The following is a 129,530-nucleotide window of genomic DNA, read 5'->3' on the forward strand; positions in this document are numbered from 1 at the left end:
GGAAACAATCTAAATTTCAACACCAACACCAAGGCCAATACCGGACTTGAAATCACCCAATGTAGTCACACTGTGTTCTGTGTATGTCAAAATCTATCACAAATTTCAGTATTTGCACAAAGAAGTTAGAAATTCCCTCGCTTGCTTCTCTCACTCACACTTTCGAAATTCCCCTTCCCCTACGTCATCTCTCGCCCCCCCCCCCCCAAGAATGTTGGCTCATTACACCAACGGTTAAACAGATCGGGTCTAGTATCAATTTGGCGTGTGCGCTCGTCGTATGTCCTTCACAACACATGTTTTAATGTTTACTTAGTCTAGTTTCCTTTTTTTGTCTGGTTTCCTTTCATCTACTCATTGTCTCACATTTTCAAATTACAATTTCAATAGAGTATCTAGTCATGAAGACTAAGTCAGGGGCGGACCCAGAATTTTCTGAAAGGGCATGTTTGTTCAGCAAAGAACTACCAAACATGAAAGAGGTCTTCATTTGCTTTTGCGCGACTTTTTCCACTAATATTTTTTTTTCTACGGGTCTCGATATTTTTTTCTATGGGTCTCGAGGAGGCAAGGGCATGGGTGCTGGGGGTGTCGCGTGTAGTATTTTCCTTAGGCAGCATCTGATCGGTGTGACAAAATGGAGAACTGTTAAACCAATAATATTCTTCATTCTTTGGATAAACCTTTTATTTCTTTTATTATTATTATTATTTTATTTTTGGGTTTTGCTTGTTAAATTTTTCGATGCAAACATAACCTTCGTTTTGGAGTTAAACGGTTTTTCTATTCTGTTTTCTCTTCTTGTCAAATTGACATCAGCACCAAAATCCAAAAATCGTTCCCAGGGCCCTGGGCAAGGGTTGGATGCGGCCTTCTCTTGGACGCGCCAATGGAGTAAGTGTTGTTAGACGAAGTGGATACTGGACGAAATGGGTATAGCCTAAATGGGACTTAGATGAAGTAGTAAATAGAGTTATTAGACCAACTAGCAATGAGACCAAAATATCATACGACAAATTGGTTGCAGACAAAAGTGGTTCAGTGCATCATTCTGGAATTAGACCAAACGGGTAGAACACAAAATACACCGAATTTGGCAATTTTTCTATATTCTTTCTTGACATTTAGAACTGTTTATCATGTGTGAACCTATATTATTATTCTACATGCACTAGATCGCAGCGAATATTGTCCAATCTTTCCCCTTAAATTTCCTTTTTCCCACCGGTCAATAAAATACAAATATTTGCATAATACAGGAGGTTTTTTTTCCTATACAAAACACACCGGCACAGACAGGCACACAGAAAATAATACACCGGAACATATCAATGGCATACATCAGTCTATAATGCAATGTATATTACTAAAAAATATGCGCTAGTAGTTTCCCTTTGCAAAAAGCTTAGAATTCGGTTCAAAGGAGTAGTATCCATGCATACAGCTCACTATAAGCATGATAATGTCGAACGCTGACATGGTTGAGAAGGCTATATTATCAAGTTCGTATTTTTTTTTTACAATTTATCTTGAGAGACATTTAGGATAGGCATTTTCAGAGACATTTAGGATAGGCAAAAAAATGTACTATGTCGTCGTTGAACAAAATAAATTAGTAACCAGTAGCTGGGGCATCTAAAATATTCATGGATTAAACACTCTTTCTTTGATTTTTAAATTTTGTGAAGCTTCGGGATGATAATGACTCTCAGGTTATAATCTATTATATATGATATAAGAAACCATCATTAACATGTACACCTTCAGGGGCAGATCCAGCTTTCGCCAATAGGGGGGGGGGCCGAAAAATATTTTCATCAGCATTTTTCTCGATTGGCCGCTATAACCTGATTTTTTGTTGTTTTTTCAGGGGGTAGTCCTAACTAAAGACTGAAGTTTTAAGTATATAGTTTTAATTGCTATAAACAATATAAGGTATCTCATGTGGTCTTAATATATAATGCGAGCGCGAAGCGCGTGCTAATTTTTTTTATATTTTATGTCCTTAAAACTGAAGATTCTGAGCAGTTTTTATAATCATGAACCAAGATAAGTATCCAACTAAAAGCAATGCGAGTGCGAAGCACGAGCCGAAATCTTATTATAGTAAACGTGAAAAGGGACTCAATTAGGACTGTTTTTAGTGATTAATGAAGAGGATACAAGTATCACCAATTAAATAATGAGAGTGCCAACTCAAAATTTTTGATATTCCGACCTGAAAACTGGACAGTCTATACGCGTTTTTATTTAAATAAAGAACAAGCTGTGTGTCTTAAACAATTAAATGCGAGCACGAAGCACGAGCCTAATTTTTTGATATACTGACATGATAAAGGAGCATTTTGACAAATATTGGTAAGAATTTCCAAAGAGGATAGGTATCTCACAAATCAAACAATGCGAGCGCGCAGCGCGAGCTTAAAATTTTGATATACATTAACAATTTGTGTAAATCAAACAAAATAATGAAAGCTTGATGTGCAAGCTAAAATATTGTGTGCAAATTGATTTCAGAACTGGATATAAAATCAAGTGTCATTTAATTCCTCTTGAATGAGATTAATTACACAGGCAATACGAGCGCGAAGCGCGAGCGATAAATTTAATGTAAAGCCTATATTCCAATTCTCCCCTCACCTTTTTCTTGTTTCCTTTCGGGGACGGGCCGGCCGTTACGAGACTGTAAATTACACATCATGGGTATAATACCTTTTTCCTTCTTTTCTTTCTGTTTTTCGTAGTTTCTATCAAGTTAAAGAGTACACTTTTTTCTGCAGATTGACAAAAAATATGGGGGGCCGGGGCCGGTTCGGCCCCCTTCTGGATCCGCGCCTGACCTTTGTAAATTTCTACTATCAACCCTTAGCGTGCCACGGAGACATTTTCGTGCAACTGTACATGTTATCTACAAAATCATATGCAGTACTGGCTTTGGAAGACAACATTGCTTATTGTATTGTGTCTGCCAATTAACTTCCAGTCAATCACACCAAGCATACATGGCTTTTCCATAGTTTATTAAAATTAGAAAAGAAAATCCATGATTTTTTTTAAATACAATTTGGCAAGTCTATCTACAACTTCGGTACGGGGTCAGTAATGTGATATACTCGAGTATCATCGAGCATTACATTAAACGTTAAAAGCGTGGTCGTTTAAAGCAATACTATGGAAGCTTAAAAGTGCCACCGAGATGTTGAGATAATTATCTCGGGAAGTCGACATCTTGATAGCAAAAGATAAGATGACGAGATCTTGGATCTCATCATGTCGACATCTTGTAGAAGAGATGATGAGATGACAAGATCCTGGATCTCATCATGTCAACATCTTTTAGAAGAGATGATGAGATGACAAGATCCCGGATCTCATCATGTCAACATCATTTAGAAGAGATGTTGAGATGACAAGATCCCGGATCTCATCATGTTGACATCTTTTGGAAGAGATGATGAGATGACAAGATCCCGGATCTCATCATGTTGACATCTTGTAGAAGAGATGATGAGATGACAAGATCCTGGATCTCATCATGTTGACATCTTGTAGAAGAGATGATGAGATGACAAGATCCTGGATCTCATCATGTTGACATCTTTTAGAAGAGATGATGAGATGACAAGATCCCGGATCTCATCATGTCAACATCTTTAGAAGAGATGTTGAGATGACAAGATCCCGGATCTCATCATGTTGACATCTTGTAGAAGAGATGATGAGATGACAAGATCCTGGATCTCATCATGTTGACATCTTTTGGAAGAGATGATGAGATGACAAGATCCCGGATCTCATCATGTTGACATCTTGTAGAAGAGATGATGAGATGACAAGATCCTGGATCTCATCATGTTGACATCTTGTAGAAGAGATGATGAGATGACAAGATCCTGGATCTCATCATGTTGACATCTTGTAGAAGAGATGATGAGATGACAAGATCCCGGATCTCATCATGTTGACATCTTGTAGAAGAGATGATGAGATGACAAGATCCTGGATCTCATCATGTTGACATCTTGTAGAAGAGATGATGAGATGACAAGATCCTGGATCTCATCATGTTGACATCTTGTAGAAGAGATGATGAGATGACAAGATCCCGGATCTCGTCATGACGACATCTTTTAGAAGAGATGATGAGATGACAAGATCCATGATCTCGTCATGTCGACATCTTTTAGATGAGATGATCTGACAAGATGCTTGCACCTGCACGCATTAACACCGACAGGAAGTTGGTTGATATTCGATTTTCGATATTCAAACTGTGAAGTTGGGTCGATATTCAAACGCGTGTGAATTTGGTTGATTTTCGAAATTCAAAATTAGGGGCTTTCAAAGCTAAATAGGGGAGTTTAACGGGTGCAGCACATCTCGGGCAACCATAAATACACTGGCTTGCCCTAGTACGAGGACATTTAGGGGACAAGGTCAGTGAAGAAAAGTGCATGAGATTTTTAATTTTTTTTTTCGAGGGACCCCTAGGGATATCCCGACGGCTTAACCAGGGTAACCACGTATCTTGACTTGTAGAACTCGACTCGGGCAACCAGATAAACACTAGCTTTACCCGGCGCATGCACATTTAGGGGGCTCAAATTAACAAAATTAAAGGGAATAAAGGGCTATTTAGAGCATCTTTTTTAATTTAAAAAAGTATATTTTTTTCAAGGGGCCCCCAGAGATATCCAACGGCCTAGCCGGGGCAAACAGGCATCCTAACTTGTTGAACGTGACCCGTGCAACCAGATAAACACTAGCTTGATCAGGTGCATGCGCATTTTGAGGGCTAAAATTAACTAAAATAAAGGAATATTGGGCTATATCAAGCATTTTTTATATTAATAAAGTGATTTTTTTTAAGTGGCCCCCCAAGATATCCAAACGGCCTATAGCCGGGACAACCAGGTATCCTAACTTGTAGATCTTGACCCGGGCAACCAGATTTGCACTAGCTTCATCTGACGCATGCAAATTTTGGGGGCTCAAATTAACAAAATTAAAGGAATATAGGGCTATTTCAAGCATGGGGAACCACGGTCCTGACTTTTTCCCCATCCCTTGGTACCGCCAATGGGTACAGTAAAAAAACAAGGAAAGATAGAAAAAAAGAGAAAGAAGCGAAAGGGGAAATAGGAAAGAAAGGGGGGGGGGGAGGGAGAGAAAGGAAAGGGAGAACTGATGGGTTGATCGTATCATTGTATGAACAGGATATTTTATAATCATGCCCCGAGCATAAGGGCGAAGCTCAATGCGTGATAAGGACAAAAAAGAGAGGACACACCATGGCGCACGCAGCAAAAATTTGCTTCATAATAAATCTCAGGCGAGCGAAGTGAGCGAGACAAAAAAAATCACCTTTAACTTTGAGATTGATTTTGACATGGTATGCAGAAAATGACATCATATTTTTTTTTTGGAGGGGGGAGTGCTATGCGGATCGGGTCCGGGGCAATGATGGCACCAAGTTTTTTAACCTAGGAGGAGGAAAAACAAACATTTTGGGGCCGGGGGTGGTGACACACAATTTTTTAAAAATCGAGTGAGGAGCTCGAAAATGTAGTCCCTATACTGAATTGAAAAGGGACCTGTAAAGGATTAGCTGTTTGCATTGATCGGGTCATAAAGATGATATCTCACCAAATAAATAATGCAAGCGCGAAGCGCGAGCTGAAAAGTTTTGATATCCGGGATGATACCTGGACGTTCTAAGCACTTTTTGTAATACTAATCATGAACTGAATGGCTATCTAATTAGCTGAAAATATTTCATTCATGAAAATTATGAATACGCAGGATATGTATCTCGCTAAAACGAATAATGAAAACTCTAATAACGTATGATTTTTAAGCCCCATGTGAACAGATAATTTACTTATCTCAATCATTAATAACTGCGAGCGTGTAGCGCGAGCAACATTTTGAATGGAGGAAAAAAAAAAATTTAAAGAACAAAAAACATTTTTGGAGAATTATGACGTTTACAACACACCTTTTTCTTCAAATTTCGGGGGGGGGGGAACTCACTGGGGCCTCCCCATTCGGTGGCGCCACTGGTCTGGGGCGGAGCCCCCGGAACCTCGTGATATTTTTAAATATTGCAGATGGCCAATTTTTTTATCATATCGCGGGTACATACACCACAATTATATTAAGTTCAACGCAGTTGCGGATAATAAACGAAATATGCTAAGGCACGACAACATAGCAAATGTGGAATAATTTGAAAAAGTCGCAAGCGAGCGAAGCGAGCTAGAAAATTTTGGCCTTTTAAAATGATTTTGAAATTAAATTCTAATTATGTGATAGTCGCTTTGGAAATTTAGTCGATCAATCAATCAAGAGCTTTGAAATTAGTCACGCGATATTGTCTAAAAGAGACATTTTCGTTCATGAAAGTTTTATTGGAGGGGTATTACTCCTTGCTGGTTAATTGAATTGAAAGATACATGCAAAAGAAAATGTCTCATGACAATCATTCAAAGATTAGAGGAGCTTTATACTCATACTTTATATTTTGACAATACGTTTTCTATCGATATACGTCGACATCTTTTCTCCAAGATATGACGATCTACAACAAAAGGTTAAATATATTCATTCGACCCAACCAATTCTCATTTTTTTTTTAATTTTGTAAACTGATTACAATGAAGAGTATGTGTAATGATTAGACTGATTCTAAAAACAAAGAATGGGCAACCACTAAACATATTTTGTGCAAATAAAAGAAAAATACATGTGTCACTCAGCTTTCGGAATATTTTATTGGCGGAGGAATGAGGACTGAGTATAATAGATTAAGATCTGCTCATGAGATGCTTTACCGAGTTGCCCCCTTAATGTGCATGCACCGGGTCAAGCTAGTCAAGCTAGTGTTTATCTGGTTGCCCGAGTCGAATTCTACAAGTTAGGATACGTTAGTTAAAAAATGCTCTAAATAGCCCTTTATTCCCTTTAATTTTGTTAATTTGAGCCCCCTAAATGTGCATGCACCGGGTCAAGGTAGTGTTTATCTGGTTGCCCGAGTCGAGTTCTACAAGTTCAGATACGTGGTTACCCTGGCTAAGCCGTCGGGATATCTCTAGGGGTCCCTCGAAAAAAATCAAAAATTAAAAATTTCATGCCCTTTTATTCACTGACCTTGTCCCCTAAATGTCCTCGTAATAGGGCAAGCCAGTGTATTTATGGTTGCCCGAGATGTGCTGCACCTGTTAAACCCCCTATTTAGCTTTGAAAGCCCCTAATTTTTAATATCGAAAATTAACCAAATTCACACGCGTTTGAATATCGAACCAACTTCACAGTTTGAATATCGAAAATCGAATATCAACCAAATTCCTGTCGGTGTTAATGCGTGCAGGTGCAAGCATCTTGTCAGATTATCTCATCTAAAAGATGTCGACATGACGAGATCCGGGATCTTGTCATCTCATCATCTCTTCTAAAAGATGTCGTCATGATGAGATCCGGGATCTTGTCATCTCAACATCTCTTCTAAAGATGTCGACATGATGAGATCCGGGATCTTGTCATCTCATCATCTCTTCTAAAAGATGTCAACATGATGAGATCCAGGATCTTGTCATCTCATCATCTCTTCTACAAGATGTCAACATGATGAGATCCAGGATCTTGTCATCTCATCATCTCTTCTACAAGATGTCGACATGACGAGATCCGGGATCTTGTCATCTCATCATCTCTTCTAAAAGATGTCGTCATGACGAGATCCGGGATCTTGTCATCTCAACATCTCTTCTAAAGATGTCGACATGATGAGATCCGGGATCTTGTCATCTCATCATCTCTTCTAAAAGATGTCAACATGATGAGATCCAGGATCTTGTCATCTCATCATCTCTTCTACAAGATGTCAACATGATGAGATCCAGGATCTTGTCATCTCATCATCTCTTCTACAAGATGTCAACATGATGAGATCCGGGATCTTGTCATCTCATCATCTCTTCCAAAAGATGTCAACATGATGAGATCCAGGATCTTGTCATCTCATCATCTCTTCTAAAAGATGTCAACATGATGAGATCCGGGATCTTGTCATCTCAACATCTCTTCTAAAAGATGTTGACATGATGAGATCCGGGATCTTGTCATCTCATCATCTCTTCTAAAAGATGTCGACATGATGAGATCCAGGATCTCGTCATCTTATCTTTTGCTATCAAGATGTCGACTTCCCGAGATAATTATCTCAACATCTCGGTGGCACTTTTAAGCTTCCATACAATACCCATTAGAATTAAAACATGGTATTTTTCCGGCAGTTGGGATCTAAGAATAAATCCAGCTCCTGAATCAGTGATTTTTTTTTGCAGTTTGAGCACTTGCTTTAAATATTTAGTCATTGAATAGTAGAAAGTTACTGACAAAGATCATATCCTGATTTCTTGTTTACCCATTTCATTTATACACACAATACAAAAATACGGGTTTTTATCGGACACCGATCGAATTAAAGTTTATTAAAGTTTTATATAAAATCAGTAAAATTGTCCCATAAACACATTTTAGTTTAGTCCTACATACTTCACACTCAAAACAGTTTCAATGCACACGTATTCATATAATCTAGAAATGAAATTGAAAAGGGACATGCACTCTTTACCGGTTTCGAAGGAAACGAAAATTAAACAGGTTTCTGTCCTTCTTGTATACAATCAAATATGTTATAAACCAAACCAGTTGGTGTTTCAGAAAGATTTAAGTACGACTTGTTTTTTCTTTTAATCCTATCAATACTTGTTGGGAAACCACTTCATGATCAGAGGTTCTATATTTTGTTTTGTGTACTTTATTTACCAAATCACCTATATTTGTTCAGATAACACTGATATTAAGTCATCACTTTGCCACATTCCTATTTTGGGGGGTGAGGAGGATAGGTGATGGGTAGGTTTTTCTTTATTATTATGGTTGTTATTTTGTCTTCTTTGTCTAACTATCTTGTGTTTATGTGATTTACAATCACCTTATAATCATTTGTAAATTTTGTGATTTATTTTAATTTGCTATAAAGAACAGAAAAAAAAATTAAGTGCGACTTAGAGTCGCACTAGTTACCTGCGATATAAAAAGGGCTTGACCGCATTGGTCAGGGGTCCGTTGCAGAAAGAGTTTCGTTTAAACGCAAGTCAAAAAATCAAACGCAAGTCCCAAATGCGCGCTGTTGAATGGTTGAAAATCAAGTTGCGCAGGATTTTTAGAGTTGCAATCAATCGCAACTCTAAAAATCATGCATAGAGGACGCTCACTCCTTTGTACATAATCAATAAGATTGCCTGTTGCGCATCAGTTAACAGTTTAAAGCGTCGACATTAAAGTGCGACTCGAAGTCATGCTGAAATCTGTGTGAAACACCCCCCCCCCCCTGTATAGTTTAGTAAAGCCCCATTCAAGCCAATGCAACCACCAATATATAAGAGAGAGAGAGAAATAAGTGAACGATTAAAACATGGCCTCGGTCATAGTGGTTGGGTACAGCAAAAAAAAAAAAACGATGCAAATAATAAATGCTAATAAGGAGCATGATGAGAGAGAACATAATCATAGATTTGATTCGAAATTAGCCCCCCCCCAAAAAACAAAAAAAAGTGAGAAAAATGTCAATCAACGCTTTATTACAGTATTGTATTTACAGTAAGTATCTGCTCATGATACATTTTTATACCCGACATTTACCCCATAAAATATCAGCCTTAACCTTTTCCCAATATTTTGTAAATTTTTAGCAAGTTTATTTGTTTGCAGTTGTAGTGTAATGCCGGTGATAGGTGAGGGCATGCATGGACACGCATTGAATATATATGTATATATATATAAAGGCTTGGAGACATGTAGTATTAAAATACAAACTTTCTGCGATAAGTATGACTATAGGCCTGCAGGGTTTTTATTCATTTATTTATCTATTCATTTTATTGAGGATAAAGGTCATATTTTCTTATTCTAATATCCAACAGACCAACATTGCTCTATCCATCTTCGAAATCGTTTGCTATGGTCATTAGTGATGGTAATCATGTCTCGGGCAGGGGTGGAGGGAGTAGCATGTATCGCATAGTGTGTTCACATTCTCTTTACGATGTTAGCAGTGTGTTCACACTTTATTCTGCATGTTCAACGTGTATTCAGGGTGTGTTCACTATGTGTTTATAGTGTGTCCCCTGTGACGGTGTGTTTGCCGTGTGTTCGCATTGCACTGTACAAACTGTGGTGTTAAAACTGACACCAATGGTGTTCACACGGTATGTCATTTGTTAATAGAGGACCACACACTGAGGTGTTAAAATAACACCTTAGAGATTGAACATAACACCAAAGAGTGTAAATGTAACAACCATAGGTGTTGTAATAACACCTATAAACTCTGCAAACCCAAATGTCGTTGTTAATTAGTTTAAATATTATGAGTAAATGCTCTAACACGAAAAAAAATAATTCTTAACTCACAATACCGGGGGAATGACATTCCTTAAATTAGTTGCTTAGCTGTATTCATGGTATTTTCAATATAAAAAATGTGTTTTCTTCTGATGGCGAAATACAATAGAATGGATCAAACGCATTCCGTGTCCTCGTTTTTACGCGACAACTCTGAAAGGCAAAACAAGGCACACCACGCCCATTTTGATATAATACTGTGCTCTTGATATTTAATTCAGAATCGTGCGCACCGCTAACGAGTCCGTCGCACATGAAACACCCGCCATATTCCTACCAGTTGCGCTTTCTCTTTGGAGATAAAACAGCCACTCCTGCTCCTAAATTCATCTTTGTGATAGGTGAGTAATACTATATAAAGTAACATCATGCTGTTGAAATGTTCATTTTACGACACGTCAGTTAAGTCTAACTACTAAGGTAAAGGTGAAGGATTTTCTTTTTAATTAATCAGCAACAAAAAAAAAATTCAGGCGAGAATGGTGATATTTTTACCTGTATGATACTTAATGTGCCCGTGAACGATTAAAGACGCCGGCGTTCGTTTTGTCGTACCGTGTCAAGCATTCAACAAGCAATGCATAATGAATATTGAAAAAAAAGGATGAAGGTCCCATTGTATTTGATATTGGTGTAAAAATATCTGCCTGAATAGCCGGAAAGCGATTTATCAAAAGGTGCTGGCGAATAAGTAGGCCTAATGATTTAAAATGTTACTCGCGTATATATAATGTACATATATACACACATTTATAAATATATATATATATATATGAATATACAAAAAATATCTATAAATATATGATACATAGGCCCTACATATGATTTATATACAGTGTAGCGTCTTTTCCATTTTCATTAAATGCCCAAGGCGCTTAAAAGGGAAGTTAACCCTGAAGAAAACTTTGTTGTAAAAGTAGCAGAAAAAATAGTAAAATATATTGGTGAAGGTTTGAGGAAAATCCGTTAAAGAGTAAGAAACTTATTAGAGTTCAAAGTTTTGGATTTGTGACGTCATAAACGAGCAGCTGCCCCATGTGTTAAGTAATATTAAATGCATGAATTTCAAATTTTGTATGGTTCCTGATGACTTAATTTTGTTTTCTATTCATGATCGGGTGTGAAATGATTGGTCTATTGATATGAAAAAGGTACAGTGAAAACCATTTTCAATTTTCTGAGAAAATGACATTTCATTGTTTTTTTACTATTCGCTATGTAGGAATGCTGCTCACATATGACGTCACAAATCAAATAATTGAAATTCTAATAACTTTTTAATTATTTAATGAATTTTTCTCAAACCTTCGGCAATATTTTTTATTATTTTTCTGCTATTTTTACAATAAACTTTTTGTCAGGGTGAACTTCCCCAATAAGAGAGCAAAACATAGAAGTAAAGAGAACTAAGAGAAGTACAACTAAGGGTAAATTACAAATGTCTTCAAACCTACATGTATAGCCTAGTACCTGCTGGTGAACAAATACAATTTTAGGTTGAGTTCTTCAGCTCCTGTGGTAGTGAATTCCACAGGGCTGGTCATGCATGAGCAAAGGTTTGGTTGCCCCATTATTAGAGACTACATGATCGCAGTGTGCGTGCAGGTGGATAGTGGTGTATAAAGGCGGTTTTCCACTAGGGCGCGGACAAGACCAGGAAGGGTTGGGGCAGCTACTTTTGTCATTTCGGCATGCTGTCCGCAACCAAATTCCAAATGTCCTTGGACACGATCAGGACTGTCTGCGTATTGTCGTAGGACATCCCTGGGACTGTCCTAGGATAAGATTATCTAAATAAATTTGTCGGCGTTCGGTGCGGACAGCATGCAGATCGTATTAGGACAGAACCGGAGACATTTAGGACAACGTCATGAGTGGTAAATTCAAGGACTAGGACAATCGGACAAATTGCGAATACTCCATGAAAATTATCGTTCATATATTTTTTTAATTAATTTATAGGGGTGTTACTTTGGGGTTTTTTCGACTACAAAGACTATATAGGTTTTTTTTTTATTTCAAATCAAATTGTATACATTGGTCATGTTGGTGGAAATCCCAGGGGGACAGGGACGATGCGTCCCCTCACTTTTTAGAAAGGGGGGCATTTGATATCAAATGCCCCCTCCCCACTTTTTGGAACGAGCTAAAACTAAAATTGGAAAGAGAGGGAAAAGAACCAGAAGGGAGCTTAGAGAAAATGAAGAGGAAAAAGAAATAGGAGAAAGACGAGTGAATTAAATAAGATGGGGGGGGGGGGATTTCATGTCACTATGCTAAATTTTGGCTCACGCTTTGTGCTCGCATTGCCTAATCTCTGAGATACATTACTTGCTCAATAAACATATATTGAGCTTAAAACTTCTTAAAAAATATACAAAACATTTCTCGGACATTAAGTTTTCAGTTCGTTTGATTTTCAAATAGATTTTATAGTTTACTGTAAAATAACTATATTTTATGATCTAAATATGAACAATATCCACTCGCGCTACGCGCTAGCATTATTTGATTTTTCAAATAACTATTCTCTTTGTGTATTCAATTATTTTTTGTAAAAATATCCCTTTTTAGGCTGGTCTGAATATCAGCTAAAGCTGCGCGCTTGCATTTTGATTGGGAAGTTATGTATAATTGTATCAATTGTAACAAATTATTTTAAATTCCTCTTTCATGACAGTTTATCAAAATTTTCGGCTTGCAATTTGCGCTCGCATTAAAAGCCTTAGAATCCCCAATTAATTGTATTATATTAAAAATGTACAGTAAGCTTTTTTTATATTATATGGATAGGTAAGTTTGTAATTTTTTTTTATCAAACTTCAGAAAACTGTGAGCATTGTAAGAACGACTGGAAAATTTGATACTTTCCGAATCGTGCCATCCTAAAGTGTTTTAAGTGTATACTAATAGTACCGTCATTTGTTTTCTTGAAGTGATAAGTCGATATGTGTGTGTGTGTGTGTGTGTGTGTATATATATATATATATATACTGTACGTCTTGTGATTTGTTTCTGCGGTTGTCGTAGATTTAAGAATTTGGAAGTTTTATTTAAATGTATCAAGGAGAATGGGTGTTTTCTGAAAGTAAGGAGTTAAGACAGTGTGACATTATCTTAATTCCGTGTTGAATGACGCGCACCATCAAGCGTTTGCGATCCCACGCTCAACGGAGTGTGCGTGACCGCGTATTCATCAATGGGATTACGCTTGAAACGCGCGAGATGGAGAGATAACGTATCTTGCCAAATTGACTTGATAGTATTTATCATGTCAACATATTTGCCTTGCAGGAGTGGTATTCTGAAAAGTCTCTTAAGTTTCCACTTAAATATCCTTTTAAGTTACCCATTTAATTGAGCGCTAATGTACCTCCAAATTCGTATTCTGAAAACTCTGTTAGCGCTCAATTAAGTCCCTTTAGGCCACTCCCCACTAAAACTGGTTTGACCAATCAGACGCGCTCTTACAATGTAGAATCGTCTGCTTTACGCGCTGCGTCTTTCCCGTGTACAGACACCGCGGTGCGGTTACCCTGTTGTTGTTGTACTGTGTACAAAACGCGTTGAACATACACAAGGATTATCTATTACACTCACGGGTATGACCTATCGTCATCTCTCTCTTCTTTCCGCTGCATTCTCCGTCGGTTTACATAGTGTTTCAACAAAAAAGCTTCTTTTTGCAAGGTTTCGATCTCATGCAGTTATGCCGAAAGAAAAGTAAAAAACCAACAGGAGAAGTGAGAATTTCACTCAAGATGAGATAGACATCTTGATTAGAGAGTGCATATCAAGAAAAGGGACTCTTTGTGACCCCATCAGTGCAAATTTGACACATAGTATGAAAATGCAAGCATGGAACAATATTTCAGAGGCAGTTAGCTACGCTGCCGGAAACCAGCGATCCGTCGAGGAGCTGAGGGTCAAACTTAGCAACCTAAAATCCACTGTCAAAAAGGCCTACAACAAACGGAAGCGATTGATGGGGGGTACTGGAGGTGGACCACCACCCGCTCCTCTCGAGCAGTGGCAAGATTTGTTGATCGATTTTATGGGTCAAGAGGCGCTTGATGGAGTAATCGGCGGAGTCGAGACACCGACAGGTTTCTCAGAGAGATCAGCAGACACTTCAAGTTCAAATAAGGCATGCGAATTAGGGGCACTTACAACTTTAGCCAGCCTAGCAACTGGCAGAAAGAAGATGTCGGGTAAGTTACTCAACCGTAAATTTAAAAACATTATTGTATGGCTTAAAAATTAAAGAAAAACTCATTCAAATTGGTTTCCTGATCATGTAACACCTGTAACACTTTTATTATATTTTCAGGGGTTGCGGAAAGAACAATGAGGAATAGATATGAATGGAGGGGCATATACCTTTAAAGTCCCGTTTTGATAGACAGAGGGCGGGTAGAAATAAAGGGGATGAAATTCCTCGATGAGGCAATAAAACTACGGAAGGGAGCATCCGTGCTCCTTCTTAACAGACATTCACTGAAATCCTACCATAGTAACGGATGCCCCCGCCCCCCCCCCCAAAAAAAAAAAAGACAGACAGAAAAAAAGGAATAAGAAGGAGAGGGGGAAAGGGAAGATGAAAAGAGAGAAAAGGTGAAGGAAGTTAAAGGAGGGGAATAAGAAAAAAGTAGGAGCAGAAGAAATGGAAGGGAGAGGGGAAAGGAAGCGGAGATGGAAAGAAAAGGAAGGGGAGAAAATGAGAAGAAGAAAATGAGAAGATAAGAAAAGAAGGGAGAGGAGACAGGAAAAGAGAGAAAAGAAATAGAGAAAGGGTAAAGAGATATAAGAGAGTGTAGAGAATAGGAGAGCAAAAGAAGAACAGAAAGTTGAAGACCTTTTTTTCTCAAATTTGTTTCTGGTACGAAATCCTTTATTTGTGGTTAAAGACCTTTTTTTTTGCTTGTCAATTATTTTTTTTTTAGTTACGCCACTGGTTCCCCTGCCTTTGTCGGGGGAAGTCAGAAAAGACGGAGCGAGTGAGAGGGGAGAGAGAGAGATCGGAGGGGGGAGGGGAGAAGGGAGTCCCGGAAGGAAGTACGGGCGGGGGGGTCTACGGAAGAATTTATGCCTAAATCTTAAAAATATATTGATTTAATTTTTCAATTGTACAAGTGCATATACTATTCTTTATGTATATTTGCCAGATCCCAAGTCCATGGCGGATACATCCATCGAATATGAAGAGACTGCTTCTAATTCTTCTCAATCTGCATCTTCATCCAAATCTAAGTCATCTACTCCAGAGAAATTACAATCAAGAAAGTCACCATGCAAGCCAGAGACGAAAGCAATGGCTGAGTGGCTCGAGACTGAAAAGGAGAGGCTTTCCCTGAAGCGACAGAAGATTGATGAACAAGTTAGACACAACACAAGAATGGAGGAGCTAGCAGCAGAACGGCTCACTGTGGAAAAGGAGAAGAGAGATATGCTCAGGTTCCTCATAACAACCTTTTCTAGTACCACAAATACCGTCCAGTTACTTCCTGCAAATTATATCTGTAAGTGCTTACAGTGTAATTCTTTTTTCACTAATTCATACCGAATAAATACCTAAGGGTCTGTAGAATGATTCGAAAATGGGAGCCGGTGGGGGTTGCTCTATACACGCAAATTCGCAGTCAGTTGGTCATTCTTATGTTTTGTAAATGGTTAGTGGAAAAAAAGTGGGATGTGGAAAGGGGCTGGAGTCGGCATTTGACCAATCTATTATGTAGAACTTTTACAGGGGTCCGCAGAACCGGGGGAGGGGGCATTCAGCGTCCCAACACAACTTATTTATAAAAAAGCGCAAAAGCATACCATCGATTTGTGAATTTGTGCATGTTCAGTTCATTATACTTTTAAACCAATGCAATAGTATTATGTATCAAAACGATGACCTTCTCATGACATGTATTGCCAAAGATTCGTTTATTGTAAATGATTGGAAATATTCATTACCGGGATTCATTTTAGCACTTCATATTTTAAGAGGAGGCGCAATATAAGGTTATAGGTATGGTAGGGTCGAGTTATTCGTTAGGGTGGTGTTCAGGGGCAGATCCAGAATTTTACAACATGGCAAGGGGGGGGGTTATTGCATGAATAATTTGACAAGGAAATTATTTTTTTCTTAAAGTAATCACTACAAATGGGAATTTATAATTTCGAGGAAAATTTGAACCACCCCCCGAAAAAATAAGAAAGGTCCTCATTTAATTATGAATAGCAAATATCCATTTTTTTCATGGCTCTCAAAGGGGGGGGGGTGGGCAACGGGGTAAGGGCTGGATGCTCCCCCCGAACCGCCAGTGGAGGTGTTAATTCCAGGGTTGTAGTTTTTTTGACTGGTAAGTGTAGTGTGGGGCAAGGGCGGATCTAGGATTTTCCAAGGGGGGGGGCATATTTTTCCCAGCAAAAAAAGGTCATCAACAGAAAATTAAGGATTTTCGTCCCCTCCAATAAAAATTGACAATCAAAGATGTTTTTTTTTTAAGTATTCAATTTCAAAACGGGAGGGCACACTTTTGTTTTCATTTTACAAATTTTTATGCTTCTCTAAAGGAAAACACGGTCCGGCTGTGCCCCCCCCCCCTGGATCCACCAGTGGGTGAGGGCAATTGCTCCAGAAGCAAATGTTTTTCCGGTTAAAAAAACACTTAACCTCTCACAAATTGCCAAGGCTAATACATGCAAACTTTTTCTGACAGAATTTCTCAGATTTAATTTACGATTGATACCATTGACAATGTACGATCAATCGTAAAAAAATGAGTGAACGATTACAAAGTCATGTAATTGCTAACCTTTGTGTTTGGGGACCAAGGTCATATTTCTTAACAGCTGTGATTCTCTTCATAAATTTTATCTTAGATGTCAAGAAAATGATCACAGCATGATAAATTCCATTATGAAATTGTTCTGTAAATATAAATTCCATTACGAAATTGTTTTGTAAATTTGATGAAATTCACATGAAAAGTAAAACCTAGAAACGCATTTTACATCTATATTTACTGCTAAAAAGTTGCTGTCCCTAGTTTGTGCAGGAATGATTTAATTATATTAATATTTAGGCATTATTTACTTCTCAATTCCAATGCATATGCCTATTCTCTTTTACTCTCAGGAAATCATCAACGGATCATCAGCACTCAGCAGTATTCAGCACTTTTAACTCCAAATTCTGTGATGTCAATTTGCAATCAGCATGTCACCCAATAGACTATATACTTTCAACCAGCGACTTATTAGAAACACATAAATTAAGAGGGATCTATCTTACATGTTGGATCAGCTTGGTTGACTCAAACTTGACTGTATGTGAGTTTAGTAAGTATTACAATTGTGGGGTAGCTGTGCTTTTTATATGTAATGTTTTGAAATAGATCATAAAGAATTTGATTATAAAATCATTCCCTATAAAGTGTACATAAATTGTAACAGAAAAATAAAACAAGCACATTGCAGGAAATGTAATCAAATTGGACGTACATGTAAATTTTAATCTTATTGCTCTAAAGTTTGGTATAATTTCAAAAGAGTGTTGTACAACACGACTAATGTGCAAACATAGCGTGGAATGTCATGGCCCAGTGGATTTATCTCCGGACTTTGAAACAAAGGGTCATGGGTTCGAATCACAGCCATGGCGTAAATTCCTTCTGCACTTGACCCAGGTGAGGTGAATGGGTACCCGGTAACATTTATTCCTTGAACGCTTTACAGCCTGGGTAATAATAAGTATGATACATAGTATCAAAGCGCAGTTGAGTTTTTGTATGCACATAATAACTGCGCTATATAAATTGACATATTAACCTTATTGATTAATGGGAGCCAATGACAACCCCCACCAACTTATTTATTATGTTTATGAAATTGAATACTTGTATTCTACATTTCATATGATAGATGAATAATACGATGGTGGTTTACGAGTTCACCATGTATTCTGTCCTACATCTATACTCCAAATTGGGAAATAATGAGTGTTGGACATTGCTCTCTCTTTGAATATCACCTTTTTGTAAATTTGATACTATTTTGGGAAAACAAGCAAACATTTGAAATGTCATTTTACCTTTATTACAACCTCATTTTATGATTCTGATGAAAATGCCTCATTGACTTTTGTTATTTACAAATTTTGACTTATTAACATGTGATGAAATTGGCAAATAACTCTGTCAGAGAAAGGTGAACAAATTCATTTCATGAATTTTACAGGATAGGCCTCTTCACTTTTATTCATTAAATGGTGATAACGTAAAAACAACTAACAGAAACAGTACAATCAACTAATATATGTTGATGCTGCATACTTTGACCTTGTTAATAGGTAAAATAAAAACAAAAACATGAAGTTTTCTGTCTCTGAATGAAATGACTTTAACAGTGGTCCTGTGATGATCATAATTACAAAATTTGATAGAATCATAAAACTAATCATCCTGTTATGTGTATGTGAATAAATGCAGTTTGATACATACAGTTTGTGAATAAATATAGTTCCAGAAGTATGAAGTTTAGTATGGTAAATCACCTTTTACGTCATCATAGTAATACAAAAAGCACAAGTGTGATAACCATATACAGCAAACAGAAAACATACATAAAACTCATGTAACATCTATTCAGGGTTATTTCCATGAAACATGCATATGTGATGCATCCGTGTGTGAAACTGTGAACACTGCATTGTCCTTTGACTTATAAGACTGTTCAACGTGTAATTTGTCTCTTTAGTCAATAACAGGATTATTTGTATATTATTTTCATTTTCCTGTATTCTTCTCATGCTAGTATTTTGTTATTCATGTATTTTACACTTTATTTCATACAAATAGCACATACATTTAGAAATATTATTATACTATTTACATATGTGTCAATGATCATTTGTATTATTTTGATCAGTTTTGTTAAGGAGACTTATTCATTTATCTCACTTGCATGTAATTTATGATAATTATATATAAGCAATAATCTTTACTTTGTACTCATGAATTCTACATTGTAATTACATTTATTATGTTTATATTGTACATATTATCTTGAATTAAAGGGTCCATGAACTTGTTAATTAAACCATGTGTTAATTAGATTCCTCCTGACTTCTTGACCTGTCTGCATATCATCAACACGATCATGATGGTCTTCATCTGGTTGTTGAACTACATGTGGTACGTCATTTGGTGGTGGTATGCCTCTGTCGATACAGATGTTATGTAACACACAGCATGAGAGGATGATCTTACAGACCCTATAAAGAACAAAGATTATGATGAAATGCAAGATTGAAGATGAGGAATACTCAGATTAATATGGACCTATTCATGGAGGATTACCTATCGTTAATAGGGGTGCTGTGACAATGCTCTGCACACTAGTAGAATAATCCTCCGTGGATAGGTCCATGCAGATAAAATGACATTCATACTCTTTTTCAAATAAAATGTGGGGGGGGGGCACTTCCATTGAACTCTTTTTCAAATAAAATGTTAAAAGGGTAAAGAAACAAAGACGTTGAATATAGATACCTTGATGGTTCATAGCAAAGTGACCCGCCTGTCATATCAAGACATCTGAATCTAGATTTGAGTATTCCAAAGGCCCTTTCTACACATACACGTGTCCTTGTCAGACTTGAGTTGAATCTTTGCTCTGCAGGTGATTGGGGGTTTGTTAGTGGAGTCATGAGCCAGGGTTGAGTTGGATATCCGCTGTCACCTATTGCAAGTTAAATGTGACATACAATTATATTATTAGTAGTTCCTTAGCTATCTTCAAGTTTCATAAAATTATGATGATGTACTTACCCCATGACACCGTCAACAATTATAATCGCTAATCGGCAAATTTTCAATTAGCTGCTTAGAAATGAAGAAAAATTGGAAGAAAAAAAAGAAAAGGGACCAAAAGAAGGAGTGAGTGAGAGACACACACACAGAAGTAAACAACGAATGAAGAGAAGAAATAATTAGGCAAGGGAGAAATGAATGAAGACAGAAAGATGAAAGGAAGAATGCAAAGGAAGGGAGGGTCGAAAGAATTAGGAATTGAATGAAAAATAAAGGGTGAAAGAAGCCACAAAAACAAAGAGATGGAAGGATATATCACATGAAGGAAGTGATTAAATTAATTTAAAAAAGTACGAAGTCAAAAAGAAAGAAAGAATGAAAAGTAGAAAAAAATATTACTTAGTGTGAAGACAGTTTATTGATTTTGGGGGACCATTTTGGTATAGACCATAATCAAATCCGGGTCAATTATGCCCACAATGTGTGCTATCCCAGAAAGTTCTATACATTTTTTAATATGTCGTACATCTTTCCCATATCGATCGTTGTGAGATATAGTGAGCTTTATATGGAATTAAGTTTAAAAACGCACCAACCAAAACAAACATGATCAAATAGTAATGATGGCAAAAATATATATTTTTTAATATCATATACCCAGTTGTTGTGTCCGGACGATCAATTTTAGAAAGTAATTTGGAAAAATTTGCAAGCGAATGGAAGTTTCATTAATTTTTAGTACCGTACAAGATGTTAGGAAATATTAGATAACAAAAAAGAAGATGATTACAACTATTGAATTCATATTTTTAGTGTAATCCAAAGACAAAAAAGAAGGCTTCAAAAATATGAAATGTCCGGACATTCGCCCCCCCCCCCCCATTTTTTATTTAGGCCTATACCATCATGACCGTTGTCCGTTTCGTTTGTTTGAAAGTATATACCCGGTATCCCGATATACCTTTCTTAGTTTCACTGACACAGAAATATGCTAAAAATGATCGGACTTCCGATCCTAAAATCATTCAGAACATTGCTTGTTTCCCATATGTAGGAATCATGAGAAGACCCTGGCCATTTTGCCACAACGTTAACAAATCTCATTTTAGAATCCACGATTCCTTGGACATTAATTGAATGACGATTCTTGCGGTTGACGTATATGTTTTCGTTCTCCCGAGGTGCACGAATGTAAACGTGCGTACAGTCAATACATCCAATTGTATTGGGCATTCCAGCAATGGCTGCAAAGTTTGATTTGATTGTTGCAGTTGGTTCCAAAGTAAAATTGATGAAATCGGAAGCCTTTCGAGAGATTGCATCGGTAACAGCCGCAACAGCCCTACTTTGGGAAGGCTGACTGATCCCAGCAACGTCCCCTACAACGTTTTGAAAACTTCCACTGGCAAAAAAACGCAGTGCTGCTGCCACCTTTAATTCTACCGAAAGTACTCTTCCATTTTCCTGTCTGCGTTCAAATACTTCGTCATTACGGATGTAGTCACACAACCACTGATATTCTTCATAATTCAGCCTATAATTCTTTCGAAAATCAGAACGGTTCATTTCTCCAGGCAACAATCTGTCTACATTATGATAGCGATTCCGGTATGCCATGTGGTCATTGAGGTCAAAGAGAAAAACTGCCATTTTTATTTTTGATGATTTTCAATTTAAAAGACCTTACAGCACCATTATCTTCTTACGGTGAAAATATAGTTAATTGAGCGCTATGAGACTTTTCAGAATACCAAAAGTCTCGTAACTACTCAATTAAGTCCTCGCGCGGTCATAACGCGTACTATTTCAAGTGCGCGCAACGCAACCCTGCCAAATAAGGAAAGGGGCACTTAAGTGACTTTTCAGAATACCAAAATGCTAATTTAGGGCTAATTGACCGCTAATTGAGCTTTCAGAATACCGCCCCAGGACCCAAAAGAAGCAAAACTGCTTATAAACTGGGCCCTACATAAATATAGTCTGTACACATACACACACCAAGCCATACACTCACGTACATCCCCATCCTAATACAGTGTCTGAGTAGTTATGTTATACATGCCATCTAATCGATTAATTTAGCTTCCCAAGTTACCATGACAACGTGTAACATATAATTTTCTTTTAAGAGACAACTTGATGAGATAAGCTGTACGGTCATGTCGACCTAGGTGACAAGTCGATTATGATCCTTATATTAATCGACTTGAAAAGAAAAAAATATTCCGTCACCCCGTCAATCAGAATTATGGCACTTTTTTGCAATTTAGCGTGACTGAAATTGATACTTATTCTTTGTCAGACAACCTCATGAGACGAAAAAAAATTCTTTATAATCCATATACGATTTTAATCAAGACCAGTGACTCGTTCCTGCAAGCCAAATAGGAGTCTTCATTTCTTATATCTGCATGAGCTGAAGTTGAAATAAAATCTTTGTATTTGATAGCTGGAGTTAAATTTCATTTCAATGCGAACATTATATAAATTGTTTCATGAATGTTGTATGAATGGTACGCACGTTTATGCTGAGGCAGATCGCCCCCCCCCCCTTAAACATGACTGAACTTGAAATAAAATGAAATATTTGCATGAGCTGAAGTTGAAATAAAATCTGTGTATTTAATAGCTGGAATTATATTACACATTAATGTGAACATTATAAATGTTTATAAGTTGTTTCATGAATGTTGTACGAATGTTACGCACGTTTATGCTGAAGCAGATCGCCCCCCCCCCTTACACAATGCTCGCATGGCAGTGTATACGGATTAAATTACATTTAAAGACGATCATTAGAAAGTCAACCACATTATGCTAAAGCAGAATGACGTTGTATTGTATATCTGAAATCGAATTTCATTTCAGTACAAACATTCAAAATTGCACATAAGAATGTTAAGCACATTGTTAAAAAAAGTAGATTTTTTTCTTAAAACAATGCGTACATGACGATAGTCCAACTAAATTTATGAAGTTACATTCGACAAACAAGGAAGGGTAAACACGACTTCACGCATGGCGTGACCAGACGTGAAGTCATGCTTAGGCCTTAGTTAATGGTGACGTCACATAATGATATAAAACTTGAAGTACACTGCTTCAGGAATCTTCTGGGCATTTCCATGGTATCTGACGTTACACGGCACAATTTTACACACTTTTCATTGTGTGTATGATTATCTCTAAAACACAAATGATGGGAGATTACTTTTCATTTTAGAAATAAAGAAGAAAATCAGGTTGCAGATTAAAAAAAATGAATGAATGAATCAGTCATCATTATCATCATTTTTATTATTATAACTATTATTTTATGTTATTATTATTGTTATTATTATTATTATCATTATTAGTATTTTTATTATCATCATTATTATCATTAATATAACTATTGTTCATTATTATTATTTTCATCATTATTATCATTATTATTATCAACATCATTATTATCATTAATGTAACTATTGTTTTTATTATTATTTTCATCATTATCATCATTATCATTATTATCATCATCATCATCATCATTATTATCCTCATTATTATTATATCATTATCTTATTCAGGTATTATAAAGGTTTAACCTATATCTTAATTATATTAACTATAGAGAGTGAGTGATCAAAATGCAGGCATATCCTCAAGGCCGATAACTATTATTTATCATTATTATTATCATCATCGTCATTATTATTATTATCATTATTATTATATACAGGTATCATAAAGGTCTAACCTAAATTTTAATTATATTAACTATAGAGAGTGAGTGATCAAAATGCAGGCATATCCTCAAGGCCGATAACTATTATATACACAACAAAAAAAGTAAGTCCCCCCCCCCCTATACAAACATCAATAATTTCCGAACCGATGCGAGTTTTTGATTTATTTTTACATGAGCGTGTAGGTAATTTTATAAGCTACCCTCTGAGTAAATGTTGTGGACGTATCCTACGTCATGCTTCAGTGAGCTCCGTCAGAAGGCAAAAATGTCACTTTTCAAAAGTCACAAGCAAAATATCATGACTTTGATTCCATTTTATTAGAACTAATTCCACATTCTCATCATGAAAAATAGTCAGAAGGCTTGTAAAAGGTACTTTCTAGAAGACAATACAACTTTTTAAGCTAAATTTCACGGTTGAATAAACTCAAGTCCAAATTTGCTATAATTGGATTTTTACACATTTCTATCAATAAAAATGCTAGAATATGATGACAGTTATTTTGGGGAAGAGTATCTTCAACAATATTCATCGTTTCACGGTTCAATGAACATTTATTGGAAACAAAAAATGCGATTTTCAAATATCGTAGGCAAGTATTGCTTCATTTTGGTAACTGAAAATGATCTTTTCTCAACTTTTTTGTTATGTTCATGACCAATTAACATGCTTCAATGATTCAAAGGTGTCAAATTAAACATTTACGCTTGAATGAACATGTGGAATGTGATTAGCTCTTTTTTACGTTATTGGAAAAAATGCAATTTGTAACTATGGATATCTGTCACAAAACTCCTTGCACAGTTCATTTGATTTGATTTTTATGAAAATCCCGATGTTTAATGCATCAGTGAGCACACAATATTCGAAAATTATGCAAATGAGAAGAAAGTTCAAGGCCTTGGCCCCACTCTGTACCATATCGAATGGTTATTTTGGTGTGCGCACCTTTTGGATAGTGTTACTCTGAAGCCATGTGCGAAGTTTCATGAAATAACTGTTAGCAGAAGTAACAAAAACCGTCCATGAAACAAACCCTCATTTCATATTTGTTAAAATTTTGACTTCCTCTCTCATAGACTTGTGTACATTATGGGTGCATATGTTTAAGCATACGTAACCCCTTATTCAATATGGTGGAACTTTTTTTCAAGGCTGTCTTTAGCAATGTCGTTTGGCAGTAATGTTTATCAACCTATGGGCAGAATTCTGTGCAAAAATGAAATTGATTTGTTTATTTATGGATGAGTGAGCACGCATCAAAGTGGGAAAATTGGTATTTTCAATGTCACAGACTCATTTTAAAGGGTAATAAAGTGAGTATTGGGGGCAAATTTGGTTTCAAATGTGTCTTTAATTGCTATTATTTTTATCATCCATCATTTCTATCACCAAACACTTTCCGAACTTTAACTATTTTCATGGTTGAGCGAGCACATTCAAAAACTTCGTAATGAATACTCTATACTGCATAAATGTATTCTTTTCCTAACAATTTCTCAGGATCAGTTGAATGTATGGACAGATCAGTGGTGGATCCAGAATTTTAAATGGGGGAGGGGCCTATAATCGGGGAGCCATCAACATTTTCAAATTTTAACATGATCTAACAAGTTGTAGAAGATACTACCAAAAAACCCCTATGATGATACGTCACAATACACACAGTAAAAACGCTGTACAAAATATCGCTGTATAAGAGGTGCTGTATAATTTTTTGAACAGCACATGTTTAAGCTTTGATAAATATCGGTATAAAGAACGGCGAATTGACCTGTTTAAGGTCCGTAGACAGAAGGCTTGAACAGGGGGTTGTACAAGATACCGGCACATGTAAAGCGCATGCGTACGCGTGCGCAGTGCTATGCTAGTGGTCGGAAGATGGCGTTGAGAATGTTCGACTCGGAGACTGCTGCAGTGCACTGGAAAAATCGTGTTTAATCTCCGTTTTAGAAAATGAAAGATTTGGGGGTGACAAACCTGCTTCAGGAGTGGGACTTCCCACATTTAGTTCCAATCTTTAGAGGTAAATTCAGTGCTTGATTTCGAGTGAATGTTCATGAATAATCTCAAAAGTCAATGCATTGTTACCGTTGTTGCAGTGCTTTTATTGTGTGTGCATGTACGTGTGTAACTCTATATGATGGTCGCCAAGTCAGAAATATAGGCCTATGATTTTATTGGAAAAACCTCGGCTCGGCCGGCAGTCATTTTGAGATTGAAAAAAAATGGTGCCCCATCATGTCTGCGCACCCATTCACTTTTGCACGTGATTTGGAGATTTTGATGAGAAAGGCTGCATTTTGAGGCTGTCATAAGAAATACCCAAATTTCATTATTTTTCCACCTTTGTGAGTCGGATTTTGCAATAAATATCTGTCTATGCATTAGATGTGTAAAGTTTGCATTGCGTATCTTATAGATTCTACTAGAATTGCGCAGATACGCATGTGCGCAGACTATGGTACCTTGAGCAAAGTTCGTGCAGGATCGGATCCACTCCACTTAATTACCACTAGGGCCTACACCATGCTCCACAAGTTTACACGAACTTCGAGACCATGAACTCGATCTGATATTCTGAGTGACAAAAGGTGGGATTTTATGGGGGTGAAATATGAAATTCATGCAACATCACCCTTATAAAAATCGCCAATGGTATTTGAATGGTGCCGAATGGTAGTTGAATGGTGATCTGAATGGTAAATGGTACGCGAATGGTATTTAAGTGGTGTTTCAATGGTAAGTTCTTAATGGTAATTGGTAGTTTATTTAATGGTAAATGGTATACCATATACCCAATGGTGTCTCAGTGGTATGTGACTAATGATATGATTGGTATGATGAATGGTATACCATTACCCCAATGGTATCTCAGTGGTATTCAATGGTGTCTCAGTGGTATGTGCTTGTAATGGTATGATTGGTATGATGAATAGTATACCATACATCCAATGGTTTCTCAGTGGTATACAATGGTGTCTGAGTGGTATTCAATGGTGTCTCAGTAGTATGTGCCTGTAATGGTATGATTGGTATGATCAATGGTATACCATACACCAATGGTGTCTCAGTGGTATACAATGGTGTCTCAGTGGTATTCATTTGTGTCTCAGTAGTATATGCCTCTAATGGTATGACTGGTATCATGAATGGTATACCATACACCAATGGTGTCTCAGTGGTATACAATGGTGTCTCAGTGGTATTCAATGGTGTCTCAGTAGTATGTGTCTCTATAATAGTATGACTGGTATGATGAATGGTATATGGTCATATACCCAATGGTGTCTCACTGGTATACAATGGTGTCTCAGTGGTATTCAATGGTGTCTCAGTAATATGTGCCTCTATAATGGTATGATTTGTATCAATGGTATACCATATACCCAATATGGTGTCTCAGTAGTATACAATGGTGTCTCAGTGGTATTCAATTGTGTCTCAGTAGTATATGCCTCTAATGGTATGACTGGTATCATGAATGGTATACCATACACCAATGATGTCTCAGTGGTATACAATGGTGTCTCAGTGGTATTCAATGGTGTCTCAGTAGTATGTGTCTCTATAATAGTATGACTGGTATGATGAATGGTATACCATATACCCAAAGGTGTCTCAGTGGTATACAATGGTGTCTCAGTGGTATTCAATGGTGTCTCAGTAGTATGTGCCTCTATAATGATATGATTGGTATCAATGGTATACCATATACCCAATATGGTGTCTTAGTAGTATGTGCCTAGTGGTATATATAATCATGTTGGATAATTGTAAAGCCATAGTGGCTTAGTGGTGTTTGCCTAATGAATGCCATTTGTGTTAATGGTGAATGGTATGCCAAATTGCATTACCCATTAACATAATTCCGAAGATTTAAAGAAAATATATCAAAGATTAAAAGGTATTTAGAGTTAATTAAATATTTGAGCTGTGACTTTTATGCGAGCAGCTTCCCCAAATCAAGTGTAATCGCTCATGATTGTAAACATGGTCTCTTGCATTCTTTTAAATTGTCTTTTTCCTTATTAAGTAAAAGGTCTATATGTGTTTAAAAAGTATTGATCCAGTGGTTATAATACAATATTATAAATTTGTTATATTTTACAATTGTACATATTACCTTCTAAATTTAAATCTGATGCAATGGGTGCAAAAATAAAATCAATCGGTCAATCAAATATTTTTTGATAATAAGGGTTTTGATTTTTATTCTATTTTTATAATCATTTTGCTTGTTTATGGCCGCTTTTTATAAAAAGAACTATATATTGTTCCAAGAAGATATTTGCAATCAATCCCAAAATTCGATCAGATGCAAATTTACAGGTGATGATAAACATTAAGTTTATCTAGAACACAACAATTTGGATTTTTTTATGGATCAGTTGCAAGTTTGCAATGAAAAGTATGACTCTCATGATTTTGGAGTCTGAAATTGATTTGCGTTCGATTGCTTCGATTGCAAGTTTCTTGCAATGCCCCATATTTTGCTCAAAATGAATTCATTGTTGGTTGTCTTGGTCCCCCAACCTCTATCAAATTCCCATCCGCAAACCCAGATTTGGTCTGTCTGCAACGTCAAAAGCCCCCTCTGAACCCATTTGTACGCTATTATAGCTGCTTCCAATCATGAATTATTTCTCTCTTTTTTTTACAAATGATATTTTCAAAATTCTAATTCTATTTTTTTAGGCCCTAATTATTCTTTCCCACTTGTGGACAGCGTTTATAAAGAGGAGAGATATTCTATAGGCCGGTCATTACTTGATTGAAATGATTTATCCACATGGTCTTGCTCCCTGCACCCCTATCAAAATTCCCTGCCGCCATATAGTACAATGTAACAGAAAAGAAATCTACTGAATGAAATCTCAATTTCAATCATTACAAAAGCAAATTAAAAGGGAAGAGGAGTGAGTAAAAAAAATATATATTAAGGGGAAAAAACAAGAAAAGAAAAAAGGCAATGAAGAAAAGAAAGATTAACAGAAAAGAAAAAAAGACAACGAAAATAAAAAAGAACATAAGAGAGAGAACAGGAAAAAAAGTGAAGGGATCGAAAACTTTTTTCATAGATTCCAAGATCCAAGGAAAACAGTGGCACTCACGCCATCATGGTTTCCAACCCAGAACCAATTGAGAGGAAAAAGAAGACACCCCTGATTTGGTTTTAATTCACCCCCCCCCCGGCCCCCATATGCGTTGGCAAGCAGGGCCGCTTGGCTGCGCTTGCTAGCTAGCTCTATCGCACACACGTACGCGCGCGCGCACGTCTAACCGCCAATTGCAAGATTTGAAAAAGAAAACTGCATCTACCGTACCGGGACCGCCGTTTTGCTGTTGATAAGTCCGTCGATAATTCATCAAAAACTAAAGGAACACGGGTCAGATTCGGACGACTTCAAAGTCATTTGTAGAAGGCTAAACAGTAAGTTCTATAACAATTTTCTTTGATTTATTTCTCAAATTGTCTCAAAATGTTAGATGTCGGTCGACTCGGTGTACTGCCACGACCACTGCACTGCACTGCCACCGCCATTGCCCCGTTGGCGCTGGCCGCTGCTCTACTGGCCGGGACGTGGCTATGACGATAGGGAGTGCTTATGCTTTGTGTTGGCTGAGTTTAGCTCGGCGAGCATTGAATAGATTAGTAATTCGCTCGTATTGCCTGATGTTTATTGTCAATGTGGCATTATCGTGATATAGGTAACCACCATTCACTTCATACAGCAGCGCTTTATTCAGTCGCACGCACGGTTCCCTATTTCCACCTCCATTCACTTTGTACACAAATGCGCGTACACAAATCTATGAGTGGTTTCCAAAACCACGATTTGGCCGTCAATGTTTTACAAAAACATCTCTGAATACGTTGAATTCATGAATGAATGATTTGTTAATGCTAATGTCAAGACTGTCAAAGCGTTAATTGTGAAACACTGCACAACGTTAATTCACTGAAATTGAAAACTTGCCAACAAATATTGTTTTGGAATTAGGCCTATAATTCGTTGTTGTTGAAATGTTGGTAAATGAGATAAAATGGAGGTGAAACATGTTAGGGGTCCTAAAGTTTGAAAAATGATAAAGACTACGCAGCCCCTATAGTATAAAGTTACACTGTACACACCACTCACATGACTCATGGCACATATGGTGAAATGTGCACTTTGTGTGTGGAACTGTGACTGGAGTCACTGGACAGAGTGACAAATGATTCCTATTCAATTTTTCTACAGAGGCTGCAATAATTATGCAGAGAAAAGTGGCGCTAATGCAGTTTTGCACCGGCCAATTACCAGCATACCATATCACCAAAATTTGTTCCCAAATGTCATGACAGGTCTCTCAGTCACATTTCGATGTTAATACCACCGCTTTTCAAAATATTGGGAACGGCTGTATTTAGTCTTCGATCTCGACGCGTTGATCTAATCCGTAGAAATCACTTTGCGGATTGCTTGGATTCGCTGTAATGTTTATTGGGACTGAAGTTAGCAAAAAAATCATGCTAACATGTGACGAACAAACAGCCAGCATGCCGCATGCGAATCTTTTGGTTGCATAACTTCGGTCCATATCAACATGACGGCAAATCCAAGTGATCCGCAATATTTTGAAAAGTGGTGGGCATATTGTGTATTGACCTCAAAATGTGTGTAGACAAATAAGACAAACCTTCCTCACCAGGGATAGGGATACAATTCCAAAACTCTTCAAGGGTCTTGTACGACCAGTCCTCGAATATGGGAATGCAGTTTGGCATCCAAGACACAAGACAGACATGAAAGAGATTGAGAAAGTACAAAGAAGAGCAACAAAACTCATACCATCCTTGGCAATGCTAAGCTATGGAGACAGGCTTCGAGCCCTAAAACTACCATCCCTGCAATACAGAATGAGAAGAGGTGACATGATCCAGACTTATAAAATAATGCATGGAATTGACTGGCTTGACAAGGATATGTTCTTCTCGTCTATTACTGTTGAGGCAACCCGTGGTCACCCATTTAAACTCTTCAAGAAAAGAAATAGACTGGATGTAAGAGCAAATGCCTTTGGAGCCAGAATAGTGCATGACTGGAACTCGTTACCAAATGAAGTTGTCTCTGCTCCATCTGTAAACTCCTTCAAAGCCAGGCTTGATAAGTTTTGGAATAGAGAATGGTACAGTCACCCTTGGGAATGAATTGATTTGACAAAAAAGATGGCAATTGCACCATGTACACTGAACACTGACACTGTAACACATAGTATACTTGTGGAAGAAGATTGAGCTTGGTTGAAAGCTAGACCTGGAAACTTGGCTGCAGCTTTCTGCATTTTTCCAGTACATCCGGTAATAAGGTAATAAGACAATTTCTGGTGCAGAGTTTTGCTCGAAGTTGGCTGGTGTGAAACTTGTGAAGCATTAATGCGGGAGGGTATTATTAGATCTTTTCATGGGGCTAGGCATATCAATTTTTAAAGTAAATTTTATCCTTTTTTTAAGTTTGTCCTGTGATCACAGTTTATCTGTTTTTATTTACTGATCAAAACTTGCCTAAAACAATGTCTGGAATTCATCCACTGGCATATGATTGTCCATGAACGGATCCATGATTTCTCAAAGGGGGTAGTGGGGCAGATTTTCCCAAGGAAATTTTAAATAACAAGCAAACCAAAAAAGAGATCCTCACTCTTGTATGAGACAATATTTTCAATATAAATATTTGCTGTAACTTTCGAAGGGGGGGGGGACACTTGTGTAAGAAAGCCACATTTTTATCTTGCTCTCAAGGTGGGGGCACAGGGGTCCATTGCAGAAAGAGTTGCGTTTAAACGCAGGTCAAAATCGCAAGTCCCAAATGCGCGCTGTTGATTGGTTGAAAATCAAGTTGCGTATGATATTTAGATTTGCGATTTATTGCAACTCTAAATATACAACGGACCCCAGGTCAAATGTGCCCACTGGATCCGCTTCTGCGATTGTCAATACCAGGGAAATGGAATTTATGTCATCGATTACCCTCCTTTTGAAAATTGCTGCTCTGGAAATTTGATTTCAGATGACAAAGCTATTTCTAGTATAAAGCATGCACAGTTATAATACAGCCTTGTTTGAACTAAGCTGGACAATATCACATTTCCTTATTGTTTTCCTGAATTCTGGGCTGGTAATCAGAGATCAATGAAAGATATCTCTAAAATTAAAGTTCATTCTCTTTTTTTACTATATTAGTATTCTATTTTTGTTTGTATCTGCACATACATGCAGATTTTACAGCACTTAAATAATTGTTTTTATTTCATTTTCAAAGTTTGGACGACGGATACACTGGATGATATGGTAGATGGTCCAGCCTTACATGGGAATGACACGACGGGTGTTGAACACAGAAAACGTGCCGTGTACAAGAAAAAAATGGAGTTTATGAAAGGTATGTGTGTAAGAATTTTCTTCAGTAGGAAAAATTGCAAAGCTTCATGATATAAAACAGATTGTATTCCTGCAGTGGCATAGCTGAAAAAAAATCAGTATGTTGGCTGAGGGGGAGGGGTGGACACTTTGTCCTCAGGTATTCATTTGTTGTGGTATTTGTCATCATTGGGCCTCCCATTAGATAATAGGTTATTTTCTTCCCATCTATGGTTAAACATAAATTTATTTATCATATTTTACAAAATGTTTTGTTGATATTTGTTAATTGGTACCGTTCAATTGAATGGTAGTGTATACTGCAAATTTCTCGATATTTAAAAAAAATTATGAACTTCTAAAGAAAGCTCACACACACGACAAGCATTGATGTTTTGAACCCTTAGCTAATATACTGTCCTTTGCATTGTTTTCATCCAATATTTCTTATTACAGCTTCAAGGAATTAATCCTGCCGGGTACCCATTCACTTCACCTGGGTCTAGTGCAGCACAGTGTGGATAAATTTCGGGCTGAAGGAAAACACACCATGGCTAGGACTCAAATTCATGACCCTCTGTTTGTAAGGTGAGAGTCAGAACCACACGACCACGACGTACCCAAGCTGATGTCATATCCCCACTTGTTCTTTTGTATTTTATTACAAGAAGTCATGCTTATTTACACTTTGTCCTCCGAGAACTATAAAAAATGGAGTGAAAATTTATTTCAAAGACATGTCCACCCTAACAAAAATTTGATTTGATTAAAATGAGAAAAATCAGATATAAAAATCGGATGAAAAATAAGAAAGGTATGTCATTTTTAAGTTTCACTCAATTTCACTTTATAATAGTTATATGCACATCCTGGTCGGTATGCAAATGTGGGAACTGATGACATCACTCATTCACTTTTCTTTTGTTTTTTTAAATATGAAATATAATTTTCTCCCCATTGACCTATGAAATAAAGTTTTATTTCTCACTGAACATGTGGAGTTACAATTGCTTAACATTATTTGGTTCAGCCCAGTTGGTCCTTATTTTCAAATCTGTAAAAATTGAAATATTGTAGAATTCAAACAATGAAAAACAAAACAAAAAGTGAGGGAAATCATCGATTCTCTCATATGCATGTGGGTAAATTGTGCATATAACTATTTTGTGAAATATAAGCGAAATTTCAAAATGTCATAACTTTCTTATTTTGCATCCGATTTTGATGAAATATTTTGCATGATGCTTGCCTGATTTTTCTCTGTTGATTCAAAACAACCTTTTCTGTGGTGGACTTGACCTTTAATGTGAAGATATGCATTGCTGGAAATAATGATATGATACTTGGGACATATCATACACACATGTATGAAAATATGAAATAATTATGATTTCATTTCATACAATAAGCCTAGCAAATATTCCTGACGATGTGTACATTAGGTTAATTTTTTACCAAAATATTGTTAAAATTTCAAATTCAATAACTTTGTTATTATTAGATGCTAACGAAATTTTCAGCATGATGCTTTTCTGATTCATTCTCTCCCTACCAAAATCTCTTCTATGCTTTCTTTCTATGGTCCCCTTCATTCTCCTTATAACTATTTTATGTGTAAAATGTAACCGGTCGTCCAACCATTTGATTGAAGGGCTAGAGGTACTCGAGACTGAAAGTTATGTGATATAATTCAAAGTGTACATCAGACAAACAAAAAGCACTGAAAATTTCATCAAAATTTGTTGAGGATTAACGAAGTTATGACGAATTAAAGTTATTTTTTGGTAAAACTGTTCTCTTCAAGTCCTCATGAATATACAAAATCACAATTTATATATTTTTTGTATTATATGAATTCAAATTTTGTCCAAGCTAGGTTGTAAAAAATTACAATTGACTACTGATTCTGTGTAAGACAATAATCATATTATTTCTCACACATAGTTGAGTTATTCATCTGATTCAGCACAGCAAAAATAGACAGAAAAGAAATAAGTGGGTATCTTGTATATATTATTTTCTATATATTCTGCAAAAAGAGGTCTCTATTTTTTCTGTTTTTTAGTGTTCCAAATTGAATAATTTTCTTTCCCTATTTTTATTATATTTTCTTTCTATGTGTGATATATTATTTATTTCCTAATGTATCTTTATTGTATTTATGATAAACTTTTGGCGTGTTTCTACAGTAAATCATTAAAAACAGTTTATCTTTTCCGGACTCGAATATTCTTATCGCTCTTAAACCAACCTGTTTCTACAGACCGAATAATCTGATTAACTTGCATTTCGCTTCGCAAATACGGCAGAAATCAGAAAATTCAACCTATAACATCAACATTGCATTTCGGTATGTCTCGTTAGGAAAATTTTCAAAATTCATGGTAGATCTCACTCATTGTAGCAGGTATACGTGTTTCGCGATCAGCTAGCGAGATTAAACAGGCCAGAATATATGTATACTGTGAGATCGCACTTCTGGGTTCAAGCACTTAAGCCAGACATGCATGCTATTTTGCCCCATGTTTTACAGAAAAGTTAAACGGATTAACATGGCAATAACCACCTCTCAAAGATGGTTATGAGAAACCGTATTTTGCGCGATGCAATTTATCAATTAACCGCATCGCGTCTGTTTCTACAGGAAACTTATCCAGGATTCTGGATACTTAGGCGGGTAATACTTTTTAACAATTCTTTGTAGAAACACACCATTGATATATCTTTTTAGGTGAAAAGAAAAAAAAGAGAACAATTTGGGGGTACTATTTTGCCCCCTTTTGGGGATATTTCATTTCTTCTAGGTGTGTACCCTTTATTCATTTGGCCATGTGAAGGCTATCGCACATTTTGAGTTTAATCTTCGAAATTTGGTGTTCATTAGTTTGTTGTCCAAATTCTGTCTTACATGTAAATTTGTTTATAGGAAGATTAACATAATATCTATGTGAAGTGCAATCATTGATCTCTTGTAGTGTCGCATAGTCACATGTATTCATAATATGGTGCTTTTATGCCATACCTGTCAATACTCTTTTGTACTTGAACTTATTAGTAAAAAAATGTTTATTAATCTTGTTGAAAGCAATTACAAACAACAGATTTAACATCAAGTACCAGGTTAGTATGCAGAACAGTGGTTTTGCCAAGTACTCAATCCATGTAAAAAGCAATAAGAGAGAACAGGTTTATTCTTGGAAATGTTAGTCTTCATTTGTTGTGTTTTTCAATCAAACTCGATCTGTCTTGATACATGTTTATTTTTTTCATAACAAGATTGACAGAGATATCAACGAGTAGTTAAGTCATATATATTAATAACTTATGTGCTTTAATTATAAAGTCTATACTTGTGAATACTCTGTGCCATTTATGCTGTACTTAAACTTCTTATAGTAAAAACATTTTAATGACGTTCTTGAAATAACTGCTTTCATTTTATTCTTGTGTATACTTATTCCATTATTAAGCCTACCATTAACCCCAGAGATATGCTGTTCACCATTGGTCTACCATTCACTGTACTTTATGGCTTACTATACATTGCACATCTTTGTTCTACTGTCTACCATTGGTCTACCATTGAATGTACACTTGTGGTCTATAGTGTATGACCAATGGTGTTATTTGAATGGTTGACTAATAGTATAGAGTGTATGGTATGACAGTATTGTATGGTAAATGGTAGGTCAATGGTGTACAGTGTATGGTAAGCCAATGGTGTATGGTGTATGGTAAGCCTACGGTGTACGGTGAATAGTAGTTCAATGGTGTATGGTAGGCCAATGGTGTACTGTAAATGGTAGGTCAATGGTGTACGGTGTATGGTAGAATGGTGTAAAGTGAATGGTCAATCAATGGTGAACGGTGTACGGCGAATGGTAGTTGAATGGTGAGCGATGAATGGTTCACGAATGGTGTACGTTGAATGGTACGCGAATGGTGTACGGTGAATGATACGCGAATGGTGTACATTGAATGGTACGCGAATGGTGTACGATGAATGGTACACGGATGGTGAATGGTACATGAATGGTGTATGGTGTATGGTCAATGGTAGGCGAATGGTGTATGGTGAATGGTGTAAGGCAATTGGTAGGCCAATGGTGTCCAGTGAATGGTGGCTGAATGGTAAATGGTAGGCCAGTGAATGGTGGCTGAATGGTGAATGGTGGTCAATGGTAAACCTGTCTATAGTGGCCATATGGTAGATCAATGGTGAATGGTGTTTGATCAATGGTATATGAATGGTAAATGGTGCTCATGAATATGGTAATAGTAACGTCCCAATTATTTAAATTAGTTTGAATGGTATACCATTGAGGCTTGAATGGTATACCATTGGTGTATGGTGGGTGCTGTGCGAATGGTATTCCAATGGTATATCAATGGTGTATGATGAATGGTAGTCAATGGTATACCATTCAATTTTTTTTATAAGGGCACGATCTTTACACAAAGTTTCACTTCTTTCCATGCTTCTATTAGTATTAGTCTCAAAATTGGTGATTTGAATTATAGCCTACATGAACTGTGATGAAGATCCTCACACAAATAATTCACTGCCGATGATCGGATGCGATATGCGCGAGGTACCGGTCCGGTACAAGCTCGGACCGGGCTGTCCTCAAGCACATAGCCTACGTGTAATGTAGGTCTGGCTAGATCTATTTCTAGTCAAGTTTATTCAATTTTGTACGTCTACATATGTGTATGTTAAACCCCATTAAAATCTAGGTCTATACTATACATGTAGGTCCAAACCTAGATCTAAATCCTGGCCTAGCTTGGCCAATAGTCCCTTATTATTGGCCAGCCTAGCGAGGACAGGCCTACATGCAAATAGCAACAGATCTAAATGTTACATTGTAATTGCAGATGTATGTACAGTTTGTGAATGATCAGAAACTAATTTTGAATCTGAGATACAGGAATTACATTTAGGTTGACTTCATGTAAATTCCCCACTGTGCACAGGGGAATTTTTTATTGAGAATTTCTACAATTTATCCACTTATTCCATCAGTTCTCTATAGAATAGTCAGATAACTTGTGTAATAATTAATGTTACTATTCTTGATCTTTGATTCATGTTTATCACAGTTAAATGTTGCAGAAGATGAGCACGAAGAAGACACCTACTGGATGCAATATTACTCATCACCTGACAACATTGTTGTTAATGTGACGAACCTCGGTACCGAGATATGAGTTGACTAGAGGAAACCCGCGACCAAGCACAGCAGAAATTCTTGACAAATATCTACAGCTTTTGGGAATGGTAGAATAACTTGATTACTTAGTGCAGTGGATTCGCATTATGAAAGAAAAAAAAAATTAAATTTAATTGTTCGAAGTTGAACAAAGCATTTTTGGTTATGAATTTCCAAAATTATTCTCTTTCTTGCTTGAGAATATAGTGCAAGATCATAGGATCACTTACTCTGCCTCAGTGTTAAAAATTCAGTTGCATCTTAGTTGTCATAATTCTATGATTAGTGGAAAAGTTGTTCTGAAATCCGATTGGAAAGATTAAGTTATGTCTTCTTCCCATGAATGTCAATCTCTGGCGGGGGGGATATTAATTTCCCCACCTAACTCCCCCCCCCCCCTCATTTTGCAAATACTAAGTATTTTTCTCCAGTGGTTAATTACTCCAATAGTGATCAATATTTTAAAAAAATGTGATAAATGGTTAGAAATAGAAAGGTCAATGTCAAAGCTCACTAGACTTTACTTGATTTGTGCAGTGTGTGCATGTGACCTAGGGTTTTTGTTACAAACATTGATAAGTTTTATTTTTTTATTTAATGAGCAATATTTAGCATGACTTTAATTACAATGTACCGGTAATGCATGAAAACATGGTATTGCTGGTAATTGTATTATGTGTTATACAGCTTATATATAAATACTTATTTCATTTTCAGATTGATCAAGACTTTGATTTAACAATTGATGCAGCTCCTGGTGCCCTTTTCACAATGTGGCCAAAGTTGTCCAGGCAGACTTTGGAATTTGCGGAGAAGATTAATCCAGGGTATAGAAAGATCCTAGGGGCTGGAGTGGACCAGAAAATGACGCAGAGTAAGTTTTAGTCTTATAGTTATACTCAATTCAAACTTACAGTAGCAGTGCGAAGACTTTTACAAAGCTGCATCAATTAGCATTTAAACTGCAAAAGAGGATATATCCTCTCCAGGTATGTAAGAATAACAATGCTTACAATTTAAAGTGAAATCAGTGTTCTTATGTACACCGAATGCTGTCCAACATAATTAGTATAGTTAATGGACCTCATCGAAAAAAGCAAGTTATGTTCTATAGTAACATACACCAATTCAGAGTAATGATTTCTGAAGAGGAAGTAACACAGACCCTTTTTTTTACTATCGTGTTGCACAAGCCATTAAAGAGAGATAATTGACTCTCAACATAATACCAGCTGAACACTGCGCACAGCATTATCAGCATTATTCACCATTATTGCATTATTGTGTAGGGGGGGGGGGCACTCAGTATATACATGTAATGCATAGTGGGTATGTGCAGCGGAGGGGACCCCCATTTTTACACTCAAATTTCCGTTCCAAGGCATAGCATTTTTAGCCTATTAAGAAAAAGAACAAAGAAAGCCACTCCAAGGCATATTATTTTCTTCTCGTGAAAAAGGAATCCGCTCCAAAGCTTCGCATATTTTCTGTTATGCCGTTCCGATCGATCTGCTACAATGAGTCGTAATTTTGAAAAAGCAGCCGCTGCAATGAACGCTGTCTGACCATTGCCTCTGTGCTAGCGCACCCGCCGCCCATGCTGCCGGTCTAGCTGCATGCACGTATGCCCGTTCCATAGGGATGCATGAAGGCACTCACATGCAGGTGACTCGTTCCAAGGACCCCCGATTTCACAAACATTTGTAGTTCTGAAGCCCGTTCCGAGGACCCTCCTTTTTACAATTAGCCCACTCCAAGGCCCCCGTTTTTTGTCTCGCCCGCGGCACACCCCCACCAATTTTTGGGTCGAGTGCCCCCCCCCCCCCCCCCGGATTGTGTAGCAGTAATGCATTGCAGGAATTTCAAATGGGAACACTGACAAAACTTGAATAACTTTGTACTCAAGGCTTTTAATCAAACTTGGAGAGAAGCATGCAGGTTATATGCAAATTTATTTCAATTTTACCAAAAATGATGGTCACCTCATGGGTCAGGCTGATGATGAGCATGGGTCAAAGTTAAGCCTATTAGGGCAAGTTTTGTATTACAGCTCATAACGTTTGATCCATGTACAGTGTATGCCCATTTTTTTACCAAACTTGGATGGTAGATGTCCCCGGGGGAGTGGGGGGGGGGGGGGGTTGAAGGTCACCTCCAGGTCAAATGTTACAGCAGGGGTTGAAGAACTTTTGGAGCTCATTGTTAGGATTTTGGTTTGTTTGTTTAAATTTCTATCATCACTCATAAATTGTTACCAATCTAAGAGAGATGATGTTCTTCAGAGATTTGAAGGTCACCTCCAGTTCCAAGGTCACAGGCAGGGGTCAACAAGCCTTTTGAATATAAAATGATTTTGTTGTATATTAATGGGTGATACACATTTTGGCTGAAATCACCATGGTGAATCCCTTTATTACCTTCAATCCTTATAATATCTCAATTATATACTTGTACCCATTCCACTTGTAAGATTGAATCTCACTTGCAGGCAAACACATTTAGTTTGAAAATGCTGATATCTCCTCACCTTCATCTTTCTTTCCTATTTTCTTTGCTCCCATTCTTATTTTGTTTTCCCTTCCTTCACCGGTCACTTCTTTGCTCAAACCGTATTTTCATTTATACAGGTCAACAATAAGAAAATTTGGCTTTCAGTACTTCCTGGGATTTTGATCGGCAGAACGAAAGGGGAATGAGGCAAATTAAATGTGCCGTACTTCAAAGTCTTGAATCTTTCATCAATCTCCAATTAGTAAGTATTGATTATCGTCTTACTTTTTCAAAATTTTTTATTTATTTATTTATATATTTATTTATTTTTTGGCCAATTTAGGTTAAAGCTCTGATTTTCCTGAACAATATTAGAACGTTACTGTTGGCAATCTTTGAGAGCACTTAGGTTTGACTGTAGCGCATGCTCACTTGACCAAGGCAAGTGAAAATATCAAAGTGCTTAAGTTGCTTACCCAAAAAGGTAAAAAAAAAAATTTAATGTGGGCAAGTAAAATTTTGACCCCAACATTGAAATCTGTTTAGGGCAGCTATCTGACTGTATTTGTTCTATCTAATAATCCTGATACTAAATTAAGTATCTCAATTCTGGAGCGCAAATCATAACAACGGAATAAGTTCACACAATGACTTAGTCAATACCTATTCTGCATGTATGTCATGGTTGTTGGATGTCTATGTTGGATGTCTTGCGAAGACTTGAAATCTCCTTAAATGCAGTTCTCTAAACTCAGAAAAATACCTCCTATGGTTTTACCTCAATAATGTAATGAGATCAACGCTGATTCATGTTATTTATTTTGTGGGGGGGGGAGCAATAGAAGTCCTTCTTAAAGGGATGGTCCGGGCTGAAAATATTTATAGAGTAGAATTCACTGAGCAAACTGCCAAAAATTCATCAAATTGGATAACAAAGTTATTGAATTTTAAAGTTTAGCAATATTTTGTGAAAATAGTCGTCATGAATATTCATTAAGTGGGCTAATGACGTCACATCTCCACTTGTTCTTTTGTATTTTATTGTATGAAAATAGGTTTATTCAATTTTTTTCCTCCAAGAACTAGAAAAATTGGATTGACATTTCATTTAGTGCATTAGATATTGATTGCTGCAACTTATTTCATTATAAAGGAGACATATTATTCACACAAGTATGAAATAATGAAAAAATATGGTTTTATGTAATAACATAAGAAAACGGAAAGTGGAGATGTGACATCATCAGCCCACCTAATGAATATTCATGACGACTGTTTTCACAAAATATTGCTAAACTTCAATAACTTTATTATTTGTTATCCGATTTTGATGAAATTTTCGGCATTTTGTTCAGTGAATTCTACTCTATGTATTTAAGACATGAATATTTTCAGCTTTTGACCATCCCTTTGAAGATATTGGCTAACAATACCACAATTAAAAAATCTGAGCCGCATGATGGCCCAAAAAGAATAGAACAATTTAGATCTTTAATTTCAGTGATATAGCCAAAGTGTCATACTGTCATTGTATTGGATATTTCTTTTTTTTTTGGTAGAATGATGTAATTGTCATGTTTTGTGAACCCTTGTCATTATGATTTTCGAAATATCATTTACCACCTAGTATTTCCCACTCCTGTATTACCTGTCAACCCTGCTCTTAGTATGTAAGGTATAATACAGATTATCCAACTAGATGTCTGTGTGATTGGTCTTCTACCCCCTTCGATTCTTTGTTTTGCACTTTATTTAGGAAGGAGCATGAAGAAAAAGAAGATGAACAGGAATTGACAATGGCGCGTTCCATACCTTGGAGTGATTGCACAGTGGCACCCTTGGACCTAATTTCACCCTGACATCAAGTTGGTTTTAAGGAGAACCATGAGAGAAATTAATAAATTAAAGTTTGGCGAATATCAAAGAATAACAGAGTTATGAGGCTTCAAAGTTTTAAATTTGTGACATGACATGCGAGCAGCTCCCAATATGTCAATCATGTAATATAAATTCCATAAATTGCCATTTTTTAATGGTTTTCATGATAATTAAATGGGTTTTTATCAGAAGCTTGTATGAAATAATGTTTCTGATAACATTGAATCCACAGGTAAAATCATTTTCCAATTTCCCTAGAAAAGGCACTTGTATAGAATTGATATCACATAAAATATGAGGAGCTGCTCGCATGTGAAGTCACAAATTTAAAATTTCATAACTCTTATTCTTGGTGGATTTTTACCAACTAACATGCAATGTCAGGATGAACCTTGCCTTATATTGGCAGCCTTTCATTGACATTTACATACAGTATTTTAGGCTTTGTGAGCAAGTATATGAAAAAGGTGCTAATTAACACCTACTTCCCCTTCTTAACCCTAAACAGGCCGGGGGGGGGGGGGGTTTAAAACAACCTTCCCCCAACATTTTCTGCGATCATTCCTCCGCGGGAGATTTGTTGACCCTGCCACTCTCAGAGTTTATACTAAGTCTCGCGCATCTTTTGAGACCAAATTTACGATGCCCAGGTACGTTGTCCCGAAATTATGCAACATTTCGTAAGTTCATGTCTGACCAAAAATTGTTCCAAAACGTGATTTCGTCCACAAAGTCAATGCAAATTGAGTTTTCTCATCTTATTCATAAAGCTATGATTTTTACTTTAAACAGCAGAAGTCAATTGATTTTAGCATAATTATATGCTTCAAACAGGCTGTGCTATAATATAAATCTGGTGAAAAAAAGGTTGAAAAACAAAGAAATTCCTAAAACAATAAAATACATAAGAAATTTATTTCCAAACTGAAGTTTTTTTCAATTGCGATTGTTAAGAATGCTACAAAGAATATTTTTACCAAAAATTAGCATTCTGGGAGCTTTATGATATCAAGTGAATTAGAGCAAAAAAATATGATTTACCCATAAATTAATTCAGATAAAAAAAATATCATTATTTGGAAAATTTTACCATACAGCCTTGTAGATTACATCGCACACTACCAGCGTGCAAATTGCTCGCGTGATCGGCAGGGGGGGGGGGGGCACTTCCATTCACGAGTGGATACCATGCGCGACCATGGGGTCTCGAAAAGCACCCTAAACACGTAATTTCCATATTCGGAACATGCACCCCTTAACAAGTATTGGCGTGTGAAACCCTACCCTTAACAACTATTGGAAACAAAACGATACTCTTGGCAAATATTCCCTGAAATGAACCCCTAAACAAGTACAGGAATGTTTTATTGTTACGGGTCCTTCGGTTGTCTGCTTTACCTTAGTTGGTTTGGTACGACCCCATCTTCTACTCTACGTGCAAATCAGACTCTAAACATGAAGTGTTAGGGCAAAAAGGACATCCTTTATGAAACATTTTTATTTTGTTTTATCATCCCCGCAAATTTGACCCTAAACACGTGATTTTCCTAGCGAAATAGATACCCTTTTTTCATTATATTTGTGTTTTTTACACCATTATCACGTTACGTACGCAACGTGCCATGTCGTTAAAAAGACATCCTTTTTACCTGTTTTTTTAGGTCGCGCATGGTATCCACTCGTCAATGTAAGTGGCTCCTGGGGCACCCCCCCCCCCCCACAGAGCAGCCAAAAAAGCCTGGTCTAGTTGGGGTTAAGAGGAGTGCTCGTTTGTTATTCTATTGATCACATGTAAATATTTTTAGGTCAAATGGCATTTTTTATGACGGTTGGCTAATTTAAAGAGTTGTTTGAATAATTTCACCTTTTGGTGCAGAACAGTTCTTGTTATCTTTGTTGTAAGAACTTTAAGTCCAGTACACATCATCTTTCCAGATTTCATGCAAATACAAGAAAGAATCTTCTAAGGCATGTCTGAAACATTTAGATGACAATCTTTATTCCAACTTGTTGTGCCAGGATAAATTTGACTCATTTCGATACTTTCTCAATGCTAATTATGAATGTTCCATCGTTGAATTTATTTAAAGGTCAAGTCCACCTCAGAAAAATGTTGATTTGAATCAATAAAGAAAAATCAGACAAGCACAATGCTGAAAATTTCATCAAAATCAGATGTAAAATAGGAAAATTATGACACTTCAAAGTTTCGCTTATTTTCAACAAAATAGTTATATGAACGAGCCAGTAAAATCCAAATGAGAGAGTCGATGATGTCACTCACTATTTCTTTTGTTTTTATTGTTTGAATTATACAATATGTCAATTTTTACGAATTTGGCAATTAGGACCTCCTTGCCTGAAGCACAAAATGTTAAAATAATGGAATTCCATGTGTTCAGGGAGGAATGAAACTTCATTTCACATGACAATGATGAGAAAATGAAATATTTCATATAATAAAATACAAAAGAAATAGTGAGTGAGTGATGTCATCAACTCTCATTTGGAGGCAACTAGCTCGTTCATATAACTATTTTGTTGAAATTTTAAAATGCCATAACTTTCTTATTTTACATCAGATTTTGTTGAAATTTTCAGTGTTATGCTTTTTGAATTTTTTCTTTTTATTCAAATCAAGTTTTTGTTGGGGTGGACTTGTCCTTTAAATATTCAGCAACTGAACATTTGCTCAATGCATTAAAACCGAAGGATCTTTTGTACCATAATTGGATACCACCCTCTAATTTTTCATCCATTGCACACTTATTTCACTTTGGCCTGCAGTAATGCTGAGCTTGGGTCTGTAATAGGACATATATTTCATATTTGCTTTGCTCACATAGTATTCAGTGGCTACACCCTAAATAGACTGGGCTATTTCGACGCCTAAGAAGACGGGGAGGGGGGGGGGCTAATTCAGCCCCCCCTACGATCTCCGCCGTGGATGGCGCGATCGAGACGAAAATTGGCACACGTGTTACCCATGGCATTATCACAAAACTATAACATCAAATTCTGCAAAAAATTGCATGTCTCATTAATTATGCTAATTTATGCGTAAAATCATAGATTGCTCTAATTAATAAAATAATGCCCCTGAATTGCTAATTTTTGTTTCACATACTCTAGATAGGCATCTGATCAAATTTATTTAAAAAAAATTTCAACATCACATTTATTTTCTTATGTGTTCTATTGTTTTCTAAATTTCTTTTGTTTTTCTTTGTTTATCTACTTTTTTTCAATGGAAATTGTCGGAGACTTTTGACCATAAAAAAGATAAAATTAATAGGTTTTAAGCAGTAAAAGGAAAAATATTGATACATTTATGAATTTTGGCTAAAAACACTATTTGCATTGGATTTGTACACAAATTCACGTTTTTGATTAATTTTGGGTCTGCATGCACTTACGAAATGTTGCGTAATTTCGGAACGGCGTACCCGGGGTCACAATTTTGGTCTCAAGAGTTGCGCCAGACTTGAAAGTAAAAAGTTAGTGAGCGACATGGTCAAAAAATTTTGAGGGGAGCTGAATCGGTCCCCCCCCCTCGACATTTTTTTCGTAATAAAGCTGCCGTGTAAAGTTTTTTGACCGCGTCGCTCACCGACTCTTTACATTCAAGTCTCGCGCAACTTTTGAGACCAAATTTCCGACCCCCGGATACGCGGTTCCGAAATAACGCATTTCGTAAGTGCATGCAGACCCAAAATTTAACAAAAATGTGAATTTGTGTACAAATCCAATGCAAATAGAGTTTTTAGGCAAATGTATCATTATTTTTCCTTTTACTGATTGAAATTTATTAATTCCATCTTATTTATGGTCCAAATAAGTCCCCGACAATTTCCATTGAAAAACAATAAAAAATTGAGAAATACATAAGAAATTTAGAAAACAATAAAATACATAAAAAAAATTAAATGTGATTTTGAATTTTTTTTTTGTACATTTGATCAGATTCATATAAAGTGTCTGTGTACCCCAAATTTGCATTTTAGGGGCATTATTTAGTTAAAGCAAAATTTTGATTCTACGCATAAATTAGCATAATTAATTAGCAATGAGCTTGTTCGCAGAAAATGATCTTGTAGTTTTGTAGATTATGCGACGGGTAACACTCGTACCAAGTTTTGTTGCGATCGAGATCATAAGAGGGGCTGTATCAGCCCCCCCCCCCCAGTCTTAGGCATCGAAATAGGTTGAAATAGATGTAATATTTATGAGTCTTGTTATTTGCAATGTTTCATGAAATTGTAATGACATTTTTGTCTAAAGTTATCATGCCAATATTCAATGTAATTTTCATTAATTTATGTATCAAATAGCTATTCGAAATATGAAAAAATGTGAATTCTTCACTGTTGCAAGTTAGTTATCAGAGTACTTCTTAGATATAATGCCTGGATTGAGATTTTCTGCATACTTAAGATCACTACAAGGATCCCCATCTTTTTAGGATAATGTTAATCTTTCGCATTTGTGAAAGCACACAGGTGTCTGATTTTCTTGTAAAAAAAGCGGGGGGGGGGGGAATAAAATAAATTACTGTTACTGAAACAAGTAATAAGAAAATTTCTGCTTTTTAAAAATATATATTGATAACAAGAGGGCAGCAAATACGTCAATGATAAGTTATGGACATTTCTTCATATTTTGTACACATTTCAAAATTTTCTACCTTTCCCTGTGCAGGATTGAATCTACTCGTCCGTGTTCCGATATAGTATGTCAGAGTCTTCCACAGTGTTACATAGTGTTTTTAAGTGATACCTTGTAAAAAAAAGTTTTGGGAGTATTGCCTCCTATGTATGTAATGTAAAACATGCATACTTTACTGTGCAGGTGTGAAATGCAAGAATAAATATCTTGAATGAAACTGAAAGCATAAAAGTTTCTCTCTTGCGTTTTTCTTTGCCTCCTTCTTTTATACAACCATTTTTGAACAGTTTTTTTTATACAACCATAGTTTATACAGTTGCACAAAATTTAATCAGTATTGCATAAAAATCTTTTTACAACCCGCTGTATAAAACCAAGTTTTAAACATAATTTGTATAAAAAATTTATACAACCTGCTGTTTAAATTTTGAACAACCGAGGGTTGTATAATTTTCAAACAACAGTTGTAAGGTTCATATAGTAAACAGCGGTTGTATAAAATTTTATACAGGTTGTATAATTTTGTTTTTTCTGTGCAGGGGCCACAGAGCAGTTTTCAAAGTGGGGGGGGGGCTGACTATGCCAAAAATCACAATCGTATTACATTCTTGCACTTGCTTATGGAAAAAAGTGGGGGACTGAAGCCCCACAGCCCCCCCCCCTCCCCCGCTTCCGCGGCCCCTGCAATACATCGTGCTCACTCAACCATGAACATACGATATCAAAATTTGGTCCGAAGTGGTTAAATGATGGATAGTAAAACAGCATAACACCATAAAATTCACCTAAAAACAATTTTTGCCCAATTTTTTATTTGCACAATCTGAAAAACGACACTTGTGACTTTCAAAAATGGTCATTTTTAATTAAATCTTTAATTACTCATGCATGACTCAACCGATCGATCTCATTTTTCCCCAGGAGTTGATTAATGAGTGTAGAAAACCACCCATGAAATATCATATCTCAAAATAATTTGGTTAAAAAGTTACAGCAATTTGATTTAGGGGGGACTTACTTTTTTTGTTGTGTATATATTATTATTATCAACATCATCATCATCATCATCATTATTACTGCTATAATTATTATCATTATCATTATTATATTCAGGTATTATAAAGGTTTAACCTAAATCTTAATTATATTACCTATAGAGAGTGAGTGATCAAAATGCAGGCATATCCTCAAGGCCAACAACCGGTGATCAACCAACCAGCTGTGACGGTTCAGCCAGCAGCACAGACAGTAATTCAGGTTAGTTTCATTTTTTTTATATCTTTTAGTCTAACAACCATGCTTTTCCTCAAGCCCAACCTGTTCTTCACCAACCAGGATTTCCCTCAAGCTCAAAACCCGTGGTTGACCAACCAGGCCTACCATCAAGGCCAATCAATAGATAACCAACCAACTCGGCGGTCAAACCATTCCAGACAGTCATTCAGCTTGATGTTCAAATTAATAGTTTTCTTCGTTAAGTCAGGATTCACTTTAAAAATGCGCTTTCTTCTTGCTTGTTTGCAGGAGTTTCGGCATTCATGTTAACTATGATCGAAATGAATAAACATACTTTGAGTGAAATATACCGCCGCCCTTATAAAGTGCCTCTAGTGAACTTAAAAAATATGACATATTAACGAGAATCAAAATAATGAAAACATCGCAACACGTAAAATTGACTTATACCAATACTGCTGTGTTTTTTATGTGAAAATAAATAAGTGAATTAACATTATTGGCTATTTTCATTTCAGCTCACCAACAAAGAAAGCTCTTGTTTTATTCATGTATATAACATGCGAATATATGAGGCGTAGAACAATTTTACAAAAATACAGAAAATAGACTTGCGGTAGAACATACAGTGTGTCATCAAAATGCTCCCGTCCTAAATTTATGATTTTAAGAGTCAATTTGCTCAAGAACCTCCCAGTGGTAATTATCAGGATAACTAAACAAATGAAAAATTAATTTATTGATATTTTTCATAAACCCACCAGAGAAATACGGTTCATTTACGTCAGAGATGATACATGCGGGTTGATACCATAAAGGCAGGAGGGGCGGATCCAGGATTTTCCAAAGGGGGCAACATTTTCGGAGGAAAATTTTGATAAGCCCCCCCCCCCAAAAAAAAAGTATTTAGCCACAAATTAGAATAAAGCATATTTCGTACCCGAAAATTTTTGATAAGCACAAAAAAGGCTTCAATTTCTAAAAAGGGGGCACACCTCAGTTTTAATGGCATTTCTACAGATCAAATTTTAATTTGCTTCTCACAAGGGGGGCACGTGCCCCCTTTGCCCCTGCATAGAGGGAAGGGCAATGGGCGGGGGCGAAAGCATCCACAGTAATTTTGTCAAGTAGTAAAAGAAAAGAAAAACGAATAGAGTGGAAAGGAAAATTAAGATGTAAGAGGAAATGATTAAAACAAATGTTAAGTCTAATAATTCTACTTATATCATCCTCCTTTGTAAACAAAATATATATAGAAATATGGCGTCATCTAAGATCGTATGCCCCCCCCCCCCCTCCCCCTATCAAAATGTCCTGCTGTCGTCCCTTTATATGTGCCGCTGGCGGCTGGAGATCATGGATTTTACTATTTATTACTATTTTTGGCCTCTGTACAAGTGGCATGAAAAAGCAGGTATTATTAAATGTGATAAAAGTATTGAGGAGTGCGGGGCCTCGTCTTACAAAGAGTTGCAATTGGTCCGATCAATCCCGACTTTCTGGCATTCCATGAATGCCCTATTTTTTTTCTAAAGGAAACTTGCAGTGCCCTTGATAATAAAAAAGAAGCACACTGAATTTTAAGAAAACGATTAATGTATGGATAGCCTATTAAATCTAGAGAGTATTATGAATAAACATACATTTTATAATATGTTGATGTTGCTGGCTTTCCATACACCGTTAGAGTCGCGAGAACACCTGTAATCTTACCAGATTGCGTAATCTTACAGGAAATTGGTATATGGTGTATGGAACCTCACAAATTTCCTTAACTATTGCATTATAAATTTTGTTGGAAAAATGAATGAATGAATAAAACACCCTTTTCCCCATTTTAAACAAACATGTTCTGTTAAATTGCAGAAAAATTCCTGTTTTATGAATTTGCAGAATGATTCTGTTATTGCTTTTTGCAAAATCTCCTTTCTTTTTTTCTGTAAAATCAGGGTTTTTAACAGTGTAGTTGTGGTTGATCGGATCAATCGTGATTCTTTGTAAGACGAGGCCTATAGAGGGTAATGTTCAGTCACACTATCATGCCCATGAAAACCAATTAATCCACACCGATCGATGATATTGCATTGTAAATCGCATAATAGCTTTGATCGGATTGGAGTCCGTCTCAGCGGTGTGAATGCGCCACAATCGAAATGCGATGATTACCGAGATCCCTGAATGTAAATAGAGTCTCTGGTATCCGTGGCAACCCCGTTTCCATGGAGATCTGAAATAAACGAAATGGAGGGGGTGGATGATGCTAAGTGGCAAAACGGTTAGAGATGATGAGACAGGGATATCAATACCTAAAGGTTCTTTCATTAATGCCACATAAAGGTCACCATTCTCGCATTACGTTGTCAACAAAACTGCAGATAAAGGGAATTTACAAAAAGCAAGCTATTAATGGCACAGGGAAACATTGAGTTGACTTTAAAACATAAGCTTGCAAGGCCCTTTCTGATTTGCTATCAAAATAAAGCCCAGAAAAAAAATCGCCCTCGAAAATCATTGGTTGGTGCTTCAGAAAGTGAAATATAGTGGCCAAGGGCCCGTATCACAACGTTTAACAATGATCGTAGAGCATTTTTTTAAAGATTGAATGCATTGGCTACAATGTACAATTAATCGTAAAAACCAGGCGTATGATTAATCACTAACCTTTGTGCAACGGAGCCAAGAAGTGCCATCTTAATTTCTTCCCATTTCATGTATTATAGTTTTCTCCCCTGGAGATGAAATAGATCACGAATTTGCAGTAATAAAAATTATAATGATATGTCAAGTTATGTAGCGCACTTTGCGTGATGAGTGGTATACGATAAGCCGTATCATATAATATCCGAGGAAGTAACAGAGGCACCCATCATGCCCATGTAGGCGCCTAAGCGTTCAATGAATAAATCCGGCCGAGTACCCATTCACCTCACATGGGTCGAGTGCAGCACGATGTGGATCTATTTCTTGCTAAAGGAAAATACACCATGGTTGGGATTCGAACCCACGGCACTCCGTTTCAAAGTTGGGAGACTTAATAGCCACAACGCTCCTCAGTCACTAATGTATTGAAAGTGTTTGCACGAATTTCTCGTTTCATTTTGTTTCTCTCTTGGTGCCCTCTTTCCTTCCCTACGAAAGTTTTTATTTTGTACAAAAATCACTCTTCAGTATTTTTTGCATATAAATTCGTTATGATATTACCCTATGCCTTTAACATATCAATACATACAATGTAGGTCACACTAAAGGAAGTGCAAAATTATAACTAAAACATGAATTTTAAAACGAAAGAGGAACTATGCAAAATGTCAATAATAATAATTGTAATAACGGCATATTTACCCAGGGTAGCCACTTCAGTTCCGAAAACTGTTCTCCCAGCTGGCACTGCTGTTTTTTCAGCATTCACACATTATCACAATGAAAGCAGATTTAACCATTTTAATTGTGGGGTTACTTTTTTTTCTAAAAACTAAGACGAAATATATTCTCGTCCAATAGCAATTTAGGATAGGTTCTATTATATCGTTTTCAAACTTAATCTTCAATGTATTCTTTCAATGAAAATCATAATTTCGAAAATTACCGATCCTTCCAACACATCACGTGTTTGATTTTTGGTATATTGGAAATAAATTTAACCGAATTTGATTATAATATCGATAGGAAAGCAATTATTCAATTGAGTCCGATTTCATCTAAAGAGATTGTTTATAACGTATACACGGTATAACCTAAGAAGTCTCCCTGGATCATGTGGAGATTATGATAGTTTCGTCTTATTTTCCGTTATAATCTAGTGATAGGGGGCTTTTAGTAATCTCTACCCCCACCCCCCCCCCCCAAAAAAAAAAAAACACGCAAAGGAAAGGGAGGGAGGAGACAGAAAACGAAAGGGAAAGAAAATGACTTTTGTAGGGTCATAAATGTTTATTTGCTTGCTCACATCTTTTTAGCACTTTGGCTATACATTCGCTATATACCTGACCCCCCCCCCCCATCGTTTCCTTCTTTGTTTTTCTTCTTTGGGGGGTTCGCTTATCACACTGATGATTTTATTACATTCAAAGTGCAACAACAGCTTTGAAATTTTAACTTTGTACTTGTACTTTAAGTCCTAAACTTTTTCAAAGTTCTAGTGGTGGTGATATTTTTTTTTGTGTGGTGGTGGTAGTTTTTACCTGATTGCTAAGAAGGCGTGGATGCTTGTACATGTACGTAAGCAACTACAGGACCGACAGCCTACATACTCTCTGGGGGACCCGGTAATTAGGATTAATGCCTAACCAAAGGGTACTAGCACAAAGTGGGTATTGAACCCTCGCCCTACCAACTGAGCTATTGTGCGTCTAGGGCCCCCTCTTACAAAGAATTACGATTGATCCAATCAATCCATCAGTGTCATAACTTTTTTTCTACGAAAACTTTGCACAATGTCCTTTGTATGCAAAGAAGGGTGCAGTAAAAATATTCAAGAGAACAGTGAACGCGTGAATATGCATCACAGCTAGAAAATATTTTGAACAAACGTGCATAACAGATTTTGACGTTGCTGGCCGTCCATAGTTGCGATTGATCGGATTAATCGTAACGCTATGTAAGACGGGCCCCTGGTATCAAGAGGGATGCTCACTAGAATGGTAAATCATAATATTCACGAGTCTTGCGGCATCTGTACAACAACATTTTTTTCAGGAAAAATTCAAATTCACTTCTTCAATGAACATGAAATACCCATGTGATTCATTATACGCGATTTCTTTTTTATATCTTGAATTGTTTTAAAGGAAAGTTATATGAATCGAGACAATGAAGGATGCACATGGGCTTATGGCAAGAACCCTATGCTGTACGGCAAACGTGATATGTTGACAGTTAGTTCCAATTCTATCAAAAGAAGTAATAAAAGGGGAAGATAACCCGAAAAAAGGTCTGTTGTACAAGTACCAGAAAAAAGGGAATAAAATATTGGTGAAGGTTGTGACGAAAATCAATAAAAAACTAACACACAATTATCATAGTTTTAAGTTTATGATTTGTGACGTCAAATATGAGCAGCTATCCCATTTGTTATGTAATGAATAAATTTTGATTTCATAATTGTTCATGTCGTGATAATTCCATTGTGAAATTATATGTCTGTTGAAATAAAGTTGAATAAAAAACTATTGTCAATTGCTTGAGAAAATTACATTTCATTATTTTGTTTCCTGCACGATGACGTCGCAATTCTACTGTTACTTTGGCAATGAATTTTTTTTTGCCAGGGTAGACTTTCCCTTTAAGATTTAATTTGCAAAGCAGCGCGGTACACGATAGCCATTTAATAATGGGCCAATACATGGAGCAATTAAGAGTATGAAAAGAGCAATGAAAAGAGAATGTGCATGTGTCGAACTTTCATTTCCATTGATGTAAGTAATCGTTACCAGAGGTAATTATGTGCTTTGTCGTAATTTCTAAAATCTCGATGAGATACAGGGGCCTAAGAGCGATTTTTAAAGAGGGAATGGCCAAAAAAAAAAAAATTGATAAATTTAAAAGGAAGGTTTTCACTGAAAAATTAAGGGGACATTGGTCAGAAAAAACAACAAGGGGAATTCGCTCCAAAATAAAGTGGCCTGTGACAACGTCAGGATTGGTTATTGCGAGGTTGCGGAAGCGTTCATCTACATTTTTGTCCGACAAATTGTCAGGTCTGACAGCTTTCCTAGATCCCTATTGGCTGAAGGGCACTGTTACTAATGGTAACTGTCGGATAGAACAGGATTTGTCGGATGAAACGCCCGACAAGTCCTTTCACGAAACACTCCCCTGGTGCCCGTTGCAGAAAGAGTTACAATCAATCGCAACTCTAAAAATCAGGGCTAACTTGATTTTCAACCAATCAACAGCGTGCATTTGGGACCTGCGATTGATTTTGGGGATCGCCTTTTAAACGCAACTCTTTCTGCAACGGACCCCTGATAGGGGAAATCAAGGGAGCATAGGAATTCAGATTCAGATTTATTTCCAACAGAAAAAACATGAATAATGATACAAATCATTAATAGTTAAGATACAAATCATTGTAATTATAATTATATTCAACAACATCAACGATAATTAACATATAAAGATATCTACAAAATGTGTTACATTTTGGAGACAAATTATAACATATAATCTAAGTCGAAAAAAAGTATCTTTGAAAATAGGAGATTCACTCAAAAGCATAGCTTGTATTATGTGAACCTCCCTGAGGCTAAAGTAAGAGAAAAGATGAGAAAGAGAGAGTGGGGAGAGACGTAATGATTGCTATTTGCCTACGGAGACTTACTGAACAGATTAAAATGAACAAGATGACACACAGAACAACACAAAACTAAATAAAATGACAAACTGTAATATACTTCAATAACCTTGATATATCTTTACGAATTAGTTCATGACATTTGCTCCGGTGACGATTGCTCCGCTGTATAATTCCACACACTTCAACCCTGGATCTAACGCTATATACACACTAAGAAATCGGGGGATCAAATTTGAACCCTCCGGGTTGGTACAATAGCTGCACCTGAAGGATACTAGGCCCCATAGACATGATAGAAACTTGACCAAACCTTGTTTTTTATATATACATTATTTTTTAATGGTTTCTTGTCAATTCGAGGGTGCTGATTACTTGTACTTTAAGTCCTAAACTTTTTCAAAGTTCTAGTGGTGGTGATATTTTTTTTGTGTGGTGGTGGTAGTTTTTACCTGATTGCTAAGAAGGCGTGGATGCTTGTACATGTACGTAAGCAACTACAGGACCGACAGCCTACATACTCTCTGGGGGACCCGGTAATTAGGATTAATGCCTAACCAAAGGGTACTAGCACAAAGTGGGTATTGAACCCTCGCCCTACCAACCGAGCTATTGTGCGTCTAGGGCCCCCTCTTACAAAGAATTACGATTGATCCAATCAATCCATCAGTGTCATAACTTTTTTTCTACGAAAACTTTGCACAATGTCCTTTGTATGCAAAAAAGGGTGCAGTAAAAATATTCAAGAGAACAGTGAACGCGTGAATATGCATCACAGCTAGAAAATATTTTGAACAAACGTGCATAACAGATTTTGACGTTGCTGGCCGTCCATAGTTGCGATTGATCGGATTAATCGTAACGCTATGTAAGACGGGCCCCTGGTATCAAGAGGGATGCTCACTAGAATGGTAACTCATAATATTCACGAGTCTTGCGGCATCCGTACAACAACATTTTTCAGGAAAAATTCAAGTTCACTTCTTCAATGAACATGAAATACCCATGTGATTCATTATACGCGATTTCTTTTTTTATATCTTGAATTGTTTGCACATGGGCTTATGGCAAGAACCCTATGCTGTACGGCAAACGTGATATGTTGACAGTTAGTTCCAATTCTATCAAAAGAAGTAATAAAAGGGGAAGATAACCCGAAAAAAGGTCTGTTGTACAAGTACCAGAAAAAAGGGAATAAAATATTGGTGAAGGTTGTGACGAAAATCAATAAAAAACTAACACACAATTATCATAGTTTTAAGTTTATGATTTGTGACGTCAAATATGAGCAGCTATCCCATTTGTTATGTAATGAATAAATTTTGATTTCATAATTGTTCATGTCGTGATAATTCCATTGTGAAATTATATGTCTGTTGAAATAAAGTTGAATAAAAAACTATTGTCAATTGCTTGAGAAAATTACATTTCATTATTTTGTTTCCTGCACGATGACGTCGCAATTCTACTGTTACTTTGGCAATGAATTTTTTTTTGCCAGGGTAGACTTTCCCTTTAAGATTTAATTTGCAAAGCAGCGCGGTACACGATAGCCATTTAATAATGGGCCAATACATGGAGCAATTAAGAGTATGAAAAGAGCAATGAAAAGAGAATGTGCATGTGTCGAACTTTCATTTCCATTGATGTTAGTAATCGTTACCAGAGGTAATTATGTGCTTTGTCGTAATTTCTAAAATCTCGATGAGATACAGGGGCCTAAGAGCGATTTTTAAAGAGGGAATGGCAAAAAAAAAATTGATAAATTTAAAAGGAAGGTTTTCACTGAAAAATTAAGGGGACATTGGTCAGAAAAAACAACAAGGGGAATTCGCTCCAAAATAAAGTGGCCTGTGACAACGTCAGGATTGGTTATTGCGAGGTTGCGGAAGCGTTCATCTACATTTTTGTCCGACAAATTGTCAGGTCTGACAGCTTTCCTAGATCCCTATTGGCTGAAGGGCACTGTTACTAATGGTAACTGTCGGATAGAACAGGATTTGTCGGATGAAACGCCCGACAAGTCCTTTCACGAAACACTCCCCTGGTGCCCGTTGCAGAAAGAGTTACAATCAATCGCAACTCTAAAAATCAGGGCTAACTTGATTTTCAACCAATCAACAGCGTGCATTTGGGACCTGCGATTGATTTTGGGGATCGCCTTTTAAACGCAACTCTTTCTGCAACGGACCCCTGATAGGGGAAATCAAGGGAGCATAGGAATTCAGATTCAGATTTATTTCCAACAGAAAAAACATGAATAATGATACAAATCATAAATAGTTAAGATACAAATCATTGTAATTATAATTATATTCAACAACATCAACGATAATTAACATATAAAGATATCTACAAAATGTGTTACATTTTGGAGACAAATTATAACATATAATCTAAGTCGAAAAAAAGTATCTTTGAAAATAGGAGATTCACTCAAAAGCATAGCTTGTATTATGTGAACCTCCCTGAGGCTAAACTAAGAGAAAAGATGAGAAAGAGAGAGTGGGGAGAGACGTAATGATTGCTATTTGCCTACGGAGACTTACTGAACAGATTAAAATGAACAAGATGACACACAGAACAACACAAAACTAAATAAAATGACACACTGTAATATACTTCAATAACCTTGATATATCTTTACGAATTAGTTCATGACATTTGCTCCGGCGACGATTGCTCCGCTGTAAATTCCACACACTTCAACCCTGGATCTAACGCTATACACACTAAGAAATCGGGGGATCAAATTTGAACCCTCCGGGTTGGTACAATAGCTGCACCTGAAGGATACTAGGCCCCATAGACATAATAGAAACTTGACCAAACCTTGTTTTTTTATATATACATTATTTTTTAATGATTTCTTGTCAATTCGAGGGTGCTGATTACGAATCTGGATGATGCCACTCGTGTAATCTTGAGCATTTTCTGCAACTTGGCAAAATCCAATATGGCCGCCAAAATATGCAAATTACCCATGAAAATCCTAAAATTGTCCGCACATTGGCTATGGAATGCATGAAAGCGTGTGGCAGGAGTAAAATACACTCTTAAAAAATAATTGTTGACAAAATATTTATTTTCCTGATATTCAAAATGGCCGCCATAGTCCATTGTACTATACTCTATTATGTTCAATATAGGCCTATATAAATAGGGAAAACCAATTTTCACAAAAATGAGCACTAAACCGCAAAAAATTGCGACGTATGAACAGAGTAATATATGCAAATCATCATTACTAACGAGATATATCATTTATTATGTCATAAATGGGAACATTTCTGTATTTTTATATCTAAAATGGCAGCCACTGGCCCAAACAGTATTGCGTACAATGGCAATGGGGGCCGAAAAAATTCACAAGAGTGATCACAGAAATGCTTATTATTAAGATTAAACGAGTGGAATATTGACTAAAAACATAATTGTTAACGAAATATATTATTAATATGTCATGTATGTGATGAATGCTGTATTTTGATATTCAAAATGGCTGCCAAAGGCCCTAAAAGTATTATCCACAATGAGAAAGTGGGGCAAAGAAATCACAAGAGTAATCACTAAAATGCATATATATGTGATAAATTAATGAGATACTGTTTAAAAACATGTTTTCTAACGAAATATATCATTCAGGTTTAAAGTGTGTGTTAAATACTGTATTTTTACTTTCAAAATGACCGCCAGAGACATTAACAGTATTATGCACAATGCAAAGTGGGAAACCAATATTCACAGGAGTGAGCACCATAAATGCAGGTATTAGTGATCTATGAGTAAAATATTGTCTGAAAGCATAATTTCTATTAAGCAGTTAAGAGATATCATTTATTCTGCCAGTTATGTGATAAATACTGTTATTGGAAAGTGAAAATGGCCGCTACAGACCATTACGATATTATGCACAATGTAAATGGGAACAAATTATTTCAGCAGAATTTGGCTTTGCTTGGCCAGATGGTGCCAGGTAAAAATGGCAGAGGTAATAATGGCAGAGGTAAAAATGGTAGATACTGAGGTAAATGGCAGAAGTAAAAATGGCAGAGGTAATAATGGCAGAGGTAAAAAATGGCAGAGGTAAAAATGGCAGAGGTAAAAAATGGCAGAGGTAATAATGGCAGAGGTAAAAATGGCAGAGGTAAAAATGGCAGAGGTAATAATGGCAGAGGTAAAAATGGCAGAGGTAAGAACAGCAGATATAAAAGAGCAGAGGCATAATAGTCAGGCAGCATATGTCATGATTAACCGGCTACTTCGACAAATTGGCTAAGTCTGATTTTTCACTTTTATGTGATTGGTAAAATCACAAGGATCAACTTTCAACTTGGTGACAAATTTCTAATGGTCATCTTGACCATGTGAGGGGTCAAAATGGGGTCAATAGGGGTCAATTTTTGGAATTGCCCCGATTGTGTCAAGTTATACATCGAATTGTTTGTCTGGTTATACTGATAAAAAAAGTGTACACAAGCATATACTCTTGATCTCCCGTACTTTTTTTTATTTTCGATTTTAATAAGTTCACCTTCAGAGGTCCTTATCCAGAAGATATTAGGGTCAAGACAAGGTCAGGGAAAGGTCAAAAGGTCAACATGTAGCTAAAATACACTAAAAGCGACTAGAATCGTAGAAGTCTCATTTTTTATGGGTTCTTTATTTTGGAAAGTCTGTATCTAAATAAATTAAGATGCTTATTTAGGAACAAAATAGATTAACAGAGATAGCCGTCGAATGCGTTTAGTGTGGTATCATGGTATTGCAGGAATACCTTGAAACAACTTGACAAACCCTTATGCCCTTAAAATCTTATCTTCATGAAATAATAAGTGCAACCAGCTCTTTCCGAGTTTCTTTTTTATGGAAATCAATTTAAGTTCAATTCATTTTCAATTTAGTCTTTGATACGTAAAGAAACATTTCCTTCATTGCTTTGTCAGAATATTTCAATCAACAGAAATTATTGTATTGTAGTAAGGTATAAGTGTAATACTATGTTAACAGAATAAACATCGATTGACCAGTGCCCCAGCTCCTAAGAAAGATGCATAACATTTCATTTGGATTAACTCAAGAATCAGATCGATGAGGTTTGGATTGAGGATGATATTATAAGTTGAGCTCCAATTGCTCCTTAATTAATTCAAAATGTGTGACGGTTATATTATTTCTGACAAAGAGGCAACATCATGCAGGCATGCGTATTGTAGAAATGTATGTCAATTATGCTTTTGTGATATATTCTGACCATTACTCGATCTCTGGAGCCAAGAAGGACTACACAATTCTGGTGTTGTGCTGTTCTGAGTCATCGGGGCCGCTTTTGCATATTGTAAAGAGAAATTTATAGATTTCGTGCATACTTTTGGTCAATTTTTATGTATCTTTCAGTAAAAAAAAAATATGCAAGTTTTCACAATTTCTGGGGGCCGCTGCCACCTCCGCCCGCTGCGGCATGGCCGTGGTTTACTTCAATGATATTTGATGTGATTATTCTTTCTGGCAACATCCAGGTAGTTCACAAAGTAGGAGAAAAAAAACGACAAAAGAACAATCAGCATCTATGCATATCACTATCGTGAGAACAGATATTAAGTTTAGATTCACGTTGTATGCTCTGGAAAAAAACTTAATAAACACTTGATGAAATAGTAGGTCTAAAAGCCGTGTTAATGACAGCATAATCAGAAATATTGTGCAGTCCTTTTTGGCTCCAGAAATGGTCAGAATATATCACATCAGTATAATGGACACTAACGACTACAATGAGCACGCCTGAAAAATTTTGCCTCTTTGTTAGAAATAATATAACCGTCACTCGTTCCAATTAATCAAGGAACAATTGGAGCCCAACTTATCATATCATCCTCAATCCTAACCTCATTATCTTATTCGTAAGTTAAGTCAAGTAAGATGTTGGGCATCTTTCTTTGGAGTTGGGAGCACTGATCAATCGATGTGTTTATTAGCATAGTATTACACATATACCCCAGTACATTACAATATTTTCTGTTGATTAAAAATATTCTGTACAAAGCAAATAGATGAAATGTTTCTTTACATATCAAAGACCAGTAAATTGGAAATGAAAAGAACTTGATTTGAGTTCCTAAATCAAGCAACTCGGAAAGAGCTGGTTGCACTTATAACGTCATGAAGATGATACGATTTTTATAGGTTTTGTCAAGTCGTTTCAAGGTATTCCTGCAATAAACCATGATACCACACTCAAACTATTCGACGTCTATCACTGTTTATCTATTTCGTTCCTAAATGAGCACATTTTACCCCCTTTTTATCTAATGGATAATGTCTTCTTAGAGACTTTTCAAATGAAGAAACTACTTCTAAATTCAAACCGCTTTTATAGTGTATTTTGGCTACCAATGAAAGTTTGTTGACCTCTTGACCTTTCCCTGACCTTGTCTTGACCCTTAAAATCTTCTGGATAACGACTTCTGAAGATGAATAAAAAATAAAAAATACACATGCAAAACAGAAAAAAACGAAAATATTAGCTTTTTATCACATTCAGTGTAATTTGCCATATAATATACAATGTAACGAAAGTTCGTTGACCTCATGACATTTCTGGGCTTAACTTTTTAATGGGAGGTCAAGGGTATATAATTGTGTACACTTTTTTGTTCAGTATAGCCAGACAAACAATTTGATATATGACTCAACACAATCGGGGCAATTCCAAAAATTGACCCCTATTGACCCAATTTTGACCCCTCACATGGTCAAGATGACCATTAGAAATTTGTCACCAAGTTGGAAGTTGTTCCTTATGATGTCACCAATCACATAAAAGTGAAAAATCAGACTTAGCCAATTTTTCGAAGTAGATGACATATGCTGCCTGACTATAAATGACAGGAGGTAAAAATGGAAGACATGACAATAGCAGAGGTAAAAGTGGCCGAGGTACACTATTATAAAAAATAGTAGATTCTACAGAAGAAAAATAAAAAAAAACAGATTTTACAGAAGAAAAAAAAATAATATTAATGATATTCAACCACAATCATTCGTGACAATTTCAAGGTCTAAGCTTTTCCCGCTATGTTCTTTTCCCACTCCTAACCCTCTCTGTCTCTCCACCTCTCTTATGTCTACTCTTCCTCCTTTTTGTAACGGTAAACCTGGCAAAAACTTTAGACATAAAAAACAGCTAGACAAAAAGTAATGTTATAAAATGATGAATGAGAATAGTGCAGTTTCATTTTGCTCCTGATGAATTGAATGAAAAAATATTTGTCGTTTGATTTTTTTTTAAAAGCCTTCACGGTACACCTCAAACGAATTCGTAAATAGCATTGTTAGGCCGATAAAGACATAATGATATGATGAAATGCCTAACCGTGACATGCATTTCTAATTTAATCTAAGTACATGCGGGGGCTTTTGACAATTCATTGCATCGGGGTTTGAGGCTGGCCATATTTTACCTAGAGCTGTCATTTTTACCTTTCCCATTATGACCTCTGCCTTTTTACCTCTGCCATTATTACCTCTGCCATTTTTACCTCTGCCACTTTTACCCCTGCCATTATTACCTCTGCCATTTTTACCTCTGCCATTATTACCTCTGCCATTATTACCTCTGCCATTTTGATCTCTGCCATTTTTACCTCTGCCATTATTACCTCTGCCATTTTTACCTCTTCCATTATTACCTCTGCCATTTTTACACCGAGCCGGCTAGATGGTGATGTATGAGTAAAATATCGTGTGAAAACATGATTTATAACAAAATATATCATAATGTTATGTAATTTAGGTGATAAATACTGTATTTCAACATTCAAAATGGCGACCAGTGGCATAAAGAGTATTATGTACAAGGGCAATGGCCGGGGCAAAAAAGTGACAAGAGTGAGCACTAAAATGCATATAATTAAGATAAACTAGTGGAATACTGACTAAAAACATCATTGATGATATGCCATTTATGTGATAAATGCTGTATTTTGACATTCAAAATTGCCGCCATAATCCCTATATTTATTATGTACAATGCGAATGGAGAAACTAATTTTCACAAGAGTGAGAATCATAAAATGCATATGACTGTGATATTAAAAGTAGAAATATTGTCTTAAACATGATTACTAACTAAATACATCACATATTGGTTGTAATGGTTGTGGAGGTAATAAATGCTGTACTTTGAAATCCAAAATGGCTGCCATAGGTCCTGAAAGTATTATGTACATTGTAACATTGGACATATATTTTTGACATAATTTGGCTTTGTTTGACTCTAAATATTGCCAATAATAATGAATTCTGATGCAAGAGTAAAATGTTGTCTAAAACCATTTTCTAACAAGATATATCATAATGTCGTGTATTTAAGGTGATAAACACTGCATTTTTAAATTGAAAATGGCCACCATAGGCCCTTATCGTATAATACACAATTTGAGTGTAGACAAATAATGTTCACAAAAAGGCCATATGGCAGCCATTTTGAATATTGAAATACAGTATTTATCACCTAAATTACATAAGATGATATATTTCGTTACAAATCGTGTTTTCAGACGATATTTCACTCATACATACCATTCGGCCAAGCAAAGCCAGATTCTGTTGAAATAATTTGTTCCCATTCACATTGTGCATAATATCATAAGGGCCTGTATCGGCCATTTTGACTTTCCAATAACAGTATTCATCACCTAACTGGCAGAATAAATTATATCTCTTAATATAAATTATGCTTTCGGACAATATTCTACTCATAGATCACTAATACTTGCATTTATGGTGCTCATATTGGTTTCCCACTTTGCATTGTGCATAATACTGTTAATGTCTATGGCGGCCGTTTTGAAAGTAAAACTACAGTATTTAACACAAACTTTAAACCTGAATGATATATTTCGTTAAAAAATATGTTTTTAAACAGTATCCTATTAATTTATCACATATATATGCATTTTAGTGATCACTCTTGTGATTTCTTTGCCCCTCTTTCTCATTGTGTGCATAATACTTTTAGGCCCTTTGGCAGCCATTTTGAAAATCAAAATACAACATTCATCACAATACATGGCATATTAATGATATATTTCGTTAACATTTATGTTTTTAGTCAGTATTCCACTCGTGTAATCTTAATAATATGCATTTTAGTGATCACTCTTGTGAATTTTTTGGCCCCCATGCCATTGTACGCAATACTGTTTGGGCCAGAGGCGGCCATTTTAGATATCAAAATACAGAAATCTTCCCATTTATGATATAATAAATGATATATCTCATTAGTAATAATGATTTGCATATATCATTTCGTTCATACATCGCGATTTTTTGCAGTTTAGTGCTCACTTTTGCGAAAGCTAGTTTTCCCTCTTTATATTGTACATAATAGAGTATACAATGGACTTTGGCGGCCATTTTGAATATGAGGAAAATAAATATTTTGTCAAAAATTAATTTTTCAGAGGGTATCTCCCTCCTGCCACACAATTTCATGCATTTTGCAGCAAATGTGCGGACAATTTTAGGATTTTTATGGGTAATTTGCATATTTTGGCGGCCATATTGGATTTTGCCAAGTTGCGGAAAATGCTCAAGGTTACACGAGTGGCATCATTCAGATTCGTAATCAGCACCCTCGAATTGACCAGAAACCATCAAAAAATATTGTATATATAAAAAAACAAGGTTACGCCTCTTCTATCCTGGACTACTAATGAGTGTGATTATGCTCATTTGAGGGTGGATTTATGTCCGATATAGGGTGCGAAATTGAACAATGTAATAAAGGTTCAAATTTGAACCCTTTTAGTTTCAAGTACTATGCACCTTAACAGGTTCTTATTTGCACCTACATGTACTAGGGTTCGAGCAAGCATTTCTTGGTGCATTTAATGATAAAAGGTGCATTTCTTTCACCTTTTGCCACTAAAGGTTGGTACAAGTGCTTCATTAGGGTTCAAACATTTCTTAGTGTATACCCTATCCTAAACCTGACATAAAACCATATTGCAACCCTAACCCCCGTAGACGAAGTAAAGCCCGGAACAAACGTCGTGTCACCTACAAGGTTAAACACATACTCACCCACACACACCTAGACATCCGTTCTCCCTCAATAATCTGCACAAATGCCTCCCAAGATGTTTTTTAACAACTTCTTAAAAGATTGCGTATTGTTTCAAATTTATATACCTAAACACGCAGGGCCGCGTCTCAGAATGAGTTACGATTGATCCGATCAATTGCAACTATGAAAAGCCAGCAAGGTCATCATATAAAATGCATGTTTGTTCAAAATATTTTCTAGATATGAATGTACATCCATGAATTAATTGATTTCTTGACATTTTGGTGCGTTCTCCTTTGTGTACAAAGGACATTTTGGAAATATCCTGTAGGAAAAAAATATAGCACTGATGGATTTCCATAGATTACGATTGATTGGATCAATCATAACTCTTTGTAAGACGGGGCCCAGGGCTGCGTCTTAGAATGAGTTACGATTGATCCGATCAATTGCAACTATGGAAAGCCAGCAACGTCAACATCTAAATGGACAAGTGTTCAAAATATTTTCTAGATATGATGTATATTCATACAGTCATTATTATCTTGAAAATTCTGTGTGCTTCTCTTTGTTTACAAAGAGAAGCATCCTCATAAGCATATTACTGAGGTTTGGCAATGCAGCATGGCACACTAGTTTTTTCAGCACTGCACAAAGTACGAAAATTCTCTACCCAGAGGTCTGTACTACACCCGGAAGAAGAAGAAGAAGGACATTGTGAACATTTCCTGGAGAAAAAAATTATGACACTGGTGGATTTCCATGGTTGCGGTTGATCGGATCAATCGTAACACTTTGTAAGATGGGGCCCTGATTGTGCAATAACCTAACACAGGCATAATGTGCTCCCTACCTTCGAAACATTTCCTCCGAACGAGAATGCACACACACCTACCTATATCAAACGACATTTGCTCCTGCAATAATTGCTCCGGGCTGTAGTGTTAGAGTTAGGGTTGCAATAGCGTTTTATGCTAGGTTTAGTTTTAGGATAGGTGTGAAACCAAGTGTTGAAGTTGGTTATTCAATCAGTGTGTGGAGCGATCGTCGCCGGAGCTAATAGTATGGAACTCATTTTATTACCTTCATGAATTCACAGAGCCACACGAACCCACCTCCACACCCACACAAACATAATAGGGCCTACATGTCATTTTCTTTCCCAATAACTGCACACACACACGCACACCCTTACACACACTGCTATATACTTCGAATATGTCCATTTATTTGAAATTTAGGGTTAAAAAGCACAATGTCTTGTTCAAGGGCATAGGTCGATCCCTTGGCCGGGGATCGAACCCCACTCTGTGTCACAATGTAGGCACACGCCTTAGACCACTCGACCACGGCACCTCCACGTAAACACACACACCTCATTAATAACTTGGTCACAATTGCTCTAGGGCGGCCGTACGGCGAGTCGAAAGCAGTCGTTTTATTGATTTTAATTCAAATCACCTATGTGTAGCTGGTACAGAAATGTTGAAACGGCTGTTTTCGACTCGCCTTACGGCCGCCGTAGAGCAAATGTGACCGAGGTATAAATGTAACAAACACCTGCATATTTTACACACACAAACATGCACTCGGGCAGACACGAAGAAAATCACCTACATTACAACTTCCTTGATAAGAATAGAAATGTTTTATCACATGACGATAGCGTCTGATGGTCAAACCGTTTCCTGAGCATGAAGCATAGAGCTTCATTAAGTTACTCAATTCGTCCTTGTTTTTCAATCATTTTTTTAATGATTCCTCCCCTCGATCCCCTTTTGCCCTCCAAAAAAAGTACGGAATAATATTTGCTTCTTTAAAACCACCAATGGAGGTAAATAAATCAATATCAATATTTGAATTTGCCCACCGTGAATGATAGAATAAACAATAACAAATGAATAATTATCAATCATGAATTTATTGTTACGTCAAACTAGGTGACTCAAGTGACTGGCAATCCCATGATGCCTCGCGGGCCACCACGTGAGTGGACTACGGATATGTGCGGATGCTGTGACGATATGACCATTTGTAAGTCGTTGGCGAAAGTCAATCTCACCTCCCCCCCCCCAAAAAAAAAACTCTCTTCCTACGATTTTTGTCGCGCCTGCATAGCAGAGCGAGACTATAGACGCCGTTTTTCCGACGGCGACGGCGGTGCTGTCAACACCAAATCTTAACTGAAGATTATGTTTTTGAAATGTCATTATAACTTAGAAAGTATATAGACCTAGTTCATGAAACTTTAACATAAGGATCATGACGTATTACTAAACATCCCGGCCGAGTTTCAGGTCAAATGATCAAGGTCAGAGGTCATTTGTAGTCAATGAACTTACACCACTTTGGTGGAATCAATATCAAAATCTTAACCAAGGTTGAGTTTTTGGAATGTCATACCTTAAAAAGTGTACGAACCTAGTTCCTAAAACTTAGACATAAGGGTAATGATGTATCACTAAATATCCTGCCTGAGTTTTGCATCACATGATTAAGGACAAAGGTCACTTAGGTTAACAAACTTTGGCCATGTTGGGGTCATTTGAGGAATTGTCATCATAACTTTAAAAGTTTATGAATCTAGTTCATGAAACTTGGACATAAGAACAACCATGTATCCCTAAATATGATGTGCGAGTTTCAGGTCACATGACCAAGGTCAAAGGCCATTTTAGGTCAACAAACTTTGGTAATCTTGGGGGTATTTGTGGCATTGTCATCATAACTTTAAAAGTCTATGGATTTATTTCATAAAATTTGGACATAAGAGCAGCAGTGTATCCCTGAATACCCTGTTAGTGCTTCAGGAACACGCCAAGGTCAAAGGTGATTTAAAGGTCAATGAACTCTGCCTGTGTTGGGAGTATGTGTTGAATTGGCATCATATCTTAGGAAGTTTATGGTACTTGCTCATGAAACATCGACATAAGGGTAATCAAGTATGAATGATAGTTTTGCACAATCCTTATGTCACATGATCATGGTCAAAGGTCATATTGGGTCAATGGACAAAATATTTTAATATCTTATTAATGTTTCTTCTGTGAATAATTATTCATTAGGTGTTTTTCAAAGGAAGCAATGCTGCTATATCGAATCGCGTAATGCAGGCAAGACTGCCAGAGGCGTTCCACTTGTTATTTTTGTAGTCCCCAAAGTTTCGTTTAATAGCACATATTTTGAAGTCTTTGGATAAGGTAACATTTCTTTACATTGGGGTTTTTTCTCACCTCTTTCATGAAAGCTGTTAAGAGCGACTGTAAGAACGACCCTTGAACCTTTCTTATACGTGTTGATCCATCGCCAATAAATATACCATTTACAACAAGGATCAGCAGTCGTTCTTAATGTCGCTTTTAACTTACGAACAGCTTTATGAAGCACCCACCAGAAACCTTGTCATTGATTATAAGCGCAAGAATGATCACAATCAGCAATTTGACGAACTGAATGATTGTCGCAAATTATTTTAGCTTTACGATTCGTTTTTGTGAATATACATGACGTGTAGTCTGTAATTAGGCCTACCATAATGATGACAATGACGATAAAAATTGTAACAAAGGTCATCTTACTAAGGACAATTAGCATGGTAAAAAGGACAGGTCAATATCTCATTAATAAGTAGTAATATCGTCACAGCTAAGGCTATCTACGGTGAGAAAAAAACCCACTAGTATATGATTTATCAATAATCATGATGATAAAAGATTAACGACTTTGAGATCTCTGTTATATTTTGTAGGTCTGTGTGCGACATTTGTGCCCTGTTATCCATGCATGCTGGCCGCTGATATGGATGAGTCCTGTTGCGTGCCTATGTGCATCCCGTCCGCTCTCATCTCTATGCGTGCAGTTGTACGTTCACGCCACAACATCACTGTAAGTTATCTTTGAACTCAAGCTCTTTGCTAACTTCCCGTGTGGAATTCCCCAAAAAAAAATCATCAATGTTTTTATTGTCTCACCTGCGAAGCAGAGTGAGACTATAGGCGCCGCTTTTCCGACGGCGGCGGCGGTGGCGGCGGCGGCGTCAACATCAAATCTTAACCTGAGGTTAAGTTTTTGAAATGACGTCATAACTTAGAAAGTATATGGACCTAGTTAATAAAACTTGGCCATAAGGTTAATCAAGTATTACTGAACATCCTTTTAGAGTTTCATGTCACATGACCAAGGTCAAAGGTCATTTAGGGTCAATGAACTTAGACCATGTTGGAGGGATCAACATCGAAATCTTAACCTGAGGTTAAGTTTTTGAAATGTCATCATAACTTAGAAAATATATGGACCTAGTTCATGAAACTTGGACAAAAGGTTAATCAAGTATCGCTGAACATCCTGCACGAGTTTCACGTCACATGACCAAGGTCAAAGGTCATTTAGGGTCAATGAACTTTGGCCGAATTGCAGATATCTGTTGAATTCCCATCATAACTTTGAAAGTTTATGGATCTGATTCATGAAACTTGGACATAATAGTAATCAAGCATCACTGAACATTTTGTGCAAGTTTCAGGTCTCATGATTAAGGTCAAAGGTCATTTAGGGTCAATGAACTTTGGCCGAATTGGGGGTATCTGTTGAATTGCCATCATAACTTTGAAAGTTCATTGGTCTAGTTCATTAAACTTGGACATTATAGTAATCAAGTATCTCTGAACATCCTGTGCGCGTTTCAGGTCACATGACCAAGGTCAAAGGTCAATGAACTTTGGCCAAACTGGGTGTATCTGTTGAATTACCATCATAACTTTAAAAGTTTATGGATCTGATTCATGAAACTTGTACATAAGAGTAATCAAGTATCACTGAACATCCTGTGCGAGTTTCAGGTCACATGATCAAGGTCACAGGTCATGTAAGGTCAATGAACTTTGGCCATGTTGGGGTTTTTTGTTGAATAACCATCATATCTCTGTAAGTTTATTGGTCTAGTTCATAAAAAGTGGACATAAGAGTAACCATGTATCGCTGAATATCTTGTGCGAGTTAGAGTAGTATTCAAAGTCAGCACTGCTGCTATATTGAACCGCGTGATGCAGGTGAGACGGCCAGAGGCATTCCACTTGTTGAAATAATTCATCCAAAATCACAAAGTACAAAGTTTCTACATGATTGAAAACACAAATCAAGGAACAAAAACATATAACAGATTACATTTAAAAGAAAATTGGTTGCCCCGAGACAAAAAAAACTAACCTACGGGGGGGGGGGCCGGGGCATTTACAACAGGAGCATGATGAAATTCGGGTGCGAGCGAGGACAAGTAGGTGAGTGAAAATATAGTTTCACTTGTCTGACTACAAGCTTATTCTAAAAATTGTTTTTTTAGAATTTACACGCAGAAATTCAAGGAGAATAATAAAAAATATTTATTTATGCAATAGAATTGCTCCCGCCCCTTACTATCAATAACCACAGTCTATGTGAATTTACTTTTATTTGGGGGTGCCTTCTCAAAAAAAATCAATACACCTGTGGCTTTGATGTTTATGATGTCAGTGTATCTGTTTGGTTTTGTAGGTTTTTGTTTATTTATTTTTCGATGTTTTCTTCGGTGGTTGTGTATGTTTGTCCTCTTTCATTTGTTTTTGGTTTCGCTTTCTTTTAATTTCCGGGGAGGTTTTAAAGGGAATCATAATCCAATACAATGACTCCATAGTAATACTATCGTGGTGTGTTAATCTTTGATTTGATATTGAATTAAACTTTCAAAAGGCTACAAAAATCGGTAGGTATTGTTTGTGGCATTTGGAAGTCCATAACATAAGATTCCCTGCAGTGCTGAATACCATTTTCGACTAGAAATGACATCAAATTGTCATCCAAGGTTTCAGTATATTTTAATGTTAGTTGAAACTATTATAATTAAAGTAAAACGGAAACTCAGGACGATTTTATAACATGTTATTCTTTTTCTTCCCTTTTTTTCTCTTCTTTTTGGAATAGTATTCAGAGTCCTTTAATGTTTAACTCTTCAAATTTATGAGATAGTACTATATGTGCAGTCCTCATACAATGACTCTAATAACCTAAAGCTATATATGAACATTGTGCTAACGATTGTGATGAATTATATGTTGTTCATATTCGTTTATCTCCAATATTTGTATGCAAATGAGTGTTATTTATAATGTATAATTAAACTTGGAATTGGTTTTCAAAGTAAAAAAAAAAACCGTTGAAGGGGGGGAAATCAGAAATAATTTGATATTGAATTACTATATTGATTTTATGCGCGCAAGAAGAGTGCGATAAAAACGACTATTCACCGGGTTATATCTCCCTATACAGGGCAACCTGATGAACGATTGTGTTTGCACGACTTTCTGTGGCTATTGCGTCACCTGCCAGCTGGGACGCGAAGTGCAGATGATCAAGAATGGACGCGCTATCCCATAAACGCATGTCGTGACGTCACAGTCGCTTGAGGAGGCTACGAAAGAGACGCGAGGAAAAGGGGCGGGGGGATAGCATGTTGTAAAATTTCGAATTGATTTAATGTAATTCACTTCACGTTCTTTCACTTTTTTAATGGTTGTGCCTTTTATTTTCAAAAAGTTTCGTCAGTATTCACACGTTGGTTCCATGGATAGGGATGTCAATTGACTCCTTTGTAGATATTTCATCATTTTTAAATCGCGGGTTTTAATGCCCCTTTATATCATAATTGTACTATTCTATATCTATTGGAAGTTGAGAATACTCTTATTTTTACTCTTAAAACTAATTTTTTTTCTTTGTCTTTTTTTTCGGGGGGGGGGGGGGGTATCCTATCTAAAAGGGTAAAGACATGGCACAGACGTATATTCATGAAATTCCGGTGGCAACACTACTGGAAGTTTATCCTATACCGCACCGTAATATGTTTCAGACATGTCAGAGTGTGTCTTTGTGTCTTTTTTTTCTATAAAGGAGATAGGTGTGTTATTTCTCTGTGGAGTAGACTTGAATGTCTGATTCTATTCAGCTTGTTATAGACTCATCCACTGATCGTGGTTAATGCACTTAACATTGCACTATTCGCGGTGCACCATCAGATTTTGTCTATAAAACCATAAAAACGGTGATTATCCTTTGAAAATTTGCAGACCGTACCAATTCTTTACCAAATTGGTATAATAAATGGAATTTGGCGGTCTTTTATTACTTGCCCAACCATGGATTATGTCAATATTCAATACCAAACTTTTCGCCAGAGAAGGGGGTACAAAGTTCAGTCGTTAGTATGGTTTATGCTTTACTTATGTGAGTGGGGAAAATGTTAAAAGACAACTATACGCACTTCTTTTTTAAATTGTTTGATTGTTATTATTATTATCGTCATTTTGGGGGGATCGGGTTCACTTAAGTCATTATACACACACACTCCCCCCCCCACACACACACACCCACACACACACAAGAAATCATGAAAGGTTGTATTTAATAGCAAAGTTGTTGCATTGACTGTGTCCATTTATGCACTAATGCCAAATGGCATAAGATTACAGAGGAAATAAGCTGGTAAATGTTGGAACAGAATATGCTTAATTGTTACACGGAAATGAAATGACACGAAAAGAAATATTTGGTTAAAGAATATATTTACAATAATTGAGAGGTTTAAAGTAAACAATTATTATTGAAAATAATGCGTAGTGACATAAGATAAGAATTGATTATTGTAAATAATGCGTATTGACATAAGATTATAATTGATACACGGACGGAAATTAAATGAAATGACACGGAAAGAAATATTTGGTTAAAGAATATATTTAGTAATAATTGAGAGGTTTAAAGTTAACAATTATTATTGTAAATAATGCGTAGTGACATAAGATTAGAATTGATACACGAACGGAAATGAAATGACAAGGAAAGAAATATTTGATATTTGGTAAAAGAATATATTTAGTAGTAATTGAGAGGTTTAAAGTTAACAATTATTATTGCAAATAATGCGTAGTGAAATTAAAGAAGAAGTAAGGAGCACAATATTCGATAAAAAAATTGCCTAAATCTTACTGAAATGATTGGTTTGGTATCATTGTCACACTGAATATTTTTTTCTTAATTCTTAAAGAACTTTCAATATTATTATGCAGCTTAATTAATTCTTCAGTTATTAAAATGCTGTGTTTGCGTCAATTTGTACATGTATTATGACAGATTAGATATCGATTGGATATCGATTAAATATCGCTTTATATGTGTATTTGAAGTGATTATAGTATTTTCAAACTCGTTATAATCAGATGTATCTAGTTTTTTGTGAGTTTTTAGTATTTTATAGTACATGTATCGCTCGTAATAAAAGATCAAGTTTGATGTAGTATATCGAGAGGCAGCCAAAGCATTTTAAAAGTTTTAAACCCTTCTTTCTGTTTATTGATTTTTTTTATATGGCTCTTTCTAAAAACAGAATTCTTAGTTTTTGGGGTTAAACAAGTGGCATCAGATTTAGGAGAAAGGTGGTAAATACTAATACTGAAGAACAGAATATCACTTCAAGGCTGTTAGACCAAGGGGCTGATTTTTAACAATTCAATTCGGAAAGTGTAGTTTGGATTTTTCTTTTATTTGAAAAAGTCTGCCAAAATTGTTGATACTGATTTGTATTTTGAACAAAATGTTCTTGTGTCATGTATGAGTGGTTATACAACTGAAATTTATTTTTATCTATAATATACAACGCTGAATTTAAGAGGCTTTTTATTGAGAATTTAAATAAATGCTAATCATTTAACCAGCATATTTCATGTCATGTCTCTTTTTCATTTTATTTTCTCTTTTTAACATGTCCTACAGGATAAAACGCAATGGCACTCAGTGAGTTCACCGTGTGTTCACCATGCGTTCATTGTGTTTATTATCTGTTCACAGTGAATGTGTCCAGTGTGTTCATTGTGTTTACAGTGTGATTACTATGTGTTTATAGTGTGTTCGAAGTGTGTTACAGCGTGTTCAGTGTAATCACAGTTGGTTAAAGTGTGCTACAGTGTGTTCACAGTATGTTTAGTGTGTGTTCAGTCCGTTTAGGGTGTGTTTACGGTGTTCGGTGAACGGTGTTCACGTTGTGGTCAAAGTGTGGTTACTGTGTCCACAGTGTGTTTAAAGTGTGATCTATTTGTTTGCAGTGTGTTCAGTTTGTTTACCGTGTGTTCGGTGTGTTTACTGTGTTTTCACGGTGTGGCCACAATTTACTGTGTGTTCCCTGTGTGACTATGTGTTTACTGTATGTTTACAGTTTGATTACGGTGTGTTCACAATGTTTTTACTGAGCTTTTATAGTTTGTTCAGTGTGTTCACGGTGTCTTTACAGTTTGATCAGTGTGTTTACCGTGTATTCATTGTGTGTTCTGTGTCTTGATAATGTGTTCAGTGTGTTCACCTTGTTTTCACAATGTGTTCACACAGTGGACTATGTGAAGAAGGGATTCGCATTAAATGATCTAGTTCAACTATAGGTCAAAACAGTGAAGATAATTTCACTTCCTGTAACATTATGCAGTGTGAGTGTCCATAGTGTGTTCACACTATGTATTATGTGAATATTTGCTCACACTGTGGATTATGTGAATATGTTTTCACAGTGGATTGTGAATATATGTTCCCTTTTTGGATTATGTGAATATATGTTCACTTTTTGAATTATGTGAATACATGTTAACATTGTGGATTATGTCAATATATGTTCACATTGTGGATTGTGTGAATATATGTTCACATTGTGGATTATGTGAATACATGTTCACATTGTGGATTATGTTAATATATGTTCACATTGTGGATTATGTCAATATATGTTCACATTGTGGATTGTGTCAATATATGTTCACATTGTGGATTGTGTGAATACATGTTCACATTGTGGATTATGTGAATACATACATTGTGGAGTATGTGAATCTACGTTCACACCGTGGATTATGTGAATGCAAGTTCATATTCCGGATTGTGTGAATACATGTTAACATGGTGGATTATGTCAATATATGTTCACATTGTGGATTATGTCAATACATTTTTCACAGTGTGGATTATATTAATATTTGTTCACATGTTGGATAATGTGGAGAAGTGATTCACACCAAATGATCCAGTTTAACCATGCAGGCTAAAACCATGAAGATAATTTCACTTCTTGTAACAACTGAAGTGTGAATGTTCATTGTGCATTCACACTTTGGATTATGTGTATACATGTTCACATTGTGGATTATGTCAATATATGTTCACATTGTGGATTATGGTATTATGTGTACACGTTCAAAAATTATACAATCAATCGTTAATATCTATTTTACTCTTCACATCTCTAAAAGTGGAATTGTTCACAGTATGGATACATTGTGGATATCGTGAATATGCAATCACATCATTGAATTTATGCAGTGGAGCCGTGAAGATTACTTCACTCGGTGGACACCTCTACAGTGTGAGCATTCAGAATGTGTTCACACTGTGGACTATGTAAAGATGTGATTAACACTGCTCAATGCAAATGATGAAAATTCAACAGTGTGAACATAATGTCACCCTGTGCACAAATCTACTGAGTGACGAATTGTTCACACGACACATTCAAGAAAACTGTAAATCTATTGTAAATGCCAGTCAAAGGACAGTGGAAATATAGGTCTTTGTCGAAAATTGGTGAACCGGATCAGCAGTTAGTCCTAAGTTTCAGAGCTGATTATAATTTGCAAATTTATTATGCCGTTTGTCCAGAGTTTAGGACGAAACTGCTGATTTGATGTCCGAAATTTCAGACAATAGGCCCGTATTCTGAAGTCGGGTTTAAAGTTGAGGTTTAAGTTGTGGATAGCCAATTGTTACATAGATCACTAACAGTAGAGATATCATATTTCAGCTCATTTGGCTCTCAAATAATTCATAATTGTCTAGGATTTATAAAAAGATGATTGTCTTCACCATCGATGAATCTGGAAGAGCACAGCAAACATATATAAGAAACAGGCAACTTGCATGCACAGAGTAATATGCTACAAATGATTATACATGTAAATTCATCTCGATGTGTATTCCGTATAGAGTAACCTGTATCGTCCAATGTTTTATTTTGATTTATGTCACCCTTTTTATTTATTTTTTTTTCGTTTATTTTTTATTTTTTATTTTATCTCTGTTTTGTGATTTTACTACTTTTGAACTGTTTCAAACCATTTCCAATTACCTGTAAATATTGTGATTATATGTGATTTTGAAGACCAATAAAACACATAATAAAAAAAAAAAAACAGGCAACTTATTAAAAATTTTGAGACTCTTGGTTTCCCATATTTTCAGCACAGAGTTAGACCGTGGTCTAAGATAAACCTGACTTCAGAATACGGGCCAATGACTTCTTGAAAACTTTTTTATTGTTAAGATAACGAGCTATCATGTTTTTTTATTATTGTTTTCTGTTTGTTTGGCCAGGGACAGAGATTCCCCCCGCCCTTTATAACCATCATTTTTAGCGTGTAAGTTCGTGTGTCTACCCTAACTTAAAAAAAAATGAAATGTGATTGTGTAGGAGCGCATTGAGTAATATAGTAACTTGAAGGTGGATACGTGCGCTATATACAAATCCTATGTTATTGTTATTACTATTATTTCTATTATTATCATCATCATCATTATTATTATATAATCTTGTGATAGATTTTGACATTATTATTCAGAAAATGATATGCTTTCTTGCTTGTAAGAATGTCGTTGTTTATAGCCCCCCCCCCCCCCTCCATTAACCATTAGTTTGTACGTCAGCAGTGCCTCTATATCTATTGACCTTTAAGAAGACACAATTGCCTAGGATAGAAAGCTACCGGTCAAATGTGGACTTTGTACAGATTTGTTCTCATTACCCTCAGACCGCCTAATACAGTGTAAATAAAAAGTATTTTTTACTCCTTTTTCCACCCTGATTATAATTTGCATTCATTATTATTTCTGCTGTCTCATACTGACCCGATCACCCTTTTTCACAAATTAAGTAAACTTGATGAAAGAAAATAATGAACAATGGCGTACTAGAGAGAGAGAGAGAGAGTGGAAAGGAAAGAGGGGGCAAACTTTCGAGCAATGTTCGAGGGCTCAAAAATCTATGGAGAGAAGCGAGCAAGCAAAGGTTTCGTAACCCTAATTACCACAATAAGGCTAAAGATATTCGTTCGACCCAACCAATTCGATTTTTTTCAATTTGATATTGCTGATTGACAAAAAGTGTATGAATATATTTGAAAGTTCAACACTTATTCTTGAAATGGTAACTACTGAACAAATTGGGAAGATACATCAATGAATTTGGAATTATTTTTCGACTAGAGGAAGAATTGAGGCTATTTTACTATTTCAGTCAGTAAATTTAATCTGGCTACAATACCCTTCTCTGGTCAGATATGGAATTTCAGATACATATATCCTCTCCAATGGTAGTGAACATTTGAACCTATACTATCACGCTTAATTTATAGGAATTTTTCAAAAGTGCCAATATAACACACATTTAATTGCAAATGTGTCATGAGAAAGAAATTATCTGGGGTTTTTTTTTTCTTGATCCAACTCCTTCTCTCGTCATTTTTGTTTATTCTTTGATTATTCAGGGAGCAGACCGAAGGGGATTCTACATTTCATCAAACACATTGGCCCGTATTCTGAAGTCGGGTGTAACTTAAACTCAGGTTTAAAGTTGTGGTTTAAGTATGGACAGCCAATTGTCACATAATCACTAACAGATCATACTTCAGCTCATTCGGTTCTCAAATCATTTACTAATTGTGTAGGAAGTATATATAAATGATTGTCTTCATCATCGATGAATCAGGAAATAGCACAGTAAACATAAGAAACATACAATTTGATGAAATTTTGATACTTTTGGCCTTCCACAACTTTAAACCTGAGTTTAAGTTAAACCCGACTTCAGAATACGGACCATTGAAACTATCAATTTTGAACCTCTCGGCTACCTACAATCAAACATGTCAAAAACTACAATATGTTGTAATCCCTTCGTTCAGGGGCCCGTTGCAGAAAGAGTTGCAATCAATCGCAACTCTAAAAATCATGCGCAAGTCCCGAATGCGCGTTGTTGATTGGTCGAAAATCAAATTGCGCGTGATTTTCAGAGTTGCGATTGATTGCAACTCTTTCTGCAAAGGGCCAGTTCAGTTAAGTTCGAGCTATTTGAAAGAAGGAACAGACTGGGTCTATGACTCGTCAACAGTGTGACTGTTCACAGCGTGTTCACATGGTTAAGGTTTACTATGACTTGTGAATAAGGGATTCACACTGTTGAAATGCTCAGATTTTACAGTGTGAAGGTGATTTCATCTCGTGTTCCGACACTGTCAACATGCACGCTGTAGGACGTACAGGCGTCCTTTCCAGAAGTGATAATACAGATAATGATGGGATTGTCGTAATTAAAAAAGCAAATCTTAGGGTTTAATCAAATTGTTACAGGAGTAATAATACTCCCTATCCTTACGGGGGGGGGGGATCAGTGCCCCGAGTGTCTTCGCAGTGTGGAACACGATGTGAAATCACCTTCACACTGTTAAATTGGAGCATTTCAACAGTGTGAGTCACACGGATGTCGACCATGTGAACACACTTTTCTTTCTAGCAGGGATAATCACTTTTCAGGAAGAGAGGGGGGAGTGCACTTATATCGGAAAATTAATCCTCTTGATTTTTCAAAAAGATTATAGAATAAATAATTCAATTATATTGGTGAAGGTTAAAGGAAACTCCTGTAGAATAAGATATTGTGATGACTTAATATTTGGGGCAGTTGCTCATAGTCCTATATGATCTTGGACGAGCAGCTGCCGTTAATGATATTTTTATGAAGAGCTCAGTTGCAAAAGGGATAGGTCCATTTTTCATCAAATTTTTTCTAAATATATAGATTTTTAGTAGCTCTATAAGATGATACCAAAGAAAATTTGAAATTCACATTAAAACGACGGTGATTGAAAGTGGCAAAGAAAAATCACTTTTTTTATTCAAAAGAGAATGGATTTATTATAAAAGGAAAAATTAGGTCCACAATGATAATTAAAAAAAAGAATATTAATAATAAAAGGAGAAGACAGGAAGATTTCTTTTATACCCAATTTTATGTTCACATTGTAGGGTATAGGGTATTATGAAAATTCAGTTTCGCATAAGAATATTGCAATATGGGAGAAAAAAAAAATTATGGGAGTCGACCTAACCCCTTTTGCAACCAAACTCTTCTGAAGAGGTCACTTGTCAAAATGGGTTAGGTCATTTTTTCATAAATTTTATTGTTTTCTGTCTCAAACCCTATAGACTTTTAGTCGCTATGATGATACCAAAGAAAATTTGAAATTCACAGTACATCGTGAATGAAAGTGGCAAAGAAAAATTACTTTTTTTTGTTCAAAAGAGATTGGATTCATTTCAGTGCAAAAGGAGTTAGGTCCACAATCATAATTTTTGTAGAAAAAAATATAGAAAAAAATAAAAACAGGTCGATTTATTTTCCACCCAATTTTATGTTCACATGATCGGGTACTACATCATGACAAGTTAGTTTATCATAAAAATATTGCAATAAGTATGAATGAAAAAACATGATTTTTCTCGGAATGGTCTAAAGTGGACCTAACCCAATTTGCAACCAAACTCTTTATAAGTAATTTCAGTTTCATGTTTCATTTCATGATGACTCAGTTTTTAGTTCATGCAGGAGAGGACGTGAAATACTGAAACAAGGCCGACAACAAAAGTTTTCCAGAAAATGACATTTATTTAATAATTAATTAGTTTGTTTATTTATTCCTTTATTTATCTATTTATTTATTTACTTATCATAATGGTTAGTTTCGGTCATGTTCGCTCATTTGGTTTACGTAGCAGACGATGCAGCCTGCTAGTTTATCCTAGATGTATACGCAGACCCTCATCAAAATCGATTTCGTACTCTATACTACTAAATATTTGCCCTCTCAAAATGTAGCTATATTATAGATATCAGTAGATAAAGGTGTATAGCACATGAATTTTGTTTGGATTGTATTTATTGTTCCAAATGAACAATGTAATCAGTTTGAAAAGAGAAGGTCCAACATAAAAGAAACATGGGGTATGATAAATATTGCTTTGAATAGGAGGAGTCTTATGAAAGATATAACCCAAATCCGTGAGGGAAATAAAGTTTTAGATGAGAATGAATCTATATCCAATCACTTTAATGAATACTTTGGAAACATCGGACCAAATTTGGCTAAGAAAATTCCTAACGTAGAAAAAAGTTTTCATAATTTTTTGAAGAACAAAAATCAGAATTCAATATTTTTCAATCCAACCAATTCATCAGAAATTTTACGAATTGTGAAAAATATGAAAGACAAGCGAAGTATGGGCCATGATGAATTTATTAATTTTTTGCTAAAAGTCTAAAACATATCATAAATGAAATTACTGAACCTCTAGAGCACATTTACAATTCTTTTATAAGTCAAGGTGTTGTACCCGATGCAATAAAAATCGCTAAAGTTATTCCGATATTGAAAAAAGGTGATCCTTTAGACTCCAATAAAATTAATATAGGCCAATATCACTGCTATCGTCAATTTCCAAAGTGTTAGAAAAACTTATTTTTGATCGTACTATGTCGTTCTTTGTAAGTAATAATGTTTTCGCAGATTCGCAATTTGGTTTCAGACAAAAACATTCCACGATACATGCAATTTTACAATTCGTTAAACATGTTGCTTCCGCTAATGACGATCATTGTCATACACTCGGAATATTTTTGGACCTAATTCTATTTCACAGTTACCCGGTAATGTTTACATTAATAATACTGTTATAAATATAGTTGATTCGTTAAAATTTCTTGGTCTTATATTATTGACAATAAACTTTCTTGGAAAGAGCATAATTTGAATTTAAGTAAAATGCTTGCGAGGAATGTTGGGGTAATCAATAAAATAAAATCGTAATTTCATATGCATATTTTTAAAAGGTTTATACTCAACACTTATACTACCTTATCTGAACTACGGTATACTTGTATGGGGTAATTCGTTTAATTACCAACTGGATAAATGGTTAATTCTTCAAAAACGCGTATTGCGAATAATTTGCCATTCTGACAGGTTAAGTCACACAAACATTTTATTTTTCACCAATAAAATATTGAAGGTGCATGACTTATATAATTTCTTTTTAGGGTGTTTCATGTTTCAATTGAACTCAAATGCTCTTCCTCATGTTTTACATCACTATTCCAAAAGATTCAACATTTGCATAGTTACCCTACCCGACAGTCGTCATTCTTTCATTTGCATAGGTTGAGAAGTACTTAGGAAAACTACGAGAGTGTATACCCACCTGTTTCACCAAATGACATCAGTAAACTTATGTAAAGAATTATGATTTTGAATCAGTATAATACAGATGAATTAAATAATTTCATCATTTAAATTATAAACATAATCATCACAAAACGGAAGAGAATTTTAATTCTTACAAATTAAAAAAGTTATCAGTTAATGACTGTGCAAGTCTGTAATTCTGCGGGTGCAGTACCTTTTTTATACACAGAGAGAGCATCGAAATTATAATTTGAACCAGTTTATAAATGTACGATTGCGTACTGCACTAAAGCGCGCGCGGCGCGCGCTGAGTGTCATCCAGCCAGGCCGGCCAGCTACCCAGCACTGCACTGGCGCCCAAGCACGCCGCGCCGCTGCGTCACAGCGGAAAAAAGGTTTTGTCCCGGCCGAAACTGCCGGGTGACCGACCAACCATACTCCGTACCAACTACCATCCTGCAGTTTTTACTTCTTCTTCTGGAAACAGTACAGTCCACCGTCTGGTAATTGTCGTACTGGTACTTCGTCTTACAAATCGGGAAAACAGGAGTAGGCCTACAGGACGATGTAATTATAGAATTTAATGGTAAGTACCGGTATGGAAGTTTCAAATTTCCTAAAACCTGTCGAGATGTAGACCAAAAAAGCTTCAGTCTCTGTAATGTATTTTGGTTGTTCCGCTGAACTACGTTGGCTCCAGGATTACAGTAAAATGTCAGAAATTGTTGAATAAATCCCCAGAAACGACGGTTAATCCTGTCTAGTCGAGATGGTGACTGAGATACGTGATGATGGTGCCCCATGCCATGTCTTTGCTCCAAATCCATTACTTTTACTTTTTAGTTTTTAGCACGCAATGCCAATAAATGAATAATTAAATGACTGCACTGTGACTGTCTGAAGTCGATTTTTTATAGCCTAGGCCTAATTGAGTCATCATGGTGTGCGATTCCTCGATGTTGAGCCGGGGAGCGCGGAGCTATGCCTATGGCATGTATTGTACACTAGGCCTAGGCCTACTTTGTAGTTTATTGTAGGCTCCCGTAGCCATACAATGTAGCCCAGGCCATGCCATGCCACCGCGCACTGAAAAATCAAGCCATAGTGTTGACACCAGAACTGAGATCCAAGCACGCGCGACCCAGGCACTAGCTAGAAATCCACTGCCAAACGCGGTTCATGGTACAAGGTTAGTATACATGTACTAGATCTATCTACTATTATACCTCGCAATACGGTACAGTGTACGTGTGAGTGATGACTACATGATATAGCATCTTTTAACAATCATATTTAGCATGCATCACCTTTCACGATTTTAGGATTGGATGAAGTTTTATCCACAATTTGGGGCTTTTTGGACATTCCGAGCAGTCAATTTCTTTCGCCTATCCGCCATTTTGATATCCTGCTGTATACATGTAGCTTCGCGTTCTGTTCGAACGTAGAGGGCAGGAATGTTACATGTAGTTGCGCTTGTGATGTTTTCGATTCGATCGAATGGAGTCGAGTATAGTCACGTCATGATGTTTGGATTGTCACGATCGATCACCCCACTTCTAGTATGATAAAAGCAAAGTGGGAGTGAGCTAGTATTTCGTTGAGATTTTGGAATAATTTATGTTGCTGTTCTGTGCAGTTTGATGAAAAATAAGTTTTCTGTGATTTTCCGTTTGATAAGCCACTTTCAAAGGGCCGTTTCCTTGAATTCTCTGAAAACGCGAAAAATCAGTCTGTGTCCCTGCATAATAGTTTTTATAGCGGGTATTATCGACAGAGAGAAAGATTATCGATATCGCTAAGTGGCAGAAACAAGCGATTTTCGACAGGACCATCGATAAACGGGTTATTAATAACAGCCTTCGTAGTGCACGTATCCATGTAGCCATGTATAGAAGTATTCATAAGTAGTGTTGAAATAATACAACATGTACACGTACATGTAGCTTCATCCGAAGCTCATTTAAAAATAGCATTATAGGTCCAAATAGCATTTCCAGTTTTACCACTACCTCCTGTATCACCTGCCACTTGTAGTGCACTCTCCATCCCTACCCTCACAATTCCCGGGGGGAGGGCACTGATCTACCAAAAAAGTAGTACATGTAGGTGTGTGCTGCGGGCGAGACAAAAAACGGGGGCCTTGGAGCGGGCTTATTGTAAAAAGGAGGGTCCTCGGAACGGGCTTCGGAACTATGAATGTTTGTGAAAACGGGGGTCCTTGGAACGGGTCACCTGAGTGTGAGTGCATATGCATCCCTATGGAACGTGCATGCAGCTAGCCTGGCGGTACGGGCGCCGGGTGCGCTAGCGCAGAGGCGATGGTCGGACAGGACAGCGGTCTGCGGCTGCTTTTCACCAAAAGTGCGGCTCATTGTAGCAGATCAATACGGCCGGAACGGCGTAACAGAAAATATGCGAAGCTTCGGAGCGGATTTCTGTCTTTTTTCTCGATAAGAAGAAAATGCTATGCTTTGGAGCAAATTTCTTTTTCTCACATATCAATTTGTTGTGTACAAAAAACGCTCTTATAAGGCATAGAAATGGGACGTTTGACGCACAGTCACTAATACGCGCCGCTGTCTTCGCATCGTGCAGGCAGTCTACGTGTATAGTGGCGGGCTGCTACATTGCGGTGCAGGGGTGTTCAACTTACATATCGTGAGCGCACTCAGCTGCGTGTTTTCACTTCTCCTTTCTCTCCTTTTCTTGTCATATTTCCTCGCATTACTTGTTTTCGTAAATTTCCCTCTCACTTTCCTTGTTTTCTCACTCCCTTCAGTTTTGTAACTCTTCTTGATCACTTGCATTCATTGGCACACCCCCGGTCAAAAATGGTACGGTCCTATCCAACATACACTCAAGTCGTCCTGTACGAATACACGCGCTGCGTTGCCTAGCTATGCGTGTGTACTGTGTACTATACTGTGTACACACAATGCCATCGGCTGAACCCGCCAAACTATAGTGACCAATTATTGCAAAAGCTTTTGCAAATGTGAAAAGTGACAGAGGTTTTTTTTATCCAATCAAAATCATTCTTAGGTATTCGCAATCTACAGCATTTTCTGCAAAATGTCTTTTTTTGATAGGGTCTATTGTGACGTATATATTTTTTTACAACAATGTGAAGTCGCACCAAACGTTTCGTTTCTCGCACTTGCCCATTGGCTCATGTACAAATGGATTTCCAAAATCATCAAGAAAGGTTCCAAAAACCTCAAAAGTGACAGAACTTAATTTGACTAAAATTAAATGAAAATCATATCATGTTAAAGGTGAGAATCTGCTCTATTCTATTCTGTTTTGATAGATCACCTTGTTGACGCGTTTGGGAGATATCTTAGCAAATCCCTAAAAAAACAGCGTATTTTCTATTATTCTCCATAGGGAAATAATTTAACACGCTACGCACTGCAAAAAAGGAGCGCAAACAAATTGATATGATAAGACAAAAATGCTATGCCTTGGAACGGAAATTTGAGTGTCAAAATGGGAGCCCCCTCCGCGGCACATACCCACTATGCATTATATACTGAGTTCCCCCTCCCCCCCAGGACAATTCCATATCACATTAAACAATTGTCCTCAATATGTAACCCCCCCTCCATCTCCCCTCTCCGGGCGTGCGGTGACGCAAACGCTTCCTAGATCTTTGTGTAGTAACATAGAGGGAAACAAACATAACCTCAGTATACACTTCCCCTTGTAGTGTATGCCTACCCAGGGAGGGGGGAGGCACTCAGTATGTAATGCATGGTGGGTGTGCCGCGGAGAGGACCCCCATTTTTACACTGAAATTTCCGTTCCAATTCATAGCATTTTTATCTCATTGAGAAAAGAAACAAAGAAAGCCGCTCCAAAGCATATCATTTTCTTTTTATGGAGAAAAAGGAGAAAGAAATCTGTTCCGGCTGCATTGATCTGCATTTTTGGTGTAAAGCGGCCCGCAGGGCGCTGTCCGACCAGTGCCAGTGCTTCCTATAACTATATACCGTGTAGTAACGTTCAGGAAAAAAAATGTATGCCGTGGAAGGTTGTTCTCATTGTCGATCATGCCATTGCATTCCAAAGTTATTTTGTATCCTCTATTACTATTAGAATCATGCAGACAGGCATGTGCGAAGACAAGGAGGACTGCAGACTGGGGGGGGGGGGGGAGACTGGCCATACTACGGCTCACGCCCCCCTCATGCCAAGACGAGAAATAAAGAGATGTTACAATTATTAGGAATTTATCTTGATCCATTCTTTGACTTCATCAAAAGCATCAATGCCAACTTCTAGCACCAGTATCTATAAAGCAAATAGTACCTACATTGTAGCAGCTCATCAACCTTGTGACAGACACACTGAGAGGAGATCATTTGGGTGTGGAAATGATTTACAACGACCAACAAAAACAGCGATCCATTCCAACACAATAATACTAGCCCCGAGAACCTCGCCACTTAAAGTGGAATGGCCCGCAGTTGGCTACCACCTATTTTTACTTTATGCCTAAAATTCAAGTTTTAAATATACTTTGCAAGGGATCAAGGACTTTTTAAAATTTTGAAGGAATCCCAACAAATTCCATATCATAGAAAAAAAATTTGAAATAAGACAAAAAATGATGATTAAATCAACTCATATTCTGAAATATTAACAGGGATATTTAAAATTTACAGGGGAAAATATGCAAAAAAATTTTCTGTAAAAGAATATATTGAGGGCCGAATTTAGTTACATTGAAGAGATGGACCCTATTGACTTTTTCTGAAATCTTGAAGGAATCCCAACAAATTTGGTACCATTTTAAAGCTTGTGAAGTAGGAAAAAGAATAGTGCTGAAAGGTCAAGTCCACCTCAGAAAAATGTTGATTTCAATAGAAAGAAAAATCAGACAAGCATAATGCTGAAAATTTCATCAAAATTGGATGTAAAATAAGAAAGTTATGACATTTTAAATTTAGCTTATTTTTTACAAAATAGTGACATGCACAATTTACTCACATATAAATGAGAGAATCGATGATGTCACTCACTATTTCTTATGTTTTTTATTGTTTGAATTATACAATATTTCAATTTTTACATATTTGACAATGAGGACCAACTTGACTGAATAAAAAATGTTCAACAATGGTAATTCCACATGTCCAGGGAAAAATAAAACTCTTCCACAGAACAATGTGGATAAAATAAGAAATAAATAATGAAATACAAAAGAAATAGTGAGTGATGTCATCAGTTCCCTCATTTACATACCCACTGTTTTGTGAAATTAAGCGAAACTTTAAAATATAACTCTTATTTTACATCCGATTTTTTTGAAATTTTCAGCATTATGCTACTACATGTAGTAGTTAGATTTTTCTCTTTTTATTCAAATCAACTTTTTGTTGGGGTGGAATCATCCATTTGAATCAACTCATGTAGATCTAGACCTAAAGCTTTAGTCAGGTTGTGCATTGGTTGTTACTCTGAACTATGTTGACTCCTCTCAAAGGGATTGACAGTGGAATGTCAGAATTTCTTAAAGAAAACCCCAGAAACAATGATTATTCCTGTCTCCTCATGATGTGTAATATTGAAGGAGATAATTACCTGTTTAAAGGAGAGTACAATATGTATGTGCAGATTTTATTCAGCAGCAAAAGTACAACTTACACAAATGCAATGACTGGGACTGTAATCCTTTGTAAAGTGCAATGCGCTGCTACGCGCGGCAAGGTATACTCTTGAATTGTATGCCCTTTTATTCATAAAACTTCAAAGTTGTTCATGGTATAGATTCTTATAGGGTTTTTCCTCCATGACTTTTGTAATATTTATTGATCTCCTGCTTGCTTTACATTGATGCACAGTTGCAGATACAAATTCTGAAAGTGGCATTTTACTTTTCTCTCCATGGAAGCGCCGTGGTGTGGCGGTTCTGACTCTCGCCTTGTAATCAGAGGGTCGTGTGTTTGAATCTCACCATAGCCTAGCGTCCTTTGACAAGGCATCAATCCACACTTTGCCACTCTCACCAGGTGTTAAATGGGTAGGCCTACAGTAGGAAACAACTCATTGTGGTTGGTTTAGCAAGTGTGCGCCTAACAGGCTGCTTGAAATGCTATGAATCCAGTGACTGGGTAATAATAATTGTGAAGCACTTTGAGCAGTCGTAGATTGATAAAGTGCTATATAAATGACAATTATTACTATCCTTACATTCTTCTATATTAAAAGTGTGTCTAAAAAATATACAAATTTGAAAAAATTAGGGTTTTATTTTAGACTAGATCATTGTCGGTCTAATGTTAGTCTCTAGACCCTCATTCTAGATCTAACGTTATATTTCGGTCATTTCAGCCAGTCATTTTGTTAAGACAAGTAAGATTGAAATTGAATCCGGGAAGACCGGACACTGCGTTTCAGAATTTTTTTTAAATTGCTTGATTATGCTCATGGGGAAGGGGGCCCAACAACAGCGTTTAGTAAACCTTCGCAAATTACCAAATTATGCGGATTGTGATTCTGAGACATGAATGAGGCCTGAGGTGCTGGCTGATCATATTACCCTAACATCAAAGGGAATGAAACCTAGACAAGTGGGCATGTGTGAAAACAGAAAAATCAAAGAATTAGACAATTTGAGAACGATCGGACAAATCATGAGAAAGTTATGATCATTTGAATATTGCGATAACTAATGCTATGGAGATCCTCCCATTGGCAATGCAACAAAGATATGTGATGTCACATGTGACCAACTACAACTTTCCCTTTTACAGAATTAAAATGCCCCCTAATTTTCTCTTATGGTTATATTTCATCTATGATTTACATGTATTCTTTGAATTAATCTGTATTACATGCCCTCCTACACTGTATGAATGATCTACTGATAGATGTGATAAAAGAGGCAGTTTAAGTGAGATATACATGGATACAAAAGTAATAGGAAAGTTGTTCACATGTGACTTCACAAATCTTTGTTGTATTGCTAATAGGAAGATCTGCATTAAAATAATGATCTAAACTAAAAATGGTCATAACTTTCTTATTTATTCAATTTTCTCAAATCTTTGTTGGTTTACTTCTTTGTTGTTTTTTCTATTTGGGCATAAGCTGTCATGTTCCAAAGGTTTCATTTTCCTTAAAGTCTTAATTATGCCTGAGTTAACTCTACCCAAGGAGTTGCTGCAGTCAAATGCCACATTGCCCATCTGTGTTTTACTGAGAAGTCGGTCTATATTTTTCAGTCTATTTCTGCCAGGATTTGCTACCCTGAGACTTGATCTGGCTTTGTGGCATCCTGTTCCTCCATAGGTCTACTAAAGTAACCCAGATCTATGAAGTGCATATGGGTTACTTAAAGTCTACATGGAGGAATTGCACTGCAGTGGTGGGAGTAGGCATCATACCATAAACGTGATTGGCTTGTGCATTCATATGCTCTATTTGCAATAGAAAAAAAGAATAATCAGCGAACTTGACATGGGCTACAGGCTTTGAATAAAAATAGTTGATTACATTTCATGCCAATAATCTGACAAATTATTTGCTGGTCACTGTATTCAAGTCTTTGTAAATGTGATAACTTCAGTTTAACTTATAACTTAGGCTCATATAAATACATGTACTAGCATGGATCCCATGAAGCCTTTTGATTTTGAGGTCAACGGTCAAGATCACCGTGACATGTTTTCATCTTACCCTTCTGAAGTCCTTGTAAACACAATAACTTCAGTGTAACTTTAATAACCTAGGCTCATATAATTTGGTGTGTACGATACTACATGTAGCATGGGTCCTAGGAAGCCCATTGATCTTGAGGTCAAAGGTCAAGGTCACACTGACATGTTTTCATCTCACCCATCTGAAGTCCTAATAATGCGATAACTTTTCAGTAGTTAACTTAACCTAGTTATAGGCTCATTATAATTTGGTGTGTATGATAATAGGGTCATTCCATAAAGCTCGAACGTACATTCGGACACATTTAAGAGCTGTATCTCCTTTAATTTGATAGCAGTGTTTTATTTATTTTAGTATATCATAACATGTGACCTAGGTTATCATTACAGCATGACAGGACCAGGCTGCAATATGAAGAATAGAAAATATGGGCAAAAATGTGAGGGGTCGGACGTACATCAGACAAAAGCAGGTTTTATGCTTTTAGATTTCATGTCAAAATCTCTGTGATTTTTGTGTTGCAGGTACTAAAATTCTAATATGAGCTGTTAGCTAAAGGATGAATCTTACAAGAAATGAAGCAAAGAAATTGATAGGCATTGCTTTGTTTTAGTTACAGGCTGATCTATTTGGGGTCGGACGTACACTTTGAAGGGGTCGGACGTACATTGTGCAAAATATTTGCACACTGTACGTCCGACCCCCTTTGAAGATCAGTTACTCAAAACATAGACATTCTAAACTGGATTTTTTTTAATATACACACTGTTTGGTTAGTTGTCTTTCACATAAGATGGAATTAACAAATGAATCTGATGCTGGTGAAGAGTTATGCTTGATTAAAGTTGACATGCATTCAGACAGTGTACGTCCGACCCCATACTGATTTTCTTACAATCAAGCAAAATGCACCACATATCTATTACAAATGAGTCAATGGGTTTAAACTGTTTCCATTTTTAGATCACATCAATAATGAAACAACTCAACTATTCACACAATGCAGAATACTGTTTGAACAATATTGATGCAAACAAAAAAAATTGATTTAAACCAAAATCTGTAAAAAAAAAAAAAAGACTAATGGCCTCCTATCTTTGACCTTTTGACCCCTAGATGACCTTTGACCTCATCAACACACACATGGTATCAACCAAGGATCATTTGTACCAAGTTTGAACAAGGTTGATGCAGAAATAAAGAAATGAGAACAAGTCAAAATTAAATGAATAACCCTTCACATTTTCTTAACTTACACCCCTATAGGCAAAAGTATTTAGTCTAGACATCCATGTATCATTATAGCAAATGGCAGATCTATTTCTCATAGAGGGGCAATTGCTGTACCTGAGATTGAGGGGAAGGGCAATTTCTACTTTTATATGGAACTTCTTTGTTTATTAAATTTCTCATGTATTTGTAGGTTTTAATTTTAATTTTCTTTTTTAATTTTCTGCAGGCTATTATTAAGTCATAATTACCACTAAATTCATTAAGTTATGTGATAATTTGAGATGAAGGAAGGCAGTTTCCATTGAATATGCACACAATACATAAATAAATCACCATTTCTTGAAGATGATATCATCAATTAAAAAATCTACACGTCAAAAATGTGAGGTATTCTGTGTAAATTGGTCTCAAAACTTGTGCAAGACTTCAAAGAAAAAACCAATAAAACTATACAGCGATATCAGGGTGTGTTAAATCCTATCAAATGTACAGCTGTAAGGCCTCCATGTATCAACGCACTGTCACACATGACGTTTCAGGTGCACTGCAAAAAAGGTTGGTGTAAATTTAACACCAGCCAGGTATCTACATGTACATGTATATCTGTCCATACTGGAGAGGTGTTAAAACAACACCGGTTTGGTGTAACTACGCTAACACTAATTTGGCATTTAACCAACACCAATCAGTGCAAAACCAATATTGGTTTTGATTCTTAAGTGTTGTTGCAGAGCTGCCAACCAGTACGTTTTGGGCGTATTTAGTATGTTTTTGCAACCAGAATACGTCAGTATGTTTTTTCTTTAAAAACTATGATTTTGTGAGAGAAAAAAATTGAAAAATAACACAAATGGGTTTTGAATCAATGTAATTTCAGGAAACTTTTTTCAATCATTTTGTTAAAACCAGTGCACATTACAGCTTGCATGCAGCTTGAGCGCCGCGATGAGCTTTCGCACAATGTATTTCATTATGAAATAAAAGTACATTTTTTTGGGAAATATGCATTTTTTTTGTTCACAGAATACAAGTTTTTCATTTCCAGAGGTTTGCAGGTCTGGTGAATGCTTCTGTGATGTGGACTGATATAGATACCAGGCTGGTGTTACATAAACACCAGTGTTTTGCAGTGTGGGTTTCTTTTGGTAATCAACAGTATCATATTTCTCTAGCCAACTGCTGTACTTGGCAATTTTCATAAAATTTGGCATGCACATTGGTCTTGAGGTAAAGATGTGCAAGATATATTTGTTGCATGTGTCAGAAATCATGTTGCCATGAATCTTGCTCTTCAAACCGCTTCATCAGTTTTCAACGAATTCTTATGAAATTTACATGTAACTCTCACATTCTTTTTTTTTATGCAGTAAAGATGTGTATTAAAGACAATTTGTGCAACTGCATTGTCAGAAATTTTTTTGCTGTGGTCATTGCAATTAAAGCCACAAACACAGAAAAACTGCTATTCTCAGGGTTTTGGTCAGGGTTCATCAAAAGTTAGCATCCACATTGGTCTTCAGCTAAAAACTTTAAAGCAATTCTCTATTCCAAATGTGTTTGAGATTGTGTTGCCATGGTGAGTGACAGCACGTTTCTGCCAAAAACCCAGGAAAATTACTTTCCATTTTACCATTGCTGTTTATATTTATCTGCTTCAAATCACCCATTTATAACCCACCTCTATGAGCAGAAACTCTAAAGAGAGTACTTCTACAGTATAAAAAGAAGTCTTCCAATGCAGCATTGTACTGTGCAGGTCTGGCATACAAAACTTGAAGTGCACACCATCATTTTGTTGGCCTAGCTTCTTGACCATTTATGAGTTTCACACAGGTTTATAGTCAATTCAATTGGTTAACAATTATTATTAAACCATGTCTACAGATCGATAATAAAACCAGCAAAAAGTCAATTCAATTTTCTGTCTTGAATTGGTTCATTATTTTGCTTTTCTTTTTCAAATGTTCTGCCCTTTTTATAGGCATATTGGTGTTGAGGAGCAGGAAAATAACAGGCAAAGAGTTGAAGGACTCTTGTATTTGGCAAAATAAACATTGGTGCAATGAGTCGAAACTTGGTGTCTGACAGTATTTCCCAGCGAGAGAGCAACTTTGTTGACCTTAGCATGAAAATCTGATATTGTGATAGATTTTGAAATAATATTCAGACAATAACATAATATCTTACCCTCCTTTCCTTTCTTTTTACAAATATCCTTTTTTTCCTTTATCGTTGTCAAGGAACATGAGGGACAGAGTAGAGGGACATGGCACCTGAGAATTCATTTGTCCATTATACAATCTATAAATTTACTTTTGTTGAGGATGTGTTCAACCCACTGCTCAATAGATTGAACAAACCCTTTAATGATACCATGTGCATACTGTACATGTACATCATATGCCAGCAATTCACTTTTTTTCATTTTTTAAATGCAAATAATGATAATGTGCCAATTTCTTTCAAGATTTGAATAATTTTTATACTACTGCATTAGATGTACATGCATGTATGTATTTTCACACAATTTAATTTAGGACCAATTTCAGGTAATTTTGTAGGTAACATCAGGGACTTGACAAATAACAGAAAAAAAAAGGTATACATTAATTCTAGGGTATTCTTCTAGATTTGAAGGGATAGTTAAAATTCAATTTTACATGCATGTACTGAATTTAAAACCAAAATATCACATTATAAATATAATTAAATATACAATGCATCTAGGACTACATAAACTCATATCAATTAGATTATGGCATGTACAGTGTTGTACATGTACATGTATCTGAATTGGTTTAGGACCCCTTTAAAAGCAAGGCTTGTGAGCGGGGCACACATACACTTGGCAGCCACAAACGCACCCATCCACACAACACATAAAACTGATCATAACTTTTCAAGAACTTTTTGAACATGGAAAGAGTTGTACTATTTTTTCATATCAACAGGCATACTGTTTCATTCTTTAATGCAGGATATGAAAGGATTTCAGAGTGACATTTGTTCTCGCAAAAGGCTAATGACCATGATCCCTGTGGCATGCATACATGTATTATAATGTATCTATTTGTTAGTTCTGGAGGGGTATTTTGTAATGTATACTCTTGAGGCATTAATTGTAGTTTGAACATAAACAATACGCAATTGAACGACAATGATGGATACATGTACATAAGTCGTATTGCCCTTTTCTTTAATAATTTCAACTTATCAAGATAAGACTTGAAAGTGTGTCCCCAGGCAACATTATAATATCTCAAGTATTTGTATATTGTTATCAGTATCATTTCAGGTAAATTCATTTTAACCTACAGTATAAATAACTACATGTACACCGCGAGACACCAGTTTATATACCGGTAGTGCAGACAGCATCTGGATGATTTTTCTAGGATTGTACAATATGTTTAAACCAAAGTAACTTTCATTGCTATTTCATGATTCTATTAATTTTTCTTTGTTAACATAATTATCCAAATACTACTAGGGACGCAGAACGTGGCATATGGGGCAAAATTTTTAAACTTTTGAACATGATACTTACAGTATACACCTGAACATTTTGACATGATACATGTACATGTATACACAGAACATTCGGCCACATTTCATAGTTTTTCCTTTGCTTTCTTTTTCTTGGTTGTGGAATAGTTTATTTTTGGGGGGATGTGCCCCTCCATTGAATTTCTGATGAAAGGATATTAAGAGTAAGTGAATTGTGGAAAATATTCATTTTTTTGGCTTGGCTTCATTAATTTTGTTATTGATTTCATATAATATTGATACTATAAATGGGGCTCAAATCTCAATATTTTACATACACTGTACACAGGGTCTTTCATGCAGGTGGCCATAGTCCGGAGGGTGGGGGCACAAATGAAATATTTTGACATTGGTTTGCTTCATCGTGACACCTTCGATTTGGGATACTTAAAAGTACATGCACATGTATGGTGATCTACATGTGTATGTTATGTATTTATGATATGTACATGTACTACAGTTCAAAACATACTTTATTTCTGTTGTGAGTCTTCTGAATATGCATTTGCTTGGCTGCAGTCAATCCCTCTCTTTCGTGCTTGAGCAGTAACCAGTAATGTATGCGGCTGGTGCCCCATCCCAGGCGCTTTATGCTGTGTGCATTTCTTCCCACTTGTATTTAATCAAGAAATTCTCTATCTCAACTGAATCTCAATAATCTCAATCTTCTCATAAATAACTGTCAGCGCATCCTTTCTGTACCACTATCGATGACTTATGTGGGTTATGGATTGTTTCAATATGCTATGGAATTAACTTCCACAAGACATGTGCAATATTTTTTGTCAAGCAGGACCTTCAAAATATTACTAAAAACTTGGTTATTCACATATATGTACATTGTATATGCTTTCAAGTAAATGAAGCTTTTCTCTGGCCTAACATGTTTCCATTTTTCCGTGTCTTTTGTTTATTGCACCATAAAGCATTGTCTCATGATGAACACCAGCGCTTTACAAATGTCCATTTTATTGTTTGTATTAAAGGATTTTGTAATGTTATATTACTGAGAACTTTGACAGTTTCACTCAAATGCAACATCTCATTGCAATACATTTTAAATTGTCCTCTGAAATATAAAAGTCAAATTACTTCAAAAAGTAACCATGTGGAAGATACACATTTTATAAATTCCTTAATTGGTTGATGAGCTGAAGTATGCATTACATATTCTATATTTCTAAGTCCCCACATTTTCTTGATTACATTGATCTTTATAGAAAACTTGATGTGTAATATGATTTTATGCCCCTTTTAGTTATGCATTTTTTTCATAGTGCATACTCACTATATCTTAATTTTTTATTTTCTTTTATTATTGATCTCTGAAATTTCAGTTGTTTCAAGAACTACCTGAATCAGCTGTAACACAGACAATGTTTAGCGTCTTGAGACCAAATAATGTTGAAGCTGACAGCGGGAACTATTTCAGGTATGTTCATGTAATTCAATTTGCCTTCCTTCAGGGATTGGCATGGAGTTTGCTTGTTTATTATATCGGAGCCTCGACCAACCCTTGCTGGGGATTCCTATTGTCCTGTATTTTTTGAATAATCAGTAAAAGATCTTAGTAAATTGCAATTGTAACAATAATTGTTACAATTACCACCGATCTTCCTTTGCAACAAACATTTTTATTTTCTTTGTCCTCTCTTTAGAATACATTACCTATTTTCTGTTAAGTTAAATGCAAATCTCTAAATGACTTCAAACGAGCATTTCTCCGGGACAAAACTCATCTTAACCACTGCTGCAGCTTTTCTATCACTGTAATGACTCACATGTAGTTTTCAACCTCTCTCTTTGTCTCTCTTTGACATTTCAATACTATTAATGATTATACTAGTGTCTTATTTACCCAGGGCAGCAACTCCAGTAAGGAAACTGTTCTGCCAGACATGATTTTATTATTGTTTGTTTCATTGGCCCCATAATATCAGATTTTGCATTGATCTGTAAATTACATGTATGGGGCCAATGAAAATGAGAATGGGTTCAATGAAAATGAGAAAAAATCATAATAACAGTAATGCTTCATTTGAACCCTCCATCTGTGAAATAAATACTGTACATGTACGTGCCTTTTTTTATTATATTTTATTTGCAGAGTAAAGTTGAGTTGAGTTGAATTTAAGTCATTTTAAAAGGGAGGTGTAAAGCCATCAGTTATGATCTATATTTATGGGAAATTTATGGTATTGACTTCATATTTCAAATGATTTTAAAGGTCTAGCACACTTAAACAATTTCATTTTAAATGTTAAAATATCATGTGTAAAACTAAACACAGTGTTGTGCTTTATTTCACAAAACAGTTCAGTTTATTTGGGGTGATTTGGAACTAAGACTAAAAGTTGGTGATGTTTCACATTTCCTATTTATATTTCATTCTGACAATTATGAACTATAACTAATGATTCATGTTTTAACATTGCTTTTGCATAAAGTGTACGTGCAGAAGATGAAAGATCCTTTAAATCTTGGAAAATCAAAGACACTGGTAATCTTTGTCCAATTTTTCTGCTCGAAATCTAATGCATGTTGATTGAAAAGCATTTTCTGACACAGGGCATCAGGCAACAAAACTAAGACCAAGAAACTGAACTGTCCCTTTGCAAATGATCACTTACGCCTTGGTAGATGTATACTGCCAAAAGCCTCACCTGTATGTTGTCATAAATATGCACATAATCTTTAGGCGGCGGATTTTGTCTATTTAAAGGTAAGAATCACGTTAAATGTCCGTCGCTAATAGGTCCATGGTACAATGTTAGAACATTGTACCATGGACCTCTTCGTGATGGTCATTCATGTACATGTACATTTTGATCGGAACTACAAAGATATGGACGGTTAATGTGAGCCTTCCTTTGATGCAAAGATAGTGTCCGCCTTCTAATTATGTGCATCTTAAAAGAAAACAATAGCGACTGTCAAAGATTGTTGGATTATTTACATACAAATTATTTACCAGGTTTGGATTTTGCTGGCTGATATCTGTAAAAATATGCCTTTGAAGGAACATGCTTCAGATTGGGAAATTGTAAATTCTTGATTCTCGAAATTTCACACACATGATTTCAATAACATTGAAAGATACATAATTTCTGCAAGCCATGTGCCATTTTCCTTTGTCATATCAGGAGGAAGCTTGAAAAAAGGGCTTATGAAGGATGAACAATCGATCACAATATAGCCTTTATCTGGAAATGTTTGTAGATTGTCCCAAATAAATAAAAAATTAAACTAAAGGTGTGTTCAATGTCGATTTTCAAATTTAAACAGCAACATGAATCATTGAAAACTAAATTAGAAATCACTGAACACAAACACGATCAGCGTTGCACTGTTCAGTGTTGAAAACATAAAGCAGTTTACGTGTTGATCGTCTTTAAATTTCCCTCTTTAGTTAGTGCAGCTTTAGTGCGCAGTTTGACCCATCACATGAAAGGTCAGTTCTGGCACCAGTTTGTGTAGGCTTCCTATACGAGAGCAAATTTAAACACGCTTCAAATCTCAAATTGTGTTTAATGTCCATTCGTGATGGTCAAGGTCGTAAAATTTGAGTTGATTGCGTTTTTAATCGCATCTTTTTCGATGTTTAAATTTTCCTTCGAATCATGATTTGAAAGATGTTTACTATTCGACCGGAAATAGAGGACATTGAACACACCCTTTGGTTCTCATTCTATCCATGTTTTGTAATCACGTTTTTTAATCTTGATCCATGTTGCCGATTAAATTTTGAAATGACATTGAACACACCCTATAAAGATCACCCTATAAAGTTTGGAACTACACATTGATTTCCAGGATTAGGGCAAATTTTCTTTGCATGTACTTTATGCAATATCAATGTCTAATACATGTATGTATTCATGTCACTTGGGCGCAAATGAGACAGCTGATAAACTACTTTCTAATTTCTTTTGACCAGGTCTGCAAGCTGATTCTTAGTGATTCATCAGGTATGACGGTGCTTATCAGAGGTTAATACCGAAAGAAAGACTGAGAAAGATTCCACTTAAAGCCAAACATAGAGGAACCATTTCTTTGGGTTGCTGTTCCCAAGGGCCAATTACCTCATGTTCATCAAGAGGTCACTGCTACATATTAACGCTGGTAGACAATACTGCTACAGTAGCAGAAATATTGTAGAGCATCTACTCAAGGCAAGGATTTCCTCATAAATGCTTGCTGATAGAGGAACTCCAATTACCTCAGAGGTAATGAAGGAAGTTAGCCGACTTTTTTCAATCCGTATCATCCACAGTGTTAGTCCAGGTAGGAGATATATCTTAATGAATAGAGTAAAATTTACTGAGCAAAATGCTGAAAATTTGATCAAAATCTGATTACAAATAACGAAGTTATTGGATTTTAAAGATATTCATTATTCCAGTGAAACAGTTCTAGGCATGTCTTCATGAATATTCATTAGGTGGACTGATGATGTCATATCCCCACTTGTTCTTTTGTATTTTATTATATGAAATTTATAATAATATGACAAATTTTCTACAAAGAACTAAAACAATTGGATTGACAACTTATTAAAGGGCATTAGTTATTTATTGCCGCAACTTCTTTCATCATAATGGAGACACATCATTTACACATGTATGAAGAAATGAAACAGTTATGACTTTGTGTAATAACATGAGAAAAAGGAAAGTGGGGATGTGACATCCACCCACCTAATGAATATTCATGTCAATGTACATATAACTGTTTTCACAAAATATTGGTAAACTTTAAAATTAAATAACTTTGTTATTTGTTATCCAATTTTGATGAAATTCTCAACCTTTTGCTTTGTGAATTTTACTATATTCATTTAGATATAGATATTTGCAGCCCGGACCATCCCTTTATTTTTAAAGGGACATTAACCCTTTGTACCTGATAGGCATGTGTTTGGGCCTAGCAGTGAACTTGCAAATACCCGATAGGCTGGAATACCGGCCAGAAGTCATGCGACTTTAAAAATATGGGTTCTAAATATCAGGTGATCTTTAAAAAATAAGTTCAACTTTCTAGTATGCATAGGGATATTTAGTTGATAATTTCAGCCAAGATCTTAGCAGTATTGATTTCTGAAGTCAATATGACCCTTTAAACTTAGTTGAGTTTTCGAAATATCATCATAACGTAGAGAGATTATGGACCTAGCTCATGAAACTTGGACATAAGGGTAATCAAGTATTACTGAACACCCTGTCTGAGTTCCAGGTCTAATGACCAAGATCAACATTCATTTAGAGTCAATTAACTTAGATTATGTTGGGGTAATCAAAACAAAATTTTAACCAAGGCAATTTTTTTTTAATGTAAAAAGCTTTTGAAATGGAATCACAATGTTGAGAGTTTATGGAACTTGGACATAAGAGTAATCAAGTATCAGTGAAAATCCTGCAGGAGATTCAGGTCACGTGATCAAGGTAAAATGTCATTAAAGGTCAATGAACTTTGGCTATGTTGGGAATATCTGTTGAATTACCATCATAACTCTTTCAAGCCTCCAAAATACCCCAGTCTATTTCAAGGTTAACCCTAATAAGACTGCATTTATCGCAAAACCTAAAGGCTGAATTAACCCCCCCCCCCCTCGACATATTTTGTGATAAATCTGTGCGAATTTTTTTTTATGCGCCACTTGTTGACTTTTTAAGTCGCGTGTATTTGCAACCTGGTGTGTTCTGACATTACGCAAACATTTTGCATGTGCATGCAGACTTTTAATAGCTAAACACCACAAATTTGTGTACAAAACTAATGCAAATAGTGTTATAGCCCAAATTCACAAATATATTATTATTTCTCCTTTTACTGATTAAAGGGCCCAGCCACTGACAAATTATTGGGAAATTGAATTAATATGAAATTTGCAAAAGGCCAATTGAGTTGCGTAATATAATCCGTCCATCGTGAGCACCCGTCAGACTTATGCGATAGGTTTGGACATCACAAATTTGACTGAACTCGTGATTTACTTCGGATCAGCAGTTCCAGTTTCCAACAATCCCAATTCCTAGAATCATAGCAGGTCTCTTGATTGTAAACCAAAATAAATAATCTCTGTAAAGTTACATGTTTCAAAGTGAAAACACGCAGTTTACTTCTGGTTGGTTAGTCTACTAAATATTGCTCTCCTTTAGACCTCCCAGACATGCCGGCGTCTATTACATAACATCCCCAGGCAAGCCTCCGAGTGAAAGACTTGAATCCCTCCTTTTTTTCTGAGATAAGCCTTGATTTCCCCATGATTTGTCAATGAAAGGTCGCTTTAAACTCAATCTAATGTTTATCCATATTTTATTGTTCGAAATAGACATCAGAAATGAAATTTCCGGAAATTTGTTTTGCCCAATTGATCATAGGCCTGCCAGCCGCTGTGCAGCGCCAGATCGACGAGGCTCCATCCCTTTGATTGTTGAACGCCAAACTGGGTAGCAGCAACTTCCATCTTTTAATGTCTTTTCATCCAACACGGCTGGGGTTTAAACTTTCGACCCCCCCCCCCCCCGGTTGTGAGACAGATGCTCTACCAACTGACCCAACACACCGGTAGGGAAGGCGGGGTAAGTTGAGCCACCATCCCCAGGCCAATAATGAATGAGTCAGACATTGTGGGGTGTCATGTATTGATGACCCATTACATAACCCTTAACCCGACCACATTTTTTTCAACAAAAAGCAATTTTTAGAGGGAAAATACAAATTTCAGCCAAAAAAGTAAAAAATGGTCTGAAATAGATCAGTGCTTTTTACTCACACTCGTCTTTAAATATAATGAAGAAATAAGAACAATATTGTTAGTCCAGGTATGGATTCTCATTCTTGTCATAGTCTTTTATGGATGCATAAGAAATCTGTTGATGTGAAAATATTGTATTAAGTTCGGACCTGGGTAATTTACGCCAGCCAACATGGCGCAAGTTGAGCCATGGTTATTCTTATGGTAATAAACTAACAAACTAACCTTAAAAGCCATTGATATGCAGGCAGAAAGGAGCAAATTCACATGACAGTTCTTTTACTTTTAGAGCATGTTAGTATTTACAGAGAATTAGCAAGTGAAAAGACTTTAAATAAACATTTTGACATGCTAGTTCTTCCCTCATACATTTTGTACATAGTTTTTATGGCTCAACTTACGCCAGAAGGTGGCACAACTTACCCCACAGATAGGGCAAGTTGAGCCATTTGGCATTGTTTTTTTTTCAAAGGTCACAATGACTTTCAGTGTGCTGGTAGAAAGTTATATATTGGTGAAAAATATTTAAATTTAAAAGAATCAAATTTAAAGGCAATGTACTTATTTCTTTAATATTATTATGCCTATTAATTCTAACATACAAAATGCAGAAAGTGTCACAATTTACCCTGCCTCCCCTATCTGTTGTTATGGTCAGAATATTGTTCGTAAGTCGAAAAACATAGAAATACATTAAAAAATTACAGAATAAAATACATATAAAATATATGATGTGGAAGAGGTTCATCGTGGTTCAACTGGTTATTTCTTCTACTCAAAATAATTGTAATATTTATTGAATATTTTCAAGTACATTTGATCAGAATCCTATAAAGAGTCTGTGAATAAAAATTTTGCATTAGGGGCCTTGATTTTTGTTGATAAGAGCAAAATTTATATTTTACTCATAAATTTAATAGCATAATTAGCAATGAGATTTTTGGAAGAATTTGATTTTACCATTTTGTAGATTATGCCATGGGTAATGCATGCAGGCATGCGGATATTCGTCGTGATTGATGGCCGAGATCATAAGGGGAGCTGAATGAGCCCCCCCCTCGTCTTTTTATGGTTAAGTCATTTCATTCAAATGAAGTACAGTACTTTATAAATGTAATCATTAGTGTGTGTTTTGTTTATTTAAATGTTTCAGATACATAAGAACTTGTAATATGCAAGCAAAATGAACTTGTGTTTTGTGATGAGGACTAATAAAATTATTGAAATTAATTCTACATGTATATGATGTATTTGATTTGGAAAGGAAAAGGAATGTTGAGTATGATGATGGTGATGATGAATGATAATAACTGGCTGATCTACTTGGGGAGGGGGATTAGGGGGTTTAACTCCCCCTCTCTTTTAGAAAAAAAAAATGTGCATTAAAAAGCATTATGTCCAGACCCATATATTCCTATAGCATGAACTACCTGTCATTGTTTCTATTGCAGTATTTCTATTGCATTAGTAAATGCCAGGAAAACATGACAAAAGGGGTTTCGAAAAAAACATTGGCGCAGCTTTGATTCTTCTGATTGTGCCCTCCCCCCTTAAAAAAAATAGATGTGCCCCTGGATAAAAGGTGTTAGATGATGATGGCCCTATAAGTGTAAGTTTACGATAGATGGAAATGATGAGGATAATAAGATCATTATATTGATGCTAAATTGATAAAGAAGATAAGTAATATTTTTTATGACTGATAATAGAGATGGTAATGGTGAGGATGAGTGGGATGAAGATCATTATACAGAGAGTGATCAGGTGGATAAGTATGAGGAGAGGCAATGGCGTGACCAGACATTGAATGCCCATGTAGCGGTTCTAGAGAGACTCTTTGGGAACTTGAGAGCCCCCGTCCTGTTGCCCCCCCCCCCAGGAAATAACAAAATGCATAGTATAAAAATAAAAAGCTAATGATAATTTTTTAATATATATTTTTAATGCAATATCCCATGGATATCATTCGACTAGTTTGTGTATGAAAAGAAGCTTAAACACGGAATGTAACGTGATATAGCTTGGCTGCAAAAGGGGTAAGGTCCACTTTGGACTATTCCGAGAAAAATCGTGTTTTTATTCTCACTGCAATATTCATGTAAAAATAAAATTGGGTATAAAAGAAATCTGTCTTTAATTTTTCTCTTTATTCTTTCAAAAATTAAAATCATGGACCTATGAATCCAATCTCTTTTGAATGAAAAAGTGATTGGTCTTTGCCCCTTTTATTCACGTTTTAAAGTGAATTTCGAATTTTCTTCGGTATCAGACCGACTAAAAATCGGGTTATGAGACAAAAAAACAAAATTTATGAAAAAATAAACCTAACCCCTTTTGACAAATAAGCTTTTCAGAAGAGTGTGGTTTCGTAAGGGGTAAGGTCCACTCCAAGAAAATCATTGATCCCATATTGCAATATTCTTATGTGAAACTAAATTTCCATGATGCCCTACCATGTGAACATAAAATTGGGTATAAAAGAAATCTACCTGTCTTCATATTTTTTGTTTTAAATGTTCTTTTCCAAAAAAATATCTGAGGACCTAACCCCTTTTGCAAGTGAGCTCTTCATACATATGTATATATATATATATATATACACACACACATAGGGCCTATATATCCATATAACTTCAAATGCTTAATTGCCCCTATTGGCGTCTTTGCATTGTAACCATCCTTCGAATGGGGAAGGGGCGGGGTGGTTAAGTCTAAAAAGAAAGGCATGAGGAATTTGAGGTTTTAATGTCAGATTAAGCATAAATTTGACCGAGAAGATAGCGAGATCAAGTGGTTATCAGTCCGAAATTTAATCCAATTAATGGACCAGAAAACACAAAAATGAATCAGATTACAATATATATGAAATTAATTTTCTGTCACCGTTGCAGTATACGTCCCAACCCCCTCCACACTTCAATAGGCCCTTGAATAAATCTCAAGTGTTTCAATATTTTACCCAGGACATTTCCTTGTATGATAAGCTAAGGTATAATTAAAGGTCAAGTCCACCCCAGAAAAATGTTGACTTGAATCAATAGAGAAAAAATCAAACAAGCCTCACACTGAAAATTTCATCAAAATCGGATGTGAAATAAGAAAGTTATGACATCTTAAAGTTTCGTTTATTTTTCCCAAAACAGTTCCATGCATGATTCAGTGATATGCAAATGAGAAAGCCGATGATGCCCTCACTATTTCTTTTTGCTTCTTATTGTTTGAATCATACAATATTTCCATTATTACAGATTTGGCAATAATGACCAACTTGTCTGAACCAATATGTGAACACCATAATAATTCAACATGTTCGGTGAGGAATAAACTTTTTATACTGCAGGGCACCTTTGGAAAGCAGTTTTGCATAACTGAACAGGCCTACCCTGCAGTATGAAATAAATAACACCAATAAATAAATATTAATAAATAAAAGAGGAGAAAATTATATTTAATCATAATCATGTAAAAGAAATTGTGAGTGAGTGAGTGAGTGAGTGACGTCCCCTCATTAGCATACCGTCCAGTGTGTGCATATAACCATTGGCGGCGGAAGCCACAAATTTTAGGAGGGGACAACCCAAAAAATTTTGCAAGGAAAAAAAAAATATTTTCAACCCAAAATTTTAAGAGGGGACGTAGGAAAATAAATTGACAAGCAAAAAAAAAAAAAAAAAAAAAAAAAAAAAAAAAAAAAAAAAAGGTCATCAACAACAAATTTAGGGGGGGACCGTCCCCCCCTCCTCAAATTTAGGGGGGGGACACGTCCCCCCTGTCCCCCCCGCTTCCGCCGCCTATGCATATAACTGTTTTATGTAATAAAGCGAAACTTAAAAATGTCCTAGCTTCTTTGTTTATGAAAATTTGATGAAATTTTCAGTGTTTTGCTTGCTGCATTTTTCTCTTTTTATTTATATCAATATTTTATTGGGGTGGACTTGTCCTTTAATAGTAATTTAAAAAAAAGAAAGAAAATGATTACAACAGGCCCTTTTTAATGCATATAAAATGTGAAACCTGGAGAATCATCAGTCATATTCAGTTGAATACATTCTTGAGAATGTATTTACTCATTAAGTACAAGAAACATCCGATCATTTTGCTGAAACTTTTTGGATCCTTCATAATTACATCTTTTCATTTCACCTTGAACTAATCGAATATAAAATGAACTCGTCACTTTGTTTCAAGCGATATAAATCATGTGTAATAATTGGTATAAAAAATTAAAACTGTAAAAAAAACTGCTCACGGAGGGGGGGGGAGGGTTGAGGGTGTGAAAGCAGGCGAGACCTTTGCTACCTAATACACCTACGTCATAGGTGGTTCGCGCTATTAGTGTAGGCTTTATACATGTACCTGGGGTGGACGAAAATGCCCTTCCCAATAGAATTACTCTTCTTGACAAAATTAAGCTCCTCCTGTTGATTTATTATTATTATTTGCTATGGGAGACAGAAATAGAGGGAGTGGGCTCAAATCATGATCAATATCACTGCCATATCATGCTGGGTCTAACCCTCTCATGCATGCCGCAAAAATTGTGGGTTTCTTTTCAATAAAAGAAAACGAAAGTGGCTATGACTTTGAAAGTATGATTAAGAAAAAAATACTTGCGTTTAATAATGTACGGAAAGGGTAAACTGCTGAAAATGGCGGTTTTGTATATAATATTAAAATGATTGTAACCCAAATCAGTTGTTGCGATTTGTACTTTTACGTCGCGGTCAGAATGAAGGAAAGCACCCCCGTGTCTAGGTTTCTGTATCAATTTTACAGGGGAACACGTCCAACCCATCCATCGGGGATACCCGAAATTTATTTATCTTTTTAGGCCTACATTAGATCGGGGTATTATTTAAGATAATTAAAATATTTTACTTCTTAGTTCCATAAAAACACATATTATTTAGGCGTATGATAAAATACATTGACCATGATTTCTAAAGCATTGCACCCTTAAACTCATTGGCGTAATAAGCAAGAAATAAGATGGTCACAACATCATGAACAAGGCCTCCGTCAGAAAATTTCTTTAAAATCCTCAGAAATTGAAGCGAGCGATCAAAATTTTGGCCCTTTTTGAATAAAAATATAGGCCTAATGTTTGTACGTTGTTGATATAATAAAGAAAACACAACAACTAATCTTATCCTTATTTCCCTTCCCTTTTTCGTTCTTTTTTCTCCTTGCTTTTCTTGTTTCTCCGGCTTGGGCATGACTCCAAGCCCCCCCCCCCCTCCCCTCCGCCATCTGTGCGCCAGAGCCAGAACAAAAATATAGCAGGTATGCAACAAAGACTAGAAGACCGCTCTTTAAAGTAAATTGTCGTCATCTAGTGACTAGAAAAACAATAAAACAAGTAAGTAGAAGGTCGAACTAAATTTCAGTATAGTCTTATTTTTCAGTAGCATTTGCCGAGAAATGTACACAATAATGCAACTTGTGCTCAAGACCCTTTTCTCGAAATCGCTTAAAAATCATGTACAATCGTTTTAATTATAATGTCTTACCATTAACTTATCAAATAGAGGTTTAAATGGGTCGGGTTAAGTGTCTCTGATTAAAGGCAACGATTTCGTAATTTTGGTCCACGGGGACGGGGTAATCAACCCTCTCTGGGGCCATATATAGGCTCAGGTACAACATTTTACTTACGAGGGGGAGAGGACGCATCACCCCACCCCCTGGATCAATCACTGCTGATGCATTTCAATCATCGTCAACTCGCACATGCCCCCTCAAAAAATACAATTTGGATTTTTTTACGTCAGCCTCCATTATCTTCTTAAAAGGTGAGGGGTCTGTTTTGTTTCATTCTATATGAACTCTAGAATCAAATTAGTGAAAAAATTGCCACCCCCTATCAAAAGCGATACCGTGATAAAAACCCCCTTGTAAAGATTTCAATACTCACTAAGATCCCGGACTAAGATACATCGAATAGGGTTAAATAGCGCAACAAAGGAAATTGAACCCTTTTCAATAAAAGAAAACGAACGTGGCGATGACTTTGAAAGAATGATTAAGAAAAACAAATCGTTTAACAATGTACGGAAAAGGAAAAATTTGCTGAAAATTGCGGTTTTGTTTATGATACTATTAAATGAATGTAACCCAAATCAGTTGTTAATTTATACTTTTACGTCGCGGTCAGAAGGAAGGAAAGTATCCCCGTGTCTAGGTTTCTGTATTTATTTTCCAGGGGAGCATGTCCAACCCATCCATCGGGGATTCCCGAAATTTATTCATTTTTAGGCCTACATTACATCGGGGTATTATTTGAAATACTGAAAATGAAATATTTTATTTCTTATTTCATAAAAACACAATATTATTTAGGCGTATGATAAAATACATTGACTATGATTTCTTAAGTATTGCACCCTTAAACTCATTGGCGTAATAAGCACAATAAATAAAATGGTCACAACATCATGAACAAGGCCTCCGTCAGAAAATTTCTTTAAAATCCTCAGAAATTGAAGCGAGCGATCAAAATTTTGGCCCTTTTTGAATAAAAATATAGGCCTAATGTTTCTACGTTGTTGATATAATAAAGAAAACACAACAACTAATCTTATCCTTATTTCCCTTCCCTTTTCTTTCTTTTTTCTCCTTGCTTTTCTTGTTTCTCCGGCTTGGGCATGACTCCAAGCCCCCCCCCCCCCTCCCATCCGCCATCTGTGCGCCAGAGCCAGAACAAAAATATAGCAGGTATGCAACAAAGACTAGAAGACCGCTCTTTAAAGTAAATTGTCGCCATCTAGTGACTAGAAAAACAATAAAACAAGTAAGTAGAAGGTCGAACTAAATTTCAGTATAGTCTTATTTTTCAGTAGCATTTGCCGAGAAATGTACACAATAATGCAACTTGTGCTCAAGACCCTTTTCTCGAAATCGCTTAAAAATCATGTACAATCGTTTTAATTATAATGTCTTACCATTAACTTATCAAATAGAGGTTTAAATGGGTCGGGTTAAGTGTCTCTGATTAAAGGCAACGATTTCGTAATTTTGGTCCACGGGGACGGGGTAATCAACCCTCTCTGGGGCCATATATAGGCTCAGGTACAACATTTTACTTACGAGGGGGAGAGGACGCATCACCCCACCCCCCTGGATCAATCACTGCTGATGCATTTCAATCATCGTCAACTCGCACATGCCCCCTCAAAAAATACAATTTGGATTTTTTTACGTCAGCCTCCATTATCTTCATAAAAGGTGAGGGGTCCATTTTGTTTCTTTCTATATGAACTCTAGAATCAAATTAGTGAAAAAATTACCACCCCCTATCAAAAGCGATACCGTGATAAAAACCCCTTGTATAAAGATCTCAATACTCACTAAGATCCCGGACTACTCATCGAATAGGGTTAAATAGCGCAAAAATAAGAAAATGAAAAAATCTAGACAGTCCATATGCCTACTAGATCTGAAACATTAAAAGCCTGTGAGGGGGAGCTATAATTGAACACAAGGACAATTAAGCCCCCGATTTATTTTTTCCTATTTAGTATATTTGGATCATATCCCCTTAGATTTCTAAAATGTAGTTAATGTTTTTTTTTCTACCTTAAATTCCAAAATTTCAAAAATCAATCTCCGAGACTAAGATCTAGGCCTATATGGTATATGCATAGAAAACAAGGGAAAATCCAAATCATGGTTACATGTAGCTCGCTTTGTTCATTCGCAAGGGCTCATGATCCGGGCAGCGCGTTTCCGTTTTACACCCTGGCGAAGGCATTTTCCGGAAAAGTAGCCAAAAAGCGACTAGTGAAGAGTCTACGTCTACGTTTGTTTACATTATCAGCTGGGCGCGCTATCCAAAGTCCGCACCGAAGTTATCCGCAGAACATACCGTAAATGCAGCTGAGCTTATACTTTCCAGGTTCAACTATGTTTGCCTTGATCATTTGCCTTGCCGATTTGCTGATGTCTGTCTTTCTCTCTATCTGTCTATATATCTATCTCTCAAATTCTATCTCTATCTATGTAACTGCAGTATCTATCTATCTAATAATCTTCTCTGTCTCTCTCATTCTTTATCTAACATCTATCTATCTCAAATTCTCTCCCTCTCTATCTATCCATCCATCTGTCTTTCTCTATTTCTCTCTCTCTACCTACCTAATTGGATGTGTAACTACATATTAATTTGTCGCTCTTCTCTCTCATTCTTGATCTATCTGACATCTATCTATCTCTCAAATTCTCTATCTATCTCTCTATCCATCTGTCTGTCTTTCTCTATTTCTCTCTATCTATTTATCTATTTTTTAACTAGAGTATCTATCTATCTGTTAATTTGTTAATAATCTTCTCTGTCTCTCTCATTCTTTAATTATCTATTTAATATCTCTCTCTATCCATCTATCTATCCATCTGTCTGTCTTTCTCTTATTCTCTCTATCTATTTATCTATCTATTTTTTAAACTTATCTTTCTGTTAATATTCTTTGTCTCTCTCCCTCTTTATCTATCTAACATCTATCTATCTCTTAGTCATCTATCTCTATCTATCCATCTGTCTGTCTTTCTCTATTTCTCTCTATCTATATATCTATCTATCTATGTATGTATCTATCTGTTAATTTGTCTATCTTCTCTGTCTCTCTCATTCTTTATCTTTCTATCTATCTAACATCTATCTATAAGTCTCTCAAATTCTCTATCTCTCTCCTCCAGCATCTGTCTGTCTTTTTTCTCTCTTTCTCTTTGTCCGTCCATATTTCTATCTACAACATCTCTCTCTCTCTCATCTATCTATGATCTATCTATCTATATATCTATCCTTCTTTCTCTCTCTCCCCCTCTCCCTCTATATATCGACCTCTCTATCTCTCCCCTTTCTCTATTTATTTATCTATCCATCCATCTCTCCCTCTTTCTCTCTCTTTCTATCTATCTATCCACCTCTCTCTCTCTCTTTCTATCTATCTATCTATCTATCTGTCTATCTTGTCTCTATCTATTTATCAGTCTTCTATATCTATCTTTCGGCAGCTTCTAAGTGTATCAATCCATCAAACTCCAGTTTGTCTTTCCATTATAAGTATCTGTTTATTTTGATTTTGTCTGTCATTCTATTCATTTAGTTAATAATTTATTTTTAGAAAAAAAACTATCATAAACAACGCGACTGCAAAAGCATGTTCGGATTTCATTCCTGACTGCCGCTCTCTCTGTACATGAAGTGCCGAGGAGCACTGCTCTCAGTAACTGTGCAAATTGCATGTGGTGGTGGACTCGCCTGTGTCGCACGCTGCATGCAACCAGCGACGTGTGTAGACTCTTCACTAGTCGCTTTTTGGCTACTTTTCCGGAAAATGCCTTCGCCAGGGTGTAAAACGGAAACGCGCATCCGGGCACTGCACTGCATGCATGCCGGGCATGCGGCGCGCGCAGATCATCTCACGTCGCTCGCGCTCGATCAACGCATTATAATACGTAGGCTACACTATACGTCATTCTGGCCTCGCTCATGAATGTGCTGAATTTCTGGATCTGGATGTAGTACAGTGCAGGACCGTTAGGTATAATGCACCGGGTTAGGAGAGGGCGCAAATGAGTCTAGTCGAAACGTAGGTGGCTTTCCTCGATCTTGGCTTTAAACACCTCTGGTGATGTACTGCTGACAACTTCGTTAGGGAGTTGATTCCAGGCCAACGTTGTATTCACAAAAAAAGAATTTCTTAACTGCTCTGTGTTACAATGTCTTATTGAGAAACACTTGGAATTATTTGTAACTTGTTTCTCTACCACATTAGTAGCATCACAGTTTACAAATTTCTTAGCTTTGATATTACGTTTGGGTCTTGCTTTAATAAGAAATTTATCAACAGGAAGGGCAGGAACCAACCCCTCGACCACTTTGAAGTAGGATGTAAGTTTCAGGACTTGGCGTCTTGAGGCAAGAGTAGGCAGGTTGAGATTCTCTCTCATCTTGGTAATCGAGCCTGGTTCTCGAGAGCTGTAGTCGCCACAGATGAACCGTACTGCTCTACGCTGTGTTTTCTCCAGACATTGAATGTCCTTCTGAAGATAGGGATCCCAGACACATGCACCATATTCCAGGATAGATCTGACTAGTGCAATGTATGCTGTGCGTTTGCAATTCTGTGGGCAGAAACTTAGATTCCTTCTGAGTAAAGCAAGGACAGAGTTTGCCTTCCTCACAGCTTTGTTGATCTGGGGTGACCATTTCAGATTGTCGGCTAGTGTTACTCCAAGATATGAATGTTGAGATACATGTTTGAGTATACTGTCATTTATGGTGTAGAAGTATGAGGTTTTGGCATTTATACTCATAACTTGGCACTTGTTAGCATTGAACCTCATTCCCCAGGTGGATGCCCAGCTTTCTAATGCAGTAAGGTCCTGCTGCAGCTTATGATGGTCTCGTTGAGACTTAATCTGCCTATACAGCACACAGTCATCTGCGAATAAGCGAACCTGTGACTGGACGACATCAGGGAGGTCGTTGATGTGGCATAGAAATAACAAGGGCCCGAGCACTGTCCCCTGCGGCACTCCTGATGTTACTTCTTCTGGGTCGGAATGCTCTCCATCAACTACAACCGTCATCTCCCTGTGTGTTAGGAAGGATGTGAGCCACTTGTGTATCGAGCCATCTATCCCATAGTTCGCTAGTTTGTGTAGGAGTAGAGAGTGAGGCACTGTATCAAACGCCTTTGCAAAGTCTAGTATGATGACGTCTGACTGTACTTTCTTGTCATGGGCAAGAAGGAGATCGTGTACTGTGGTCAGTAGTTGAGTTTCAGTTGAATGGCCAGACCTGAACCCATGGTTGAGAGAAGACAAGATATTGTTTTCTTGTAGATGTTTGAAGAGGTGCTTACAGATGATATGCTCAAGTTGTTTGCAGATCACTGATGTGAGGGAGACTGGTCGATAATTTCCAGTTGAGTGTACATCACCTTTCTTAAAGACTGGTGTAACATGTGCCTTCTTCCAGTCGGATGGTACTCTGCCTAGATCAACTGATAACTGGAAAAAATCTCGCAAACCTGGAGCCAGTTCCCTTGCACATTCTTTAAGTACCGTGTTTGGGATGAGATCAGGACCCGACGCTTTGGAAGCATTTATCCTTGATAGCAACTTCTCAACTCCATTTACGGTGATGTGCAGTGGAGAGATCTTTCTTCTGCATGGATTATTCAATTCAGGTGGAGCATAAGTTCCTCTTGAAAATACAGATTTGAATTCCTTAACCAACAACTGAGCCTTGGCTTTACTTTCATGGATAAGGTTTCCAGCATTCTTGAGTGGGGGTAGCCCTGTTCTGTCTTGGCGTTTTGATGCTATATAGCGCCAAAATGGTTTCGGGTTATTTTCTTCAAGGCCTTGAACAATTGATGATGTTACATGCTCCTCCTCTGCCTTCTTAAAGGCCTTCTTACAAGTACGCTGGAAACACTTGTACTTCTCCCAATCTTCAGCTTTGTTGGAAGTCCTTCTGGGGTCTTTAGCCTTCTTGTAGAGTCTAGCCTTCCTTTTTACCATGCGTTTCAACGAGTGGCAGAACCATGGAAGAGATTTCCTACCACTTCTCATCTTTGATGGTATGTTTTTATCTACCACTTTCATGAGGGATGTTTTGAAGAGAGTCCAGATATCATCAATATTGCCGTCTAACTCTACTTGACGAGAAATTTCATCAGATAACTTTGACATCTCATCTCTTATTTTATTCCAGTCTGCCTTTTTGAACAAGAAACACTTTCTCTTGTGGTATTTGGTGATGCTTGGTAGGATGTCAAAATCAGTAACCACCATGGCATGATCACTGATACCAGGAATACTTGAAGAAGACTTGACCACAGAAGGGTTATTTGTAAAGATCAAATCCAATATATTGTCTTGTCTAGTAGGTTGATTGTGGACTTGAGTAAGGCCATATTCCACAGAGATATCAATCAACGCCTGCTGTACATCTCTATCGGATGCTCCTGGTCGAACACAAAGATTGTCCCAATCTATATCGGGGCAATTAAAGTCTCCTGCAAGAATAATATGTTTCCCTGTTTTTGAGTTAAGTACCCGACCCAGGGAAGCATGTAGCTGATTTAGGTGTCGTAAATCACGATGAGGCATGTAGAATGAACCACAATATAAATCCCTGTTCGCACCTCCTTGGAGTTTTACTTTAGTCCAGATGACTTCACAATCAGTGATTAAGTCAGGCTTACAATCAGATGTCATAGTTCTGTTGATGCCGACAAAGACTCCTCCTCCAGCAGTTTCACGATCATTCCTGTGGAAAAAGTGGGAGTCCGGGAAGACTTCACTGGACTTTATTGCATCATCCGTCGGATCTTTCCCTGGCTTAATGCCACTTAGCCATGATTCGGTGCCGCAAATGATGTCTGGTTTCACATAATCCATGGCTGCGGTGAATTCCGATCGATTACTCCTGATGCTGCAACAGTTTACAGTAAGCACCCTCAAGTTAGTCTTTTTGGGATGGATCGGAGAGCTACGACTAGATTCTTGCGATGTCAAGGACGATGTGCTACTCGTACCCTTTTCAATGGAGTTCCTTTTCTCTCTTCTTTTGCCTTTAGGCGACTTTGGACTGCTCTCGTTGACTGGGTAAAGCTTATCCAGATCATCAGATGCAAATGAGTCCACTGAACTTGTTGCAGCTGGCGAGAGTAGGTAAAAAGTGTTAGATGTTTCAAGCTCGAAGTGGTTGAATGTAAAGTTGTCCACATTGATGCTATCACATTTGTAACAATGCCACACTACACTATCATGTCCTAAGTGTGACATATCCTGCGTATTTAATCCTTCACAGGACTTGTGGTACCATATACTACAATTACAACAGCAGACAGCAAGCTGGGACCACGTAACTGGGCGTTCACAGAATCCACAAGGGTACACTGGAGTTGACTTCGGCCCTGGATTGGTTTGAATGTCCCCAGCCAGTAATAGTAATATTGTTGTCAAACAGAGATGTTTACGATGTCGTATTTGTGAAGAAGAGATATCTATCGACATTGACATCAACCTGCTCAGTTTCCCATGATTCACAATGACAGACACTGAAGTGAGAGTTGTAGGTTCATATGTCTTACAGTTCTTGGGATTAGGTAGGTAGGATGCATATAGAAAAGCAACAGCTACAATGAACTGCAGACAAATAGATGGATAGGGTGACCGTACAGTTCGCAACGCCATACCACTGGTTGTCCATACACATACATACGCAATACACAGTTCTACATGGGTTTGCTATTGGTGTTTTAGTGGTCGAGGGGAGGCCCTTATTTCCTACTTTTTAGCAAGACATGACAAAAAATATATACAACAGAGCATAGAATTAATCATTAAATTTGAATATATGTCAACAAAATATAAAAAGATAACAGGATTGACAAGATTTAAGTGAATATTTACAACTTTAGGCCGGAGCTCCCAGAAGTTACGTCCGACGGTGGCGGTGGCGCCCTCTCCTCCTCCACCTTTATGGCATCATAAAGGTAGGCTGTCCCTTTTCACATTCTCCCACCCTTTTTATACATTTCTACCATATACATGTGGTCAATTTATGCCAAAATGATCAGACTGCAGCTGCAAGTGAATCTCGTGAATCAATGTGGACTGTGGGAATAGCCCCAATCACAATCATGACAATGTGTACAGTGTAGTCCCATTCGAGCTAAATTTTGTTAGTTATTACTATTGGTACCGGTATCTAGTACTACTAACGAATATTAATCATGATTGATTATCAGATTATATCCACTCATACGAATTACGAGGTTAGTATATGCTATACCCACCTCGGAGCCCCACCTCGCACTACAAACGTGTTTATGCTAGTAGGCCTATGGATTTTTAAGTTGTCGGTTAACATGACTACTAGGCCTAATTTAATGACGAATGTTCTGAATCTGAATATCACTTAGCAGAATAGTTGGGTCAAAGTTTCACTTCTTTTCCATGCTTCTATCACTAGTATCAGTCTCAAAATTGGACATTTAGAGCCAACATGAAGTTCCTCACACGCCCGGAGGGGCCACTTACATTGACGAGTGGATACCATGCGCGACCAAAAAAACACGTAAAAAGGATGTCTTTTTCACGATATGGCACGTTACGTACGTAACGTGATAAGGGTGTCAAAAACACAAAAATAATGAAAAAAGGGTATCTATTTCGCTAGGAAAATTACGTGTTTAGGGTCGAATTTGCGGGGATGATAAAACAAAATTCAAATGTCTTATAAAGGATGTCCTTTTTGCCCCAACACTTCGTGTTTAGAGTCCGATTTGCGCGAGGTGTAGAAGATGTGGTCGTACTAAACCAAATAAGGTAAAGCCGACGACCGAAGGACCCGTAACAATAAAACATTTCTGTACTTGTTTAGGGGTTCATTTCAGGGAATATTTGCCAAGAGTATATCGTTTTGTTTCCAATACTTGTTAAGGGTAGGGTTTCACACGCCAATACTTGTTAAGGGGTGCATTTTCAGAATATGGAAATTACGTGTTTAGGGTGCTTTTTGAGACCCCATGGTCGCGCATGGTATCCACTTGTGAATGGAAGTGGCCCCCCGGGCTCACACGTAAATAATTCGCCGCCGATTTCAAAACATGGCATTCGCGAGGGTCTGAGCTTGGACCCTCGCATGCATGCGATGTTTTGAAATCGGCGGCAAATTATGTGTGAGGAACTTCATGTTGGCTCAAGTTTAAACCACCAATTTTGAGACTGATAGAAGCATGGAAAAGAAGTTAAACTTTTGTGTAAAGTAAGAATATTAGTTTTAATTGTTTTTAAAGATCGTGTCATCGTGATGTTGCATGAATTTTATATTTTTCCCCCCATAAAATCCCACTTTTGTCACTCAGAATATCAGATTGAGTTCACGGTCTCCAAATTTTGGTAGGCCTAGGTGGAGCGTAGACCGTAGTGTAGCAGTAGTAAATCTCTTCCACCTTCACTGTCTTCCCTCTCTGTTCCTCTCTAATTTGTGTGTATGCATATGTATGTGTGTTTTTATTGTTACATATGTATTTTTAATGTATAATTTGTATTATGTTATGATGTATAATCTGTATTATAATGTTTACGTACATGTTATTGTTTGTGTTGGGACCCTGCTTACAAGCACTGCTTATTAAGGGTATCCCTTCATTTTTAAACAATATGTATCTGTATTTTATGTCATATTTGTACGTACACTTATTTTTAAAGATGGTAAATAAATTGAAATTGAATTGAAAAAATTGAATTGAATCAACATCGAAATCCTAACCTAGGTTAAGTTTTTGAAATGTCATGAATCTCAAAGTATATGGATCCAGTACATGTACATGAAACTAGTAGTCGATTATCAATGATTGGTTTCTGGTTACGTGATTAAAGTCAAAGGTCATTTAACCCTAAAAGGCTGGGGGGGAATCCCCCTCCCCTCAACACTTTTTGTGATTTATCCGCCGTGCGAAATTTTTTTACCACGTCGCTCGCTGATTGAAAGTCTCGCACAACTTTTGAGACCAAATTTGTGATGCCCGGGTACGTGGTTACAAAATTACGCAACATTATGTAAGTGCATGTCAGACTCAAACTCGGGCTCAAAAACGTGAATTCATGTACAAATCCAATGCAAATTTTGTATTTAGCCAAAATTCATAAATGTATCATTACTTCTACTTTTACTGATTAAAATTAAATCATTTTGTCTTGTTTGTGATCAGAATAAAGTCTGCAACAATTTCCATAAATAAACAATAGGTAAAAAAACAGGGAAATGCATAAGAAATTAACAAAACTATAAAATACATGTACATAATAAATTTGCAATACCAATTTTTTTCTGATGTACATTTTATCAGAATCCTATAAAGAGTTTGTGAATAAAAATTTACAATTTTGGGGCCATAATAAGTAATTATTAGAGCAAATCTTTTATTTCATGCATAAATTAGTATAATTAATTCATTTTAAAAAAATCTAAATCAGAAAAATTATTTATACAGCCTTGTAGATTTTATCGCACACTACCACTGCAAATTTGCACGGCCGAGATCTCAGAGGGCGGAATCCGCCCCACCCCTCGGCTGTGAGATGGACAAATAACCCAGCTCTATTAGGGTTAAGAATAATGAACATGGAACATGTTAGGGTATTTTTGAATGCCATCACTACTTCAAAATATACAAGGGTAATCAAGTGTGAAATCGTCTGGCACGAGTCGTACGTCACATGATCAAATTCAAAGGTCATTTAGGATCAATGAACCTAGTACTGTATCTAATGAATGGTGTATTTTTAGGAGTACGCAATTGTTTTCAATGTCAGCACAGCTGCTACATTGAATCGTGTGATGTAGCCAGATAGGCAGATACATTCCACTTGTAATTTATTTGTTCTCTTTTTTACCCAGGTATGAAGTATTTGATGCCCAATGCAAGTGCCAGCTGGGATTCACATTCCACCATCGGTAATTGGCTTTCTCACTGCCACATCATCCAACTGGCAATAGTTTTGAAAATGCCATCATGCAGTCCCAAACAGAACTCCCTTCAATTTTGCTCTGCTAACCCTGCAATCTACATGTAGGAGAGTTGTGTGAATTTGTTGCTTTGAGTCCTCATTACAAATTGAAAGTTGTGTGAAACAGTGTGAAGGAAGCCAAACTTGTTGATTTTAAGTATCAACATGGTCTTTGCCTGCAGACTACCTTATTTCATTGTGCTAAACATTGGAATGCCCGCTGTCTTGTTGTCCATGGCCATCTCGAGAGATCGTCAGTGATGCCATTCACCTGTACACTTTGATAATGCAAGAAACTTCAGCAGTAAAGGAGGCAATATATTTTTTTAAAAGAAGACCATTTCATGTCGAAAGTACAGAGTCAGGTTTATGCGTTTGCTGTTGAACAGTCGCCCTTAGTTCAGACGCCATTATGAAGAATATCGCCCAACTAAAGTCGCTCTATCTTGGGTATTGTCAGTTCTCTTAAGGCCGCTAATCTCGACTCGGCCACTGCTTGACAAGGAATAGAGCCAAGTGGTGGGGCCTCGTCAAAAGGCTTAGACTGTCCATGATTCTCTTACTTTTATATTGATGACGTTAACGTTGGAAGTGTCTTCTCGATAAAGATTTTGCTTAGTATGACGTGTAAGAGAGACTGTTTTTTTTTTGGGGGGGGGATGGGTGCAGGATTAGGTTTGATTATTTTGTAATTTTCGTTTAAACATTTTTTAACTGTATATTAAGTATGGATTTTCATTTTTTTTATTTATATGTGTGTTGGTGTGTGAGTGTTATACAGTGCCTATCAATACAAAGTTTACACTTCAAAAAAGTCCTGGGGATTGACAACATGTGGATATTTTTTCACATATATTCTTGGGTTTGTGTTTCATCTATCAGATGACAGCAACAATTTTGACATAATTTAACACTTGAGTGAGCACTGTCCATTTTTGTAAAGCTTGCAGATATTGGTTTACGCAAAAAATGATAATTTTCGTGCTGTGTCATGGAAAAAAGCCAAAAACAATCTGAGCGTGCGGTTCATTTCTCATAAAATTATTTTTGCATTTTTAGCCAATCGAAATAAAACAGATACATTTTTTAACAACTTTGCCACCAAAATCAATATTTTGACCCTTGGTAAGCACATCAACTAGCTTTTTTGTGCCAGCTGGATCTGGGGGCATGAGTGAATGTAAACAAAACTTTACTTCAGACATTTCCAGTATTTTTTTTCACTAAGTTTTTGTCATTTAGAGTGGGCTTACATTTCATATTTCATTTAATACTCGTTTCTTCACACTGTTCCCCAAGTTGATAAAGAGTAACAGAAGGAAAATATAGCATGTGAATCACAGCTCTGCGTAAATATCATCACGATGGCCTCGGTGTGTGGGGATGGGGGGGGGGGGGGGTCGCAGTGGCGCTCTACATGTATGAAGTGTTTTGGGCAAGGAGGCAGGTTAAAAAGGTAAAAGGTATCTTCAAATAAATCTTTCTAGCAAAAGTTCATGTGTTTTCATGATTGTCGTCCACTTTTATTCATATACATGTAACTATTTCCAAGTTCTGCGCAAATAATTTTTCACAAACTTTTCAAAAGTAACTGTTGCTCACTCAAGTGGAAACATTTTTCAACAGTTATATCGCGATTTGCTGAAAGAGATCTGTACCAATGTTTAAATGCAGAAAACGGCTTCAGGATATTACATAATATAATTTTAGAGGATTTTTTTTACTGTTTTTGTGATACGCACTGTAGAGTTAGTTCATTTGACTTTTTTTCTCATTTTTTGCATAATTTTATAGTTTTGAATCAGCATCCATTAGTATCCATGTACAATCAGGTTATTGTTTGGCTTTTATTCTTATTCTACATTTTTTTACTACTGGTACAAGTAATAGTGCCTGTGTATTGGTACCACAGAAAACCTTAATTTGTGAGAGGTACATGTTCATAACACATGTTTTGCATAATGTGATCAAAAGAATGATTTAACTTGGTTGATCATACAAGTATTTACAGTACATGTATACCTGATCAGTTGTTTTTCAACATTTGAATACATATTGTCCTTGAAATCAAGTAATCATTTAGGCCAGTTCATTTTATTGATGGTTTTATACATATACACTGTATGTAGATCTCCACATATTACTTGTTGAATTGGGAAGAGGATGGATTTTTATTTGAGTGGTTTTGACATTAATTTGAATTAAAATGATGACAAAACAACCTTTTTTACAAAATGTATTTGATGTTCTCTTCCAAATACATTAGAATATGTTAAAAATGATTCTTCGTCAAAAATAATGTTTCATAGAAATTAATGCAAAAAAAAAATGAAATAGATTATGCAGAAGCCAAGAATTACAATTTTGACAAAAAAGAGTGGGGGTCAACCGTCAACTACCTTTTTGTCCCAAATCATTTTTTGGGTTGCACCCCCTCAATGTTTGACCAATATTTCTGAAAATGATGTCAAAATGCTCAGGAGCACAAGCTGCATCTATGGAGTTGGTCCTGTCTGTGATCTAAAACATCACCATTCTATAGCCCACCACTAGTATTATATAACACATTTTTTCCATAACCTTGTTAATTTGTATTTTTTGTTATGTTTAGCCTGATGAATCCTGAAAAAAATACTGAAAATAATAGTGGTGAAGGGGTAACAATATTCCTTTTGTAGCAAATTCAAACACCCATCAGTTAGCACTGACATACAGTGATACTTTAAAATTTGATTACCAGTACGGTTTTCAATTGAAACAATTTAGAATTAATTTATGAAATAATCATTTTAAATATATTGTAATAATGAGTTAATTATTAGCCTTCCATCATTCAGTTTAAATTATTACTCATGTTTAAATTTTTTTACAATCTTTCAGTCTATCTCTATTATACATGTACATTTATGATTGTGAACCTGTATATCTTTGTTATGAACCTTTTGTAAACATAGATTTCAGCCATTTTTTAAATATATAAACTATGAATCTGCACTTACATAAGCTTTTGGAAGATTTGTCTTTTAATAGTAACAATGTATAGCTTTTAACTCTATGGTCTTTATGCCCTTTATGCTTGCTATCTGTTCATACATGCGGCATGCTTGGAGTGGATAAGCTGGCAGATACAAAATGGGGTCAAGGGGATAGATACTGCGGGCTGAAAATATTTAAATGTATGTAAATTGAAAGAGCAAAATGCTAAAAATTTCACCAAAATCTGAAAACAAAGAAGGAAGTTATAAAAAAATTAGCAGTATTTAAAGGACAAGTCCAACCCAATAAAAAGCTGATTTGAATAGAAAGAGAAAAATCAAACAAGCATAATAACACTGAAAATTTCATTAAAATCGGATGTAAAATAAGAAAGTTATAACATTTTAAAGTTTCGCCAAATTTTTCAAAACAGTTGTAATTATGCACATCCTGTTTGGTAAGGAAAATGAGGGGACCGATGACATCTCCCACTCACTATTTCTTTTGTATTATATTATATGAAATATTTTGATTTTATTGTCATGTGAAACAGAGATACGTTCCTCCCTGAACATGTGAAATTCCATTGTTTTAACATTTTGTGGTTCAAAAAAGCATGTCCTAAAATTTTGGCAAATTCATGAAAATTGAAATATTGTATAATTCAAACAAAAAACAAGAAAAAGTGAGTGAGTGACATCATCAACTGTCTCATTTGCATAGCACTGAGTTGAGCATAGAACTGTTTTGTGAAAAATAAGTGAAACTTTGAAATGTCATAACTTACTTTACATCCAATTTTGATGAGGTTTTCAGCATTATTCATGTTTGATTTTTCTCTATTTAAATCAATTTTTTTTTCTGCGGAGGACTTGACCTTTAAAAAAATATATATACACATGGATCTGCGCATCATCATGACTGTTCATTAGGTGGGCTTTTGATGTCACATTCCCTTATTCCTCATACATGTAAGTTATTACATGAAATCAGAATTCATTCATTTTTTCATACTGTGTGAATGATAGGTAGCATTCATAATTGTATAAGTTGTGCACTTCAATGAATATTAATTACACTAGAATAGTGGGGTATGACATCAGTTTGCTCATTGAATATTCATAAAGACATGCATAGAACTGTATTACTGGAATAACACAAATCTTGGAAATTCTATAGCTTCTTCATTGTCCGATTTTGATCGAATTTTTAATGTGTTTTTTGTATTCTTTATCTGTGCAATCATATTATTTTAAGCATGGAGTACTCCTTTAACTTGAAAAAGGTTCAACACCCTAAAGAGTTGTATTTGTGATTACATGAAAATTCAATATTTTAATTTTGGAGCATTGTCAATACCTGTGCCCTTTCCTGATTGTCATGGACCTGTACTAGGTCTAGAATTTGTCAAAAAGAGGAAATTTACTTAGAAAACTTATGGTAATGTTTGCAAGCGAGTACGTGAATTGACTGTATGACACAGCGACTGTCAGTGTCTAGAAGATGTCATCGCAAGTTGGTGATATGGACTGAATATAATAGAACGGGAAAGAATACTGTCAATGTCATCCTTTTTTGCAGCTAATCCATCAAATTTTCCCAGTAATTTGATACTACAGCATTTCTGATGGATGAAAAATACGCAACATATTAGATATATGCACATGTTTACCTTGATTTGAAGTTTGTTTTGATAAAAGAAAGTAAAAAGAAACTCCATGATGGATGTTAAGCAAACAAATTGTTGAATGAAAACAGTTTAATAAGGATTTTTATTGTTTAAAATCAGACATACAGCACATGTTCCTAACAGCTACATGTACTCCATTTTCCATGTGATGCAGAATCAATAAATTGCATTTTGCTCTGAAATTTGAACTATTTTACATGTGCCTTCATTATATAATCAGACACAGACTGTTTCCTCGATATATCACAATGAATCTGTGCATGATTTTAGTTTGAATTTGCTAATGGTAATTTTGAGACGATAATGCCAAACTTTGCAACATTTATTAAAGATCCTACTGCAAACAGTTATCTTGAAGTAATTTTGAGAGTGTACATGTACGCTGATTGAATATTATGAAAAAGATGTTGCTGACAAATAATCATGATAAAGTATTTGATGGAGCAGACCAGGATTTCATCTAAATAAAGGGGCAAATATCGTTCATTCATTTTGTTTGATAGGCAAAGACACTAACAGGATACCTTGACAAGGATCAAATTTGTATCTTCACTACATGAATGGGGGGGGGGGGCAACCTGGAAAGATGGGGCATTCCCTCGGTTCCATGGACCATAGGTGATGTCTGTGATGATTATGGAAGGGATTTTGATGGTATGATTATGACAATTATTTTCACAATTTATGCTGTCGAAATACTGAAGATCATGAATATGGTAGTCGTGATGAGGATGATATTGATGATGAATTATGAGGATGATGATGAGGATGGTGATGATGATGAAGATTCCCGCTTGGTCTGCACTTGCTTTGTCTTCTCTTCATTTAGTCTCAGCCAACATTATATCCAGTTCGTCTAATAACAGTTTGATGTTATGCGATTTACCACTATTTAATATTTTGTCTAATTTCCTATTAAAGGGATGGTCCGGGCTGAACGTATTTAAAGCTTAATAAATAGAGTAGAATTCACCGAGCAAAATGCCGAAAATTCCATCAAAATCGGATAACAAAGTAATTAAATTTTAAAGTTTAGCAATATTTTGTGAAACCAGTCGTCATTAATATTCATTAGTTGGGCTGATGATGTCACATCCCCACTTGTTCTTGTGTATTTTATTATATGGAATTAGGTTTATTCATTCTTTCCTCCAAGAACTAGAAAAATTGAATTGACAACTAATTTAGTGCATTAGATATTTATTGCTGCAACTGTTTTTCATGATACGGGAGACACATTCTTCACACAAGTATGAAATAATGAAGAAATTTTGTTTTTATGTAAAAACATAAGAAAACGGAAAGTGGGGATGTGACATCATCAGCCCACCTAATGAATATTCATGGCCACTGTTTTCACAAAATAATGCAAACCTGAAACTTCAATAACTTTATTATTTGTTATCCTATTTTGATGAAACTGTCAGCATTTTGCTCATATGAATATAAATAGATATAAATATTTTTAGCCCGGACTATCCCTTTAAGCTTTATACCGGCTCTTTCGTCAAGCAGAATTTAGTTTTCATTGTTAAATGAACTGTTAATGAACACAATTATGTGATAAAGTGAGAGTATAGAAACGGGGCCAGTCACCAACTCATGAACATTAGCTGATGGGATTACACCAAGTTGGTATGGGACCATGGTTAGACCGAACGGAAATTTCTTATCGTTAGAAGGCTATTCTTTTACATCAGTTGATATTAGGCCTATCTTTAGGCCTATAATGTCCCTATATTCTATAAGCCCTAAGACTACCCGATATTTACAGCAAAACTTACAAATCAATAGTTTGAATCCGCTTTCATCTGCCGTTGTCAATTTCCCCCTTTAATCTCGACTCTGCCCTTGTCATTCTTATGATCTAGACTAGAATTTGGGGATTTACGACACGCGCGAACTCGAGATGTTGCTAGTCTGCAAGCACAGACTCATATATGACCCTTCAACTAAACCATGCATGTCTAAAGTAAAGACTAGACACCAAAGCCTCTGTGTCAAATAGAGCCAGCCACATACATGAATCTAGTCTCACTACTTCAGACCATGTTCAGACTCTGCATCATGTACTATGCAAGAGATTTGCGAAAGCTAAGGGTCTGTGCCTGCAGACTAGAGCGATGCAGCGGAGATGTCGGGGAGTTACAGCGCCTATATGTAACGATGAATGGCTTTGAAAATCTCATTATTTTGTACCGGCATTTGTACCGTGAATTAATGTTTTGCAATGGAAACCTGGTGCGCGTAGCCCATATAGCCCCTTTTATAAACAGCTTGCAAACCGTTCTAAATCTTAATTTTACAAATTTTTGTATTGACCAATCCAGGCTCCGTTCCGAACATGCCGAAGGTATACGCAGTTGAAATATACTGTTCTGTGGTTTTATCACTCTTTAACCCCCCCCCCCAGGAAAAAAAACCCTTTTCAAAACCGCGAGAGCCCCACCCCGGCCCTACAAATCGTATGAGTAATGATGAGGGGTAGTCTGTGCTGACCCTGATTCTCCGAGCGAAATGATCATCTGAACAAAGTTTCTGGTTTTCAATTTTTTGTGAGGACAGTTATATTCAGATCCTCAATCATGAATATTCATTAGATGAGCTAATGATGCTGTGTGCCTAGTTTCCCGCTTTTCTATGTTCTTACATGAAAGCATCATTATTCTATAGCATGTGTATTATGTCACTTATAATAACATTTCTTTTAACCATGAATATATAGTACATTAAATCAGAAGTAAATCCAAAATTGGTTAATTCTTGGAGGACAAAATTTATGCAATTTCATATATCAAAATACATAAAAACAAGTGGAGTTATGACATAATGTATTGCTCATCGAATATTCATACATAGCTAGAACCGTTTCCCGTGACAATCAAATATTTGAAATATCATAATTTTCCCTTCTCCGATTTTGATCAAATTTACAGCAATTTCTTTGACCGAATTTTGTTAAAAGAGAAATGAATTACCCGGGGCTGTACTTAGGTTTGGCTGGGGGTGTGCGGCAAAGGCTCAAAACCCATACCCATATTTAAGGGTCATTTTGGCTAAAAAGGTACCTATTATACGGAATTTCTTCCAAAGAGGGACCCATGTTTAAGGGCGGGTTTAAGAATTCATCCAAAAAATAACTTTCAATTTCCATTTAGAAATGTTGTTTTCCTCTTCCCTGTACTTAGGACTGGTGGGAGGAAAAGGACACACATAAACGATGTAAGACACAAAGCCCCCCCCCAAAAAAAAAAAAATGCATGAAAATACCCTCAAAAAGCACAAAAGTAGAAGACAATTCCTGAAAATAATGCATGATGGCAAACTTGCAATGTACAGAAAAATCCCAAACTCAGGAAATTTCCTGAAACTTTACATCTCTGAAACAAAGAATAACTCCGGGAATAATGGTTTCCAACATTTTGACCGGGCATTTTGATCCCGGATTTGCAGGAATATTTGCAACTAAGACATTGGAGGAGAATATTGACCCATAATTAAGGCCAGTATCTAAAAATTGGGGCCATGTTAAGGGATTTTCAAGCATAAAACCATACGCCACTAAATGTTTAGGGATTCTTCAAAAAAAGCGACCCATTCCAGCGGCACATCCCCGTATGCCTTATTTCGTGAGTACCCACCCCTCAGGTATATTACAAATTATAAATTCCATCAATGCAAATCATGCCTAGTATACAATGTGCTTTTGGTAATTTGTTCCAGTGTAAATTACTCAGAGGTAACACCGTGCTAACATAGTATAGTATACAGCGCTAGCTTCTCTTAATTGGTGTCAGTGAAAAGTGGAAACTCAGCGTCATCAACCGCAGAGTAATATAATTTGTTTCCATAAAATTACTCAGAAAGAACTGCATTATCGATTTCATTAGGCGTACTGTTCTATTTAGGACATAAATTCAATATTGTGTAAATTACGTATCATACTGTATATGCTGCGTTTGCTCCTCGTATCTTAATTAATTTTTTTTCAGTAAAAAGTACTCAGAGAGAACACGCACTACCGATCGCGTATAACTTCCTTCAGTATATATTATATAACTTTTTTACGATAAAAATTTCATCAGTGTAAATTATGATATGTCTTGTTGGTTCCTCGTATCTTAATATTATTTGTTTCAGTGAAAATATCTTAATATGAAATGTTTCAGTCAAAATAAATCAAGGAGAATACTGCACTATCCATACCTATAAATTCCTTTAGCATGTTTAGTGTGAATTGCATTACTATGTAGGAAATAATTTTCATCAGTGCAAATTATGTATGCATATTTTGATGTCTCGTCTACCTTTCGTATCTTAATTGCTTTCAGTAAAAATTACTCACAGGGAACACGCATTATCGATTGCGTAAAATTTCCTTCAGTGTGAATTATATTACTATACAGGACAGAATTTCCATAGTTGCAAATTATGTATGTATATGTCTCGCTTGCTTCTCGTATCTTGGTTCAGTAAAATTTACTCAGATCGAACGCTCTATGATCGGTCGCGTATAATTTCCTTGAGTATGAATTACATACATTACTACATATGATATTGGCCTACATGTCTCGTTTTCTTTTCGTATCTTAATATCATTTGTTTCAGTAAAAATTACTCAGAGGGCACACTGCATTATCGATCTGGTATAATTTCGTTCAATATACATTGTAGGACAAAATTTCAATCAGTGCAAATTATGTATACATGTGTCTCGGTCTCTTTTTCTTCTCGAATCTTAATATAATTTGTGTAAGTAGGAATTACTAAGTAAGATCAGTGTATAAAATTTCTTTAAGTATGAATTACTTTGCTATACAGTGCGTCCCAGAACAAACGAAACAGAGATTTAGCGATCATTTATCATAACTTAATCATAAATAGAATAGACAGATGACCTACCAATTTCAAGCTTAGAATCTCCTCTTTCATCTGATATTACTAAGGTTATTTATTTTTCTATATGTATATAACACATATTTTCCAAAAGTGCAAATTATGTATGCATAAGGCTCGTTCACTTCTAGTATCTTAATATAATTTGTGTCAGTACAAATTACTCAGATGGAAAAACGCATAATCGATCGCATGTAATTTCCTACATTGTGAATTACTTTGCTATATAACATAATTTTCCTCAGTTCAAATTATGTATGAATAAGGCTCGTTCACTTTTCGTATCTTAATATAATTTGTGTCAGTACAAATTACTAAGTGAGAACAGTGCATTATTATCGATCGCATGCAATTTCCTTCAGCATGAATTGCTTTGCTATATAACACATAATTCCAATCTGTGTAGATTATGTATGCATAAGGCTCATTCACTTCTCGTATCTTTACATATTTGTGTCAGTACGAATTACTCAATGAGAACAGTGCATTATCAATCGCATATAATTTCTTTCATTATGAATTACCTTGCTATGTAACACATAATTTCAATAAGTGCAAATTATGTATGCACAAGGCTCGTTATCTTCTTGTATCTTAATATAATTTGTGTCAGTACAAATTACTCAGATGGAACAACGCATAATCGATCTCATATAATTTCCTACAGTGTGAATTAGTTTGCTATATAAAATAATTTTCCTCAATGCAAATTATGTATGCATTAGGCTCGTTCACTTTTCGTATCTTAATATAATTTGTGTCAGTACAAATTCCTAAGTGAGAACAGTGCATTTATTATCAATTGCATATAATTTCTTTCAGTATGAATTACATTGGTAAATAACACACAATTTCCCAAAGTGCAAATTATGTATGCATAAGGCTCGTTCACTTCTAGTATCTTAATATAATTTGTGTCAGTACAAATTACTCAGATGGAACAACGCATAATCGATCGCATGTAATTTCCTACAGTGTGAATTACTTTGCTATATAAAATAATTTTCCTCAGTGCAAATTATGTATGCATAAGGCTCGTTCACTTTTCGTATCTTAATATAATTTGTGTCAGTACAAATTACTAAGTGAGAACAGTGCATTATTATCAATCGCATATAATTTCTTTCAGTATGAATTACATTGGTATATAACACACAATTTCCCAAAGTGCAAATTATGTATGCATAAGGCTTTTTCACTTCTCGTATCTTAATATAATTTGTGTCAGTACAAATTACTCAGATGGAACAACGCATAATCGATCTCATATAATTTTCTACAGTGTGAATTACTTTGCTATATAACATAATTTTCCTGAGTTCAAATTATGTATGCATAAGGCTCGTTCACTTTTCGTATCTTAATATAATTTGTGTCAGTTCAAATTACTCAGATGGAACAACGCACAAACGATCGCATGTAATTTTCTACAGTGTAAATTACTTTGCTATATAACATAATTTTCCTCAGTTCAAATTATGTATGCATAAGGCTCGTTCACTTTTCGTATCTTAATATAATTTGTGTCAGTACGAATTACTAAGTGAGAACAGTGCATTATTATTGATCGAATATAATTTCTTTCAGTATGAATTACATTAGTATATAACACATAATTTCTAATAGTGCAAATTATGTATGCATAGGCTCGTTCACTTCTCGTATCTTAATATAATTTGTGTCAGTACAAATTACTCAGTTGGAACAACGCATAAACGATCGCATGTAATTTCGTACAGTGTGAAAAACTTTGCTATATAACATAATTTTCCTCAGTGCAAATTATGTATGAATAAGGCTCGTTCACTTCTCGTATCTTAATATAATTTGTGTCAGTACGAATTACTAAGTGAGAACAGTGCATTATTATTGAGCGCATATAATTTCTTTCAGTATGAATTACCTTGCTATGTAACACATAATTTCAATAAGTGCAAATTATGTATGCATAAGGCTCTAATCTTCTTGTATCTTGATATAATTTGTGTCTGTACGAATTACTCAGTGAGAACAGAGCATTATCGATCACATATAATTTCCTACAGTGTGAATTACTTTCCTTTCTCCTTAATGCAAATTACATGTATGTATGAATAAGGCTCGTTAACTTCTCGTGTCTTAAGATAATTTCTGTCAGTACGAATTACTCAGATGGAACAACGCATAATCGATCGCATGTAATTTCCTACAGTGTGAATTACTTTGCTATGTAACATAATTTTCCTCAGTGCAAATTATGTATGCATAAGGCTCGTTCATTTCTCGTATCTTAATATAATTTGTGTCAGTACAAATTACTAAGTGAGAACAGTGCATTATTATCAATCGCATATAATTTCTTTCAGTATGAATTACATTGGTATATAACACACAATTTCCAATAGTGCAAATTATGTATGCATAAGGCTTGTTCACTTCTCCTATCTTAATATAATTTGTGTCAGTTCAAATTACTCAGATGGAACAACGCACAAACGATCGCATGTAATTTTCTACAGTGTGAATTACTTTGCTATATAACATAATTTTCCTCAGTTCAAATTATGTATGCATAAGGCTCGTTCACTTTTCGTATCTTAATATAATTTGTGTCAGTACGAATTACTAAGTGAGAACAGTGCATTATCATTGATCGAATATAATTTCTTTCAGTATGAATTACATTAGTATATAACACATAATTTCCAATAGTGCAAATTATGTATGCATAAGGCTTGTTCACTTCTCGTATCTTAATATAATTTGTGTCAGTACAAATTACTCAGTTGGAACAACGCATAAACGATGGCATGTAATTTCGTACAGTGTGAATTACTTTGCTATATAACATAATTTTCCTCAGTGCAAATTATGTATGAATAAGGCTCGTTCACTTCTCGTATCTTAATATAATTTGTGTCAGTACGAATTACTAAGTGAGAACAGTGCATTATTATTGAGCGCATATAATTTCTTTCAGTATGAATTACCTTGCTATGTAACACATAATTTCAATAAGTGCAAATTATGTATGCATAAGGCTCTAATCTTCTTGTATCTTAATATAATTTGTGTCTGTACGAATTACTCAGTGAGAACAGAACATTATCGATCACATATAATTTCCTACAGTGTGAATTACTTTCCTTTCTCCTTAATGCAAATTACATGTATGTATGAATAAGGCTCGTTAACTTCTCGTATCTTAATATAATTTGTGTCAGTACAAATTACTGAGATGGAACAACGCATAATCGATCGCATGTAATTTCCTACAGTGTAAATTACTTTGCTATGTAACATAATTTTCCTCAGTTCAAATTATGTATGCATAAGGCTCGTTCACTTTTCGTATCTTAATATAATTTGTGTCAGTTCAAATTACTCAGATGGAACAACGCACAAACGATCGCATGTAATTTCCTACAGTGTGAATTACTTTGCTATATAACATAATTTTCCTCAGTTCAAATTATGTATGCATAAGGCTTGTTCACTTCTCGTATCTTAATATAATTTGTGTCAGTACAAAATACTCAGATGGAACAACGCATAATCGATCTCATATAATTTTCTACAGTGTGAATTACTTTGCTATATAACATAATTTTCCTCAGTTCAAATTATGTATGCATAAGGCTCGTTCACT

The 129,530-nt window shown here is 36.1% G+C and overlaps 3 protein-coding genes and 3 long non-coding RNA genes across 7 annotated transcripts; 5 read left to right on the plus strand and 1 right to left on the minus strand.

Annotated features, from left to right (window-relative positions):
- The first annotated feature begins 15,560 nt into the window (after positions 1–15,560).
- LOC121417373 lies at positions 15,561–17,888 on the plus strand. The gene is made up of 2 exons (XM_041611059.1): positions 15,561–15,989; positions 17,600–17,888. Coding segments are annotated over exons 1-2 (345 nt in total). The 5' UTR covers positions 15,561–15,646; the 3' UTR covers positions 17,602–17,888.
- A 586-nt stretch (positions 17,889–18,474) lies between these two features.
- Positions 18,475–22,156, minus strand: LOC121417712 (putative nuclease HARBI1). The gene is made up of 3 exons (XM_041611446.1): positions 21,254–22,156; positions 20,013–20,211; positions 18,475–19,735 (listed from the first exon to the last, which is right to left on the minus strand). Exons 1-3 carry the CDS (start codon positions 21,921–21,923, stop codon positions 19,552–19,554), a joined length of 1,053 nt encoding a protein of 350 aa, XP_041467380.1. The 5' UTR covers positions 21,924–22,156; the 3' UTR covers positions 18,475–19,551.
- A 3,611-nt stretch (positions 22,157–25,767) lies between these two features.
- On the plus strand, positions 25,768–38,577 carry LOC121417374. Its single transcript, XR_005970342.1, has 3 exons — positions 25,768–26,030; positions 37,512–37,689; positions 38,339–38,577. It is a non-coding gene; the product is annotated as an uncharacterized LOC121417374 (long non-coding RNA).
- A 965-nt stretch (positions 38,578–39,542) lies between these two features.
- LOC121416604 lies at positions 39,543–42,232 on the plus strand. The gene is made up of 2 exons (XR_005970213.1): positions 39,543–40,373; positions 41,868–42,232. It is a non-coding gene; the product is annotated as an uncharacterized LOC121416604 (long non-coding RNA).
- A 5,581-nt stretch (positions 42,233–47,813) lies between these two features.
- LOC121417375 (cornifelin homolog) lies at positions 47,814–70,802 on the plus strand. Its single transcript, XM_041611060.1, has 4 exons — positions 47,814–47,911; positions 66,192–66,285; positions 68,000–68,136; positions 70,552–70,802. The coding sequence occupies exons 1-4, from the start codon at positions 47,828–47,830 to the stop codon at positions 70,657–70,659; spliced, it is 423 nt and encodes a 140-aa protein (XP_041466994.1). The 5' UTR covers positions 47,814–47,827; the 3' UTR covers positions 70,660–70,802.
- A 10,127-nt stretch (positions 70,803–80,929) lies between these two features.
- Positions 80,930–99,600, plus strand: LOC121417376. 2 transcript variants are annotated; one of them, XR_005970344.1, is made up of 4 exons: positions 80,930–81,189; positions 94,388–94,482; positions 96,988–97,334; positions 99,431–99,600. It is a non-coding gene; the product is annotated as an uncharacterized LOC121417376 (long non-coding RNA). The 2 variants fall into 2 exon arrangements; XR_005970343.1 differs by lacking the exon at positions 99,431–99,600 and having other exon boundaries at positions 96,988–97,426.
- Positions 99,601–129,530: the final 29,930 nt, after the last annotated feature.

Source organism: Lytechinus variegatus, chromosome 6, assembly GCF_018143015.1.
Source record: "Lytechinus variegatus isolate NC3 chromosome 6, Lvar_3.0, whole genome shotgun sequence".
Classification (NCBI taxonomy): Eukaryota; Metazoa; Echinodermata; class Echinoidea; order Temnopleuroida; family Toxopneustidae; genus Lytechinus; species Lytechinus variegatus.

Excerpts from the sequence above, each read along its gene's own strand:
- LOC121417373 (XM_041611059.1), top strand. The coding sequence starts at position 15,647 with ATGGCGGATACATCCATCGAATATGAAGAGACTGCTTCTAATTCTTCT.
- LOC121417712 (XM_041611446.1), bottom strand. The coding sequence starts at position 21,923 with ATGGCAGTTTTTCTCTTTGACCTCAATGACCACATGGCATACCGGAAT. Across the intron at positions 20,212-21,253 it reads CATTTTTAGCATATTTCTGT|TTGCAATAGGTGACAGCGGA; the intron begins GTCAGTGAAACT and ends GTCACATTTAAC. Across the intron at positions 19,736-20,012 it reads CTTTGCTATGAACCATCAAG|GGTCTGTAAGATCATCCTCT; the intron begins GTATCTATATTC and ends TGTTCTTTATAG.
- LOC121417375 (XM_041611060.1), top strand. The coding sequence starts at position 47,828 with ATGCAGGCATATCCTCAAGGCCAACAACCGGTGATCAACCAACCAGCT. Across the intron at positions 47,912-66,191 it reads CAGCACAGACAGTAATTCAG|GTGACTCAAGTGACTGGCAA; the intron begins GTTAGTTTCATT and ends ACGTCAAACTAG. Across the intron at positions 66,286-67,999 it reads CTGTGACGATATGACCATTT|GTCTGTGTGCGACATTTGTG; the intron begins GTAAGTCGTTGG and ends TATATTTTGTAG.